The sequence below is a fragment of the Lolium perenne genome, chromosome 6 (genome assembly GCF_019359855.2).
Source record: "Lolium perenne isolate Kyuss_39 chromosome 6, Kyuss_2.0, whole genome shotgun sequence".
Lineage (NCBI taxonomy): Eukaryota > Viridiplantae > Streptophyta > Magnoliopsida > Poales > Poaceae > Lolium > Lolium perenne.
This window is the reverse complement of record NC_067249.2, coordinates 173310550-173454728: the sequence shown is the minus strand read 5'-3', so window position 1 is coordinate 173454728 and position 144179 is coordinate 173310550. Positions and strand designations below refer to the sequence as shown.

Genomic DNA, 144179 nt, shown 5'->3' with positions numbered 1-144179 from the left:
CATTGCATTGTACCTTGTCTTGATCGTGCTATTCCTTTCTGGTGTTTGGTTCTTCACGATAGGGGCCGAACGGCAGCCTGAGATGAACGCCCCCGAAGAGCAGCACCAGAACAACGAGGGACAAGGCAAGCCCTAACCTGGTTCATATATGGTTTCGAAATGCTTTTACTTCTGGTTCTTACATATTGCATCCACTTCAAATATGTTTTATCGGCAGTTGTAGATATCCTATGTGTGCATATTCCATCCTTGTAGCCCAGAGTTCCTGATCCACCGCTCCCAGCAAAACTAGGTCTGAGCTTGTTCGCATCGCTAGAGCCGTATATGTGTTATGCTTAGCCATGCTTAGTGATACGTCTCCGACGTATCGATAATTTCTTATGTTCCATGCCACATTATTGATGATATCTACATGTTTTATGCATACTTTATGTCATATTTATGCATTTTCTGGCACTAACCTATTAACGAGATGCCGAAGAGCCGATTCTTGTCGTTTTCTGCTGTTTTTGGTTTCAGAAATCCTAGTAAGGAAATATTCTCGGAATTGGACGAAATCAACGCCCAGGGGCCTATTTTCACACGAAGCTTCCAGAAGTCCGAGGGAGAGACGAAGTGGGGCCACGAGGTGGCCAGACACCAGGGCGGCGCGGCCCAAGCCCTGGCCGCGCCGGCCTGTTGTGTGGGGCCACCGTGCGGCCCCTTGACCTGCCCTTCCGCCTACATATAGTCTTCGTCGTGAAACCCCCAGTACCGAGAGCCACGATACGGAAAACCTTCCAGAGACGCCGCCGCCGCCAATCCCATCTCAGGGGATTCAGGAGATCACCTCCGGCACCCTGCCGGAGAGGGGAATCATCTCCCGGAGGACTCTTCACCGCCATGGTCGCCTCCGGAGTGATGAGTGAGTAGTTCACCCCTGGACTATGGGTCCATAGCAGTAGCTAGATGGTCGTCTTCTCCTAATTGTGCTTCATTGTCGGGTCTTGTGAGCTGCCTAACATGATCAAGATCATCTATCTGTAATGCTATATGTTGTGTTTGTTGGGATCCGATGGATAGAGAATACTATGTTATGTTGATTATCAATTTATATCTATGTGTTGTTTATGATCTTGCATGCCCTCCGTTATTAGTAGAGGCTCTGGCCAAGTTTTTGCTAGTAACTCCAAGAGGGAGTATTTATGCTCGATAGTGGGTTCATGCCTCCATTAAATCTGGGACAGTGAAAGAAAGTTCTAAGGTTGTGGATGTGCTGTTGCCACTAGGTATAAAACATTGATGCTATGTCCGAGGATGTAGTTATTGATTACATTACGCACCATACTTAATGCAATTGTCTGTTGTTTGCAACTTAATACTGGAAGGGGTTCGGATGATAACCTGAAGGTAGACTTTTTAGGCATAGATGCATGCTGGATAGCGGTCTATGTATTTTGTCGTAATGCCCAATTAAATCTCACTATACTCATCATATCATGTATGTGCATAGTCATGCCCTCTTTATTTGTCAATTGCCCAACTGTAATTTGTTCACCCAACATGCTATTTATCTTATGGGAGAGACACCACTAGTGAACTGTGGACCCCGGTCCATTCTTTTAATCGAATACAATCTACTGCAATACTTGTTCTACTGTTTTCTGCAAACAATCATCATCCACACTATACATCTAATCCTTTGTTACAGCAAGCCGGTGAGATTGACAAACTCACTCTTACGTTGGGGCAAAGTACTTTGGTTGTGTTATGCAGGTTCCACGTTGGCGCCGGAATCCCTGGTGTTGCGCCGCACTACATCCTGCCGCCATCAACCTTCGACGTGCTTCTTGAGTCCTACTGGTTCGATAAACCTTGGTTTCTTACTGAGGGAAAACTTACTGCTGTACGCTTCACACCTTCCTCTTGGGGTTCCGAACGGACGCGTGTTGAACGAAAAAGACATACGTCAACCACGCGCAGCAAGCAGATATTCTGGCGCCGTCGCCGGGGAGATCAAGACACGCTGCAAGGGGAGTCTCCACAATCCAATCTCTTTACTTTGTTTTTGTCTTGCTTTATTTTATTTACTTTCTTGTTTGCTGCATTATATCAAAATAAAAAAATAATTAGTTGCTAGCTTTACTTTATTTACTATTTTGCACTCTATATCAAAAACACACAAAAAATTAGTTACTTGCATTTGCTTTACTTATTTCAACATGTTTCCTTTTAATTTTACTGTAAAAGATATACCTGTGGGACAAGGGTCTATAATTGGAAGAGATAATATAGAAGAATTTTTCACCCACGTTAGTATGCATGAAGATCTTAAAAATATACCCCTTGCAAAAGCTGTCCCTACGTATGAAGATGCCTCTGTTTGTTTGGTACGCATGATGGAAGTTAGATTTATTAGTCTCAACCCCATGATACAACACATGTTTCTTACACTTTCTGATATGGAGAGGGGAGAGAAGAGAGATTTTGTTCTAAAAGTCTTAGTGCGAGAATTTGCGGATATAGCTAAAGAAGCTAGAAAAGTTTTTAGTAAGCATGAGAGGCTTGGTATGATCACCGATTTTAAAAGAACACTTGAAAATATGGATATGGATAGAATTAAGTACACTAATAATGTTAATGATGGTGGGGAGATTAAAGCACCAATACCATGTAAGCTCCTAGCGATGCATGAAGCTCTAGATGATAATTATGCTTGGCTTGTTCCTGAAAATTTGTTTGATGAGAGTAGCAAGCCCAAGACTAATGAAAAGGGAGCCGCTGAAACCTATGTATCCAAAATACTATGCATGGTTGAGAAAACTCCAAACCCCGCTGTCAATACTTCGTCTCTTGATAACACTTGATACACACTTTCTGCGCCTAGCTGAAAGGCGTTAAAGAAAAGCGCTTATGGGAGACAACCCATGTTTTTACTACAGTACTTTTATTTTATATTTGAGTCTTGGAAGTTGTTACTACTGTAGCAACCTCTCCTTATCTTAGTTTTGTGCATTGTTGTGCCAAGTAAAGTCGTTGATAGTAAGGTTCATACTAGATTTGGATTACTGCGCAGAAACAGATTTCTTTGCTGTCATGAATCTGGGCCTAATTCTCTGTAGGTAACTCAGAAAATTATGCCAATTTACGTGAGTGATCCTCAGATATCTACGCAACTTTCATTCAATTTGAGCATTTTCATTTGAGCAAGTCTGTTGCCTCAATAAAATTCGTCTTTACGAACTGTTATGTTTTGATAGATTCTGCCTTTTATTTCGCATTGCCTGTTTTGATATGCTTGATGGATTTTTCGATTCCATTAACTTTCAGTAGCTTTGTGCAATGTCCAGAAGTGTTAAGAATGATTATGTCACCTCTGAACATGTAAATTTTGATTGTGCACTAACCCTCTAATGAGTTGTTTTGAGTTTGGTGTGGAGAAAGTTTTCAAGGATCAAGAGAGGAGGATGATACAATATGATCAAGGAGAGTGAAAGCTCTAAGCTTGGGGATGCCCCGGTAGTTCACCCCTGCATATTTCAAGAAGACTCAAGCGTCTAAGCTTGGGGATGCCCAAGGCATCCCCTTCTTCATCGACAACATTATCAGGTTCCTCTAGTGAAACTATATTTTTATTCCATCACATATTATGCACTTTGCTTGGAGCGTCGGTTTGTTTTTGTTTTTGTTTTGTTTGAATAAAATGGATCCTAGCATTCTTTTTATGGGAGAGAGACACGCTCCGCTGTTGCATATGGACAAATATGTCCTTAGGCTTTACTCATAGTATTCATGGCGAAGGTTGAATCTTCTTCGTTAATTTGTTATATGGTTGGAATCGGGAAATTCTACATGTGGTAATTCTAAAATGTCTTGGATAATTTGATACTTGGCAATTGTTGTGCTCATGTTTAAGCTCTTGCATCATATGCTTTGCACCTATTAATGAAGAAATACATAGAGCTTGCTAAAATTTGGTTTGCATAATTGGTCTCTCTAAAGTCTAGATAATTTCTAGTATTGGGGTTGAACAACAAGGAAGACGGTGTAGAGTCTTATAATGTTTACAATATGTCTTTTATGTGAGTTTTGCTGCACCGGTTCATCCTTGTGTTTGTTTCAAATAACCTTGCTAGCCTAAACCTTTTATCGAGAGGGAATACTTCTCATGCATCCAAAATCCTTGAGCCAACCACTATGCCATTTGTGTCCACCATACCTACAAACTACATGGTATTTCTCCGTCATTCCAAAGTAAATTGCTTGAGTGCTACCTTTAAAATTTCCATCCTTTATCTTTGCAATATATAGCTCATGGGACAAATAGCCTAAAAACTATTGTGGTATTGAATATGTACTTATGCACTTTATCTCTTATTAAGTTGCTTGTTGTGCGATAACCATGTTCCTGGGGACGCCATCAACTACTCTTTGTTGAATATCATGTGAGTTGCTATGCATGCCCGTCTTGTCTGAAGTAAGGGAGATTTACCACTCATTTAATGGTTAGAGCATGCATAATGTTAGAGAAGAACATTGGGCCGCTAACTAAAGCCATGAATCATGGTGGAAGTTTCAGTTTTGGACAAATATCCTCAATCTCATATGAGAACATTAATTGTTGCTAAATGCTTATGCATTAAAGAGGAGTCCATTATCTGTTGTCTATGTTGTCCCGGTATGGATGTCTAAGTTGAGAATAATCAAAAGCGAGAAATCCAATGCGAGCTTTCTCCTTAGACCTTTGTACAGGCGGCATGAGGCTTGCAACTTGTAAGATATAATTTACATAATACATATGCTTTATTACTACCGTTGACAAAATTGTTTCTTGTTTTCAAAACCAAAGCTCTAGCACAAATATAGCAATCAATGCTTCCCTTTGCGAAGGGCCCTTCTTTTACCTTTTATGTTGAGTCAGTTCACCTATTTCTCTCCATCTCAAGAAGCAAACACTTGTGTGAACTGTGCATTGATTCCTACATACTTGCATATTGCACTTGTTATATTACTTTGCATTGACAATATCCATGAGATATACATGTTATAAGTTGAAAGCAACCGCTGAAACTTCATCTTCCTTTGTGTTGCTTCAATACCTCTACTTTGATTTATTGCTTTATGAGTTAACTCTTATGCAAGACTTATTGATGCTTGTCTTGAAAGTACTATTCATGAAAAGTCTTTGCTTTATGATTCATTTGTTTACTCATGTCATTCACCATTGTTTTGATCGCTGCATTCATTACATATGCTTACAATAGTATGATCAAGGTTATGATGGCATGTCACTCCAGAAATTATCTTTGTTATCGTTTACCTGCTCGGGACGAGCAGAAACTAAGCTTGGGGATGCTGATACGTCTCCGACGTATCGATAATTTCTTATGTTCCATGTCACATTATTGATGATATCTACATGTTTTATGCATACTTTATGTCATATTTATGCATTTTCCGGCACTAACCTATTAACGAGATGCCGAAGAGCCGATTCTTTGTTTTCTGCTGTTTTTGGTTTAAGAAATCCTAGTAAGGAAATATTCTCGGAATTGGACGAAATCAACGCCCAGGGGCCTATTTTCACACGAAGCTTCCAGAAGTCCGAGGGAGAGACAAAGTGGGGCCACGAGGTGGCCAGACACCAGGGCGGCGCGGCCCAAGCCCTGGCCGCGCCGGCCTGTTGTGTGGGGCCCCCGTGCGGCCCCCTGACCTGCCCTTCCGCCTACATATAGTCTTCGTCGCGAAACCCCCAGTACCGAGAGCCACGATACGGAAAACCTTCCAGAGACGCTGCCGCCGCCAATCCCATCTCGGGGGATTCAGGAGATCGCCTCCGGCACCCTGCCGGAGAGGGGAATCATCTCCCGGAGGACTCTTCACCGCCATGGTCGCCTCCGGTGTGATGAGTGAGTAGTTCACCCCTGGACTATGGGTCCATAGCAGTAGCTAGATGGTCGTCTTCTCCTAATTGTGCTTCATTGTTGGGTCTTGTGAGCTGCCTAACATGATCAAGATCATCTATCTGTAATGCTATATGTTGTGTTTGTTGGGATCCGATGGATAGAGAATACTATGTTATGTTGATTATCAATTTATATCTATGTGTTGTTTATGATCTTGCATGCTCTCCGTTATTAGTAGAGGCTCTGGCCAAGTTTTTGCTAGTAACTCCAAGAGGGAGTATTTATGCTCAATAGTGGGTTCATGCCTCCATTAAATCTGGGACAGTGACAGAAAGTTCTAAGGTTGTGGATGTGTTGTTGCCACTAGGGATAAAATATTGATGCTATGTCCGAGGATGTAGTTATTGATTACATTACGCACCATACTTAATGCAATGGTCTGTTGTTTGCAACTTAATACTGGAAGGGGTTCGGATGATAACCTGAAGGTGGACTTTTTAGGCATAGATGCATGCTGGATAGCGGTCTATGTACTTTGTCGTAATGCCCAATTAAATCTCACTATACTCATCATATCATGTATGTGCATGGTCATGCCCTCTTTATTTGTCAATTGCCCAACTGTAATTTGTTCACCCAACATGCTATTTATCTTATGGGAGAGACACCACTAGTGAACTGTGGACCCCGGTCCATTCTTTTAATCGAATACAATCTACTGCAATACTTGTTCTACTGTTTTCTGCAAACAATCATCATCCACACTATACATCTAATCCTTTGTTACAGCAAGCCGGTGAGATTGACAACCTCACTGTTACGTTGGGGCAAAGTACTTTGGTTGTGTTGTGCAGGTTCCACGTTGGCGCCGGAATCCCTGGTGTTGCGCCCCACTTTCCGCCGCCATCAACCTTCGACGTGCTTCTTGACTCCTACTGGTTCGATAAACCTTGGTTTCTTACTGAGGGAAAACTTACTGCTGTACGCTTCACACCTTCCTCTTGGGGTTCCCAACGGACGCGTGTTGAACGGAAAAGACATATGTCAACCACGCGCAGCACTTAGCTATTGAAGTCTGATCCATACGGTTGATGAATCAGAGCTACGAATGAACCTAGTTTGATAGGATGACGTGGTAAGATTAGTGATGATGTTAATAAACATGCTAAAGGCTTGGATGGGCCGCCACATCGGGATGTGGTGTTTTGACTCGTTCTCGCCGATACTAGGTGTTGGAGATATGCCCAAGAGGCAATAATAAATGGTTATTATATATCTTTGTGTTTATGATAATGTTTATATACCATGCTATAATTGTATTAACCGAAACATTGATACATGTGTGATATGTAAACAACAAAGAGTCCCTAGTATGCCTCTTAACTAGCTTGTTGATTAATGGATGATTAGTTTCATAATCATGAACATTGGATGTTATTAATAACAAGGTTATATCATTGTATGAATGATGTAATGGACACACCCAATTAAGCGTAGCATAAAGATCACGTCATTAAGTTATTTGTTATAAGCTTTCGATACATAGTTACCTAGTCCTTATGACCATGAGATCATATAAATCACTTATACCGGAAAGGTACTTTGATTACATCAAATGCCACTGCGTAAATGGGTGGTTATAAAGGTGGGATTAAGTATCCGGAAAGTATGAGTTGAGGCATATGGATCAACAGTGGGATTTGTCCATCCCGATGACGGATAGATATACTCTGGGCCCTCTCGGTGGAATGTCGTCTAATGTCTTGCAAGCATATGAATAAGTTCATAAGAGACCACATACCACGGTACGAGTAAAGAGTACTTGTCAGGAGACGAGGTTGAACAAGGTATAGAGTGATACCGATGATCAAACCTCGGACAAGTAAAATATCGCGTGACAAAGGGAATTGGTATCGTATGTGAATGGTTCATTCGATCACTAAAGTCATCGTTGAATATGTGGGAGCCATTATGGATCTCCAGATCCCGCTATTGGTTATTGGTTGGAGAGAGTACTCAACCATGTCCACATAGTTCGCGAACCGTAGGGTGACACACTTAAGGTTTGATGTTGAAATGGTAGAACTTGAATATGTAATGGAGTTCGAAGTTTTGTTCGAAGTCCCGGATGGGATCCCGAACATCACGAGGAGTTCCGGAATGGTCCGGAGAATAAGATTCATATATAGGAAGTCATATTCCAAGTTTGGAAATGATCCGGTGCATTTATGGCAGGTTCTAGAAGGTTCTAGAAAAGTCCGGAAGAATGGCACTATGGAAGGTGGAGTCCCGGAGGAACTCCACTAGCATGGCCGGCCAGCCCTAAGGGGAAGGAATCCCAGGTGGATTCCACCCATGGTGGCCGGCCACCCCACCTAAGGAAAAGGTGGGAGTCCCACCTTGGGTAGGACTCCCCCCTTGAGTAGGTTTCCCACCTTTGGGGAGTTTTGGTGTTGGGGTCTTATTCGAAGACTTGGACTACAACTCTTGGGGCTTCCACCTATATAATGAGGGGCATAGGGGAGGGGACCGGACACCACAAGCCCATAGCTTGGCTGCACCCATAGGTGGCCGGCCACCCCCTCTCCCAAACCCTATCCGCCCCCTCTCTCCTCCTCTTCTCCCGCACGCTTAGCGAAGCTCCGCCGGAGATCTCCACCGCCACCGCCACCACGCCGTCGTGCTGCCGGATTCAAGGAGGAGCTACTACTTCCGCTGCCCGCTGGAACGGGGAGAAGGACGTCGTCTTCATCAACACCGAACGTGTGACCGAGTACGGAGGTGCTGCCCGATTGTGGCACCATGATCAAGATCTTCTACGCGCTTTTGCAAGCGGCAAGTGATCGTCTACCGCAGCAATAAGAGCCTACTCTTATAGGCTTTGGAAATCTTCAAGGGTTAGTCTTGATCATCCCCTCGTTGCTCCCGTCTTCTAGATTGCATCTTGGCTTGGATTGCGTTCTCGCGGTAGGAAATTTTTTGTTTTCTATGCAACGAATCCCTACAGTGGTATCAGAGCCGTGTCTACGCATAGATGGTTGCACGAGTAGAACACAATGGTTTTGTGGGCGTTGATGCTCTTGTTGTCTTTAGTTTGAGTACTTTGCATCTTTGTGGCATAGTGGGATGAAGCGGCTCGGGCTAACTTTACATGACCGCGTTCATGAGACTTGCTCCTCGTTCGACATGCAACTTGTATTGCATAAGAGGCTTTGCGGGTGTCTGTCTCTCCTACTATAGTGAAGATTCAATTTAATCTTCTATTGACAACATTAGTATCACCGTTGTGGTTCATGTTCGTAGGTAGATTAGATCTTACTCGAAAACCCTAAACCACGTAAAATATGCAAACCAAATTAGAGACGTCTAACTTGTTTTTGCAGGGTTTTGTGATGTGATATGGCCATAATGTGATAATGAATATGTATGAGATGATCATTATTGTATTGTGGCAACCGACAGGAGCCTTATGGTTGTCTTTAAATTTCATGTTGAGTAGTATTTCAAAGTAGTTGTAATAGTTGCTACATGAGGTGAACAACCATGAAGACGGCGCCATGGACCTTGACGCTACGCCGACGATGATGGAGATCATGCCCGTTGATGATGGAGATATGTCCGTGCTTTGGAGATGAAGATCGAAGGCACAAAGACTAAAGGGCCATATCATATCACATATGAATTGCATGTGATGTTAATCCTTTATGCATCTTATTTTGCTTAGAACGCGACGGTAGCATTATAAGATGATCCCTCACATTAATATCAAGATAATAAAGTGTTCTCCCCTCGTATGCACCGTTGCATTGTTTGACGTTTTGAAGCATCTCGTGATGATCGGGTGTGATAAACTCAACATACAATGGGTGTAAGGCATGTTGCACACGCGGAATAATTGGGTTTGCTTGACGAGCCTAGCATGTACAGACATGGCCTCGGGACAACGGAAACCGAAAGGTTGAACACGAGTCATATGGATGATATGATCAACATGTTGATGTTCACCATTGAAGCTACATCATCTCACGTGATGATCGGTTTTGGTGTAGTGGATTTGGATCGTGTACCACTTAACAACTATGAGGGATGTTGTATTAAGTGGGAGTTCATTAGTAATTAGATTAAAACATGAACTAATTATCATAAACATAGTCTGAGTAGTATTTTGAAATAATTTTGTAGTATTGGCATCCGTTTTCTACTATACGCTAGTCTTGTTATTGAGATAGAAATACTGCTAAAATCTGACAAAGAAACTTTACGGATTGGTACCGTATTGTTAAAGAATCAAGAATTGATTAAGTCCTATTGCAAACTTTTAGTAGACCTCACATTGTTGATTCGAAGAGCTAAGGTTTCAATTAGTACCTAAAGTTATCTTGTCTCCGTCAAACTTGAAGTTCAAATTTGTTTGAAAAGTAAGGAGCTGAAAATTTAGTTTTCAGAGATAATCAAGGTATGAGATATATGTGATATCTAAGACCTTATTGCAAGATGATAGAATATATTTTGGTGAGACTACATAAACTCATAAGTTTTATGGGAATGTATGAAGGTTGAAGACGCTAGGCGTCACAATCCTCCAACTATTGGGGCACTAACGATATTCACATATCCATGAAGTGATTGTCCTTAGTATGTACCGTTGCTATGACTCGTCGTTTTGAAGCATCACGTGATGATCGGGTGTTATAGATTCTATGTGTACATACAACGGGTGCAAGCTAGATTTGCACATACGAATACTGAGGATAAACTTTACGAGCCTAGCATGTACAGACATGGTCTCGAAAATTCGTTATGATATGATGGATAAAATTATGAGTGAAATTGTTCATCATATTAAAAGGTTACTAATAGAGAAATCTGGAACACTTGTCATATGATGATCAACTTCAAAGTAAGAACCTCAAGGTTATTGGTATTTGACCAACAAACCTAGAAGTTATTGATGTTGAAGTGTTTTTCTGAATAATGAGGAAAGCTAAAAGAGAAACTGCAAAAGATATTTTGGCAGAAAAAAAAGAAAAGACTAGAAAGTCTAGCTCAGGTGTATATAAATGATATACATGTTATGGTTGTATTCCTAGTTAGGTCACACTATGAAATTCTTGGGTATTAGTACTATATTGGTTGGTATGAAGTGTCATACAAAACAACACAATACAAGAATACAATGGCCTAAGTGACTGACAAGGAATATGATAGGAATACACGTCTAGAACAAAATAAAGTGTTATTATGTTCGTCGTTGGCATTCTATCTAGCCCTTAGAATTTATAATAAAGAACTTAATAATTGTTATTTTGCTCTGGTCAAATGAAAACAATGAGTTGTTCAAATTATGACATTACTCCATGTACGATGGATAAGTTATTATAAATCTTAATGGTGAAACACACATACATAACACTGACACTAAAATGCCATAAGGCAAATGATTTGAATTCCACGTATTTGTGGAACCGCCATTTAGGTCATGTTAGAAAGGAACGCATGAAGGAACTCCATGCAAATGGATTTTGGAGTCATTTGATTTTTGAATCATTTGGCGCTTGCAAATCTTTTCTAAAGAGAATGATTAAAATACCGTTCATAGGCCAAGAGTTGAACGGGCAACTAACTTAGTGAAAAATACATGATGATGTATGTGGTTCACTGGGCATAGTTGTGTGCGGGAGATTCTTCTACTTCATGAAAACTTTCAACAATGAATTGAGTATATATATGTGGATATATTCAATAAGGAAGAAGTTTGAAACATTTGAATGGATTCAAATAAATTTCAGCATGAAGTGGAAATCATCGTAATAGAAAAGTCAAATATCTATGATTGGATCATGGTGAAAATATTTTAATTACGAGTTTTAGCGAACATCTAAGAGAGTCATGAAATTGTTCTACAACTCACATTTCTTGGAGCATCATAATGATGATATAGTATCCGAGAGATGTATCCAAGCCTTGTTGGATTAATGATGAGATAAAATATTATGACGCCATTATATTTTTGTGGATTATGCTTTAGTGACTACCGCTTTTACACTGAATAGAGCATCATCATGATCCGTAGAAATGACACCATACGAGTTATGGCATGGGTATAAACCCTAATAGTCCTTTCTTTAAATTTTGGTCTAAAAGTTAACAACCAAAATCGGATGAATGTCTTTGTTGGTTATGCCAAAGAATTGATTGGGAATTCTTTCCACTATGAAGTAAACGACAAAAGTGTTTGTTAATGTTACTTGCTTATTTCCAAGAAATTGTTTTCTAGCGAAGTATTTGAGTGGGAGGACAATAGAACTTGATAAGGTTTATGAACCTGAGCATAATGATCAGAGTAGCGCAGCATCGGAAATTGGTTCCGGAAGCGACCATGACGAACATGGCTCCCATGACTACAAAGTGTTTTAGTCATGGAGATCGAAGTACATATTGAACCTTGTAGGTATGGTTTACTTTGTGATAAAATAAATGATTTGTGGACAAAGGATTGATTTTAAACAATGATAAACCAACTACAAACAAAGAAGTTATGATGGGCCCTGACTCCATTAAAATGGCTATACGCCATGAAATCCAAGATAGATGAATACTTTTTGAAAGTAAGTGGATCTATAAAATTGATGGACTTGGATGAAATATCCTTGAAGAAGCTAGATTTGTCGAAAAATTGTTTACGACAAAGTTCAAAGAGTTGACTACGATAAGATTAGATCTTCCGTAACAATGCTTAAAGTCTATGTGGATTATTCTAGTAATCACTACATATTTCTTTTATGAGATATGCTAGTAGGATGGCAAAACACATTACTTATCAGACGTGTGTATTAAAGGTGTATACAAGATACAACCAATTGTTTTGCTAGTCCGTAGAATACTAAATAGGTATACAAACTTCAATTGGATGAAGTGAGTATCACGGAGTTGGAATCTTCACCAGATGAAATAGTCAAAGAGTTTTTGATTTCATTAGAAACGATGAAGAGGCTTGCATTTGCAAGAAATTAAGTGGAAGCGCTGAGACATATTTATAATACTTTATGTAGATGACATATAGCTGGTTATAAATGATGTAATTATATACTTGATTAAAAAGGTTTCATTGAGAAATTAACTTCAATGAAAGGATATGGACTGAAACAAATTTAGTGTCAAGATCTATGAAGATAGATTGAAACACATAATAAGTTTAAGTCAAAGTACATAGAATGGATATTGAAGTAGTTCAATATAGAAATATTAAGAAAATGTTCTTGTCATGTGAAGGTTTAACAAGACTTGAGTGTATCTGACACTCGATGAGTAAAAACACATAAGTGATTTTAGATCATGAATAATATGTACATAATCAGATATCTTGTGCTCTAAAAGGTTAGGAGCATATACCAGAATGATTCATGTGATGATCATTGAAAAACAGTAAGAATATTCTTGAGTACTTAAGAAGAACCAAGAATATATATATATAGTTTTTGTATGAAGAAATGACAAACAAATCGCTGTAAAGTGTTGCACTGATATTTGTTTTGTCACATATGAAAATAAAATTTCAATTTCAAATTAGACTAAGTGTTGTTTTAAAAGGTAGCACAATGAGCTAGAAGTTGTCTATGCTAGATTTAGAAGAGTTCTAAATATTGTGACGGATTCTACAAAAGAAGGCAGAGTATGTCATTGTTTTGACAATGACAAAGGATGTTAAGTCAAGAGGTTCTTTTAGAACTTGGTGTAGTTCCGACAGAGTCAGAACTTTGAAGCTATATTGTGTGTGACAATATTAGTGACATATTTCAGACCGCGGAATTAGGGTTCCACCAGAAGACCAAACATATTTAATGCCGACTCATTTGGAAATGAGTGATTGATGGCGTGTAACTCACACGTTCGTTGGGAACCCCAAGAGGAAGGTATGATGCGCACAGCAGCAAGTTTTCCCTCAGAAAGAAACCAAGGTTTATCGAACCAGGAGGAGCCAAGAAGCACGTTGAAGGTTGATGGCGGCGGGATGTAGTGCGGCGCAACACCAGGGATTCCGGCGCCAACGTGGAACCTGCACAACACAACCAAAGTACTTTGCCCCAACGAAACAGTGAGGTTGTCAATCTCACCGGCTTGCTGTAACAAAGGATTAACCGTATTGTGTGGAAGATGATTGTTTGCAGAAAACAGTAGAACAAGTATTGCAAAGAGATTGTATTTCAAGAAAGAGAATTGGACCGGGGTCCACAGTTCACTAGAGGTGTCTCTCCCATAAGACAAACAGCATGTTGGGTGAACAAATTACAGTTGGGCAATTGACAAATAAAGAGAGCATGACAATGCACATACATATCATGATGAGTATAGTGAGATTTAATTGGGCATTACGACAAAGTACATAGACCGCCATCCAACTGCATCTATGCCTAAAAAGTCCACCTTCAGGTTATCATCCGAACCCCCTCCAGTATTAAGTTGCAAAGCAACAGACAATTGCATTAAGTATGGTGCGTAATGTAATCAACAACTACATCCTTAGACATAGCATCAATGTTTTATCCCTAGTGGCAACAGCACAACACAACCTTAGAACTTTCTGTCCCTGTCCCAGGTGTCAATGCAGGCATGAACCCACTATCGAGCATAAGTACTCCCTCTTGGAGTTACAAGCATCTACTTGGCCAGAGCATCTACTAGTAACGGAAAGCATGCAAGATCATAAACAACACGTAGATATAACTTTGATAATCAACATAACAAGTATTCTCTATTCATCGGATCCCAACAAACGCAACATATAGAATTACAGATAGATGATCTTGATCATGTTAGGCAGCTCACAAGATCCGACAATGATAGCACAATGGGGAGAAGACAACCATCTAGCTACTGCTATGGACCCATAGTCCAGGGGTAGACTACTCACACATCACACCGGAGGCGACCATGGCGGCGTAGAGTCCTCCGGGAGATGATTCCCCTCTCCGGCAGGGTGCCGGAGGCGATCTCCTGGATCCCCCGAGATGGGATCGGCGTTGGCGGCGTCTCTGGAAGGTTTTCCGTATCGTGGTTCTCGGTACTGGGGGTTTCGTCACGGAGGCTTTAAGTAGGCGGAAGGGCAAGTCAAGAGGCGGCACAGGGGCCCCACACCACAGGCCGGCGTGGCCAAGGGGGGTGCCGCGCCGCCCTAGGGTTTGGGCACCCTGTGGCCCCACTTCGTTTCGTCTTCGGACTTCTGGAAGCTTCGTGGAAAAATAGGCCCCTGGGCTTTGATTTCGTCCAATTCCGAGAATATTTCCTTACTAGGATTTCTGAAACCAAAAACAGCAGAAACAAAGACAGCGACACTTCGGCATCTTGTTAATAGGTTAGTTCCAGAAAATGCACGAATATGACATAAAGTGTGCATAAAACATGTAGATAACATCAATAATGTGGCATGGAACATAAGAAATTATCGATACGTCGGAGACGTATCAGCATCCCCAAGCTTAGTTCTGCTCGTCCCGAGCATGTAAAACGATAACACAGATAATTTCTGGAGTGACATGCCATCATAATCTTGATCATACTATTTGTAAAGCATATGTAGTGAATGCAGCGATCAAAACAATGTATATGACATGAGTAAACAAGTGAATCATAAAGCAAAGACTTTTCATGAATAGCACTTCAAGACAAGCATCAATTAAGTCTTGCATAAGAGTTAACTCATAAAGCAATAATTCATAGTAAAAGCATTGAAGCAACACAAAAGAAGATTAAGTTTCAGCGGTTGCTTTCAACTTGTAACATGTATATCTCATGGATATTGTCAACATAGAGTAATATAATAAGTGCAATAAGCAAGTATGTAGGAATCAATGCACAGTTCACACAAGTGTTTGCTTCTTGAGGTGGAGAGAAATAGGTGAACTGACTCAACATTGAAAGTAAAAGAATGGTCCTCCATAGAGGAAAAGCATCGATTGCTATATTTGTGCTAGAGCTTTGATTTTGAAAACATGAAACAATTTTGTCAACGTTAGTAATAAAGCATATGTATCATGTAAATTATATCTTACAAGTTGCAAGCCTCATGCATAGTGTACTAATAGTGCCCGCACCTTGTCCTAATTAGCTTGGACTACCTGGATTATCACCGCAATACATATGCTTTAACCAAGTTTCACAAAGGGGTACCTCTATGCCGCTTTGTACAAAGGTCTAAGGAGAAAGCTCGCATTTGGATTTCTCGCTTTTGATTATTCTCAACTTAGACATCCATACCGGGACAACATAGACAACAGATAATGGACTCCTCTTTTAATGCTTTAAGCATTCAACAACAATTAATTCTTTTCTCATTAGAGATTTGAGGATATTTGTCCAAAACTGAAACTTCCACCATGGATCATGGCTTTAGTTAGCGTCCCAATGTTCTTCTCTAACAATATGCATGCTCAAACCATTCAACTCAGTGTAGATCGCCCTTACTTCAGACAAGACGAACATGCATAGCAACTCACATGAAATTCAACAATGAAAAGTTGATGGCGTCCCCAGTAAACATGGTTATCGCACAACAAGCAACTTAATAAGAGATAAAGTGCATAATTACATATTCAATACCACAATAGTTTTTAAGCTATTTGTCCCATGAGCTATATATTGCAAAGGTGAATGATGGAATTTTAAAGGTAGCACTCAAGCAATTTACTTTGGAATGGCGGAAAATACCATGTAGTAGGTAGGTATGGTGGACACAAATGGCATAGTGGTTGGCTCAAGTATTTTGGATGCATGAGAAGTATTCCCTCTCGATACAAGGTTTAGACTAGCAAGGCTTATTTGAAACAAACACAAGGATGAACCGGTGCAGCAAAACTCACATAAAAGACATATTGAAAACATTATAAGACTCTACACCGTCTTCCTTGTTGTTCAAACTCAATACTAGAAATTATCTAGACCTTAGAGAAACCAAATATGCAAACCAAATTTTAGCATGCTCTATGTATTTCTTCATTAATGGGTGCAAAGCATATGATGCAAGAGCTTAAACATGAGCACAACAATTGCCAAGTATCACATTACCCAAGACATTAATAGCAATTACTACATGTATCATTTTCCAATTCCAACCATATAACAATTTAACGAAGGAGAAACTTCGCCATGAATACTATGAGTAGAAACCAAGGACATACTTGTCCATATGCTACAGCGGAGCGTGTCTCTCTCCCATAAAGTGAATGCTAGGATCCATTTTATTCAAACAAAACAAAAAACAAAAACAAACCGACGCTCCAAGAAAAAGCACATAAGATGTGATGGAATAAAAATATAGTTTCAGGGGAGGAACCTGATAATGTTGTCGATGAAGAAGGGGATGCCTTGGGCATCCCCAAGCTTAGACGCTTGAGTCTTCTTAATATATGCAGGGGTGAACCACCGGGGCATCCCCAAGCTTAGAGCTTTCACTCTCCTTGATCATGTTGCATCATACTCCTCTCTTGATCCTTGAAAACTTCCTCCACACCAAACTCGAAACAACTCATTAGAGGGTTAGTGCACAATATAAATTAACATATTCAGAGGTGACACAATCATTCTTAACACTTCTGGACATTGCATAATGCTACTGGACATTAGTGGATCAAAGAAATTCATCCAACATAGCAAAAGAGGCAATGCGAAATAAAAGGCAGAATCTGTCAAAACAGAACAGTTCGTATTGATGAATTTTAAAATGGCACCAGACTTGCTCAAATGAAAATGCTCAAATTGAATGAAAGTTGTGTACATATCGGAGGATCATGCACGTAAATTGGCTTAATTTTCTGAGCTACCTACAGGGAGGTGGACCCAGATTCGTGACAGCAAAGAAATCTGGAACTGTGCAGTAATCCAAATCTAGTACTTACTTTTCTATCAACGGCTTAACTTGGCACAACAAAACACAAAACTAAGATAAGGAGAGGTTGCTACAGTAGTAAACAACTTCCAAGACACAAAATAAAAACAAAGTACTGTAGGTAAAAACATGGGTTGTCTCCCATAAGCGCTTTTCTTTAACGCCTTTCAGCTAGGCGCAGAAAGTGTGTATCAAGTATTATCAAAGGGTGGTGCATTCTCAGCAGGGTGCGGAGTTTTCTCAACTAGGCATAGTATATTGGATACATAAGTTTTAGCATCTCCCTTTTCATTAGTCTTAGGCGTGCTACTCTCATCAAACAAATTTTCAGGAACAAGCCAAGCATAGTTATTTTCTAGTGCATCATTCATAGCTAAGAGTTTACATGGTATTGGTGCTTTGATCTCCTCACCGTCATCAATATTATTAGTGTATCTTATTCTATCCATGTCCATTTTTTCAAGGAGACTAATAAAATTAGTATGAGAACCAAGCATGTTAAATTTAGCAAAGACCTTTCTAGCTTCTCTTGCTAGACCACCAAATTCTCTAAGAAGGGTTTCTAAAACAAAATCTTTCTTAACCCCTTCTTCCATATCACCCAGTGTGAGAAACATGTGTTGGATTATAGGATTAAGATTAACAAATTTAGTCTCCAACAGGCGAACTAAATGCGCAGCAGCAATTTCATAAGTAGGTGCAAGGTCTACCAAGTGTCTATCTTCAAAATTTTCAATAGTACTAACATGATTGAAAAATTCTTCTATATTATTTCTCCCAACTATAGACCCACGTCCTACCGGTATGTCTTTCGTGGTAAAATTAAAAGGAAACATGATGAAATAAGTAAAGTAAATGCAAGTAACTAATTTTTTTGTGTTTTTGATATAGCAAACAAGATAGCAAGTAAAGTAAAACTAGCAACTAATTTTTTTGTATTTTGATTTAGTGCAGCAAACAAAGTAGTAAATAAAACTAAGCAAGACAAAAACAAAGTAAAGAGATTGAGAAGTGGAGACTCCCCTTGCAGCGTGTCTTGATCTCCCCGGCAACGGCGCCAGAAAAAGAGCTTGATGGCGTGTAACTCACACGTTCGTTGGGAACCCCAAGAGGAAGGTATGATGCGCACAGCAGCAAGTTTTCCCTCAGAAAGAAACCAAGGTTTATCGAACCAGGAGGAGCCAAGAAGCACGTTGAAGGTTGATGGCGGCGGGATGTAGTGCGGCGCAACACCAGGGATTCCGGCGCCAACGTGGAACCTGCACAACACAACCAAAGTACTTTGCCCCAACGAAACAGTGAGGTTGTCAATCTCACCGGCTTGCTGTAACAAAGGATTAACCGTATTGTGTGGAAGATGATTGTTTGCAGAAAACAGTAGAACAAGTATTGCAGTAGATTGTATTTCAGTAAAGAGAATTGGACCGGGGTCCACAGTTCACTAGAGGTGTCTCTCCCATAAGACAAACAGCATGTTGGGTGAACAAATTACAGTTGGGCAATTGACAAATAAAGAGAGCATGACAATGCACATACATATCATGATGAGTATAGTGAGATTTAATTGGGCATTACGACAAAGTACATAGACCGCCATCCAACTGCATCTATGCCTAAAAAGTCCACCTTCAGGTTATCATCCGAACCCCCTCCAGTATTAAGTTGCAAAGCAACAGACAATTGCATTAAGTATGGTGTGTAATGTAATCAACAACTACATCCTTAGACATAGCATCAATGTTTTATCCCTAGTGGCAACAGCACAACACAACCTTAGAACTTTCATCACTTGTCCTGTGTCAATGCAGGCATGAACCCACTATCGAGCATAAGTACTCCCTCTTGGAGTTACAAGCATCTACTTGGCCAGAGCATCTACTAGTAACGGAAAGCATGCAAGATCATAAACAACACGTAGATATAACTTTGATAATCAACATAACAAGTATTCTCTATTCATCGGATCCCAACAAACGCAACATATAGAATTACAGATAGATGATCTTGATCATGTTAGGCAGCTCACAAGATCCGACAATGATAGCACAATGGGGAGAAGACAACCATCTAGCTACTGCTATGGACCCATAGTCCAGGGGTAGACTACTCACACATCACACCGGAGGCGACCATGGCGGCGTAGAGTCCTCCGGGAGATGATTCCCCTCTCCGGCAGGGTGCCGGAGGCGATCTCCTGGATCCCCCGAGATGGGATCAGCGTTGGCGGCGTCTCTGGAAGGTTTTCCGTATCGTGGTTCTCGGTACTGGGGGTTTCGTCACGGAGGCTTTAAGTAGGCGGAAGGGCAAGTCAAGAGGCGGCACAGGGGCCCCACACCACAGGCCGGCGCGGCTAAGGGGGGGCCGCGCCGCCCTAGGGTTTGGGCACCCTGTGGCCCCACTTCGTTTCGTCTTCGGACTTCTGGAAGCTTCGTGGAAAAATAGGCCCCTGGGCTTTGATTTCGTCCAATTCCGAGAATATTTCCTTACTAGGATTTCTGAAATCAAAAACAGCAGAAAACAGCAACTGGCACTTCGGCATCTTGTTAATAGGTTAGTTCCAGAAAATGCACGAATATGACATAAAGTGTGCATAAAACATGTAGATAACATCAATAATGTGGCATGGAACATAAGAAATTATCGATACGTCGGAGACGTATCAGTGATGCGTTGAGACGCAAATGAATTACAAAATACATACGGTTCTGAGCATGTCAGATCCGTTGACTAAAACCTCTCCCGTGAGCAAAACATGATAAAGCACCATAAGGCCAAGGTGTTATATCTTTACAAATGTAAACTAGATTATTGACTCTAGTGCAAGTGGGAGACTGTTGGAGATATGCCCAAGAGGCAATAATAAATGGTTATTATATATCTTTGTGTTTATGATAATGTTTATATACCATGCTATAATTGTATTAACCGAAACATTGATACATGTGTGATATGTAAACAACAAAGAGTCCCTAGTATGCCTCTTAACTAGCTTGTTGATTAATGGATGATTAGTTTCATAATCATGAACACTGGATGTTATTAATAACAAGGTTATATCATTGTATGAATGATGTAATGGACACACCCAATTAAGCGTAGCATAAAGATCACGTCATTAAGTTATTTGCTATAAGCTTTCGATACATAGTTACCTAGTCCTTATGACCATGAGATCATATAAATCACTTATACCGGAAAGGTACTTTGATTACATCAAACGCCACTACGTAAATGGGTGGTTATAAGGTGGGATTAAGTATCCGGAAAGTATGAGTTGAGGCATATGGATCAACAGTGGGATTTGTCCATCCCGATGACGGATAGATATACTCTGGGCCCTCTCGGTGGAATGTCGTCTAATGTCTTGCAAGCATATGAATAAGTTCATAAGAGACCACATACCACGGTAAGAGTAAAGAGTACTTGTCAGGAGACGAGGTTGAACAAGGTATAGAGTGATACCGATGATCAAACCTCGGACAAGTAAAATATCGCGTGACAAAGGGAATTGGTATCGTATGTGAATGGTTCATTCGATCACTAAAGTCATCGTTAAATATGTGGGAGCCATTATGGATCTCCAGATCCCGCTATTGGTTATTGGTTGGAGAGAGTACTCAACCATGTCCACATAGTTCGCGAACCGTAGGGTGACACACTTAAGGTTTGATGTTGAAATGGTAGAACTTGAATATGGAATGGAGTTCGAAGTTTTGTTCGAAGTCCCGGATGGGATCCCGGACATCACGAGGAGTTCCGAAATGGTCCGGAGAATAAGATTCATATATAGGAAGTCATATTCCAAGTTTGGAAATGATCCGGTGCATTTATGGCAGGTTCTAGAAGGTTCTAGAAAAGTCCGGAAGAATGGCACTATGGAAGGTGGAGTCCCGGAGGAACTCCACTAGCATGGCCGGCCAGCCCTAAGGGGAAGGAATCCCAGGTGGATTCCACCCATGGTGGCCGGCCACCCCACCTAAGGAAAAGGTGGGAGTCCCACCTTGGGTAGGACTCCCCCCTTGAGTAGGTTTCCCACCTTTGGGAAGTTTTGGTGTTGGGGTCTTATTCGAAGACTTGGACTACCACTCTTGGGGCTTCCACCTATATAATGAGGGGCATAGGGGAGGGGGCCGGCCACCACAAGCCCATAGCTTGGCCGCACCCATAGGTGGCCGGCCACCCCCTCTCCCAAACCCTAGCCGCCCCCTCTCTCCTCCTCTTCTCCCGCACGCTTAGCGAAGCTCCGCCGGAGATCTCCACCGCCACCGCCACCACGCCGTCGTGCTGCCGGATTCAAGGAGGAGCTACTACTTCCGCTGCCCGCTGGAACGGGGAGAAGGACGTCGTCTTCATCAACACCGAACGTGTGACCGAGTACGGAGGTGCTGCCCGATTGTGGCACCATGATCAAGATCTTCTACGCGCTTTTGCAAGCGGCAAGTGATCGTCTACCGCAGCAATAAGAGCCTACTCTTATAGGCTTTGGAAATCTTCAAGGGTTAGTCTTGATCATCCCCTCGTTGCTCCCGTCTTCTAGATTGCATCTTGGCTTGGATTGCGTTCTCGCAGTAGGAATTTTTTTGTTTTCTATGCAACGAATCCCTACACTAGGACCTGAGTTCTCGCCTTCGGAACCAAGACTGAGCGTACAACCACACGGGGCCCATGGGATCCCCTTGGCCCGAACTTACCTAGATTACCCATGAGTCAATTAGTTTGCGAGTTCCATTTGCCATACGCATGGGGAAAAGGTAGAAAAGGTTTTCAAAGTGCATCATACAGGGCGTGGCCGGGGTGAAGGATGCTGAAGGCATTGAACTGGATCCCCTGCGCACAATGACCGGGACCGCCTCGGAGAATGGCTACCTACGATGACGGAGCTCCCCAGTTAGTTTGACTCATGGAATAGGCGAAGTAAGGGAAAGGTTTTGGTCGACCATCCTCTGCCGGCACGCCAAGGAAGCGTGTACATGACGGCGCTAAGAGTCGGTCGGCGCGTGTGGGTAAAGTTGTACACCCCTGCAGGGTAAATCTGTTCAAAAAGCCGTGTCCACGGTTACGGACGACTTGGTGATGGATTCTGTGATCATAGACAACTTGAACCTAATCGTAAAACTTGATATCTATGTGTGATTAAGGATCCCTTCTCAGGGTGTCGAGGGGGTGATCCTAGGTGACAGGTTCAGGTGATGATGAAGATTCGGTGGATTCAACATGATGATCTTAGAGCTAGAGTTGATATCGCTCTCTTACCCCTTTTGAAAATGGTATGAATAGACGAGCTTCTGCTCCCTCCTATTTACAAAGAAAAACTGGCTTTCCGCAAAATAAGCTCCACATAAAGCCTCGCATACCGCTTTGCTAAAAGGTTGTACTAAGTCTTGCTGAGTCCCTGTACTCAGCCTTGCATGCTTTGTTTCAAACAAAGTTCTTCCAACTGATGGTGGCTCCTACCTTGACGTCGACGAGTAGTTCGGAGTTCCTCAGGCGGCAGCCTGAGACTTATGGGCTGGGACGTCGCCTTATGTTATGGCCTCTTAGGCCCTTTGCAGTCTTGTTATCTAGATAACATAATTTGCTTTCCGTTGCTTGTTGAATTGTGGTCAGTGACCTCTGCGTGTAATAAATTTGGATCTTAACTGTGCTAAGAGTTGTAATATATTTGCTTTTAGTCGTAGAGTCACTGTTGTGTTACTGATTCTCACCCTGTAGGCCCTAGAGATCTAGGTTAGGCTTATGCCAGATGTGATATCTGGGTTTGTCTAGCCCTGACCTCCGGCGAGCGACGGGACAAACGACGGCCAAGCTCTAGGGTTGCAAAGGGAAGGGGTAGGACACGACATGATGAGGTGTCTCTGTGGCAGGCGGATCCGGGATCGTACAGAAACACGTTGCCATGAACATCGAGATCATTCTGAGTCAGACCTCCAGACTAGGATTTTACCCTAATTCTAACCGGCCGGACAAAAACAAATACTTCTGGTATGTTTACATCGGGTCGCTGGATATGAGCTCAGTAAGAACCACTCCAACTCCTGGTTTTAAAATTAATTTTCATAAGAGTGAAATCTTTTGTTTTGGTAATGCAAAAGAAATGGAACATCAATATAAATAATTTTTTGGATGCGAATCTGGATCTCCACTTGTTATGTATCTTGGAATACCTATTCATCATAGGAAACTGCACAACTCTGAATGGAATCCTGTAGAGAGTCGCTTTGGTGCTAAGCTAGGATGTTGGCATAGCAAGTTACTCTTTTATTTTGATCAGTTAGTGTTAATCAATTCAGTGTTGACAAGTTTACCAATGTATATGATTTCGTTTCTTGAAATTCCAGTTGGCGTGAGAAAACGTTTGGATTTCTTTCGATCAAGTTTCTTCTGGCAAACGGATGATACTAAGAAAAAGTATATATTAACAAAATGGAATATGGTTTGTAGACCAAAGGACCAAGGGGGCTTAGGAATCGAGGTGTTAGAAGTGAAAAATAAATTTTTGCTTAGTAAATGGTTGTTTAAAATTCTCACTGAGGAGGGAATGTGGCAACAATTGTTGCATAATGAATATTTGAAGAATCAAACACTTTCTCAAGTGGAAATTAAGCCTACTGATTCTCCCTTTTGGAAGGGCCTCATGCATGTTAAAGATGTTTTTTTTCGTAGGCTTTTTAAAAAAAATTGGGGACGGATCTTCGGTTCATTTTTGGGAGGATATTTGGCTAGGTGACACTTCCTTAGCATAACAATACCCATCCTTATATAATATAGTGTGGCCGAAAAATGTTTTGGTAGCCAATGTGTTGGCACAAACTCCGTTAAATATTAGTTTTAGAAGGACCTTTAATGAGTATAAATGGAATCAATGGATTCATTTATGCTAACGGCTAATGACGGTGCACTCAAGTTTGTTTGAAAACTTACTGACTCGGGAATTTTCACGGTTAAATCTATGTATCTTGACTTAATGAATGGTCATACTAGGTTTTTACGTAAATACTTATGAAAGTTGAAAATTCCTCTCAAAATTTAAATTTTCATGTGGTTCCTTAATAACAAAGTGATGCTCACCAAAGATAATTTAGCCAAACCTAATTGGAATGGCTGTCAAAAGTGTTGTTTTGTGACTCTTTAGAAACTGTACAACAGTTACTTATTTCATGTCCTTTTGCTAAATCGTTTGGCGTATGAATTATTTAACCTATAATATACCCCCGCCTGCTAATATTACTAATATGTTTGGTAACCGGTTTAACGGGGTAGAAAAGAATGATAAAGCTAGGATACATATTGGTATATCAGCTTTATGTTGGTCCATGTGGACAAGTAGAAATGATTGTATTTCTAACAAACAAAAGGGTACTAATTTCTTGCAGGTTATCCGACGAGCTGTACATTGGATACAACAATGGACGTACCTTCTCCCGGTGGATCAGCGGGAGCTTATGATTATTGGATGCAACCGTCTGCTAACGATTACACATGACTTCTTCTTTCAGGCTACTGAGTGGTGTTATATTAGTAGATCGCAAAATGGATAGTTATATGTTGCTTTTCATCTCTAGATGGTTGATACATATCTCAACCTTATCTGATCTATGATTATAAACTCTTGAATTTTTAACACGCTGAAATAAATGAAAAAGTTTATGTGCATCAACTGATGCAGAGGACGGGTATCTCCCATTTCGACAAAAAACTCCATGACCAGATCGCGAAGCCAGCTAGCTAGGGTGCAGGACACAGGTGTCCTCGATATCGATAGTCGACATCATGGCAGCAAAGCTAAGTATCTCTAGCATATTGTCTGTTCGAACGGAAACTTCGCAGCTTGGTCGTCGCGCGAGCTGGTTCTACCGTTATTAGTTGACAATCCCTGGTCGAACGAGCATCAGGTGCGCTCTGACAAATCGAGTCAACTATAGCTAAACAAACGATCTTGGAGCAGCTGGAGCAGCTGCCACTGACCTAATAGCCAACCACTTCAACCTATAGATAATCCCCATTGGCCGTCCATTGGAGCGATACGCGGCATCAGCAAGAAGAAACGATCTCCTCTCACGTCTTAAAAATGGGTTCAGTTGGGTGGCTGTGCAATGGTGGCGCGACAACACTTAGTTTGTCTGCGGCCGATTCCTCGGAGCCGTACGTACGTTCACCGTACCAGCCGACGAAACCCAAACCCAAAAGAAGGTGATAGCTTAGCTTAGCTTAGCTGCAGATCGTGCCTTCATGGTGGAGAACGACGTGTATAAACAGGAGGATTTACTTGCTTTGTCTTAGATAAAGAACCACAAGAGCCCCAAAAAGTCAAGAACTGATCCCAAATTGATAAAAAGAAGTGTGCTCGGGAGAAGACAACCGGCAAATGGCTCGCGTCATGGCGAAGCTAGCTCGATTGTGGCAATCCTAGTCATCACTTGGGCCCGATGATAGAAAGGTTTAGTTTATGTTAAGGGAAGCTGTGATCCATCCACCATGAATTTACAAGCTGTGCATTAGTATGTCATTCCGATGGTGCTGTGGCTTAACCAAGTTGGATTAAAACTGACGATCGCAATGCGTGCAGGCGTAAGGATCCATTGTCAGTTTTTGATTACTCCAAAGGAGTAAGTGGGTTAGTACGTATACTGCTTCATAAAATTGTTTGTGGCCCTCGGAACCTCGAAAGGACCCGGTACGATCAAACTATCAAAGTACTTTCATCATCCTACACTTGTGAATGAAAATTTCTACTCCTATATAATATCCATCCTCAAGGACGGAGCCAGGATTTAGGTATAGAGGGGGTGGCACAATAATGGTGCCAAAAAAAATCGCCTCCAAAAACTATCTTAGAATTTTATATCCATATATGGCTTTTAATTTTTTCGAAAATAATTTCAAGGGTGTATAGCATAGCTACCTGTGGTGAACAAATTCATATAAGCACCATGTTCGGATATATGGCATGAAATTATTTGCCACAAAATATTTTCTGTGAAAAGTTTAAGATATACTAATGCATCAATCATTGCTGACTAATATAGTGGTTGTTAAATCATCATTGTTGGGCCAGCAGTCATATTGGGAGCTACGAATGCGTGCACATACAAAATCAAATGGGATTAATTGATTACTACTATTGCTTAAGGCTGGTCATAGTGGTAAGTATCATGTAGTAGTATCATGCATATGATATTTGTGTATGATATTATCTCTATAGTGCGTAGTATCATAGCTATGATATATTTATTGTTTTTTAAAATCTCAATAAAAAATTATGTACAAGATTTGTTTGGCATTAAATTTTCTCGTGATATGCGCTATGATACAGTATTCACCTATGTTATTCTAATCTCCTTTCTCCTCCTCAATTAGCTGCCACATTATTATTTTTGTGGGACCAATTTGTATGATACTAGCTATGATACTAGCACTATGGCTAGCCTAAGGAGTAATGATCAATGCTGCCGGAGTGCATACCTAGAAAGAATGGAATCCAGGTCATGCTCATTCCTTCCAACCATCGATTCCTAGTCACCGACGATTGACGAAGCCATCGGAGATCCGAGCATTTGGCAATTCTTACTACGCACCTGCACATGCCCTATATTGGTGAAGTCGGGCGACAAAAATGGATCGACACTTCGATTGGAATTGAGAAGGGTAATCGGTGACTCGGTATAGCGCTGCACTGGAGATGTCGGCGAGCGGTGGAACTGCACAGCGAGCGGCAGCAGTGGCAAGCGCTCTACGGCCCTAAGCAGCGAGACGAGAAGACAGAGACGGCTGGCAAGCACGCATCTCGATCCATTGATCGTGGGAAGAAGGCATTCACTTTTTTTTACAGAAGGGAAGAAGGCATTCCCGATCAGGAGTCAGGACCATCCACAATGGCCTAAACTCATGTGCATGGGCTGCTTGGTGTTTGGGCTTCTGGCATCCGTGTGCGATAGACTATCTAATCAATAATGGGCTAATCAAGCAATTACTACCGGCCATTAGCACATTTATATACTTAGTTTATGAAAAAAGTCTATTTTTCGTTCTTCAACTTTTACACAAATTTACTTTTGATTCCAAATGTTTCATTTGGTCTAAAAGAGATCCTAAACTTTACCAACTTGTTCAAATGTCTGGTTCTGCCGATATTTTTTTTAAAAAATACGAAACATAACCAACCAGTATGAAAACCATGGTGAACATACCCAACCTTTCGCCAAAATAAATTGTACCGAGCCTGTTTCAGCCAAAATAAATCCCCAATCTTCTGGCTTGAGTAGGTCGCCACAATTTATCTATCTACTTGACATCAGCATTCGTCGCTCGTCTGACATCCCAATTATCCACTGCGATGTTCACCACTAGATCAAGCTAGATGTAACGAAATGCACAACAATCTTTCAACTACCTTTGTGGTTGAAAATGGAGATGATGTTCGCCTGTCGGTCTGCAATTGTGATGAACAAAGCAGTTCAACCTCTCACTCCCTTTCTGCCCTCACATGCGCCCAGTGGGCGCGTCCGGCCGGGCGATATGCAGAGGATAATGATGACCCTACTAGGGCTGCTGCTGCCCTTTACGTGAGAATCGCTGAGCGGCAGAAAGACGAGGCTGCATGGCAGGTTAGTTACCATCCTCTTTTTCTTGCTCACGCGTGAGTGGGATTCAAGGTTCTTGTCTAGGACTAGTCTTGTTCTGGTCTGATTTTTGTTCTTTCTTCAACCTTGGTTTTCATCTACGAAAGAAAATCAGAAGAACAAGACATGTGAACGGGATGGCAAAGTTTAGGGTCTAGTTTGTACCAAATAAAACATTTAGGACGAAAACCAACACAACATACTTATTGAAAAGGGTTAATTAGATATATGCTACTCCAATTCATGTCTATTTGAAAAATGCCACTCCAATTCTTCTATACGTTAAAAAATGTCGCTCTAGTGATTTGGTCTCGTTTTTGGTAGAAAAACGGGCACTGTATTTTCTCCCAGACGAAACTACCCCTAGGCCCACATCCTTATCCCATCTACATCCAAGCCCATCGCCGCTTGTCTTTCCCCTGTTTGTCGCCATAGGTCTGAGCTTTGACAACCTTCCTTCCCGCAGCAGTTCAGCAAAAAAAAAATGACAACAAAGGAGTGAATGTACTGTTGAATTATATACCAAGTAAATTCAAGCTTATTAGTACTATATTTACAAACTGAATTAAGTGAGAGAATTTGGCATGACCTTGGTGCAAATACAACTAATTTGCAGCAGATTACAAGTGACAATATTCTGCATAATAGTAGATGAAACAAAATGGTCTTTCTTGGTTCGTAAAGTTGGATTGGGTACAACATCACTAGTAGACGGTGTAAGAACCTGCTTCTCGTTCTTCCCTACAGGTTTTTTTCAAGCACCATGAGTTTGCTTGTTGTTTCCCTTTTCTTCAGCTGACTTCTTGACCGACATCTTCTTGTTAACCAGCATCTTCTTCTTCTTGGTCGGTGCCTTCTTCTTCACCGGCGTCTTCTTCTTCGCTGGCATCTTCTGTCTGCAAATATTTTTAGAGCATGTGTGAGAACTAAGAACATTGTGTTCATATAAAAGAATGAACATTAGTATGATACCTTTTATAACTTGCTATAGGTTCATCATCTTCTATATTTATCTCCTCGGCTGCATTAGCATCTCAAATGTGAAAAGGTTTAGAAACATTAACCCAGTAGACATAAACAAAGTTAGGCAAGTAGAATTGTACCTTTTAGTTGGAGTGTGCTCTTGTGCTGCTTCAGCAGTAGCTTCAACAGAAGCTTCATGTGTGTGCTCCTCTATTGGTGTTTCAACAATAATTTCCGGAAGAAATTTGCAAGTTTTCTGAAAGTGGTCCTTACGACCACATTTATTTGCATTTCACCACTTGCCTGCCTGGGTCTTCAAGGAAAGCTCTAATTCTTTGAACCCTAGGTCTCCCTGCTGGTCTTTTCTCTTGTATAGGTGGGTTAACTGGGAAGTCAAGATCGACTAGCTCCCATTGTGTCTTATCAGCCCCAGCATAAGCAGCCCTAAACTTGCCACACTATAATAATCATCAATAAATCTCTCGATCCTGGCGCCCCTCATTGAACAAATGAACCTTAATGCATGGATTAAAAGGATTTTCAGGCTGTTGTGTTTGGTTAGTTGTAGGCTGGTGTGCAGGCTGAGTTGTCGTATCTGGAATGCTTTTAGTGCCAATAACCACTCGGTCACCACCAGACACAACACTAATAGGAACAAACTCTACACGATTTTCAGCACAATTGGATGCAATAGATCCAGTTACATCAATCAATATCATAGTAAGTGGCACATTCAGCTCAGCTGCATACATCTCAAACATCAAAGAGGGCTACTGGTCATATAATAGTTGGACTTCTTGGCCCAAGACTTTTTCATAATACACCAATTGATTGTTGCCAATGTTTAATTATATAGCTGATGTGTTAGAGCACCAATGCTAAACTTATCTATGTCTACCGGTCCATACCATATTCATTCCCATCACATAGCTCTTCCTACCATCAACACTTGTGCAGAAAAATGCCCCCACAACAAATTTTAAATCAAAAGAATTGCTCCCAGTCCCACCGCACCTACCATAATCCAATGGGTACTCAAATCAATTAGAGAAGAACTAAGAACTAAACACACAGTCCATGAGTAGATACAACTTGAGCAAGATCTGCGAACTCTTACTTCGATTGCGGTGGCGAGGATGACATTGTTGTTCTATGAAGCGGCTCAGGCCTTGGGGATGCGTTGCTCAAGACTCCTTCAAATCCATTATCGTCGCCACCATGGAGCAGGCACTGAGATGGAGGGGCAGAGGTGTGCTATGTGGGGGATGGGGAGAGGAGGGGCGGCGGCTGTGGCATGTGCGTCGTTGGCGCATGAGAGTTGTGAGGCGCGCCGCACCCGAGGAGAGGGTGATGTAGCGGTGGCGCCCTGCCTAGGGTTCCCGTGGAGCAAAAGAGAGGAACGGGAGTGAGAGTGCAGATGATGAGCTCGACTGCTGTGTTGGTTTAGTCACGTGTAGGACCAGGGGCAAATTTGTCCAATCGAAAATATAGTACACAATTTCTGACAAAAAACGAGGCCAAATCACTAGAGTGACATTTTTCAACAAACAGAAGGATTGGAGTGACATATTTCGAAGTTTGAGAATTAGAGTGGCAGTTTTCGAATAGCCATGAATGTGGCATATATCTAATAAACCTTATTGAAAATAGAGGGTCAAAGGCCACTCTTGAAAATGGAAAATTTTAATAGTAGTCAATTTTCTTCATCGAATTAATCTCTAAATAGAAGTTATCTATGATGCATCTAAAAATTTATTGATGTAGCCACCCTGGAAGTATACCATTCTAGAGCTGTGAATGAACATGCAGCGTAGAAATTCAGCCAAAAAAGTCAATTATTTCTAAATCCGACCAACTATATAGAAAACAATTCAACGACTACTATAGTGAATATATGAAAATATTTCTTTTTATTATGTTGTCATTGTAAATCTATTGGTATTCATCTAACATTGTACATATTTGTATTTTGTTGTCATCCAAATTTATATAAACGCTAACTTATAATGAGCAAAGCGAGACCCATCTATGAAGGTTTATACTTATATTCTCTTTAAGCCACTATTAAAAATTATATTTTCATATATACAAGGCCACTAACACTGATTGAAAAAAAAAATAGAATTCTACCATGTAAGATTGCTTATACCAACTAACTAGACCATAAATTGCGCGCATTGCCGCGCCCGTCCTTCTCTGAGGGATGAGTGATAGAAATGGTAGGAAAATTTGGACAGTAGACACATTTTATAAAAATCTGAATAACTGGAATTAGCATGCCTTAATACATGTGATGTCACAAAGGAAAAAATTTAGAACGGTCTATCCTTTAAAAGTCTAGCATCTTGTACTCTTCCACACAATTCAACTCTAGGAAAACAGTGTAGAATGCCAAAGGCCAGCATAAATATACCACTAACAACGATGTTCACAAGAAATTCAACTCTTGCATCAAGTTAAGAGTTTCCTCAAGTTTGTACAGACTAAATTACTAAATTATATATTCTAAAGCCAACTGAGATCATATTATAAAACCAGCCGATCTAGTAGTACACTGGCTTGCTGAAGCATGTGATCATCTGTATCTAAGGAGGGCATTATATCCTCAATTTCTAGAGAAGGCATCAACTAACTGGCAAAGAACATGTGTATCCTCTAGAGTCTCGACTTAACCCATGTTCCCGTGTAGTTATCATGCAACAATTAGTCTGGATCATATAAGTAAGTTCTATACTGTAAGCAAGGTGAAAAAAAAGGTTACTGTGAAGATGTGGATGACATTGGCATAATTGCAGATGAGAGGAACAATGTGGAAAGTAGTAAAGGCTGCTCATAGTGGGGAGTAACTTAGACTAGTAACATATGTCATGTTACTAGTCTAGGTTACTACATTCATAGTGGGTAGTAACTTATATGTGGTGTCATGCAATGTGTCATTTATTATGTTGTAGACTCATTTTGCCTTGGGGTGTGTGATGTTATGGTAACATAGCTAGTTACCACCTCACTCTCTTTCTTCATTTATTCGCATGCCATGTCACCAAAATGTCTTGAGATGTGTGATGTTACTACCTATGTTACTCCCACTATGAGCAGTCTAATACTATAGCAGGAGAATAATTACCAGTTCATCAGATTTAAATGAATACTGGAAGCGTTGATGTGCACGGTGCACTAATAAAACCTAATTTAGTAGCTAAAACTACTGATGTCTAGAGCTGAGCACAAACCATCTCTGTTTACCAACCTGTTCAGAGTTTACCTTGTAGAAGGTAGGCTCAGTTGTGCAAGTTGAACTCCACGGTAGTTGAACACAAGTTACTTCGTTACAAGAAAGTCCTCCTATATCTTCTCCAAAGTTATTCTATGTCGAGTAAAACGTGAGAAATTTAAAAATTACTATATTATACACAAGATATATTTGAGCACGGTAGGTTGAGCATTTTAGAGATATTGTATAAGACACATGATATATTTTGCAAGACGGTAAATGGCAGTAAAAAAGACATATAAGATCAGACACTCATAACAGAAGAAACGCAAGTTACTGCAATTGTTTCAAGAAAAATACAAGTCACTGCAATTGTTTCAAAAAGAAAACACAAGCCATTGCAATTGAAAAATTAGGGGGCATTGTTTTTTTATTCATAACAATTATTTCAATACACTCAAGAAAAAGTTGATAAGAGAATGATTACGTCTGCTGGCAACTGCAGATACCAATCAAGCACGTACATACAGTTCGTGTTAACATTTCCCATGTTCACGATTCACGATTGCACACAACAATTGGTTGGGAAGCTGAAGCGTGAAGGTGAATTGTTTACAATAATAAGAATGCTTCACATAATTCGATGAGGTCAGTTTGTTTAGTCCTCGTGTCACGGAACGAAATATGAGAAGTTGGTACCACATACTCATGAACGAAATATGAGAAGTTGGTACCACATACTCATGAACATAATTCAATGGAGTACAAACGACACAGAAAGAAAAAACGTATAACCATTATTAGAAAAGTAAGAAAACAGAGCAAACAGACCACTCCATCTTCCTCATGAAGGTGTGTGCTAGCTGTAACTGCGGGTGGCTAGGAACTGATGCCGTCCTATTTTTCCTCACCTCTGGTACGAAGCGGTTAATTAAGGCGCAAACCATCTCCTCTTCGTCCTTGAATCCTGGCTACCCAGACGAACAACGAAAGATGAGCCCGAGAGAGTCGAGTAGTCTAGCCCAGCGATAGCCCCCGCCTCCTCCTTTACACCAGCGAGCCGCCACCGCGTCCTCTTGCACTGGTGAGACACAACCACCATCTCCTCATCAGCATCCTATGCGGCGTCGAGCCGCTAATGCCTCCGCCTCATCGCCCACCGTCGCCACCGCTCAACCGGCCATCATCACCGTCTCGCCGCCGCCGTAATCTCTGGGATAATCACCAAAGAAACAAAAGGATTAGCACCAATGGTCTGAGGTAGGGTGGGGAAAAAAATCAAAAATGCTGCAAGGCATCAAGCATGGCTTATGGAAGAGGAAGAGGAGATGGGCGGGCAGAAATAATCCTCTACAACCGAAACGGCAGGGAACATAAAGGACAGTGGACGCTCACCTTCTAGGCCATTAATCACACGAAGAAATGGCGGCACCATCATGGCCTTCGGCTGCGCCGGCATGGTCAATGAACAGCGGGGAGAGAAACGGAATATGGAGAGGGGCTGCCTTTTCTTTTTTCCTTTTGAGGGGCTGCCTATGGATATGGTGTCCATATCGAACGGAGGCCCGGTTAATAAATGGGCTATAAAAAAATCCGACGCTGCGTTAGGAGCATCTCGGCCCGAAGCACCAGAAAGCTTCTAATCCCAAGAGTAGCTGCCCATCAACGTTTGGCGGGCCGTGACCGTGCAGGTGACGGGAGAAAAATTTCTGAGGGCGTGCCGTCGGATGGCCGATGCATCACGAGCGTTAAACGTGTAGATCGGACGGCTGACGACACAAAATCACTGTGGTGGCTCCTAGCTAGTTACGTTATACTGATACTTAGTGATGGCTAGTGGACGCGTACACGATGAGTAGTTGCTTACACCCATGTAGTAGTTTTTGGAGGTACACCCTCATCGTGTTGTTTTATATTTTGAACTCTACCATGTAAGGGCATCTCCAATTGCGCGACCGTTTGCGTCCGCGCGGACCGGAAATGCACCTGGGGCGACGCATCATGTCCGAGACGTCCGCAGTGACGTAAACGCAGCGCAAATATGCGGCATGTTTGCCTCTCCGCGGTCGCGCCGAGCGTCCGCTCGCTTCCCGACGGGCCCGCCTGGCAGTGACCCTGGCTCGATCGGCGCGAATTAAAGCACAGCAACTGCTGGGGAGGTCAACCGCCGGAGTGGCAACCGCGCCGATCAACCCGCTAACTGCCGGATTGGAGCGCCGAACCGCCGCGGAAGAGCAACCACATGTCTCTTTGTTATACGCGCCGCCATTAATCCCCGCTGAATATAACCCATGCGCCTGTTATAATTCACGTCCAACCGGCTGTCATTCTTCTTCTTCTTCTCCAACACCGGCTAGCCACCATGAGCAACTTGTCGTTGCAGTCGAACACGGACAACGAGTGCAAGCCGCCGGGATGGCGGCATTGGAGGGATAGGGATGCGACGCCCAGCGACCCTAGCTCCCCGCCGAGGGAGTTCGAGGAGGAGGGAGGCGCCGTTGGCATCGACGGCCAGGAGGAGGAGGACTCCGATGCCAAGTGGGCACGGCTGGAGGCGCTGGAGGCGGCGAACAACGCGGCGGCGGCAAGGAAGGAGGGCGCAGGCGGAGCATCATCGTCCGTTCGCCGACGACGACGACGAAGACCCCACTGACCAGTCGTTCGACTGGAACTCAAGCTCGACGGACACGTCGTCCGACAGTTCCTCTTTGGAGGAGAAGGTGACAAGCAGGAGGCGCGTCCGTGAGGACGACGATGCGGGGCCTTCTAACAAGAAGGTCAAGAATTAGTTAATAATTTGTTTGTTTTCAAATTTGTTCTCTAGTTCGTATGTTAAATATGTTTGAACTTGTTCGATTCGAGAATTAGTTTATAATCAGTACAACGCATTTGAATTTGCTTTTTCAAATATTCGTTACAACCAATGTAGAAATTGGAGAGTTCTTCAAAAAAGGAAAAGAAGAATCATGAAAACAAAACTGTGGGTGTCCAAAATGCGTCGGACCGCTGGGTACCCCCGATGCAAACGGACAATTTGCGCCTCGCGGTCATTTCGCGTCCGCCAGACGACGCAAACGGACGCTCGCGGATAATTTAGGCGTCCAAAATGCATCACCCCGTTGGAGATGCCGTAAGATTGCTCATCGTTGTAAGATCTTTAAGACAAATGAAGACTTGACAAGCAACTCCATACCACTAAACATCCTTAAATTTCACGAGGCATGCAATGAAGGCACAGGCTTTTTCTGAACCTGCCCGATCGACCGTCGACGTCTACCGAGGTGGCGAGCGTGCGAATGTAGGGGTGGAATCGAGCCGAGCTGAGCCGGCTCGAGGCTCGGCTCGTGAAGGCTCAAGGAAAATCGAGCCGAGCCAGGTGATACGTCTCCAACATACCTATAATTTCTGATGTTCCATGCTTGTTTTATGACAATACTTACATGTTTTGCTTGTACTTTATAATGTTTTTATGCATTTTCCGGAACTAACCTATTAACAAGATGCCACAGTGCCAGTTCCTGTTTTCTGCTGTTTTTGGTTCCAGAAAGGTTGTTCGGGCAATATTCTCGGAATTAGACGAAATCAACGCCAAAGATCTTATTTTTTCCGGGAGGCTCCAGAACACCGAAGGGGAGTCGGAGGAGAGCCAGGGGGCCACCACACATGTGGGCCGCGCGGGCCACACCCTGGCCGCGCCGGCCTGGTGTGGGGCCACCCTGTCGCCCCTCCTGCGCCGCCTCTTCGCCTATTTAAGCCCTTTCGACCTAAAAACGCAGTACCTTTTGACGAAACTCCAGAAAGACTCCAGGAGCGCTGCCACCACGCGAAACTCCAATTCGGGGGACAGAAGTCTCTGTTCCGGCACCCTGCCGGGACGGGGAAGTGCCCCCGGAAGCCATCTCCATCGACGCCATCGCCTCCATCATGCTCCGTGAGTAGTTCCCCCATGGACTACGGGTTCTAGCTGTAGCTAGTTGGTATCATCTCTCCCATGTACTTCAGTACAATGATCTCATGAGCTGCCTTACATGATTGAGATTCATCTGATGTAATTGGTGTTGTGTTTGTCAGGATCCGATGGATTGTTACGTTATGATTGTCTATCTACAAAGTTTATGAAGTTATTGTTGCTGCAATCTTGTTGTGTTTAATGCTTGTCACTAGCGCCCGAGTGGCATGATCTTAGATTTAAGCTCTATACTTATTGCTTAGATTGTATCTACAAGTTGTATGCACATGTCTATGTCCGGAACCAAAGGCCCCAAAGTGACAGAAATTGGGACAACTGGAGGGAAAGGCTTAGATATGAGGATCACATGTTTTCACGGAGTGTTAATGCTTTGCTCCGGTGCTCTATTAAAAGGAGTGCCTTAATTTCCAGTAGATTCCCTAGAGGCCCGACTACCACCGGCTGGTAGGACAAAAGATGTTGTGCAAGTTTCTCATTGCGAGCACGTACGACTATTATTGGAAAACATGCCTACATGATTAATGATCTTGATGTTCTGTCTTAATGCTATTTCAATCCTATCAATTGCACGACTGTAATTTGTTCACCCAACACTTGTTATTGGAGAGTTGCCACTAGTGTAGATAGCTGGGAACCCCGGTCCATCTTTCATCATCATATACTCGTTCTACATGTCATTGGAAGTAGTATCAACTATTTTCTGGTGCCATTGCTCTCATATTACTATTACTACGTGTTCTTTGTTACTACTGCTCTCATATCACTGCTACTTTCACATCACCCCTGTTGCTAGTGCTTTTCCAGGTGCAGCTGAATTGACAACTCAGTTGTTAAGGCTTATAAGTATTCTTTACCTCCCCTTGTGTCGAATCAATAAATTTGGGTTTTACTTCCCTCGAAGACTGTCGCGATCCCCTATACTTGTGGGTTATCAAGACTGTTTTCTGGCGCCGTTGCCGGGGAGGCATAGCTCTACTCATAAGTTCACCTGGGGAGTACACTCTACCTCTCTCTCTGTTTTATTTTATTTTGTTTTGCTTAGTTTACTTTTGTCTAGTATATTTGTGCTTAGTTTATTTCTGTCTAGTATTATTTTGCTTAGTTTACTTTCGCCTAGTTTGTTTTTATTTCGTTTTATTTTCCTCATATACCCAAAAATCCATAAAAATTTGAAAAACCTAAAAATTAAAAAACTGCTATTATGGGAGAACCCATAACCTACTTGGAGCTTATAGAATATTATAATAATTATAGAGAATCAAGAGCGGGAAAAGTGATGAGTGCTGTGGTAGAAAAATTGAATACAATTGCTAAAATCTTGCTTAAACGCCATGATATAAACTGTTGCTCTCAACAGAACACTAAACATCTTAAATTTCAATGTGGCTTTAGTGAGGAATTTTCAATTAAGAACTATAATCGGAATAGCTATATTCATTTTGGGTTTGAAGAGGTAGAACAATTTATCATATTTATGGGAGCCTCTGAGATAGAATCCTTCATGGTTAAAAATTATGAAACTTGTGTTGTTTGTAAGGACCTTAAAGATTATGTCTCTTCTATCCTTAATTTTTGCAATGAAAGTTACACTGATAATTATTATATCATTGATTATAAAGAGAGACTCATTAATGCACAAGAATGCACTCACAATTTGCAGGGATGATACGTCTCCGACGTATCGATAATTTCTTATGTTCCATGCCACATTATTGATGATATCTACATGTTTTATGCACACTTTATGTCATATTCGTGCATTTTCTGGAACTAACCTATTAACAAGATGCCGAAGAGCCAGTTGTTGTTTTCTGCTGTTTTTGGTTTCAGAAATCCTAGTAACGAAATATTCTCGGAATTGGACGAAATCAACGCCCAGGGTCCTATTTTGCCACGAAGCTTCCGGAAGACCGAAGAGGAGTTGAAGTGGGGCCACGAGGCGCCGCCACCATAGGGCGGCCCAGGCCCTGGCCGCGCCGACCTATGGCGTGGGGCCCTCGTGTGGCCCCCCGCGTTGCCCTTCCGCCTACTTAAAGCCTCCGTCGCGAAACCCCCAGTACCGAGAGCCACGATACGAAAAACCTTCCAGAGACGCCGCCGCCGCCAATCCCATCTCGGGGGATTCTGGAGATCTCCTCCAGCACCCTGCCGGAGAGGGGATTCATCTCCCGGAGGACTCTTCACCGCCATGGTCGCCTCCGGAGTGATGAGTGAGTAGTTCACCCCTGGACTATGGGTCCATAGCAGTAGCTAGATGGTTGTCTTCTCCTCATTGTGCTTCATTGTTGGATCTTGTGAGCTGCCTAACATGATCAAGATCATCTATCTGTAATGCTATATGTTGTGTTTGTCGGGATCCGATGGATAGAGAATACCATGTTATGTTAATTATCAAGTTATTACCTATGTGTTGTTTATGATCTTGCATGCTCTCCGTTATTAGTAGAGGCTCTGGCCAAGTTGATGCTAGTAACTCCAAGAGGGAGTATTTATGCTCGATAGTGGGTTCATGTCTCCGTGAACTGGGGAGTGATGAAACCCCTAAGGTTATGGATGTGCTGTTGCCACTAGGGATAAAACATTGATGCTATGTCCGAGGATGTAGTTATTGATTACATTACGCGCAATACTTAATGCAATTGTCTGTTGTTTTGCAACTTAATACTGGAGGGGGTTCGGATGATAACCTGAAGGTGGACTTTTTAGGCATAGATGCAGTTGGATGGTGGTCTATGTACTTTGTCGAATGCCCAATTAAATCTCACTATACTTATCATGACATGTATGTGCATTGTTATGCTCTCTCTATTTGTCAATTGCCCGACTGTAATTTGTTCACCCAACATGCTTTTATCTTATGGGAGAGACACCTCTAGTGAACTGTGGACCCCGGTCCATTCTTTTATACTGAAATACAAATCTGCTGCAATACTTGTTCTTTACTGTTTTCTTGCAAACAATCATCTTCCACACAATACGGTTAATCCTTTGTTACAGCAAGCCGGTGAGATTGACAACCTCACTGTTTCGTTGGGGCAAAGTACTTTGGTTGTGTTGTGCAGGTTCCATGTTGGCGCCGGAATCTCTGGTGTTGCGCCGCACTACATCCCGCCGCCATCAACCTTCAACGTGCTTCTTGACTCCTACTGGTTCGATTAAACCTTGGTTTCTTACTGAGGGAAACTTGCCGCTGTGCGCATCACACCTTCCTCTTGGGGTTCCCAACGGACGTGTCAATTACACGCATCAAGCAAATTTCTGGCGCCGTTGCCGGGGAGATCAAGACACGCTGCAAGGGGAGTCCCCACTTCCCAATCTCTTTACTTTGTTTTTGTCTTGCTTTATTTCATTTACTACTTTGTTTGCTGCATTATATCAAAACACAAAAAAATTAGTTGCTAGCTTTACTTTATTTACTATTTTGTTTGCTATATCAAAAACACAAAAAATTAGTTTACTTGCATTTATTTTATCTAGTTTGTTTTATTTACTACTGCTAAAATGGCCACCCCTAAAAATACTAAGTTGTGTGACTTCACTAGCACAAATAATAATGATTTCTTATGCACACCTATTGCTCCACCTGCTACTACAGCAGAATTCTTTGACATTAAACCTGCTTTACTGAATCTTGTTATGCGAGAGCAATTTTCTGGTGTTAGTTCTGATGATGCTGCTGCCCATCTTAATAATTTTGTTGAATTGTGTGAAATGCAAAAGTATAAAGATGTAGATGGTGACATCATTAAATTAAAATTGTTTCCTTTCTCATTAAAAGGAAAAGCTAAAGATTGGTTGCTATCTCTGCCTAAGAATAGTATTGATTCCTGGACTAAATGCAAGGATGCTTTTATTGGTAGATATTATCCCCCTGCTAAAATTATATCTTTGAGGAGTAGCATAATGAATTTTAAACAATTAGATAATGAACATGTTGCTCAAGCTTGGGAAAGAATGAAATCTTTGGTTAAAAATTGCCCAACCCATGGACTGACTACTTGGATGATCATCCAAACCTTCTATGCAGGACTAAATTTTTCTTCGCGGAATTTATTGGATTCAGCTGCTGGAGGTACCTTTATGTCCATCACTCTTGGTGAAGCAACAAAGCTCCTTGATAATATGATGGTTAATTACTCTGAATGGCACACGGAAAGAGCTCCACAAGGTAAGAAGGTAAATTATGTTGAAGAATCCTCTTCCTTGAATGATAAGATTGATGCTATTATGTCTATGCTTGTGAATGATAGGACTAATGTTGATCCTAATAATGTTCCGTTAGCTTCATTGGTTGCCCAAGAAGAACATGTTGATTTAAACTTCATTAAAAATAATAATTTCAACAACAATGCTTATCGGAACAATTCTAGTAATAACTATAGGCCATATCCTTATAATAATGGTAACGGTTATGCTAATTCTTATGGGAATTCTTACAATAATAATAGGAACACACCCCCTGGTCTTGAAGCTATGCTTAAAGAATTTATTAGTACACAAACTGCCTTTAACAAATCTGTTGAGGAAAAGCTCAATAAAATTGATATTCTTGCTTCTAAGGTTGATAGTCTTGCTTCTGATGTTGATCTTTTGAAATCGAAAGTTATGCCTAATAGGGATATTGAAAATAAAATTGTTACTACAGCAAATGCCATCCAAGTTAGAATTAATGAGAATATAAGATTAATGGCTGAACTGCGTGCTAGGTGGGATAGAGAAGAAAATGAAAAACTAGCTAAAGAGAAAAATGTAGCTAAAGTTTGGACTATTACCACCACTAGCAATGCTAATGATTCACATGTTGCTGCACCTCCTACTATTAGTGGTAAAATAATTGGTGTTGGCAATGTTTCTACTCCTAGTGCAAAGCGCGCAAAATTACCTGAAACTGCTAAAACTGCTGAAATTGCTTGTGATAAAACTGCTGAAATTTTTTCCAACCTTGGGGATGATAATCCCATTGCTTTAGATTGTAATGATTTAGATTTTGATGATTGCCATATCTCTGAAGTTATAAAGTTCTTACAAAAACTTGCTAAAAGTCCTAATGCTAGCGCTGTAAATTTAGCTTTCACAAAACATATTACAAATGCTCTCATAAAAGCTAGAAAAGAGAAACTAAAACTTGAAACTTCTATTCCTAGAAAGCTAGAGGATGGTTGGGAGCCCATCATTAAAATGAGGGTCAAAGATTTTGATTGTAATGCTTTATGTGATCTTGGTGCAAGTATTTCTGTTATGCCTAAAAAAGTCTATGATATGCTTGACTTGCCACCATTGAAAAATTGTTATTTGGACGTTAATCTCGCTGATAATGCTAAAAAGAAACCTTTGGGGAGAATTTATAATGTTCATATTATGGTTAACAATAACCTTGTCCCCGTTGATTTTGTTGTCTTGGATATTGAATGCAATGCATCTTGCCCCATTATATTGGGAAGACCTTTTCTTCGAACCGTTGGTGCTACTATTGATATGAAGGAAGGTAATATTAAATATCAATTTCCTCTCAAGAAAGGTATGGAACACTTCCCTAGAAAGAGAATGAAGTTACCTTATGACTCAATTATTAGAAAAAATTATGATGTTGATGCTTCATCTCTTGATGTTACTTGATATACACTTTCTGCGCCTAGCTGAAAGGCGTTAAAGAAAAGCGCTTATGGGAGACAACCCATGTTTTTACTACAGTATTTTTGTTTTGAATTTGAGTCTTGGAAGTTGTTTACTACTGTAGCAACCTCTCCTTATCTTAGTTTTGAGTTTTGTTGTGCCAAGTAAAGTCTTTGATAGTAAAGTGAATACTAGATTTGGATTACTGCGCAGAAACAGATTTCTTTGCTGTCACGAATATGGGTCTAATTCTCTGTAGGTAACTCAGAAAATTAAGCCAATTTACGTGAGTGATCCTCAGATATGTACGCAACTTTCGTTCAATTTGGGCATTTTCATTTGAGCAAGTCTGGTGCCCTAATAAAATCCATCTTTACGGACTGTTCTGTTTTGACAGATTCTGCCTTTTATTTCGCATTGCCTCTTTTGCTATGTTGGATGAATTTATTTGATCCATTAATGTCCAGTAGCTTTATGCAATGTCCAGAAGTGTTAAGAATGATTGTGTCACCTCTGAACATGTTAATTTTTATTGTGCACTAACCCTCTAATGAGTTGTTTCGAGTTTGGTGTGGAGGAAGTTTTCAAGGATCAAGAGAGGAGTATGATGCAATATGATCAAGGAGAGTGAAAGCTCTAAGCTTGGGGATGCCCCGGTGGTTCACCCCTGCATATTCTAAGAAGACTCAAGCGTCTAAACTTGGGGATGCCCAAGGCATCCCCTTCTTCATCGACAACATTATCAGGTTCCTCCCCTGAAACTATATTTTTATTCCGTCACATCTTATGCACTTTGCTTGGAGCGTCGGTTTGTTTTGTTTTTGTTTTGTTTGAATAAAATGGATCCTAGCATTCACTTTGTGGATAGAGACACGCTCCGCTGTAGCATATGGACAAGTATGTCCTTAGGCTCTACTCATAGTATTCATGGCGAAGTTTCTTCTTCGTTAAATTGTTATATGGTTGGAATTGGAAAATGCTACATGTAGTAATTCTAAAATGTCTTGGATAATTTGATACTTGGCAATTGTTGTGCTCATGTTTAAGCTCTTGCATCATATACTTTGCACCCATTAATGAAGAAACACTTAGAGCTTGCTAATTTGGTTTGCATATTTGGTTTCTCTAGAGTCTATATAATTTCTAGTATTGAGTTTTGAACAACAAGGAAGACGGTGTAGAGTCTTATAATGTTTTCAATATGTCTTTTATGTGAGTTTTGCTGCACCGTTCATCCTTGTGTTTGTTTCAAATAACCTTGCTAGCCTAAACCTTGTATCGAGAGGGAATACTTCTCATGCATCCAAAATCCTTGAGCCAACCACTATGCCATTTGTGTCCACCATACCTACCTACTACATGGTATTTCTCCGCCATTCCAAAGTAAATTGCTTGAGTGCTACCTTTAAAATTCCATCATTCACCTTTGCAATATATAGCTCATGGGACAAATAGCTTAAAAACTATTGTGGTATTGAATATGTACTTATGCACTTTATCTCTTATTAAGTTGCTTGTTGTGCGATAACCATGTTTCTGGGGACGCCATCAACTATTCTTTGTTGAATATCATGTGAGTTGCTATGCATGTCCGTCTTGTCTGAAGTAAGAGAGATCTACCACCTTAATGGTTGGAGCATACATATTGTTAGAGAAGAACATTGGGCCGCTAACTAAAGCCATGAATCATGGTGGAAGTTTCAGTTTTGGACATATATCCTCAATCTCATATGAGAATAATAATTGTTGCCACATGCTTATGCATTAATGTCCTCATTAGTGGAATCCTCATTAGTGGAATCCTCTTTAATAATATCACTAGAGTAGCACATAGATTAATAGCGATACAAAGCTCATGATCACATAAAGATCACATGGGAGAGAGAGATGAACCACATAGCTACCGGTAGAGCCCTCAGCCTCGGGGGAGAACTACTCCCTCCTCATCATAGGAGACAGCAGCGGCGATGAAGATGGCGGTGGAGTCGATGGAGATGGCTTCCGGGGGCAATTCCCCATCCCGACGGCGTGCCGGAATAGAGACTTCTGTCCCCCGAATTGGAGTTTCGCGATGGCGGCGGCGCTGGAACTTTTCTCGTATCGTGGCTTATTGTCTAGGGTTTTTCGCGACCGGGCTTTTAAGTAGGCGGAGAGGCAGACTCGGAGGCGGTCTGGGGGACCCACACGCCAGGGCGGCGCGGCCAGGGGGGCACCTGCGCCAGCCTATGGTGTGGGGCCACCTTGGCTCCCCTCTGGTCCCTCTTCGGTGCTCTGGAAGCTTCCGGGAAATATAAGATGCTGGGCGTTGATTTCGTCCGATTCCGAGAATATTTCCTTTGTAGGATTTCTGAAACCAAAAATAGCAGAAAACAGGAACTGACACTTCGGCATCTTGTTAATAGGTTAGTTCCGGAAAACGCATAATAATGACATAAAATGTGAGCAAAACATGTAGGTATTGTCATAAAACAAGCATAGAACATCAGAAATTATAGATACGTTTGCGACATATCAAGGCGCAAATGACTGCTTAAATGAAGCTAAACATTTAGACTTGGTCATAGTTCTAGGTGTATGGTAAAATAAACAAAGATGTCGTCTGAAATTCCAATCTTAGGTCACTGAGCCAACCCAACATTTTCATACTAGATTCGCCGCCGCCTCCTCATCATTCTAAGAAGACACTTCCAATTCTAACCTATAAGGGGTGCTAGCCTACCCGGCTGTTGAGGCCATCCTCACGGGGCGCTCAATCTGGACCATCCAATTCAGTCCGAACAGTGAAATTTACCTCCCACTTTTCACCACAGCCGTCGGATACTGTGATTTCTTTTTTCACCTGTCGCTTGTTTGGATGCGTGACTAACGACTGGCCCAAGCGTGTGCGGGTCAGGAGAACAAAGCCAGCGGTGGGTGCTTGTCTGCGTAGCCCTTCCTTTTCCTGTGTGCGTGGGCGCAGAAGGTGAAACCCTAGATCGGTAAAATCAGTCCCCGCCTCCAATCGACCACATCCACTCCTCCCCCAATCCCCGTCTCCTCTCCTCCGGCCCCAATCAGCCGCCTCTCTCATTTTCTCTCCCTCCGGCACCCTCCTCCAGCTATCCAAATTGGAGTAACTGTGACACGTGCATGGGAGGAGGAGGCGCTACAGGCTGGTGCAGGAGGTGGCGGCCGTGGGGTGGGGTGGGGTGGGGGGGCTGTAGCCGCTGTTGGTGGACGATGGTGGCCTCAACTGAAGAAGTTGTGTGCCCTCTTCACTCCCCCACCGGCCCTCACCCCTCTCGTCTTCTTCCCGACTAAAATGGTGCCAGAAGGTCAGTACTTCAGTTACCCTTGAACCCAATCTTGACCCCCTTCTCCATGGCAGATTTACCTCACCCTTGGCCTTTTTAGTCGGTCATGTGCTTGCACGTGTGTATTATTTGCTAGATCTGAAGTATTATCCACCAAATCATCTGGTATAATTTGTGTTTTTTTGGGGGGGTCTGATAGTTTATTGTTGCAGCTCGTCGCCTCTGCCTTTTCTTTCTCCCTCCGGCTGTGGCACCATTCGTCTCTCAGAGAAATGCAGGAGAACATGTTGGACCAAGGAGGAGGGGTGGCCCCGGTGTGGGAGTTTGTGATGCATCCAGTGTAGCATGGTGGCTCTGGCTGAGGTGATTTTTTCATTTTTTATCTTGCCTTTCACTTCGTTTTCTTTCAGTTTAAATATATCCAATAATCATTTTCTTCTCCACGCAGGAATGACTGTCTTTCCTTGTAGAAATAGGAAGGCAACAATGAGGAAATTAGCCAATGAACTGGTTGATAAATGGGTATTTCCGTGTTCTTTATAGAAGGCAATTCTTAAGCTTGCTGATGCGCACATTGATATTTTGTATGGGAGATATGGTGAGTGCGAAGTAATGTGCAGTGATTTCCCGAGGTCGTGTGTGCTTGTTTTGTTCTGATGCCCCTGAAATGATGTAACTGTGCAGGTTTCCGATGGCGTTGTCCAAGAACAAGCAGCTCGAAAAGGTAACTAAGACAAAACAAACTCTCATCTTAGTGCAGTATCGTGTTTTGGTTTTCTGGTTGACCCATCGATAAGGTTGTAGAGGGGTGTTCATGAACATAAGCTTCCTGATGCGCACATTGATGAATATACTTGACTGATTGGTGGAGGTTGATTTTCTGGTTAATTTGGTGCATGGGTTATCTAATATTGAAATATCTATGTAGGGACATTTGCTAAATGTAGACATATTTATTTAGAGATATTTTCTGAATGTATTATTTGCTCCTGATTCATGTTTATATTTTCCCCCATTATCGTACTTTCATGTTTTGACAGTGGCTGGTAGGCTTTGGTGATCTTTTGTTCGGTGTACTTTGTTCTTGTGTCTTGGTTTTAGTCATTGAAGCTTGCTTTCAGTCTCGAAGCTTGATTTACATTGATAGGCTTCATCTGATATCTTGACAGGTTTACTTTGTTTTGATGTAGGGAGGATTTTGTTACCCTAATGCAGATGATCCCTGGCTTCTGAAACTTTATTATACGAACCGTGTTGGAGCTGCAGAGACATGAGGTACCAAATAAATATGAAAGCACTACATAAAGGATCAAGATAGTTATGACCCAGCTTTTTGTTTTCTTCTTAGGATTTCTCTAGGAAAATTGTTCATGTTTAATCTGATCAGCTCTTTGAAGAATTGTTCCTGTTTACTTGATAACATTATTTGATAATGTTGCTAAGCTCCTCTTTGCACTCAATGCAGATATAAAAGGTCATGCAGTGCACCTTTGTTAATAGATATGATTTTGTAGAATTCATTAACATGCCTTTTAGTTTCACTGACAAATGATCATCCATCTTGTCACCTATAAATGTGAGTGCTAATTTCTAAAGCTCATTCTTATTATAGTCTGATATGAGAGTGGAATTAGTGGATAATGTTTCTAAGGTCTTGTTCGTACTCAATGCAGATATAAAAGGGTCCTATAGTGCACCTCGGTTAATATGTATGATTTTCGTAGAATTTGTTAATATGCTTTCTAATATATAGTTGAAGCATACTAAGAAATAGATTTCATAGATGATGCCAACCTGACATATCATTATACAGTAGGAAGTAAGATATTTACTTTTCCGTGGATTCCTTTCCTCTCCTTTTATATTCAAATATGTGTTATCAATGCCTAGAAGGAAGTAAGATGCTTGTTAATATTCACTTGTGTGGCATCAATTTGCTCAGAATGCTGCCGTTGCATTGCTATCATCCAAGAATCGCATGTCATAACTTTTTACTAGAACTAGAATGTGTTTTGTCATGAGCCGTTTTATTCTTTCAGTGGTAGACTCGGCTTGTTTTAGCCACTTTTAATTGATTCTAATTACGCTTGCCATTTTTGTGTGTACCAGCTGCCTCTTGGAGCCGCATACAGTCTATTCGGGTGTGTACTTACCTGCAGTATGTATGGCAGTTGGAGCAGCTTGCCAATTAGTACCATGAAAGGTAATATACCTCTCCACCTCTATGTATCATGGATATCATTGTTGGGTGAGAAATGCTAGAGCTTACCACCGTTCTGTTGTGCTAGAGCTTAGCACCGTTCTGTTGTGCTAGATGTTTGGTGTTTCTCTTTAATAAGAAACTATTTCTCAGGAAGCGGAATGCAACTATGTTGCACCCCTCTTCCAGTTGGCAGGCATTCACGGTAAATCATGAGTGTACGCCCTTTTTGTGTATTTTAATTTATCCTGCATTTGGTTCAGTTGCTACATCCAGTAATGGACTGCAATTTAACCTGAGAGTTACACCGTCCTTGCTTAAAAATCATTACAGGCGACACTCATTTTTTTTCATTTGTCTTTCCATTCTCCTTAAGAAGCTCTTTTAGTTTGTATGCCCGGTAGGCCTTAAAGATGATGTGATAATCTATTCCCGCGTAAATTATGGGGTTACTTGTTTCTTGATATCAGCTATGACTTGCATGAGCGAGAATACACTATTTTTACGTATTTTGATTTGTTGAGATTTTCAAGTCACCTTTATATTTCTGTAGTAATCTGATAATGTCTTAGGCTTCAGTTTGCACTTATTTTACAAAATTTTATTTGTTATACATGTTATCTTTATACATGAAAGATTGATTCTCCTTAAAAAATCTTATACTACCTCCGTTCCAAAAAAAGCTTCTCCCCTTTTCCCCAAAATGGATGTATCTATAACTAAAAGGTGTCTATGTACATCCGTATTTGGACAAAGTTGAGAAGCTTTTTTTAGGACGGAGGTAGTACATGATTTGAAGCTTTCAAAAACCTACTAAATTCTTGGACAACTAAACAAACATCAGCTCATTCAAACTTATGGTTACAGTATTGTCTTGCTTTTGCCTCGCGCCGGGGCGCACCGGGTCATCTATTAATCCTTGCCAAGCTCATTGTTGAGATATGTGCAGGTTCAAATTCTGAAAAGGGTTCAAGAGATTCATATTGATATGTCCCTCTCCACTTACTCCATTGCAAGAGCCATTATTGGGGACCAAGGCCGTTGGCCTCTCTCTCGCAAGGCAGGACCATGTCAATCGGTAGTGCTAATGGCTGGAGGAAGTAGTATTCTGGCTGGTGACTTATTGTCTTAATTTCATTGTTCAGTTGGTATTGTCTTCAGCCTTGAGAATCGTTGTGGGGGTTCTGATCTAAGTTGTGAAAGTTCGGTGGCTCACACATTTTTTTCTTTTTAGAGACAATGTGGACCTACTTAGTTGCCAACTCACTACTGAAACTGTTCTTGCATTGTATCTGAACGTAAACTTTGAGTGACCTTTTTGTGTGCAAACTTAACACACATAAATTTGCTCATTGTTTCGCGATGTATGTCACGGTGATCCTTGCATCTACTTTGCGGTGAAATCATGTTTATTAAATATTAGGGAATTATTTTTACTAGGGATAAAATTTAGTTGAGTAAAAGAGGAATAAAGAATGCAGTTTTCTGTTTGCTTTTCCCTTGAGAGGATGGACGATGGGGAAGAAACAAGCTAAATTGCGAATCAAGGAAGAGTGCAGATATACTGAAACACCAAGGCCTACTGGTTGATCTGCACTCTTCCTTGATTCGCAATTTAGCTTGTTTTAGTTGTTTTCTCTTTCTGTTTGGATGTGTGGATATCGAGTGTTTAGAGAACCGGCCCAATGCCTTGTGATTTACTTGTCGGCGTATTCTGCAGCTTCCTCAGCCAGCCTCGGGCACAACACTATCACCACACATTTAGGTCTTGTTTGGATATTGAGTTTCTAGGGATCTGGGTTTTTGTAAACAAACTTTCTGGTGTGGCAGCCTAAATCTTGCTTGGATCGGTTGAGGAATTTATGTATTTATGGTTATTGCTTATTTTGCTATAGATTTATTTATGTTATTGGCCTTTTCTAAGAGTAGATTGGTTAATGAACTGGCTTATTTATAGTGCTTAGCTTCAGTCTAACAAATAATACGAGCAACTATGCCTTTAATATACGTTTTCTTAACTGCTATTGATTATAAGAATGTTTCCTCATTGCTGTAGATTATTGTTTTGCTACATACTTATTGTTCTGTTTCCGCTGAAGCAAGACCTTTTGCTTGCTATTTTACAGAGGTAGACGATCAGATGGAACATGTACTGAATTTGAGCCCACGAAGGTATTTTTGCTATAATTTATTCTGGTGAGATCATGCGTCCATATTTCAATGGCTTCAGTTTTCGAAATTTAAGCCGACTGTCGAGAATATATGCACAAAGAACAGTCCATGAACATTCCCCTGACCCTCTATTCTTTCAGTTCATCTCTAGCGTCACGCCTACTGTCAATTCAGATTAAAGCATGGTACAGAAGTGCATAGTTCTAAAGAATGGGTAATGCAGTTACATCTACTTTTAGGCATTTTTTAATCGTATATGGTTGTTATGGTCCAAAGTTCTTCCCGTTGCTGGCTCTTCATAGTTCTGAATCAATCTTTATTTAATGTTTCCTTGGCATGCACACAGTCTCTGTAATTTTGTCTCCCCATAATGGATCCATTTTTGTTGTCAACTTACGAGTGGCATGTGCTTGTTTAATTAAAACTGATTCTCTGGTTCTTTTTACTCAGCTTGAAACAAATTTATATTTAGTTATGAACTACACAATGTAAATTTCTGTACAGGCTCAATGATTTGAACTACACAGTGTTAGCATATAGCTTGCTTATTTTGATGAATATTTACATAACCTGACTCAAAGTAAGTTTTCTTTTATATCTTAGTTGAATTCAGTATGTATGGTACCATCGATATCTTTTCTCACCGACTTGACGGGTTATTTATGATGATAAGCTGTCTTATACGATTCAAATTTACTGTTTTGCTATAAAATATATGTGCTGACATTTTTTCTTTTACTTGGCTGCTTTGCAGATGTTGAGCTCAGATTTTAATGTTTGGGTTTCGGTGGCAGGAGATTCTTGCACTGTCGGTGACAACAGCTGGCATTTGGTGATTAGTATTTTTTTTGCCTTTTATATTAATGTACTTGTAATTTATCTTCCGTAAATATTTATGATTCATGCTTGAGGGATGCACAAGTATATGAGCTATCAATCATGAAATGGGAACTAATTGTACTGTATAACAAACTTTTTCAGTACGGGTATTTGTTACACTATTGATTTGGATTTAAACAATGATGTTTTAGTGTAGTTATGGCGATCCGTGATCGCTATAGTTTTTAATTGCTATTCAATAGAAAATGTGACCTGATGCTTAATATTGCAGTGACTACGAGCAACAACTTGAGTAAGAGTGCCTGCTATGGCTGGTCCAGGATAGCCCCAAAAGAGCAGATCCATATGGCATGCACAAAAGTTATTGCCAAGTGACTGCTTGAGATCTTTTTTTTTTTGTAAGGAGCTTTAACCTTCTAGGTAGCTCGTTAGACTACTGTTTGCAATTGCCCAATAGTTTTGTACAGTGCTGTTGTCTAATCAATACCAAGCGCTACAAATTACATGACATTTTAATAGACTTCTGTCCCTCCTATGATATATTTATACTGCATCTATGATTGGTCGGGTTATTCCCTTCATGAAAATAAAATTCTCCTATTTGTGAATCCAACATCAACTGACGTGCACGAATGTATATGTTCGGTCTGACAATCTGCTATTGTGAGTGATAAATTTAAGTTCATGCTTAGACATTGCATTTGTACCGTCGAAACTCTAAGAACGTGTGTGATTCTGACACCGGCAAGGCAGAAACATGCCCTAAAACAAGATAAAAATTTTGGCTTAAATTCTGACGCTGCCACTTGCGCATTCAGTCAATGAAAACACATATAGCATCATACATGACTAACATAGCAATATGAATATATATAAAACCAACCAGCAAGCAAACAATAAACTCCCATATATTTCTTGAATAGATACCAATAATAGCAAGATGAAACATATGGCTTAAGATTTTTAAATAGAAGGCACCCAAGGCTTTAAAATAATAAAGTCCCATATATTTCTTGAATAGATACCAATAATAGCTTACAAATAAATGAAATTACAAGTAAACAACAGATAAAAGAGAAGATCCATATAGAAAGAGAAGAAAAGCCTGATAACAACGAAGCCCTCTTCCGCGATCATTAGACTAGAGTCGGGGAAGACAACTCAAGAGAGAGCGGGCAGGAGTTAATTGACTTGGATTACTGGAGCCGGGGAAGGCAACTCAAGAGAGAGCGGTAGGAGTTAATTGACTTGGATTGCACCCGGGAACCGAGCAGTGCAAGTCTGCAACCTCATCATGACTATCACTAAAGAAGACAACATGTCTCTTATGGCACAAGACATGTCTCAATTTCAGGATGCATGTGTGAGAGATCCTCTACTCTCCTAAGATATTGAGGTCTGGTACTTGCGCCATCTAATCAGTAATCACATAAAATATTATTTCCAAACAAAATGAAATGTATTGTTCACATAGATTCACATGTAAAGCCATCAACCTTACAATCTACATGTTAGTACTTCACAACTCCTTTTGGTAAACTGATCATGCATACAACTGATGAAATTCGCCGCATTTTAGTTCTATGTTATGTGTTGTATTACTATTTTCCTACTACCCTTGGTAAACCTGATTTGACTGTTCTATTGTGTATCTTTGGCACCCTTTCGACTCCCTTTTGTATAAGATTATTTCTATAAGAAACTGCATTACTAGTTTGCTTTATTTAATTGCTCTATAGATTATGTTTCTACTTATAGTTATGTTTTCTGGCTTTTGCTTCCAAAGGTTGCGCCTGGGCGCAACCGGTCATCTAGTACGTTAAAAGAGAAAAGAAGAACTTCCCACCAGTAAGGCACATTCAATATTTCCCTTTTTAGAAGAATTTTTTTTGCATTTGGATTATTATCACATATAGAAATACCCTATCCTATCCATTTTGAAATCTTGGTTCAACTCCTTCAATACCGTATTCAAGATGTTCTATCTTTGCATTTATTGTGATTCTTTCTCAATAATTTTTCAAATTGGAATAATTTTATTACTTCAATGAAATCTATTTTTCTTTTTAAAAAAATGAAAGACTATTTCAATTCCTATATAACTGTTATGTATCAAAATATGAAATTTTCTAGTTGTTTCTTCGTAAACAATCTTCTTGCTTACCATTAGTATCTTCTGCAACTTTTTTGGAACGAATCCACTTTTCTAGGAAGATGGAACATTTTTGGATAATGCACCCTGGTTTTTTCTAGTAAAACCATATGGTTTTTTTTATGGATCCTCTTATGCATTATGTTCGATATCAAGGAAAGGCCATTTTTGCATCAAAAGGTACTATTTTTTTTAACAAAAAATGGAAATGATATCTCATCAATTTGTGCCATTTTTTTTTGACTCAACCCCGGCTCCCTCCGACAGGTTCAGGATGGGGTTTTCTCAGGAATCAGGATGTACCACTGCCGCGTCAACGTCTCGGGAATCAGGAATTCAGGATGCTCGGTACGGTTTCCAGGAACATTGCAATCCTGCAGCTTCAGGGCCAAGCGCAATCCAATGTTCTTCCTACCAACGTACTAAACATTCACATCAACAGTTCATACGAACTAATGTTCAGTATCATCGTCTATACACATTTACTACTACAACGTTTCATTACAGATTGTTCTCCCCCTCAGCACAAAACTGGCGTGGCACGTGACTTTTCAGGTCCAAAATGGGGAGTGGAAACTCCAGCAATGTGTTATTGATCTTGCTCCTCAACGTGTACATCTGTTTCATCGTATATCTCTTCCTGCACAGCACAAAATTGGAGAACAGTCAATATAATATTGGAAAAAAAATCTATAGATATGCTTGATTCAGGGAGAACAAACAGCTAGCCGCTTAAAAGCTTTATCTAAGGCCACAATGATCGACAAGGCTGAATAATTACTGATCACTCAAGCTCAGCCCACCTTACGTCATGCACAAGGAAAACTACCATTACGAGTTTACTATATGAAACGTTTTTTTTGGAATACTTATTGATTTGAATGTCACTTATAATGTACATATCCAAGCACATGCTCACAAATGCAATGCATTAGTACGTTTTGAGAAGATAAAAATCTGAACTCTTTGCAACCACTAACCTGTAGCAGTTCTTCAATGACATCCTCCATTGTTATGATACCCACAGCTTCTTCATATTCGCTGAGCGTGGGCAATGGCTCCTCGTGTACTTGAAGAACATCTGATTGATCCTTGGACCATTTGCCCCTCCTGCTTCCTGTATTAGAGTTCAGGGTGTTGGGGTAACTCTTCCATCTCCTCAGAGGAGTAAGGTTTTTCACAGACTTTTCACCAGGTTTATCATCGATGGCAATGGCAACCTCTGTTTCCAGCACCAAAACAAAGTAAAACTGTGAGAAACTGAGTTAAACTAAATAGCAGATTATACATGTGACACATAAAAATGAAGGAGTGCGGCAAACTGCGGAGGCTCTCACCAAGAGTTTCACCACCATTGTTGAGCTGTTTAGCTGGGTAGTCTGGAATGTTTTGCCTGATGACAACTGCCATGTGGCTGTGGCCCTTCTGGAACTCATTTAGGATGTCATAGAGGGGCAAGTCTTCTGAAACGCTGACATTTAAGAAGGTAGGGGTGTGTAAGCTGAGCATACAAATACTCGGTACACAACTTCTGAATTTCGAACGAACAAAATTCCATGTCATTGTGTTCGTGTATTCCACTTCATGCATTTAATCTAGAATTCTCCTCATAATTTTCACCACATTTTAGAGATAAGAAATGCATGTAAGGTGACAAGGATGAAACAAAACTAGTCTGCAATTCTAGTATAGACCATCTCTGTTAATCTCCAATCCAGTTTAAAGTCTTGTTTAAGGCAGGGAGAAAGTAAGTATAATTGGGCATATATATATAAACCAAGTATAACAGAAAATTGTATTTTGAATTATACAGATCATCCAATGACAGCCCTTTGTGTGTTTCAATTACAGACCGGTTATTGACAGCTACTAAAAGTAGCACAGAATAGGGGAAATTGTACAGTATTTAACAACATAGATTACTAGAATGTTGAGCAAAGGCAATAACTTATACTCCCTCAGTTCACTAATATAAGATGTTTTAGCTTTCTGTAGATTCGTCTATTTTGGTATATATCTACTCTACTTTTAGGGTGGAGATTCACTCATTATGGTGTGTATCTAGTCCACTTTGAAATGTCTAAAACGTCTTATATTTGTAAACAGAGGGAGTAGGTTTATACCATACCGAGGAATTTTGCGGATAGTTACACTCTTTATGGGTATTTCATCATCAGGGTTTATCGATAATAAATTCTTCACCTGAAAATATGCAGCAAATGGTATATGAGTACACTACAATTGCACATATATTTTGTCAAAACATATGGAAGATTATCAGTTATACATTTGATACCAAAGAAACTAGAATATACCGCCAAAAATTATTCATCAGATAGACAAAATAACTACAACAAAACTATCACTTCTTGTAAAGGGTGAAAACAAGTATCAGGCGCTACAAAATTACATGTCCTTACCCTATACAAACAAAAAGTTGAACTACTGCGTAAGACTAATAAAGCGATGCAATATTGCTACATGATAACAGGGACAACATGCAAATTTTAGTGGCATCTTCACAAATTATGCTCATCTGAGCACATAAATACACAGACACCCCATTTTGCAAACAATATGCTACCATAATTCAAATACAAGTTAGTACATTACTACAAAAGAAACCATTCTACTCTGACTCTGCACTCAGTCGTACAAATATTAAATCAAACTACTCTTTGTCAACCTTCATGCACTAGTCAATGCAACCAAAAGTCCGAACTGATGGAAAGAGCTAGTGCAATCCACCTATACACTTCACAACACTATTGACAAAGGGCCCCAGAGTCCACCAAACACCATTTTTCTGCCTTTTATCTACAGAATCGCTCGTGGATTTCACTTGGGCAAAAACTACCTGGTCAATTTTCTGAATCTTACAATGCTGAAAAAATCACTCTAGCAGCAAGGCAACAGGGCAGAAACTCATGTCCAAATTAAAAACCCATGACAGACACAGAAATGTGTATCATAGTTTTCAAAAGCAGAAGATAGCCTTACCAATATCAATCCAATAATGTTTGTCTCCCTTTCATAATAAACTGGCACCCTGCTATGACCCTTCTCAATGACCTCTTGCATTAGTTTCCTGTGCAGAAGAGAACACAAATGATTGGACTATGTGCAACAGGACATAAATGCATCTAAAAATGGTTTAAAAAACACACCTAACTGTAGCAAATATTTAATGGAATTCTTGTTCAGACTACACAAATCCAATACCTGTCGAGCTTCCCATTTATATCAATCACAAATGTTTCACAAAGCGGCGTCATAGCATCTTTAGCTTTCTTTTCACTGAGTTCAAGAGCTCCAGCTATTATAGTAGTTTCATCATGGGTTAACTCTCCACCTTTACCAGCCTGTTAAATAACAAGTCGGATGGCTAAAAACCAGGAATGTAGGCAAAAGAGGATAAAGGAGCATGCTTGGTAAATTTTAAAAAATATTGATAACGGTTATTAGGAACTCCGCCTATGTCTCTCTAGGCATAGCAGAGCCCAAGCCTGGGTAAAGGACGAGGGTTGTGATAGGCTTGGCAAGCCAATGTAAAAACTAGCCATTCCTATGGATATGAAACCCATTAGAAACTCATTGGGGCATAATTTATTTTCCACTACTTTCTGCTTGACTTCATTTTTCACTATTTTCTGCTTTACTTGCATTTTCCACTAGTTTCAGTTTGGGTTTCATATCTAGCCTACACCAACTTGCCTGGGACAGAAGGATCAACACAAGCATACTTCCCAGCAGAAAATCAAAGTGATTATATCTAATCATATGTATCAGTAATCCATGTTCACACTATGAATCGCCAGTTGATCTTCCTTGTAAGCAGCAGCAGTTTCCTAGGTTGCTTGGTGATCAGACTGTCGGTAATCAAGTTCAATTTACCAGTTCTGGCAACAAATCCCAGAGATTCGCAAAAAAAAGCAACAAATCCCAGACCAACCCAGCAAATAAAACCCTAGTTTACTGGTGGATTTTACTATTTTTTCATATTCCCTTCTACATAATTCAGCGTTTCTTTTGGATCGACCAGTGGATTTCATTTCACCACGATTTGAGTTGGCACAATCTCAATCACAGATTTTATATTTTTTCTTTGATTTTAGTACCAAAATTCTTATAAACTAGACACAAGCACATGATATATCATCTAAGCTAGTATCTTGGACACACATAACACAGCCTCTGAAATCAATCCATATCACTATATCATTATCATATATATAGCTATTTGTCTACTTTGAATCTGAGCCTCTCTATATCCTACCGCAGATCAGACTGCATATAAATAATATCTTCAGATTTCATACGTCACACTTGCATATTATCTGCTTCATGCGAAAAATTATCGGCAGAGTATATCATTGTGTCGTGAAAATGCTTTCAGTGTCCAAGGGATGCAGATTTAATTTAAGATGATGCACAAACTTCTCCTGTGAAGCGTCCTAAATTGCATTTCCCGGTAAAAATTACACAATACATGTGACCCACATATCATGTTAGGGTGCAGAAGCACAAAAAAGTAGGTACACGAATAGATAATTACAAGTGTGTGCGGTCGAGAGTTACAGGGTATTTCAGTTTACAAGATTAGATGATCAGTTCTATTTATCTCATTAATAAATACATACGGGTGTGTAAGACCCACATAGACATAGTTACACAGTATTTCAGTTTACAAGATTAGATACCTCATTTCCATGCAGTGTCACAAGTGTTTTTAGCTCAGCTCTACGGAAAAGGGCTGCTTTACCATGACCAAGCATATAGTCCAGCAGCTGGAACAGAAAGGGGAAAAAAAAAGTAAATTCATGGTAACTTGTTCTGTAATGATAACGGCACTAGGTTTAGTAGTATCAATACCTTGGCTATCGGAAATGCAACAGGAAAGCAGATCCAAACAAGCACTCGGACAAATGGAGCAACTGAGGCGCCAATCGCCAGCCCATAGCGTGAGCAGATGGATTGTGGTAAGATCTGTTTATATCAAACTATTAGCACATGATACCCAGTAGCTGAGTCTCACAAGTGAAATCTTTATGACTCACCTCACCAAACAGCAGAATCAATGTCACAGAGATCAAAATCGCACCCCAAGCAGTCACCAAGCCATCAAGAAATATTGGCAATGCCTAATAAGAATGTAGAAGTATGTTATCAGCTACTTAATTTTAGGGGATGGGGGTTCAAACATAGCTTGAATGGTAACAATACCTCCATGGCTATAGCATTGCAGATCAGAAGTGTACATAACAGCAGGTGCTGGTTTTTTACCACAGGCAATATCTTAGCTGCAAAAGTACTATTATTACTGCTAACCTAGAAATAATTCATATTTGCATTTATAAATACTGTCCAAAGAAAAAAAGAGAAGTGGACGTCTTTTGCATTTCAATCAACTAAACAGAGCCTACTCCCTCCATTCCAACATATAAGACCCATAAGTCAAAGTTAGTTTAATAAGGTTTACGGAAAAATAGCAACATCTACAATACCGAACCAACATCAACAGATCCATCATAAAATATGTTTCCATAGTGTATATCTTTAATATTGTGGGTGCTGTATTTTTTTTGTAGAAACATGGTCAACTTTAACATAGGACAAGGTATAGGATATATTTTGGAACAGAGGGGGTAGAATTCGTCATTCTCCAATTATATCAGGGTTCAGTAATCGCCCAGCATTAAAAAAAATATAGGAAGACCAGAGTATTTTTCTAACTTGTACAAACAGCCAACTATCTCATGATTTCCGCCCTCTACTGTGTCAGTGCCATGACCATTCACTTTCCGAAAGAAGGAAGTCAATGCAGCATGCACTTGAACAGGACGAAAACAAACTTCCGAGGTGATCAAGCCCAATAACCCACAGAGCAAATGTACAAGATTGACAATGCCTATCTGTGAATATCACGAATTTATCGAACACAACAAAAAAAAGAGGACATTTACAAATAATGACCGATCCATACAAATAATAACATGAAATTATTCACCAATTCTTTGTTACAACATGCTTCCAACATTCGTCAATCGATTCCTTGGTGGAACCAATGCCTACAAGATGTTCGACAAAATGACAAGCTGTTGGTAACAGAGCAACAGAATCCGACCAACCACATATCTAAATCAACACCGACAACGGGCAATAGGCCAGTGAGGTGCTCCTAAGGTGGCATCTTACTGAGGCAAGCTGGGGTGGAGCCGCGGAGCAGAGTATGTTTTATTTGAACAAGTTTAACAGATCGATCCGTGTTTTGAGCTTTGTAATTTAGCGCACCATTTTGAGCTAACTAATACCCTGAGTTTTTTTTAACAAACAACCCCATAGTTATATGAAGTCGGAGTATTTTTCTTTTGTGGTAAAAAAAAATACCAGACCACTATTTCTATCTAGTACTAAGATCCACAATCTCACATAATTTTTGCCTTCTATGCCACACCTGTCACTTTCCAAAGGAAGAAGCCAAGTGCAGCATGTCACTAACTCGTTGTATAGTCAAACTTTCACGGTGATCAAGCCCAATTAACCCACTAGGCAAAGATACAGTATAACGTTGGCAAGACCTCCTGACGAATAGCATGAATTTAGCTAAGAGAACAAAAAAAAGAACACTTGTGCAAGTTCCGATCCATCCACAACAAAAATAATTCCCTAGTTCTGAAAACGAACTCTGGATAAAATGAAACGATTTGCCAATTATTCACAACAAAACGTTTCCAACGTTCATCATTCTATTCCTCAGTGGAACCAACGCCTACAAGCTGTTGGACGAAATGGCAAGCTGCCGGTAACAAGAGCAGCAAAATCCGACCACCCAACCATCTCAATCAACACCGACCACCGGGAAACAACGGAAAATCACAGCATTTTTCCTAACTTGCACTAACAAGTAAGAGCATCTCCAGGAGCTCATCCAAATTTGGTCCTCTATATCTCCATATAGATGATCATCCATAAAGATTCCTTTTTAGATGTCCCCAGTTTTCCAGCAGATCATCTATAACCAGGACATCTATATTCTCTCTCCTATATTTTAATACTATCCTATAACTACTATTTAACAGATTTTTTCCAACGGCTCTATTTTTTGAACAGATATTTTTTGAACCGTTAGATTCCCAACGGCTATATTTTCAACGGCTATATTCCCAACAGCTATATTTTCGTATCTATATATACCACCATCTCCCACCTCTCACTACATTCCTGGTTGTAGCTTCTTTGCTCTCTATCCACTCTCTCACGATACAATGAGCACCTCTTGGGATATGATGATGAATTCATCGTCGTCTTCATCAGGCGACGATGAACTTATTATGGCAGCAATCGCCGAGGAGGAAGAGCAGGGAAATGCCCGACGCCGTGGCGGTTCCAAGATTGGACGTCAGATAATTGATAGAGGAAGAGATGCCGGATTTGTTCTTCTCTGGGATGATTACTTCAAAACAAATCCTCGCTACCCCGAGCACTTATTTCGGCGAAGGTTTGTCATTAGAACACTACTCTGTGTTTGTATATTTTCAGTACCGTGTCTCATTTACCTTTTTTATGCACAGGTTTAGGATGTCCCGTGATTTATTTAACCGCATAGTTAATGGTATACTTGAGCATGACTATGAGGGTTATTTTACGCAAACAAGAAATTCTGCTGGAGCTCTAGGGTTGCATCCTCTGCAAAAGATGACCGCGGCAATGCGAATGTTATCTTATGGAATAGCTGCTGATTTAGCGGATGAGTACATCCGCTCAGCAGAATCCACAAATTTAGAGTCTTGCAAGAAATTTGTGATCAAAGTTTGCGAAGTATTTGGGGATAAGTACCTAAGATCTCCAAACGCACAAGATACTGCAAGATTGCTTGCAATAGGGGAGGAAAGAGGATTCCCTGGTATGTTAGGGAGTATAGATTGCATGCATTGGGCTTGGAAAAATTGCCCAAAGAAATGGCATGGCATGTTTAAAGGCCATGTCAAAGAGCCCACAATGATTTTGGAAGCAGTTGCTTCACAAGATCTTTGGATTTGGCATTCTTTCTTTGGTTTACCAGGGTCTAACAATGATCTGAATGTTCTTCAACGTTCTCCCGTGTTTGCAAAGCTAGCGGGAGGCGAAGCTCCAGAAGTGAATTATAATATCAATGGTCATGAGTACACAATGGGGTATTACCTTGCAGATGGCATATATCCACAGTGGGCAACATTTGTGAAAACCATACCAGCTCCAGACACCCAAAAGAAGAAGAAATTTGCCCAAATGCAAGAGGCGGCTAGAAAAGATGTGGAACGAGCCTTTGGAGTTCTGCAAGCTCGTTTTGCCATTGTTCGAGGACCTGCTAAAGGTTGGAAGCGTAAAGAAATTGGTGATGTCATGACAGCTTGTGTCATAATGCACAATATGATAGTTGAAGAGGAGCGAGACAATGGTCGTCAAAGCTACACTTATGATGGAATGGGAGAAAGGGTCACAGTATCTCGTACTTATGCAGAAGAGCTGAGTGATTTTCTTCACATGCATCACCGGATTAAAAATAAAGCTGATCATTCTCAGCTTCAACGTGATCTAGTTGAGAACATTTGGCAAAAGTTTGGAAACCAGTGATGTAATACATTTATTTTCATCTAGTTTTACCTTTCATGCAACGAGTGATGTAATCCATTTATTTTCATCTAGTTTTACCTTTCATGCAACGAGTGATGTAATCCATTTATTTTCATCTAGTTTTACCTTTCATGCAACAAGTGATGTAATGCAATGTTATCAATAAAACATTTCCTTTGTTCATTCATCAAGCAGCTAACAAACAACATAGTGCATACATCAAGCAGCTAACAAATCACATAGTTCATACATGAAGCAGCTAACAAATCACATAGTTCATACATCAAGCAGCTAACAAATCACATTCCTTGGCGGCGAGCAATGATCTCTTTCTGCTTCCCTTCGTAGAATTGCTTTTGTAAAATATTCATACCACTAGTGTCCACCAGCATAACCCTCTCGTCAATTTCAAATTGCCTAAGTTCAACATCTATCTTTTTCAATGCAACCTTCTCCTTTTGCAATTCAATTACTTGTGCATAGCGAGCAGATTTGGAAGCCTCTTTCATCTCATCCTTCTCTTGCTTTTGTGCCCACACAGATTGTAATGATAACTTGCAAGAACTACCATCGGACATGGGATTTTTACCTTTGCGAGCTTCTTTCTCGTGCTTGGTACCGGAAGGTGCCTCCTCTCGTTCAAGCATTTTGGAAGACACACTTAAGTCATCATCAATAATAGCAGCAGCAGAGACACCTGGACTTGCATCAGACTTCTTCTTTTGTTTTTTTTGAGAAACTTCAAGTTCTCTTAACTCCCACTTTGGATACTTCACAAACTCTAAATAACAGTGCATGAATGTAAAAGGCTTTTTATTTGGATCATTTTGAATAAACATAAGGTGTGCCTCCTCTTTCTGCAGCAAGAAGAAATGTGTAGTTAAAACATGTAGCAAAACACATATAGAATATTACACAGGAATGGGAAGATAGTTAACAAATGTTCCAAAGCATACCTTCTCGTCTAAAGTTCTTCCGCTTTGGTTTCTATTTAAAACCTGCTGAAGGCATCCACAGAACTTGCTCGTAGCGGATGAAATAGTGGTGTAGCGACCATTGACCGATGCAACATTACGAACCTGCCATGCTGGATTCTTGTGTTGGTTGTAGTACTCCGTAATCCTAGCCCAATAAGAATCGGAATGTTGATCGGCTCCGACTACCCCATCCAAACTTGTGTTTGCCCATGATTCTATCAACACCTTGTCCTCAAGACTTGACCAATTTTTCCCCTTCGGGACACCCTTCCTACTCGGTTTGGGTTTACCAGATGCAACAATATTTTCAATTGGCGTTGTCACTTGTTCTCCAATTGGGCTAAAATTCTGTGTGTCACCCCAATTCATGTCACCGGAACCAGTATTCAACAGGTCCAAAAAAGATCCAGAAGAAGGTGCCGGTGAGCTGTTCATCTCTGAAGTGTCCATCTACAATAAAAATCACAATTTAGTGTCTACACAAAATCAATTCACAGCAGAAATGTATTTATAGCAAAGCAGTACAAAAAATTTCATGCGATGCAGTACCAAGGCAGTAGCAAAGCAAGAAAAATCAATTCACAGTCTAGGCGCAGCCAGCAGAAAATCCATGGGCCTGGGCGATGCCAGCAGAAAATCCATTGGGGTCGTGCGTTGCTTCTGTTAATTAGGCCACAGAACACCACCCTGCCGCCACCAAGCCTCCCTCCAGCGACTGGCCTGGCTTCGCCCGTCCATGGCGCCGGCTCCCATGCCCCGTCGCCCCATCTCGCATGCCCTGCCCCGCCCCTACATCCAGCGCCGCCGCCCCCGATGCTCCATCTCGCCTGTGCCGCCCCCGTCGCCCCATCTCGCCTGCGCCGCCCCGGCCCCTACATCCAGCGCCGCCGCCCCCCGTCGCCCCATCTCGCCTGCGCCGCCCCTGCCCCTACATCCAGCGCCGCCGCCGTCCCCATCTCGCCTGCGCCGCCCCGGCCCGGGCCCTGCTTCCAGCGCCGCCGCCGACCCCATCCTACCTACCGCGCGGATGCAAAAATAAAAAAGGTCCAGCGCGTACCTTCAGCGAGTCGCGGACAGCGCCGGCGTCGTCCTCCTCGTCGCTGCAGGTTCCGATTCGCGCGGGAGCTGGGCCGAATAGCGCGGGAGACGAGCGGAATCGCGCGGGCGAAGGAGCGATGATCCCGGCTTGGTCACCCAGAAGTGGAGGACGCATCCGAGAGATGGATGGTCATGTATCGACCCATGTCCATATGGATGTGCTGCTGGAGACGTTTTTTGGGGGTCTGTCCTCTATATTTGCTATACATGTCCATATAGATGAGCTCCTGGAGATGCTCTAACAACCGCAACCTCAACATGATTTCCTCTTCCGCTGTGCCAGTTTTACTACGGCCTTTCACTTTCTGAAGGAACAAGCCAAGCGCGCGGCAGGACAGGAGTGAAGTGCAAGCATGTCACCATCCCGTTGAACAGTCAGAGCGTCAAACTCTGAATCTCTGATGAAGCCCAATTAAACCACTACTAGGCAAAGACACAAGACTGGCACCCCGCCGCCGGCATCCCGCCGCCGGCCGCCGCCTCGGAGCCTCCCTCTCTCACTCACTCACTCTCTCTCGCTCGCTCCCCTCGCCGCCTCCTGGAAATTATTCCTCTACTGTTGTTATTTTTCTCTCTTCCCGATGGAGGGCGTTCCGTTATTTAGAAGAAGACGGCTAGCTTGGGCGGCGTTGGGCGCGTGAAGAAGACGAGTGAGGCGTCGCGACGGGTGTCTGGGCTGGGGACGTGTTACGGTTATGACTTGCGGGCCCGGAGATGGCCCAGGTTTCCAGTTCAGGTGGACCCGGCTCGCAGGGACTGTTTACTTTGGCCGCCGAAATTGCTGGAAGGAAGGAAGCACCTGCCTGGACTAGTTTACGGGCTGTCGGCGGGGGTGACGGTGCTTCCTTCCGTGCGGCGGGTCCATGCACCGTCCCAAGTCCCATCCATGATCTCAGATAAATTAAAAACAAAATGGCTAAAAGTATTTTTTTTGCAAAACACGATATAATATAGACGCTCATAAATTTGTATGTACACTCATTCTTATGAATTAAGCACATTCGGCCTACACCTATGAATGCCTGTCTTCATGGACTACGTGTAAGAACGAGTATTGAGATTAACAAAGTTACACGAATGTCTCGCTATTCGATGAAAAACAATTCATCTCACTAAAAGAATATTCCATATTTTTTACAAGACCCAAAATATTTAAGCTATGATATGATACCTTATGAGCTAAGGGAGCTAGCTACTGCCCTCCTAATCATCTAAACCACACATTAGAGTATGGTTGGTAGGCGGCATGATGCTTAGTTAACTGCTACCTGCTTTCTTGTTGTCAAACTGAAGACCACCGAAAGCGAAGCGAAGTCGTTGGAAGTCCCGAGAATGAGGAGAGTATCGGCCTGTAGAAGAAAGAACGTGTGACGTGCGACACCTGTGACAAACGTTTAGCAAGACGAAGGCATGAAGCTATACATGACCTACTAGGCTACTACTCTACTCGTACTAAAATATTGGCAATAGCACCTTGCGGTTCAATACAGAAATCCTCCTGCGGCCTATGGACACCAGCTCCACGCGTTTGCTGCACGCTGCTGCATGCCTGCCGCGTGGGCACGACTAGACGATAGTACTACATGGCAGCGGCGCACGTCGTCTGCCATAGTGAGCTTTGCGGCTGCGAGTGGATGCTGCGTGCGGGCCACCTGGGGGCATAGTTTATAAAACCGAACCGGTGATCGAACCGGCGAGGTCATCGGTTTAGGTTTTACCGGTTGGATCGCTGGTTCGAACCGGTTTGTTGCTGGTTTATAAAAGCTATACTAGTGAAGGAATTTTAATAATCTGATAGAAAAATGAGCATATTTAATTCACTCGTGCATGGAAATATCACAACGAGCACGTGGAATAGTTGGTCGGTCCAGTTTGGCAGGCTTTTCACGACTAGGGAGGTCGCATGCTCGATTCCTAGGTACGCAAAATTTATTTTTCTCCCTTCAATTGCATGTCCGGTCCAGTGCGCTTAACAAGCCGGTGGAGGGTCTGGTTTTGGTTTTTCCGGTCCAACCGGTGAACCGGTCCGGCTTTTTAAACTATGCCTGGGGGCTGGTGTCCTGGTGTCCAGCACCAGATGCCACACTGCCACAGGCACAAGAGTAGGTGCACCGGCCATAGGAGGTGTCCCGTTTGAAACGGGAAGAAAATCAACCGATGATATAGCTATGATACTTTTAGTTAAGAATAATATGCATAAAGTGTAGATGAGGATTCCGTGCACTTGGTCATCAATGGTCTTGGTATCATGGCTATCCGTTTATCCATCGTGATCTGTGTCACAATTGGTTATATGTGAATACGAAGTGTTGCAAAAAGGAAGAATAACGGGGCAGACGTATGTCCTAACAAAGGCTCTTTGGTCCAACCGGTGAACCGGTCCGGTTTTTTAAACTATGCATGGGGGCTGGTGTCCTGGTGTCCAGCACCAGATGCCACACAGCCACAGGCACAAGAGTAGGTGCACCGGCCATAGGAGGCGTCCCGTTTGAAACGGGAAGAAAATCAACCGATGATATAGCTATGATACTTTTAGTAAAGAATAATATGCATAAAGTGTAGATGAGGATTCCGTGCACTTGGTCATCAATGGTCTTGGTATCATCGCTATCCGTTTATCCATCGTGATCTGTGTCACAATTGGTTATATGTGAATACGAAGTGTTGCAAAAAGGAAGAATAACGGGGCACACGTATGTCCTAACAGTGCTATTGGTCCAACCGGTGAATCGGTCCGGTTTTTTAAACTATGCCTGGGGGCTGGTGTCCTGGTGTCCAGCACCAGATGCCACACAGCCACAGGCACAAGAGTAGGTGCACCGGCCATAGGAGGTGTCCCGTTTGAAACGGGAAGAAAATCAACCGATGATATAGCTATGATACTTTTAGTTAAGAATAATATGCATAAAGTGTAGATGAGGATTCCGTGCACTTGGTCATCAATGGTCTTGGTATCATGGCTATCCGTTTATCCATCGTGATCTGTGTCACAATTGGTTATATGTGAATACGAAGTGTTGCAAAAAGGAAGAATAACGGGGCAGACGTATGTCCTAACAGTGCTACTGGTCCAACCGGTGAACCGGTCCGGTTTTTTAAACTATGCATGGGGGCTGGTGTCCTGGTGTCCAGCACCAGATGCCACACAGCCACAGGCACAAGAGTAGGTGCACCGGCCATAGGAGGCGTCCCGTTTGAAACGGGAAGAAAATCAACCAATGATATAGCTATGATACTTTTAGTAAAGAATAATATGCATAAAGTGTAGATGAGGATTCCGTGCACTTGGTCATCAATGGTCTTGGTATCATGGCTATCCGTTTATCCATCGTGATCTGTGTCACAATTGGTTATATGTGAATACGAGTGTTGCAAAAAGGAAGAATAACGGGGCAGACGTATGTCCTAACAGTGCTACTGGTCGAACCTATGAACCGGTCCGGTTTTTTAAACTATGCCTCGGGGCTGGTGTCCTGGTGTCCAGCACCAGATGCCACACAGCCACAGGCACAAGAGTAGGTGCACCGGCCAAAGGAGGCGTCCCGTTTGAAACGGGAAGAAAATCAACCGATGATATAGCTATGATACTTTTAGTAAAGAATAATATGCATAAAGTGTAGATGAGGATTCCGTGCACTTGGTCATCAATGGTCTTGGTATCATGGCTATCCGTTTATCCATCGTGATCTGTGTCACAATTGGTTATATGTGAATACGAAGTGTTGCAAAAAGGAAGAATAACGGGGCAGACGTATGTCCTAATAGTGCTACTGGTGCAACCGGTGAACCTGTCCGGTTTTTTAAACTATGCCTGGGGGCTGGTGTCCTGGTGTCCAGCACCAGATGCCACACAGCCACAGGCACAAGAGTAGGTGCACCGGCCATAGGAGGCGTCCCGTTTGAAACGGGAAGAAAATCAACCGATGATATAGCTATGATACTTTTAGTAAAGAATAATATGCATAAAGTGTAGATGAGGATTCCGTGCACTTGGTCATCAATGGTCTTGGTATCATGGCTATCCGTTTATCCATCGTGATCTGTGTCACAATTGGTTATATGTGAATACGAAGTGTTGCAAAAAGGAAGAATAACGGGGCAGACGTATGTCCTAACAGTGCTACTGGTCCAACCGGTGAACCGGTTCGGTTTTTTAAACTATGCCTGGGGGCTGGTGTCCTGGTGTCCAGCACCAGATGCCACACAGCCACAGGCACAAGAGTAGGTGCACCGGCCATAGGAGGTGTCCCGTTTGAAACGGGAAGAAAATCAACCGATGATATAGCTATGATACTTTTAGTTAAGAATAATATGCATAAAGTGTAGATGAGGATTCCGTGCACTTGGTCATCAATGGTCTTGGTATCATGGCTATCCGTTTATCCATCGTGATCTGTGTCACAATTGGTTATATGTGAATACGAAGTGTTGCAAAAAGGAAGAATAACGGGGCAGACGTATGTCCTAACAGTGCTACTGGTCCAACCGGTGAACCGGTCCGGTTTTTTAAACTATGCATGGGGGCTGGTGTCCTGGTGTCCAGCACCAGATGCCACACAGCCACAGGCACAAGAGTAGGTGCACCGGCCATAGGAGGCGTCCCGTTTGAAACGGGAAGAAAATCAACCGATGATATAGCTATGATACTTTTAGTAAAGAATAATATGCATAAAGTGTAGATGAGGATTCCGTGCACTTGGTCATCAATGGTCTTGGTATCATGGCTATCCGTTTATCCATCGTGATCTGTGTCACAATTGGTTATATGTGAATACGAGTGTTGCAAAAAGGAAGAATAACGGGGCAGACGTATGTCCTAACAGTGCTACTGGTCGAACCGGTGAACCGGTCCGGTTTTTTAAACTATGCCTCGGGGCTGGTGTCCTGGTGTCCAGCACCAGATGCCACATGCACAAGAGTAGGTGCACCGGACGTAGGAGGTGTCCCGTTTGAAACGGGAAGAAAATCAACCGATGATATTGTCGTGGTGGGAGCACGGCAGATGCCATGGGATGGCTTAAGTTGGGGCCGTAGGACGCTGGTGGTGACCGGGGAGGGATCTTGCTAGAGCAAGTGAGGGAGAACAAGTAGATCGACACCAGCGGGTACCCAGGTTCGGGGCTCTCTTAGCGAGATAACACCCCTACTCCTGCCTCTTTCTCTCTATAGACTGGTCACAGAGAGATACAAATTGCTCCTCCAGCTATGTTCATGGGGGATGAAGGTGATGTCTGGAGGTGGAAGATGAATATGGAGGCGCTAGGGTAGGAAAGAGTCGATCCCTCATGCAGGAGGACTAGCTCCTCCTTATATACTGGAGGAGCTAGGTTACAGAGGGGAAAAATCCCATGCTTGGAGAAGACGACTATGCCCTTGACCTAAACTTTGTCGTATCCACAGTTGTTCCTCTCTCGTCATCCCGTACGGCTTACTCCCGAAGGAGGGAACAGGCGCACATGCGGGCCTCCTTTTGACCGTGGAGAGCAGAACTTGTCGGTCTTCTCGTTGACCAGCATCTTCTCCTCCTCGATGTTGCTTCCGTCTCCATGTCGGTTAACACTTCTGAACTGGTCCAAGTCGGCCATATCTCTAATCAACCCGGCCAAGTCGGTTAGGTGCTGATCGACTCCTAACCGGCTTCCATGTCGGACCAGGTTGATTCTTCCCCTTTCTGCCTCCGTCCACCCGGCATGGGACTAACTTCTCCGTAGCCGGTTGTAGCCGGCTTGCGGGACCTTGATTATACCTTGTTCATGTCGGCGTAAACCAATCCGCAATCTTGGTGCTCCATGCTGGTTAACTCCAAGCCGTAGCCGTCATCTAGAAGCCGGGTTCATCACAAAGTCCTCCATACCTACCATGACCCTCCCGGGGGTCAACCCCCCCGACAGTAGTCCCCGAAGCTGTTGGGGTCCAGAGGTCGTGATCTCAGGGCCTCAGCAGGTTCAGAAATTAACCTGACCTGCCAATATCTCAACCCGGCTGAATTCAGTTTCCCTTATCCTTTCTCGCCTGAGGCAGCCGGCTTGAGCTCACGTCCTTGTGCTTCCGTCGGCATGACTGATTCTTACGCATAGATTTTTGTTAGCCGGGTTGGATTTGCACCCTTGTTTTCTGTGCCGACATGGGTAGCTTGTTGCGCACAATTAGCCGTTGAAGAAGGCTGTCATGTCCGACACGCGTCGGCTTCTGAGTGCTTTTTTCAGAGGAACGTGGACAGATGTCACTACAGCAACTGGGTGTCTCTTCAGCTCTGCAGAGCGATTTGACGCGCACGCGGTTCGCACGGCAGTAGAGGTAAACGGTCGGCCGTTACCATCCACTTGCCCACGATCGCTAGTTACTGCGGATCGTGGGTGAGTGTGTCGGCCGTTGGTATCTCTGTAGCCCCGTGTGGCTCCAACCACCGCACGCCACGTCTTCGCCCCCTCGAATCCGGCCACACCGGATCCCGGCGGTTCGCGCATCGTCTCTCTTTAAATAGCGAGATAGAGGTTTGCTCCCCTTTTCTCGCCTTCGTCTTCCTCCTCGCACCAACCGCAACCAGAGAGCCTCGCTCCTCCTTTGGATCCTCACGATTCCTCGTCTACGCCGCCCAGTTTGAGCCTCGTCATCGCCGCTCCCAGTGCTCACGCAAGCCGCTTTCTTCGAGCACTTGGAGCGCACCGCCGCCGGACGCGCTCATCCGTGCTACGCACCATTCAACGCGCCGCCACATTTCATCGCCGCCGCCACCCTGGAACGGTCAGTTCCCCTGTCTTCTCCGGCTCCAGCGTCGTCCTCTAGTTCTAGTTCCTCTTCCCTTTCCATTCCGCCCATGGCATCTTCCGGCGAACCATCTGGCGGTCCTTCCTCTGCTACGATTAGTACACGGGAAGCTTCAATCGCTGCCGCCGCCGCCATGGAAGAGGACGCCGCGGAGAGGGCGTGCTGGGACGGGTCCAATGTGACCGAGGACGAGATCCGGTGGTTGCGCCAGAGCCACCGGATTCCAGACGGAGTGGAGTGTCGGCTTCCGTCCGGTGAAATCCAACCCGACGTGCATCCCGGCGAGCACGTCGTCTTCATGGCACACTTCCAACGCGGATTCGGGCTCCCCCTGTCCGACTTCGCTATGGAAGTCTTCCAAAAGTTTGTCCTCCTCCCCCATTATCTGTCGGCTAATGCCTTCATCCATTTGTCCACCTTGGTGGCCATGTCGGAGGCTTACCTTGGAGTTTGGCCGTCTATCGGCATCTTCTCCAAATATTTCTCTTTCCCGCGTCAGTCTCTTCCGGATCCGGAACTTCCCAAAGGGGAAGTGAAGGCCATGACGCAGTGCGGCGCAGCCACTATCAAGGCCCGCCCGAGTAGTGGCTTCCCACGGGCGATTCCGCTAGAGTCATGCAAGGGGTGGAACCGCACGTTCTTCTACGTGAAGAACAATGACCCCGCGGTGGACCTCATCCGACTTCTCATCCCGTATCGGGCGGGTCCGCCATCCGACATGGTGGCTTGGGGTTACCACCCCAGGAACTCACTCCCGGAAGTGAACGTTGTTCACGCCCGGATTACGGAGCTCACGAAGATGGGCTTGACGTCGGACGACCTCCTCCGCACCTTCATCAAGAGGAGGGTCCTCCCGCTTCAGAAGAGGTGTCACAAGATATGTCATATGAACGGCCGCTTGGATCCAACCCGGATCTCTACGGTCAAGCTGACAAAGAAGGCAGTGCGTCGCCGAGTTTGCTTAATTGTGAAGACGTCGATGTCGGAGGACTGGACTTGGGGGATGAAACCCGCCAAGCGAAGCAAGACCTGCAAGCCGGTGAGTTTCCGACATCGATTACACCCAAGTTCTAACTTTTATTTTCCGACTTCCAATTTGAACTGTCGGTTTCCTCTTTCATGCCTGAACAGTGTGTTCCTCGGCAGGCTTATGAGGATGGTGGAGTGCCAACTACTTGGACTCTCAATCAGGCGGTGGAGGACGAGACCGAGTTGGACTTGGAGAAGTTCAGCGTGAACCGCGACGCTAGGGGCAACACGGCATCAGCGTCCGGTAAGCCTCTCTTCATGATCTCTCTCGAGGGTTGGCCGGAAACCGTCGATGCTGAGAATCCTTTGATTCCTAAGTTTGTCTTGCCTCGGTCTTACTCCTACTGGCCTGGGACGGAACCAGTCGCTGCTGAGGAGATCATCGAGGATGTCGTGCCTCTGAAGTCGGGCCGGGTAAAGAGGTCCTCAGCGCACGTGATGAAAACAACGGGCCCCGGTCGCCGCACTCGCGCAAAGCCTACTGTCTCCGGGTTAGTTTCACTTTACTTATTTATCACTTCCACTTGATTGTCTGCACCTGCTTGATGTCGGGCTCACTGTTATACTTCATCTTGCACAAGGACCCGATGGACCCTCCTCCTGGGTCATCTTCGATGCGCAACTCGCCGCTGCCGACTAAGAGGCCTTCCGGGCGAACCTCTCGCCCGGCTTCTCCAATCCGGGAGTCCCGGCCGGCATCCCCGGTTGCTACCTCCTGGCTTACTTTGCCCGCGCCTGCCAAGTCGTCGGAGCGGCATCAGCCTGACTCCTCCAGTCAGCCATCCGGCGGCGTGGTCCCGTCATCGGGTGCGAACCCAGTCCCCGACATCGAGGTTGGCGTTACAAATGAGGGGAGCGTGGCCCCTGAACAGGAAGTTAACCACACCCAAGGGGACCCCAGCGCCGGCAACATTGGCGCTGGAGAGAAGAAGGAGAAGAAGAGTCCCACGAACTCGGGGCTCGAGGATACCGGTACTTCGCCCACGCGGGCGAAGGTCACTTCGGTAAAAAGAACTTTGGCGCCCTTCGCCACCCAGAAAACGACTCCGCCGGCTTCTTCGCGGAGCACCAAGGCTAGCGGCTCAAAGAGGATAAGGCCATCCTCTTCGGCGCCGGACACTTCCGCTAAGCGTCGCCAGCTGCTCCAGAGTGAGCTCCCGGAACGCTATCAGGCTACAGCTTCCCGACAGGTGAGCCTTCATGTGCCGGCCGCCGCTCAGAAAGTCGAAGCCGGCGGCGCCACGCGAGCTGGCCAAATCACCGCCCGAACTCGGAGCGGCGGCAGCATGGGCTCCCTGGTAGAGCCATGGGTAAACCGGTGGAATGCCGCCGACATGGAGGAGGTCAGCTCTGAGCGCCAGGCGCAACCCGGCGGCAGCCAGACCCTCGGCAGGTGACTGCTTGCCGCCCGCGAGCAACTCCGTGCGGCGGATAAAATGCTTGGTGATTATCGTCGCCAACTGGAGGTAATCCGGCTTCCGCTCTATCTCTGTTTCTTTGTTTACTAAGGACTTGGAAATATCTCTTCCCCCAGTCCCCGAGTTTCGGGTTGGATGATGTATCATGTAGGCTGAAACTCTAACCAAGTCCTTGGTTGCAGGCTTGTGCCAACATCCGCGGTGCTTTATACCAGGAGCTATTGTGGGAGCATCGCGATGTTTGCGACGCTCACGCCCGCGCTCAAGTTGATCTGCACAAGCTCGAAGGTATTGCAACCCAGCATCTGCCTTTGTCATGCTGAAGCAATACTTCCCATTCCACTTAAGTGATATTGTTGCTGTCTCTTGCAGAAGCTAATTTGCAGAACCCTCCAGTCGATGAAATCCTGGGCCGGGTTGAGGCTCTCACTGCTGAGAAGGAGAAGATCTTGAGCTAGCACAAGGACTGGACCTCCCCCGCCGACTTGGATCGGATTCTTGCCGATCGAGATCGCATCAATGCTGGCAAACTCACCAAGGCGAAGGAGGAGGTGGAGCCTCTCAAGCAAGAGCTGGCCAAGGCCAAGAACGATCATGCAGCCGAGTTGATCTCCATCAACACGGCTCATCACAAGGCTCTCGACGAGCAGAAGGAGCTCACCTCTAAAGCTGTAAGAGAGGTGTCAATTGCGCAGAAGCAAATCGATGAGTATGCCGGCCAAGAGAAGGTCTGGCTCGCCGTGTTGGAGAAGACGTAGATTGCGCTGAATGGTACGTGCTCAATTTTTCGACATGATCTTTCCGAGTTCACTTTCTTGTTATGTCTAAGCCTTTGCTTGTGCCTTCTCCAGCTAGCTTCCCGGAGTCGGAGAGAATCGCCAGAAAAGCTGCTGAGGCCCGCTGGACGAAGAGGGCGGAGAGCGCGCCGATGCCAACCGAGTGGAGCGTCCAGGACCATGCTCTTGCCATCCAGGCCCGGGTTGAGCCTCTCAAGGTCATCGGAGTTGATGTTTTTGAGGCGGCCCACGAAATGGTGAAGGCTCTGTGGCCAGAGGACAAGCTGCCTCTTGCGCCTGCAGAGCTTGCTAAACGCTTGGCGGCGGGTCCTGAGCGCCTGAATGATTAGCGCATGTCGGCCGGTCGTGTCGGCGTGGATGAAGCTCTCAGTTATGTGCTTTCCTGGTATGAATCCATCCCGTTGGACCGGCTGAAACACGCCCGGTGCAACGGAAAATACGAGAAGGACCCAGAGCTAAAACGCCAACGCCAGGAGCTGGCCTGCTACTACATCGACTATGCTGATGTCGATGTTTTTCGCGAAGACATCAGGCCTCCCCCAGCTGAAGAATCCGGCGCTGAAGTTGACGGCGAAGAAGGCGAGGCCAGCGAAGAAGGTGAAGACTCCGAGGTGACCAAATCCGAAACTGCTTCATAGGCTTGTGTTATATTGGTTCTGTAAGATTCTGTAAGCAAACTCGTTAAATCCCCGGGATGCCGGGTAGCAAATGTAATGGTGGATCCATGAAAACTTATTAGCTAAGCTAAAACTTAGGGACGCGAGGCTTATGTCGGAAGATATCAAGACGAATCCCGGGGTTCACTTTTCGCACGTTAGCCTTCTTATCTTTGCTCCTGCCCACTCTCTGGGTGTTTGTGGCCTTTGAGTCACAAGACTTTGAATTCTGCGTGTGCGAGGATGAACTCGTAGGAATAGCTGTCGACGTCGTCCGACATAACATGCAAGTATAGAAATAACGACATCCATGTCGGCTTAGGCGGGTCTCTTTCCTTTAACGTTTTCCCTGTCGAATCTGCTTCTGGCTTGTGCTCTTGCTAGTCGGAAAGCCGTTCTGAGCGGACAGTGACTGTGCTAAGAGTGAGCCTTTGGCAAACACGACAGTCATTCGTTATGTGGAAAGTCACAATTAAGCCGGCATGGAGAACACTAGAAAAATAGCATGCACAGAGCGTATGTCAGAATTTCTCGTGCACATTTCCTTAGTCGTTTTTTGGGTGTTTTCAATTCTAGCTTGTGCTCTCACCGGTCAGAAAGCCGTGTTGCGTGGATAGTAACCAGATTGAGAGTTAGCTTAGTGATGAAACACTTAGTGGTCCGACATCGAGAAAGGTGAAACGAGCATATGCCGGCATGAAAATTACAAGGTAGAGGCATGAAAAGGAACTGCGTAAACGTCACGGTGAAAGCATTTCATTCATAGCAGACGTCGCAACCGACATCAGAAAACTTAGAGATACATACTCCCCCTTCTAGGTGTAAAATGGGCGCAACAAAGCAATGTTCCAAGGCCTCCTGGTTTCTTCATCTGTCTTGCATTTCTTGCCTTCCACCGGTTCCTGCGCATCAATAAGATAATATGCGTTGTTTGCCAGGGCTTTGCTGACTATGAAGGGTCCCTCCCATGGGGGTGATAACTTGTGCATGCCGTCGGTTTTTTGCACAAGCCGGAGTACAAGATCTCCTTCTTGGAATGCTCGCGGTCGTACATTGCGGCTGTGATACCGGCGTAAGTTTTGCTGATAGATAGCTGACCGGGATGCAGCCAGTAGCCTAGCCTCCTCGAGCATATCGACATCATCCTCTCTTGCTTCCTTCACTTCTTACTCAGTGAAAAGGCTAGATCTTGGGGAGTCGTGCATCAAGTCGGACGGTAGCATAGCCTCAGCTCCGTATACCATGAAAAATGGAGTGTACATGGTTGGTCTGTTGGGAGTGGTCCTAAGACCCCATATGATGGCTGGGAGTTCATCTAGCCAGCAACCCGGCGTCTGCTGTAATGGAGTTATCAGCCTGGGCCTCATGCCGGCTAGAATGAGGGCATTGGCCCTTTCAACTTGGCCATTGGCCTCTGGGTGTGCCACTGAAACGATATCCAGCTGTATGCTTTTCTCCCGGCAGAATCGAGGGAAGGCACCTTCGGCGAAATTAGAACCATTATCAGTGATGATGTTATGTGGATATCCATACCGGAGGACAATGTCCTTCATGAACTTGACAACAGTGTGGCCGTCACATTTCTTGATCGGCTTCACCTCCACCCACTTGGTGAATTTGTCAATCATGACCAGGAGGTGCGTCATGTTTCCTCTCCCGGGTCGGAATGGGCCAACCATGTCCAGGCACCAAGTCGCAAATGGCCATGTTATTGGTATTGTCTTGAGGGCTGATGCTGGCATGTGAGTTTGTTTGCTGAATCTCTGACATCCCTCACAAACCCGGACGATATCCTCAGCATCTTGCAACGCTGTTGGCCAATAGAACCCGTGCCGGAATGCCTTAGCAACTAGGGCGCGAGAGGAGACATGATGTCCACACTCTCCTTGGTGTATCTCTGTGAGGATTTCTCTGCCTTCTGCTGCCTCAACACAGCATTGGAACACACCGGTTACACTTCTCTTGTACATCTCTTGATTGATGATGGTATAAGACTTGGAACGGTTCTGCACTCGCCTTGCTAGGATGATATCCTCTGGGAGGTTTCCATTGAGTATGTATTCCATAATTTCTTGACCCCAAGCCGGCACAGGGTGTCGTAAGGTGAGTGGTTGGTCTGCGTCCATCGGGTCATCTTGCATCTCAGCTGCTGCGTCCGACATTGGCTCGTCATGGATTGGTGCTGAATCTTGAGCTGGCTCTGGCTGCCTCGCTCGCATGCTTCTTGTAGCCACTGGCATGCACTGCGCAGTCCTCGGGTTCGGACGAGCAGTCCCCGGGTTCAGACGAGCAGTCCTCGGGTTTGGGGAGATGCTATCAACCCAATCCGAGATAGCTTGCAACATTTCAGCGGAGACTCCGTGTGCCGGGTTCCCTGTATCTGATGGTGTGCTGAAGATGGACATGGACTGCGCAGTCCCCGAGTTCGGACGAGCAGTCCCCGGGTTCGACTTGTCGGACGTGCCTTGGCTAGTGTCCATCTCCATCGGAGCTTCTCCCGGGCCAGAGTCATCCATCATGGTGATGGACGTTGAATTCGGATCCGGCTTGATAGAGGGCTTCCAGAGGTATTCCAATGCGATGTCGGGCGGGACGGCTTCTCGAGATGAACCAAGTTTAGAGAGCATGTCCGCCGCCCCATTGCCTGCTCTTGGAATGTGCTTGAACTCGCATCCCTCAAAAAGACTGTTGACTTGCTGTACATGGAACCGGTATAAAGCCATGTTCGGATCCAAGACGTCCCATGTGCCAGAGCACTGTTGGACCACCAGATCGGAATCACCGAAACATTCAATCTGGCGGATGCCGACATCTTTTGCCACCTTGAGCCCATGGACAAGTGCTTCATACTCAGCAACATTATTTGATGCTTTGAAATGGATCTGCAGCACGTACTTCAGCTGGTCCTTCTTTGGCGAAGTGAGCACTATGCCGGCTCCAAGGCCCTGCTTTGTCTTGGATCCATCGAAGTGCATCACCCAATAATCCAGATCCGGCATGGGCGGCTCATATTCAATTTCGGCCCAATCGACGAAGAAGTCGGCTAATGCTTGCGACTTGATGGCATCTCTACGCTCGTAGCTTGGGGTGTATGGAGCCAACTCAATAGCCCATTTGGCAATCCGGCCACTGGCGTCCTTGTTGCCTATGATCTCCGATATCGGGGCCTTGCACACAACCCTCATTTCATGCTCCTGGAAGTAATGCTTCAACTTCTTGGCCGCCATGTAGACGCCATAAACCATCTTTTGGTAATTTGGGTAGTTTTGTTTGGAATTAGAGAGCACCTCACTGAGGTAATAAACTGGCCGTTGAATTTTTTCGCCGTTTTCCTCTCGTTCCACGACAATTACCACGCTAACAACCCGGTTTGTTGCTGCGATGTAGAGGAGCATTAGTTCTCTACTTAGTGGTGAAGCTAATATGGGGGTTGTAGACAGCATCTTCTTGAGCTCATGAAATGCGGCGTCCGCTTCTTTAGTCCAGACAAAGTTGTCTGACTTGCGCATCAACTGATATAGCGGCAGCGCTTTCTCGCCAAGCCGACTCACGAATCGACTTAGGGATGCTAGGCAACCCGTGAATTTCTGGACATCTCTCAAGCATGTCGGCAGAGTCATTCTTTCTATAGCGCTGATTTTTATCGGGTTCACCTCAATGCCCCGGCTTGAGACGAGAAAGCCTAGCAACTTTCCGCCTTGCACACCGAAAGTGCATTTGGTTGGGTTCAATTTCATGCGATACCGTCTTAGGTTATCAAATGTTTGTTTCAAATCAGCAATCAGAGTGTGACTCTGTTTGGTTTTGATGATGACATCGTCGACATACACTTGTACGTTGACCCCGATTTGGTCGTGCAAGCATTTCTGCATGCATCTTTGGTAAGTTGCGCCTACGTTTTTCAATCCAAACGGCATAGTGACATAGCAATAAGCCCCGTACGGGGTGATAAATGATGTCTTTATTTGATCATCACGGTTCAGAGGGATCTGGTGAAAACCAGAGTAACAATCAAGAAAAGACAACAGCTCACAGCCGGCAGTGGCATCGATCACTTGATCAATGCGAGGTAGTGGGAACAGATCTTTGGGGCATTCCTTATTCAGGTTGGTGTAGTCGATACACATGCGCCAGATCTTCTCGATGTTGAGATTCTCTTCTTTCTTCTTTTCCACCAGAACCGGGTTGGCCAACCAATCTGGATGTAAGACTTCCATGATGAAGCCGGCTGCTATGAGCCTTACGATTTCTTCCCAGATGGTCTTTCTCTTCTCATCAGAAAAGCGTCTCAGAGCTTGTTTTACCGGCTTAGCGCCTTTCCAGACATGGAGTGAGTGCTCAACCAGTTCCCTCGGAACACCAGGCAGGTCTTTATTGGACCAAGCAAAGATGCTCCGATTCTCACGGAAGAACTGGATGAGCTCGCTTTCCTATTTGTCGCTCAAGCCGGCACCGATACGAACGGTGCGCTCAGGGAAGTCGGGGTCGGTCGGCACATCCTTGGTGCCACTCACCGGCTTGAAAGTTGCTCCGGCATTGGGGTTTGTCATTGCGGGCAAGCCAAGTTGGCCTTGCTACGCCAGAACCCGAACCTCTTCGATCCTCTTCTTCTCTTCGGCAATCACCATGGATTCTGCCAATATTGAGCTAGCTGACGCGCATTCCATGGAACGCTTGTAGTTTCCCGAGATGGTGATTACCCCATTTGGCCCTGGCATCTTCAGCTTGAGGTAGCTGATGTGAGCAGTGGCTATGAACTTATGCAGTGCCGGCCTGCCGAGTAGCAGGTGGTAGGGACTCTGGAAGTCGACCACTTCAAACAGGATGTTTTCAACCCGACAGTTCTCCTTGGTGCCAAAGATGACATCAATCCGGATTTGGCCCATGGGTGCGCAAGACATCCTAGGCACTATGCCGTGGAAAGTTCTCCGGGATGGCTTCAGCATTCCTTCAGTGATGCCTAACTTCTGCATCGTATCCCGATACATGATGTTTATGCTACTGCCGTCATCAATCAGAGTTCAAGAGAACTTGATATTTTTGACAGGGCCAACCAGTGATGGGTCCAGCACCAAGGCATAAGTCTCCGGCTTCGGCATGATCTTTGGATGATCTGCTTGGCTCCATGTGATTTCCTGCTCAGACCAGTCCATGAAGCTTGGGACTGTCGGCATGGTGGTGTTAACTTCCATCTCACGCCACCTCTGACTTAGCTTATCTGTGGGCTCGGTGATGAAAACCACGCAGACCTCATCGTGCTCCTGGTACACATGCAGGCTTCTGTAATCATGCTGCACCTGGTTAACTCCAGCATTCCGTGGTTGTGGTCGTGCTGGCTGCTGCGGCCCGTGGTTTACTCTAGCCTGCTGAGGTATGGCTTGAGCATTAGCTCCAGTGAGCGGGTTGTGCGTCTGCGGCCTTGGCGCCATTCCTTCTCCTCTTGCAACTCGGCCCATCCAACTGCACTGCCTGGATGTGTGATTTGCCGGGGGCTGCGCAGCTGCTGTATGAAAACTGCAAGGCTGATCCAACATGGACTCAAAAGTCCAGCCGGAATCGTTGCGCTTGCTTTTCTTCGGGCTCCATTTCTTCTTGCCGGCTTGCTTGTTCCACGGCTCCTTTGGGCCGTTGAACTTTGGGCGCTCTTGAAACTTCGGCGCGGGCGGCTCCTCTTGATCCTCTACCGCTGCTACTTGATAGGAATTGTAGCGGTAGTCCTCCTTTCTTTTCTGCCCTAAGTCTCTTGGGTCTTGCTGCCGCAATGAACCTCCCCCTGGGCTGAAGTTAGGATCGGCGAGTGCCGGCTGCATTGGGTCCCCCAACGCTAGCTATCTGCTATCCGGATTGTTTCAGCTAAGGTACCCAGCCTCTTTCTCTGTAGCCTTTGCCAAAGCATTGAACCATGCCGGCAACTGTCCAAAAACCAGCCAATGGCCAGGTTCTCATCGATTCCTTCGCAAGTGTTGCGAAGTGTGCACCATCTTGTTAGAAACTCTCGGTCAGTTTTGTTCTCTCTTTGCCTGCACGCCTGCAACTGCTGCGGCCGGTTTGGGCGCTTGTAAGTGCTAGTGAAGTTGCTATTGAAAGCTTCTTCTAACTCGATCCAGCAGCTGATGCTGCGAGCCGGCAAATTGTTTAGCCAGATACGTGCAGTGCCCTCAAGCACTTGCGGCACATACCTGAGGCTTGGTGGTGCCATCATACGTCCTCATGGTGCGAGGGAGGTGGAAGTTGTTGCATGGTGGCGGCTCGTTTAAGATTCTGGATGTGAAGCATGCCGGCCCAGGCGGGCCTTGCTCTTCTAATTCCTCAAATAACATAAGCCGGTCCAGCTTGTGGCGAGCATCACCAGCTGACAGGCTACGGCCTCCAAGCCGGTCCGCTACGGTGTCTCGGTCTCTGGGCAGGTAGGTGCTTTCCCCTCGCCTGCCGACATGACTGTCGTATTCACTGCTGTCCCCATGCCGGCGGATTGCACGGTGGTTGCGACCCGGTCGAGGTGGGCATCCCGCGGTGCGACCTGCGCGCTTGACCCCTCTGGCATCATACTGCCTTCTGGCCTGCTGCCCAGCATAGACGGGATCATACACCGTCATTTGCTTCTTCTCTCTGGAGTTCACACTTCCATCAGGTCGGGTGTTTGCACGCGCTCTACCTGCATGCCGGTTTGGGGAGGATGCTTCCCGGTTCGATCGGGTCTGCCCAACATCACCGCTCGAGTAGATGATTCCCGAGGGAGCCTTGGGGTTGGCCTTCTTCATCTCGGCATTCAGCTTGCCTGCTGTGGCCAACAGCGCTTGAAGTCGGGCTTGCTGCTGAACCAGGGTTTCACCGGACAACCCGCTCAACTCGGCAGCCACCTGCTCTGCTACCTTGATGCATTTAGCCGGGGTGTTGTAAACCGGCTTTGGGATGGAAATGAAGCTGCTGGGGGCACTAGATTCAGCTACTCCATCCAACTCCTTAGCTAGGTTTTTCCCTATAAGGTGCTGCCTATCTGCCTGAGTTGGACGAGATCGGACTACAGAGGTAAATCCGTTGGCCGTGTTATACTCACGCATGTCGCGGTCCAACTCTTGGCGCAGCTTCGCCATCTGCTCAGCTTCATAGAGGATTTGCTGCCGCTTCTCATCCAGCGCCCTCTGGACTTCAGCCAGGTCGACGCCCTCAGCGAGCTCGACCGGCTTCTCCAACTCTGCGATTGTGTCGCGCAGCACGGTTGGGATGGGCGAGGGAGTCTGGCCAGCTGGATCCCGGTTCTCCGGCTTCTCGTAAGCCGGCTTGCTCCTGCGAGAGGCTTTCTCGGCCAAGTCGGTCGTGAGCTTCTCTCCGCCGGCTTGAGCAGCGGTGGTGACCATGATCTCGCAGCTCGCGGACGAAGCTGGAATCCGGCCACATGCTGCCAAGATGGCTGGGGGGTCTTCCGCCTCTTGCACGTGGAGGGGGAACTTGCAAGCCGGCTGGCGGGACTTGACGGTGCCGACGAAGATCTCGTGCGTGCCGAAGTGCAGCACACAACCATGGAAGGGGAAAGACTGGTTGCTGATGCTGGAGGCGTTGTCGGCGATGAAGCGCAGCGCTCCAAAGCGCTGCACCAAGCCGGAGACGACGCGCTCGCTGCCAGGGAGAAGCTTCACGCCCATCCGGATCTTGACTCCAGCCAGCGCCGCTGCCAGCCCCACGGTGCGCGCCAACTGTCGTGGTGGGAGCACGACAGATGCCATGGGATGGCTTCGGTTGGGGCCGTAGGACGCTGGTGGTGACCGGGGCTCTCTTAGCGAGATAACACCCATACTCCTGCTTCTTTCTCTCTATAAACTAGTCACAGAGAGATACAAATTGCTCCTCCAGCTGTGTCCATGGGGGATGAAGGTGATGTCTAGAGGTGGAAGATGAAGATGGAGGCGCTAGGGTAGGAAAGAGTCGATCCCTCACGCAGGAGGACTAGGTCCTCCTTATATACTGGAGGAGCTAGGTTACTGAGGGGAAAAACCACATGCTTGGAGAAGACGACTATGCCCTTGACCTAAACTTTGTCGTATCCACAGTTGTTCCTCTCTCGTCATCCCGTACGGCTTACTCCCGAAGGAGGGAACGCGCGCACATGCAGGCCTCCTTTTGACCGTGGAGAGTAGAACTTGTCGGTCTTCTCGTTGACCAGCATCTTCTCCTCCTCGATGTTGCTTCCGTCTCCATGTCGGTTAACACTTCCGAACTGGTCCAAGTCGGCCATATCTCTAATCAACCCGGCCAAGTCGGTTAGGTGCTGATCGACTCCTAACCGGCTTCCATGTCGGACCAGGTTGATTCTTCCCCTTCGTTCCTCCGTCAACCCGGCATGGGACTAACTTCTACGTAGCCGGTTGTAGCCGGCTTGCGGGACCTTGATTATACCTTGTTCATGTCGGCGTAAACCAATCCGCCATCTTGGTGCTCCATGCCGGTTAACTCCAAGCTGGAGCCGTCATCTAGAAGCCGGGTTCGTCACAAAGTCCTCCATGCCTACCATGACCCTCCCGGGGGTCAGCCCCCCGACAGATATAGCTAGGATACTTTTAGTAAAGAATAATATGCATAAAGTGTAGATGAGGATTCCGTGCACTTGGTCATCATTGGTCTTGGTATCATGGCTATCCATTTATCCATCGTGATCTGTGTCACAATTGGTTATATGTGAATACGAGTGTTGCAAAAAGGAAGAATAACGGGGCAGACATATGTCCTAACAGTGCTACTGGTCCAACCGGTGAACCGGTCCGGTTTTTTAAACTATGCCTGGGGGCCGGTGTCCTGGTGCCCATCACCAGATGCCACACAGCCACATGCACAAGAGTAGGTGCACCGGCCATAGGAGGCGTCCCGTTTGAAACGGGGAGAAAAACAACCGATGATATAGCTAGGATACTTTTAGTAAAGAATAATATGCATAAATTGTAGATGAGGATTCCGTGCACCTGGTCATCAATGGTCTTGGTATCATGGCTATCCGTTTATCCATCGTGATCTGTGTCACAATTGGTTATATGTGAATACGAGTGTTGCAAAAAGGAAGAATAACGGGGCAGACGTATGTCCTAACAGTGCTACTGGTCCTTGTACACAGGAGTAAAATGATTTTAAATGGGCTGGTGTGCCAGACATAATTAATGACCGGCCCCATCTTTTCTACTACTATCATTGTGCCACTGTTGAACACTCATAGCTAACGCAATGGAGTACTCATAGCCTGGTAGTGACAAGGTATCGACTTATCAATGCCTACGTATTGTAGACTTAGGGTTTCGTGGAATAGAGGGCAAGTAGAACTCGAAGGTTTCAGGCGAACAAAGACGAAAATAAAGGTGGCTAGGGTTTAACAATGATTCAATTTCTCGCCAGGGCCTCGACCTGCCCTTATAAAGGAGGCTAGGTCGAGTCCTGGTCGGTTTACAATTGCATAGAGTCGGTTCCTTTTACAGGCCGAAGTAATTACATATTCCTCGGATGGATCACTCTTTCCTTATTCGGGGCCCATAAAGCCCATCTAAACATATACAGGTATACTAATACACGATAGCCCATTAGGCATACCCATGTCAGTAGCCCCCGAGATTTTACTCTACTCGCAGAGTCGAGTATAATCTCAAATCCTTCGACTTCATCTTTGATTCTTTGACTGCATCGATATTTCTTCGACTGCATCAATATTTCTTTGGCTGCATATACTTTACAAATCATATATATCATATATTTTATATTTTTCAAGGATTATTGGTAAACGACACTGATGCTTCCGACGGATCGGGAATCAGTTAATTGCTCCTGGGCAAATCATCGGTACCTACTTCAAACTTGAGTCCCTGAACTCAAATTCGGGATACTGACATAATTCAAGCTGAGCCGCTTTAGGACTTATCGAGCATTGAAATCCAGTAAATGTATTCACATTCTTCTAGGATATTTCACCCGAAATAAAGTTTATTTACCTAACGCGTCCGCTAGGATTTTTCTTCACATCATGGATGCGGAAAACAATGGCAGAGCGTATTCTGGTACGATTACCATGCCTCAGGACGGATCCTAAGGTCTTACCTTTATGATTCTTTGTGAAACATAGCATCCCTAGTTTTATCGCGGCGGACGCGCTTAGGGCCTTTGTTCGACTGATGGAATAACCCATTTCATCGACTTAATATTTTTATCTGGGGCACTCCCGATGGTAGTGAGATGATGACGACATCACCTATACAATGAGAATTTACTTTATCTTTTATCTTCATCGGGCACGCGACCAACACTCCCGATGGTAGTAGCCCCTGAGGCTATGGCTGAGCACTTGTTCCCAGTCATAGACTCGAAGAATTTCCATCATACTATCTTTTTGTATGTCAAACTATATTTTTCATCGGGTGAAAACTGCATCTCTTCATCTTTACGATGACACCGAGAATTATGAAGAACACTTCGTTGAAAAATTTGCACTTTTCCACGTGTACAACTGTCCTATGGGCCTATTTTGTTATCCACTGTCAACACGTGGCTTCTTGGTCCCACCACGCCGCTGAAACAGCGCGATAGTGGAGGATCTGGCGCTTTAGTTGAGGGTGTGGCTTGTGATTTTTCTGAAATGCCCCCACACGTGTACGGCTGACATTACTCCTTAAATTTTCGACAGTTCGTCATCGTCTTCCTCGCGTTACTTATACTGTGCGCCCTAGCAATTGCCTCCTTCCACCGCCATTTGCAATCCAGCTTCTTTGTGCGCACATCCTCTGCTTTGGAGCTGATTCCAAATCCCTCTCCATGGCTCGCTCCAAGAAAACCACACGCCACGGCGCATCCGCTTTTGCTGCTCCCTCCTCCTGCGCTGCGCACTCATCCTCTGAAGAACAGTCACATGGAGGCCTGGAGGAAGTTTTCTGGGGGCGCTCCAAGTTCAATGCCGCGGATCATCGCAAGATCAAGAGGCAAGGTTTGCTTCTGGACAAAAAAGCTTTCATCTTTCCTTCTGATGAGGTCGTTCCCATGCAAAAGGATGGGTGGAGGGTCGTTTTCTCCGCTTATCTTCAGCGCGGGCTCGCCTTCCCCGTGCATGACTTTTTGCGCGGTTTGCTGTTTTACTACGGCATTCAGTTGCATCATCTCACCCCCAACTCCCTTCTTCATATTTCAATTTTCATTACTCTCTGCGAATCTTTCCTCGGCATCCATCCCCACTCCGGGCTCTGGAAGTGCTATTATCAACTCTGCCGTTCCACCACTCGCGACGCCAACGCTGACGTTGGCTCGGTGTTTCTTAGATTGAGGAACGGCACCAACTACTTTACCCTGAAACTCGCGGACTCTGTCCAAGGGTGGAAGAATAAGTGGCTGTATGTCGTGGAGAAAAAGAGCAAGAACCAGAAGAACTTGCTTCCTCCCTTCAAGGCCGGAGCCAGTGTGCCCAAGAGAAGATCTTGGGATGAAGAAAACACCAAAGATGAAGAAGCTGAGATCAAGTACTTCGTCGATAAAATTCAATAGCTTCAGACAAAGCAAGGTCGGGAATTATCGGGCGTTCAACTGACAACGCACTTTCTGCGGATCCGCATCGCTCCCCTTCAAGCTCGCGCTGGAGGAATGTGGACGTATGCTAGAAACAATGATAGTGACCGCATTGGTCCGGATCTTGTTGGCGATGAATTCGACGCACCGGTGCGTTGCTTGACCAAGCTGACGAAGAAAAATCCAGTACCCGAGAAGTGCTTGATCACTCCATACGGCAATGGCTGTGCCTTATCAGCAGTAAGTCTTTGACTAACCTTCCTTTATCTTGATTTATGTATCCTTGTTTTGATACTAATAAAAACTTTCTCTGGTCGCTCTTTTGCAGAGGCATGTTACTTTGATGGAATATCCTCCCCTGCCCGAAGGGGAAGAGGTATCCGAAATGGAGCTTGTTGATGAAGAAGAGCCCGCGGATTCCAAGGCCCCGACCAAGGAAAATGAAGCGGCCAAAGATCCCGCAGAGTCTGAAGATGCTGCTGATGCTTCCTCCGAGGAGAAAGGTACCGCGAATAGAGACGAAATATCTCCCCTGCTGTCAGCTCCCCTGAGAACCGTAAGCTCATAAGGGCGGACGATGAAGAAGACTCTTCCACCTCTCACCATGTCGAAAGGTCCCCAGAGGCCGCACCTTTCGATATGCTCAATGTAGCTATGGGCGTTGACTCGTAAGTGACCTTGCCTGAAACTATGTTTATCTTTGTGCAAATCGCTTGTTGACAACAGCTATTTTTATTTTTGTATAGCGAGGACGAATCCGCGGCTGATGTGCAAAATGTCACAAGTGCCGAAAGAAGTCCCCCGAAGTCTCCTCCCCTGCTCGAAGAAAAGGCTGACTGCGAAAAGTAGGATGATGCCCCGAAGATTTTGGTTGCGCCCAGTCCTATTGTGCCCAAGAAAGCTCGACATCAGACCAGCCAAGCTGGTAAGGGCTTGATTATGTCCGAGAAATCCTCTGCTCCTCCGTTGGATGATGTAAGTATTTTCTTCGGCCTGAACTATTTTTCTTTGCTTGCTGCGCTGTACTAACTTTTAAGCTAAACAGATGCTGGTGATGGAATACATGGGCCTAGCGTCGCAGGCTGTTACCTTCCGCGAGGAAGCCAAACTTCTCGAGCGTAAGTTCCTCACACATGCTTCTTGAATTTGACCTATCTTTTTGGAACACATGCTTAATCTATCTCCTCCTTTCTTATCCCAGGCTCTCTCCAAACTGCTCAAGAGCGAATATCAACGTTAGAGCAAAAGTTGACCGAAGCTACCAATGCCCGCGAAATTGCAGAAGCCAAGGCTCAAGGGTATGCTGATCTCCAAGCTCGCGTACAAAAGGCTGCCGAAGAAAAATGCGCTAAGATGGAAAAAACTTCGGCTGACAGAGAAATCCTCGAGCATGATGCTTCCTCTCGCATTAAGAAGCTTTCGAGGGATTTGCACGGTAAGTGCCACTTGTCAAAATTTTATCGTTTAGTGTCCTCTCTCATTCTGTTGTTCCTACTTCCTTCCTCGCTTTATGTCTAGGTCAAAACCTTGGCACCGGATACAGTGAACTGCAGGAGCGCGATGACGATTCTCTCCCAGATTCGTTGTCCGTTCTTGAAGTTCATGTGTCATTTGCTGTCAAGGCGCTCGCCTGTGCCCGCAAAGTCTTCCGGCGCTTGCACACAGTTATTTTCCCGGACCCCCAGAAGAAGGCGCCCGAAGCTCTTGAAAGCTTCGGATTAACATTCCTTGACGCTGAAGATCCCATCCTCGGATTCCGCCGCTCGACGACCAAGGCTGGGGTTGAAGTTACGATCGCTCTTGTGGGGCATAGCCGCCAAGAAATTGACTGGGTGAAGGTTGCCAACGCCGAAGGTCTGAATGTAGACAAATATCGGGCACTCCTCAAGGGCGCGAAGAAATTCTCGCGAGGAATATTGCAAATCATAAATCCTTCGGCGACGTCGACAAGTAGTGCGGCCGCAAAAAGTGCAACTCCAACCGCCAGCGCCCGCACTGAGGTGTAGTGGCCACTCCTTTTATTAGCAAGCATTGTAAAATTTTAGGCTTCGTTATGGATTCTGTAGATGTACCCCTTTTGTCCATGTAATATAAATTATCCTTTGCTGCACGAAGAATTCTTATCACTTGTTCTTCTGTCTGTTTCTTGTTTTTGCTTCAGCCTTACGTCGATGAATTTCATCCTTCGACCACTCCCTCTGACGCTGATTGTGGTATGACTAAGTCGCAAAATAATCTCGAGGGCTCTACCTCGAAAATTTCTTCGAATTTCGAAGCACACGATCCTGAAGTAGAAAATCTTTGACGCCAACTGCAGGCTCTGAAAAAACAGTCGATTGTCGCTCTAGAACAAGCGAAACGAGCCACCACTTGCGCTGACGCGGCAGAGACTCAAGCGCAAAGGTCTGCTTCTTTGGAAGCCGCTGCTACCCTTCGTGCCTCGCAAGCGGAAACACGCAAGGCTTACATTATTGAACTTCTAACCGCCGCCTGCCAAGATCTTGCCGGTATATTTCGACTCTTTCCTTTTATCGTACTGTAGTAAATATATGTGCCTCTTTCTGTGGCCTCTGTGCGCTGCTTAGCTTCTGGAATGTTCTTTCCTGTAGGTGCTAACACAAATGTGCAAGCCGAAGAAGATCGGGTAAATGCTAGAGTTAATGTCTTGATGCAGCTTGCCCTTCAAGAAAATATTGAATTTTGGTCCAATGAGCAGCGGTGCCGCGCCATAGTTTTATTTCAGGATCGAGCCACTCAGGGTCGTGAACAAACATATTTCAGTCGTGGTGCCTTGGCAATGGTGTATAATGCCATGTTCCCGCGAAATCCTCAGCCAGACACGATGGAAAAGTTGATGAAGCTCTTCTGCAGTCCCGCAAATATTCATGATTTTGTGAAGGCGCAGATGGTTGCAGGCACCAAGTTTGCTCTTGTCTGGGTCAGAATCCACTACCCGAAGATTGACTTAGACCAGGTAGCCGAAGGTTCCATGCTGACACATCGCAAGAATCGCTTGAATATTGATAAACATAACGAAGCTGTGACTGCTCCTGCGCTGAAGATGATCGACAGATTACTGGAAGCTGACCAGGATTTCTTTGTAAATTACCGATATGATGCCTCTACTAGAGAGATGAGATCTATTCAGAAGACCATAGATAGATATTTTTGAACTTCTATTTCCCATAGCCATGTATGACATGTATATTTATGTTTGTAAAGAGATAGGCGCCAGATTCTCTCTAAGGAGAAGGCGCGTTAAATATTGTGATCGAGCGTCATTATACCAAGTACGTGACCTCTGTATGTTTGCTATGTTTTGACCTTGGGCTATCATATCAGCCGTTTTGTATCAATTATTTTCGATGCTTTATTTGTCCGATGGCTAGGGATTATGGCCGTTATTGCTAGTAACCTGTGAGGTATACTTTAAAAGGATTGTGAAGCTATGTTCTTCGCGAGGAGCCCCCGAGCGCTTATTTTCTGCGGGGAAGCCCCCGAGCCTATTTTTTCCGCGGGGAAGCCCCCGAGCCTATATTTTTCGCGGGGAAGCCCCCGGGCCTATATTTTTCGCGGGGAAGCCCCTGAGCATGTATTTTTCGTGAGGAAGCCCCCGGGCCTATATTTTTCGCGGGGAAGATATATATTTCCGGTCATACCATTTATATTATAATCATGGTAAAAACCTTTCGAACAAGCCCGCCTCATTAAAACCCTTCCGGTCCCACTCGGTACCCCGAAAGGGAAAGAGTGCGTCGTGAAAACTTGTCTGGTTCTTCAGTACAATGAGGGTTACATGATTTTCTTCGCGGATGCCTCTCTCTTTACGCGTAGAACCGTCGTAGCTGAGCGACGTTCCACGGGTTCCCTTCTACTTGTCCTGTTTTCTTGTCCTTCAGGCGATATGCTCCTCCTGGTATGACTTCTGTGACGATGTAGGGCCCGAGCCATGGTGACTCGAGTTTTTCATGGCCATCTTGCTTGAGTCGAAGGACTATCCTACCTCGAAAGATCAAGGGCGGAGCCTTCTACTATGATAATTCTTGAGGTTTTGCTGGTACTGAGTTACCCGAGAGAGGACTTCATCTCTTGCTTCATCTAATGCGTCGACGTCATCTTCTAGTGCTCTTTGTGAGGCTTGTTCCTCATAGGCCTCGATGCGCGGAGAATCATGTAATGTCTCGACAGGTAGTACTGCTTTTGCACTATGGACGAGGAAAAAGGGAGTTTCCTTTGTTGCTGTATTTGGCATTGTCCGCAAGCTCCACAACACCGATGGTAGCTCGTCGACCCAAGCGTTCCTAGCTCTTTCCAGAGGTGCCAGTAACCTTTTCTTGATGCCGTTGTAGATTAGCCCGTTTGCTTTCTCGACTTGCCCATTTGTTTGCGGGTGTGCCACCGAAGCAAATTTGAGTTTAATGCCCAAGCCTTCGCAATATTCCTTGAATTCTCTTGAGGTCAAGTTTGTCCCATTGTCTGTGACTATGCTGTGAGGTACTCCGAAGCGAAACACGATGGACTTGATAAAGTTCACCGCGGACGATGAATCAGCTGAGGTCACTGGGCAAGCTTTGACCCACTTGGTGAATTTATCGACCGCCACTAGAAGGTAAACATGACCTCCAGGCCAAGATTTGTGTAGCTTTCCCACCATATCGAGGCCCCATTGAGCGAAGGGCCAGGACAATGGTATTGGAGTTAACTCCGCTGCTGGTGAATGTGGCTTTACTGCAAATCTCTGACACGCTTCACATATCTCTACCAGGTTTTTGGCATCTTCGACTGCCGACAACCAGTAAAACCCTGCCCGAAAAGCTTTGGCTGCAATGGCTCTGCTGCTGGCATGATGCCCGCAAATTCCCTCATGGATATCTTTCAGTATTACTTGGCCTTCCTCGGGGGTGATGCATCGTTGTAAAATCCCTGATATGCTTCTTTTGTATAATTCTCCTTTTATGACGACAAAGGATTTAGAGCGCCTTATAACTCACCGTGCTTCAACTGGATCTTCCGGGATTTCTTTGTTTATCATATATGATAAATATGGCTGCATCCATGGAGTTTGTATCATCATTACCTATTCGACGTTTTCGCTCTCTGTTTCGTCGTCTGACTCATCATTTTCTTTAGCCTCATGGTCAGATTTGGCTTTCTTTGACTTGGCTTTTTTGCTGCTCGACGCTTTCCTTGTATTGATCGACCGCTCGACGATTTCCTCCCAGAAAACGCCTACTGGTACTGGTAAACATTGGGACCCGATGTTTGCCAAAACATCGGCGTCGTCGTTGCTCTGTCTGCTAATATGGTTAACTTCACAACCATCAAATGTTCCTTCGAGGTCGTTGTACGCCTGTCGATAGGCTATCATGTTATCATTGACAGCGTCGCATAAGTTCATCACTTGTTATGCCACCAACTGTGAGTCGCCAAATATCCTTACTCGAGTAGCTCCACAAGCTTTCGCCATCCTCATCCCGTGTAATAAGCCTTCATATTCTGCGTCGTTGTTTGAAGCGCACGGGAAACTGATTCGAAGAACATACTTCATCTTGTCCCCTTGCGGAGATGTAAGTATCATGCCTGCTCCTGCTCCTTCAGTTCTCTTTGACCCGTCGAAGTATACCTGCCATGTACTCGATAAATCTGGAGGTCCCGTGCACTGAATGTCCGTCCATTCTGCGATGAAGTCAGGCAATATCTGTGATTTTATCGCCTTTATTTTTTCATATGTGATGTCCCGCGGAGAGAGCTCAATGCCCCACAGAGAAACACGCCCCATAGCTTCGGGATTATTCAGTATATTTGATAGAGGAGCCTCATTGACCACTACTATCGGGTGCGCCGAAAAGTAATGTCGCAGCTTCCTTGCGGTTGTGAAGACACCGTATGCTAGCTTTTGATAATGCGGGTATCGTTGTCTTGAAGGAGACAACACTTCGCTGATGAAATATACTGGCCGCTGTACGCCGTGAGTTTTTCCTTCTTCGTTTCTTTCGACCACCAGTACTGAGCTGACAACCTGAGGTGTTGCGGCTAAGTATAGCAGCAGAGGCTCTTTCTCCCTTGGTGCCACTAATATAGGTGGCGTTGATATTACTTTTCTTTAGATGCTCAAAAGCTCGATCCGCTTCGTCGCTTGATACGTCGCAAACGTATCTATAATTTCTTATGTTCCATGCTACTTTTATGATGATACTCACATGTTTTATACACATTTTATGTCATTTTTATGCATTTTCTGGAACTAACCTATTGACAAGATGCCGAAGGGCCAGTTGCTGTTTTCTGCTGTTTTTGGTTTCAGAAATCCACCAAAAGAAATATTCTCGGAATTGGACAAATTTAATACCCAGGGTCTTATTTTTCCGCGGAGCTTCCAGAAGGCCGAAGTCGAGACGGAGACGGGCCACGAGGGGGCCACCCCATAGGCCGGCGCATCCAGCCTGGGGCCCGCGCCGCCCTATGGTGTGGGCGCCCCGCGTCGCCTCCTGCCCTACCCCTCTGCCTACATAAAGCCTCCGTCGCGAAACTTCCAGTACCGAGAGCCACGATACGTAAAAACATCCAGAGATGCCGCCGCCGCCAATCCCATCTCGGGGGATTCAGGAGATCGCCTCCGGCACCCTGCCGGAGAGGGGATTCATCTCCCGGAGGGCTCTTCATCGCCATGATCGCCTTCGGATTGATGTGTGAGTAGTCCACCCCTGGACTATGGGTCCATAGCAGTAGCTAGATGGTTGTCTTCTCCTCATGTGCTATCATTGTTAGATCTTGTGAGCTGCCTAACATGATCAAGATCGTTTATCTGTAATGCTACATGTTGCGTTTGTTGGGATCCGTTGAATATATGAATACTATGTTATGTTGATTATCAATCTATATGTGTTATTTATGATCTTGCATGCTCTCCGTTACTAGTAGAGGCTCTGGCCAAGTTGATACTTGTAACTCCAAGAGGGAGTATTTATGCTCGATAGTGGGTTCATGCCTCCATTAAATCTGGGACAGTGACAGAAGGTTCTAGGGTTGTGGATGTGCTGTTGCTACTAGGAATAAAACATTAATGCTTTGTCTAAGGATATTTGTGTTGATTACATTAGGCACCATACTTAATGCAATTGTCTGTTGTTTGCAACTTAATACTGGAAGGGGTGCGGATGCTAACCGGAAGGTGGACTTTTTAGGCATAGATGCATGCTGGATAGCGGTCTATGTACTTTGTCGTAATGCCCAATTAAATCTCACACTACTCATCATGATATGTATGTGCATTGTTATGCCCTCTATATTTGTCAATTGCCCAACTGTAATTTATTCACCCAACATGCTATTTCTTATTGGAGAGACACCACTAGTGAACTGTGGACCCCGGTCCATTCTTTTACATCTGAATACAATCTACTGCAAACATTGTTCTTTACTGTTCTCTGCAAACAAACATCATTTTCCGCACCATACGTTTAATCCTTTGTTACAGCAAGCCAGTGAGATTGACAACCTCACTATTAAGTTGGGGCAAAGTATTTGGATTGTGTTGTGCAGGTTCCACGTTGGCACCGGAATCTCTAGTGTTGCGCCGCACTACACTCCGTCACCAACGACCTTCACGTGCTTCTTGACTCCTACTGGTTCGATAACCTTGGTTTCTTACTGAGGGAAAAGCTTGCTGCTGTACGCATCACACCTTCCTCTTGGGGTTTCCCAACACTGCACCGTTCATCTTCGCCATCGTAGCACCGTGTGCAGCATCAAGACTCTTTTCTGGCGCCGTTGCCGGGGAGATCAAGACACGCTGCAAGGGGAGTCTCCCACTTCCAATCTCTTTACTTTGTTTTTGTCTTGCTTTACTTTATTTTATTAACCGCTTTGTTTGCTTTCTTATATCTAAACACAAAAAAATTAGTTGCTAGCTTTACTTTATTTTACTGTCTTGTTTGCGTTCTCTATATTAAAAATACAAAAAAATTAGCTACTTGCATTTACTTTATCTAGTTTGCTTTATTTGCTATTGTTAAAATGGGTACTTCTGAAAATACTAAGTTGTGTGACTTCACTAGCACAAATAATAATGATTTCTTATGCACACCTATTGCTCCACCTGCTACTGCCGCAGAATTTTTTGAGATTAAACCTGCTTTACTAAATCTTGTTATGAGAGAGCAATTTTCTGGTGTTAGTTCTGATGATGCTGCTGCCCATCTTAATAATTTTGTTGAACTTTGTGAAATGCAAAAGTATAAGGATGTAGATGGTGATATTATAAAATTAAAATTGTTTCCTTTCTCCTTAAGAGGAAGAGCTAAAGAATGGTTGCTATCTTTGCCTAAGAATAGTATTGATTCATGGACTAAATGTAAGGATGCTTTTATTGGTAGATATTATCCTCCTGCTAAATTTATATCTTTGAGAAGTAGCATAATGAACTTTAAGCAATTGGATAATGAGCATGTTGCTCAAGCATGGGAAAGAATGAAATCTATGGTTAAAAATTGCCCTACCCATGGACTGACTACTTGGATGATCATCCAAACCTTTTATGCAGGATTGAATTTTTCTTCGCGGGACCTATTGGATTCAGCTGCTGGAGGTACTTTTATGTCCATCACTCTAGGCGCTGCAACAAAGCTTCTTGATAATATGATGACTAATTATTCTGAATGGCACACGGAAAGAGCTCCACAAGGTAAGAAGGTAAATTCTGTCGAGGAAACCTCCTCTTTGAGTGATAAGATTGATGCTATTATGTCTATGCTTGTGAATGGTAGATCTAATATTGATCTTGATAATGTTCCGTTAGCTTCATTGGTTGCTCAAGAAGAGCATGTTGATGTGAACTTCATTAAAAATAATAATTTCAACAACAATGCCTACCGGAATAATTCTAGTAACAACTATAGGCCATATCCTTCTAATAATGGTAATGGTTATGGTAATTCTTATGGTAATTCTTACAACAATAATAGGAGTGTACCCTCTGGTCTTGAAGCCATGCTTAAAGAATTTATTAATACACAAACTGCTTTTAACAAATCTGTTGAAGAAAAGTTTGGTAAAATTGATATTCTTGCTTCTAAGGTCGATAGTCTTGCTGCTGATGTTGATCTTTTGAAATTAAAAGTTATGCCTACTGAAACTAAAGATATTAAATCATTTGCTACAGCAAACACCATCCAAGTTCGCATTAATGAAAATATTAGATTAATGGCTGAATTGCGTGCTAGGTGGGAAAAAGAAGAAAATGCTAAAGAGAATAATGTAGCTAAAGTTTGGACTATTACCACCACTAGTAATGATAATGCTTCACATGTTGCTACACCTCCTACTATCAATGGTAAAATAATTGGTGTTGGCAATATTTCTACTCCTAATGCAAAGCGTGCAAAACCGCTTGAAACTGCTGAAACTGTTTGTGATAAAACTGCTGAATTTTTTCAGAATATTGGGGACAATGATCCCATTGCTTTAGATCATAATGGTTTAGATTTTGATGATTGTCACATCTCTGAAGTTATAAAGTTCTTACAAAAACTTGCTAAAAGTCCTAATGCTAGTGCTATAAATTTGGCATTTACAAAACATATTACAAATGCTCTCATTAAAGCTAGAGAAGATAAATTAAAACTTGAAACTTCTATTCCTAGGAAGTTAGAAGATGGTTGGGAGCCCATCATTAAGATGAAGGTCGATGATTTTGATTGTAATGCTTTATGTGATCTTGGTGCAAGTATTTCTGTTATGCCTAAGAAAATCTATGATATGCTTGATTTGCCTCCATTGAAAAATTGTTATTTAGATGTTAATCTTGTTGATAATTCCATAAAGAAACCTTTGGGGAGGATTGATAATGTTCGCATTACTATTAATAATAATCTTGTCCCCGTTGATTTTGTTGTCTTGGATATTGAATACAATGCGTCTTGCCCCATTATTTTGGGAAGACCTTTTCTTCGAACTGTTGGTGCTATTATTGATATGAAGGAAGGTAATATTAAATATCAGTTTCCTCTCAAGAAAGGTATGGAACATTTCCCTAGAAAAAGAATGAAGTTACCTTTTGATTCCATTATTAGAACAAATTATGATGTTGATGCTTCATCTCTTGATAATACTTGATTCACACTTTCTGCGCCTAGCTGAAAGGCGTTAAAGAAAAGCGCTTATGGGAGACAACCCATTATTTTACTTCTGCACTTTTGTTTTATATTTGAGTTTTGAAAGTTGTTACTACTGTAGCAACCTCTCCTTATCTTTATTTTATTGCATTGTTGTGCCAAGTAAAGTCTTTGATAGCAAAGGTAATACTAGATGTGGATTACTGCGCAGAAACAGAATTCTTAACTGTCACGAAATTGAGCTGCCCTGCCTGTAGGTAACTCATAAAAATCTGCCAATTTACGAGCGTAATCCTCAGATATGTATGAAACTTTCATTAAATTTGAGCATTTTCATCTGAGCAAGTTTAGTGCCTCGAAAAAATTCATCTTTACGGACTGTTCTGTTTTGACAGATTCTGCCTTTTTATTTCGCATTGCTTATTTTGCTATGTTTGATGGATTTCTTTGTTCCATTAACTTTCAGTAGCTTTGTGCAATGTCCAGAAGTGTTAAGAATGATTATGGCACCTCTGAATATGTGAATTTTTGATTATGCACTAACCCTCTAATGAGTTTGTTTTGAGTTTGGTGTGGAGGAAGTTTTCAAGGATCAAGAGAGGAGGATGATACAATATGATCAAGGAGAGTGTAAACTCTAAGCTTGGGGATGCCCCCGTGGTTCATCCCCGCATATTTCAAGAAGACTCAAGCATCTAAGCTTGGGGATGCCCAAGGCATCCCCTTCTTCATCGACAACTTATCAGGTCACCTCTAGTGAGACTATATTTTTATTCCGTCACATCTTATGCGCTTTACTTGGAGCGTCTTTATGTTTTTATTTTTGTTTTGTTTGAATAAAATCGGATCCTAGCATTCATAATGTGGGAGAGAGACACGCTCCGCTGTTGCATATGAACACATGTGTTCTTAGCTTTATTATTAATGTTCATGGCGAAGGTTGAAATTGCTTCGTTAATTGTTATATGGTTGGAAACAGCAAATGCTACATGTGGTAAATGGTATAATGTTTTGAATAATTTAATTCTTGGCAATTGTTGTGCTCAAATAGATCATGTTTAAGCTCTTGCATCATGTGCTTTGCACTTATTAGTGAAGAAATATTGTAGAGCTTGTTGACATTTGGTTTGCATGATTGGTCTCTCTAAAATCTAGATATTTTCTAGTGAGGGTTTGAACAACAAGGAAGACAGTGTAGAGTCTTATAATGCTTGCAATATGTTCTTATGTAAGTTTTGCTGTACCGGTTCATACTTGTGTTTTCTTCAAACAACCTTGCTAGCCTAAGCCTTGTATCGAGAGGAAATGCTTCTCATGCATCCAAAATCCTTGAGCCAAAAACTATGCCATTTGTGTCCACCATACCTACCTACTACATGGTATTTTTCTGCCATTCCAAAGTAAATTGCTTGAAGTGCTACCTTTAAAAATTCTATTCTTTGTCTTTGCAATATATAGCTCATGGAAAAAATAGTGTAAAAACTATTGTGGTATTGAATATGCACCTTGTGTATCTTATTTCTTAAAAGTTGCCTGCTGTGCTATAACCATTGAACTACTGGGGAAAGCCATCAACCTGCCACATCTTGGTTGAATATCGTGTGGGTTGCCATGCATGTTCGTCTTGTTCTGAAGTAAATGAGATTTTTCATGATCACATGGTTTGAGTATGCATATTGTTAGAGAAGAACTTTGGGCCGCCAACCGAAGCCATGTATCATGGTGGAAGTTTCAGCATGGGCAACTAATCCTCAAAATCTCTTATGAGAACTTGTTAATTGCTTTAAGCATTAAATCCGAGGAGCCCGCTTGTCTGTTTTATATGTTGTTCCGGTATGGATGGTCAAAAGTTGAGACTTTCGATGGCGAAAAATCCTAAAGAAGTGTCTCCTTGATCATTTGTACAGTCGACATAGAGGTACCCCTTTGTGACACTTGGTTGAAACATATGTTATGCAATGATAATCCGTGGAAAATCCGAGCTCGTTAAGGCAAGTTGCGGGCACTATTGGTATACAATGCATGAGGCTTGCAACTTTTTAGTCATTTTATGCACAACCCATATGACGTATCATTACCGTTGACAAAATTGTTTCTATATTTTCAAAACAAAAGCTCTAGCACAAATATAGCAATCCATGCTTCCCTCTGCGAAGGGTCATTCCTTTACTTTTCTGTTGAGTCAGTTCACCTATTTCTCTCTATCTCCGAAGCAAACACTTGTGTCAGCCATGTGCATTGATTCCTACATACTTGCTTATTCGCATTCATCATATTACTTTGTATTGACAATTATCCATGAGATAAACATGTTGAAGTTGAAAGCAATTGCTGAAACTTATATCTTCCTTTGTGTTGCTTCAATACTTTTACTAAGAATCTATTGCTTTATGAGTTAACTCTTATGCAAGTCTTATTGATGCTTGTCTTGAAAGTACTATTCATGAAAAGTCTTTGCTATATGATTAAGTTGTTTATTCATTAGCTTTGCCATCATCTCGAATCACCTCATTCACTACATATGCTTACAATAGTATGATCAAGATTATGTTAGCATGTCACTTCAGAAATTATCTTTGTTATCGTTTACCTACTCGAGGGCGAGTAGGAACTAAGCTTGGGGATGCTGATACGTCGCAAACGTATCTATAATTTCTTATGTTCCATGCTACTTTTATGATGATACTCACATGTTTTATACACATTTTATGTCATTTTTATGCATTTTCTGGAACTAACCTATTGACAAGATGCCGAAGGGTCAGTTGTTGTTTTCTGCTGTTTTTGGTTTCAGAAATCCACCAAAAGAAATATTCTCGGAATTGGACAAATTTAATACCCAGGGTCTTATTTTTCCGCTGAGCTTCCAGAAGGCCGAAGTCGAGACGGAAACGGGCCACGAGGGGGCCACCCCATAGGCCGGCGCATCCAGCCTGGGGCCCACGCCGCCCTATGGTGTGGGCGCCCCGCGTCGCCTCCTGCCTACCCCTCTGCCTACATAAAGCCTCCGTCGCGAAACTTCCAGTACCGAGAGCCACGATACGTAAAAACATCCAGAGACGCCGCCGCCGCCAATCCCATCTCGGGGGATTCAGGAGATCGCCTCCGGCACCCTGCCGGAGAGGGGATTCATCTCCCGGAGGGCTCTTCATCGCCATGATCACCTCCGGATCGATGTGTGAGTAGTCCACCCCTGGACTATGGGTCCATAGCAGTAGCTAGATGGTTGTCTTCTCCTCATGTGCTATCATTGTTAGATCTTGTGAGCTGCCTAACATGATCAAGATCGTTTATCTGTAATGCTACATGTTGCGTTTGTTGGGATCCGATGAATATATGAATACTATGTTATGTTGATTATCAATCTATATGTGTTATTTATGATCTTGCATGCTCTCCGTTACTAGTAGAGGCTCTGGCCAAGTTGATACTTGTAACTCCAAGAGGGAGTATTTATGCTCGATAGTGGGTTCATGTCTCCATTAAATCTGGGACAGTGACAGAAGGTTCTAAGGTTGTGGATGTGCTGTTGCTACTAGGGATAAAACATCAATGCTTTGTCTAAGGATATTTGTGTTGATTACATTACGGACCATACTTAATGCAATTGTCTGTTGTTTGCAACTTAATACTGGAAGGGGTGCAGATGCTAACCGGAAGGTGGACTTTTTAGGCATAGATGCATGCTGGATAGCGGACTATGTACTTTGTCGTAATGCCCAATTAAATCTCACACTACTCATCGTGATATGTATGTGCATTGTTATGCCCTCTATATTTGTCAATTGCCCAACTGTAATTTGTTCACCCAACATGCTATTTCTTATTGGAGAGACACCACTAGTGAACTGTGGACCCCGGTCCATTCTTTTACATCTGAATACAATCTACTGCAAACATTGTTCTTTACTGTTCTCTGCAAACAAACATCATTTTCTGCACCATACGTTTAATCCTTTGTTACAGCAAGCCGGTGAGATTGACAACCTCACTGTTAAGTTGGGGCAAAGTATTTGGATTGTGTTGTGCAGGTTCCACGTTGGCGCTGAAATCCCTGGTGTTGCGCCGCACTACACTCCGTCACCAACGACCTTCACGTGCTTCTTGACTCCTACTGGTTCGATAACCTTGGTTTCTTACTCAGGGAAAAGCTTGCTGCTGTACGCATCACACCTTCCTCTTGGGGTTTCCCAACACTGCACCGTTCATCTTCGCCATCGTAGCACCGTGTGCAGCATCATCGCTCCACTCGAATTTATCTGATTTTTCATTAGGGTGTAGAAGGGTAACGCATTTTCTCCGAGCCTTGCCTGTTAACTGCTGAACTTCGAGCAACTTTATTGGCTTTTTCATTGTCACTATGGCTTGTATTTTTTCGGGATTGGCTTCAATCCCCCTTTCTGATACTAGCTAGCCAAGGAGCTGCCCCGCTGGGACTCCAAAGGAACATTTCGTCGGGTTCAGCTTGATCTGATATTTGTCGAGGCTATCGAATACTTCGCGGAGGTCTTCGATCAATGTTTCCCCTCTCTTTGTGGTAATTACGACATCATCGATGTACACTTGTACGTTTTTCCTTATTTGGTTTGCCAGGCACTTTTGCATCATGCGCTGGTAAGTGGCTCCCGCGTTCTTTAGCCCGAAGGGCATGGTCTGATAACAGAAGACACCATTTGGAGTTGTGAAAGATGTTTTTTCTTCGTCTTCGACTCTCAGACGTATCTGATTATATCCAGAATATACGTCCAAGAAGGAAAGACGCTCGCACCCCGCTGTCGAGTCGATAATCTGATCGATCCGCGGTAGAGGAAATTGATCCTTCGGACAATGTTTATTGAGGCACGTGAAATCCACACACATGCGTAAGATGTCAGTGTTTTTCTTTGGTACTAGGACCGGATTTGCGACCCAGTTGCTTGTTTAATTTCCTTGATGAACCCAGCATCTTCGAGATGATGGATTTCTGAAAGTATCGCTTTTCTATTAGGCTCCGAAAAACACCGCAGTGGCGGCTTAACTGGCCTTGCTTTAGGATCCACATGTAAGGCGTGCTCGGCAAGTTCCCTTGGGACGCCTGGCATGTCAGCTGTACACCAGGCGAAGATTCCCTAGCGCTCACGGAAGTACTCGACGAGCGCGCTTTCCTATGCGACATCCAAGTTGGATGCCACGAAGGTGGATTTTTTCGAATCTGTAGGGTGGATCTGAACTTCCTTTGCATTCTTGGAGGTGTCGAAAGTTTGCTGATTTTGCGAGCTTCGGCCCACATCTGGAAGAACGTCGTGGTTTGTTGTAAGCTTTGCTGCGTCGTATTCTGCTTGCATGCCGAAGCTTTCTGAAATCCTGTTGAAGTCTCTGTCGCACATATCGGACCAGACGAAGCTTCCTTTCACTGTTATTGGTCCCCTTGGTCCTGGTATCCTTAGCAGCAGGTACGTATAATGTGGGACTGCCATGAACCTGGCGTAAGCTGGGCGCCCGAAGATTGCGTGATATTGCGAGGGCCAATCCATTACTTCGAACTCTATTTTTTCCTTCCTGAAATTATCTGGAGTTCTGAACTGCATGTCCAAAGATATTCTGCCCAGAGGAAAGTTAGGCTTTTCTGGTGTGACGCCGTGAAATCTCGTATCTGATGGCCGAAGATTTGCCAATGATATGTTCATCTTTCTAAGTGTGTTAGCATATATCAGATTTAAGCTGCTTCCTCCGTCAATGAAAACGCGCGAGACGTCAAAACCAGCGATCACTGCTGGAAGCACCATGGCCGCGTGTCCTGGCCGCGGAACTTGCGGAGGGTGATCTGACTGATCAAACCCGATTGGTTGATCTGACCAGTTAAGATACTCCTTTGTGGGGGGTGGTGTTTGAGTTGCTATGTTAACCTGTCGCGTGATCAGCTTTTGCGCACGATTTGATGGTCGAGCTTTTTGGATCATTATTATCGATCCCTTGGGTTCGATGTAGCCGTTGTTTTTATCATTTGCTGCCTCTAGCTGGAGTTTTTGCGCAGGTCCTGCTATCGCCGGTGCTGGAGGTAATGGGACATGTACCTCGCTCTTGACTTGCCTTGTATATCCTCTATTTACTGCTTCGGATTGAGACGCGTTTGCCGCTCTCTGGAGATTGATGAACGTACGACAGTCTTTCCTCAGGTGATTTGACTGTCTTTTTCCTTGCGGGTCTATGAAGAAATGCATCTGGCATGGACCGTTGAGCGTATCCTCTGGCGAGAAGTATTCTCGCGGAGGTCTTGGTCGATATTCTGTTCTGTTTGAGTTTTGGTGTCGCGCTTTTCCCCCTTGTATTCGCTATTTTTGTGATAATCATCTCTTTGTTCACTGTTACCGTGAAATCTAGCTGAAACTTGTCTTGATCCTTCGTACTCGCGGTATCTCCTTCGCTGCTGATTGTTATTGTACCGCGGAGGCTCCTCCTCCGGTGATCGGTTGCGTTTTGTGCTTACCGCATCTTCTCCATTGGCCCACCTATTGGCTGTGTCCATGAGTGTTCCTATGTTTTTTGGGGCGATGCGCCCAATTTCTTGGACTAAATCCTATCGACGTAGACCATTGACGAAGGCATCTATTGCTCTCTCATCGGATACATCTTCTGCGGAATTTTTCATGATGCTCCACCGCTGTATATAGGCGCGCATTGATTCGACACTCTTCTGTGTTATTGCTCGTAATTCCTCGATTGAAGCTGTCTTTTTGCATGTTGATTTAAAGTTTTGTACAAAAATTTCTTTGAATGCGTCCCATGAATCTATCGACTCCATGGGTAATTTACGCAACCAAGATCTTGCTGCTCCGCTTAGCTGCAATTGTATGCTTTGCATTGTAGTACACTATGAGCCTCCTTTGATTTTCACCGTCTCGAGGTAATCTGTTAACCACTCATCAGGATCCTGTAGACCGTCGAATTTTTTGAATTTATCGGGTAACTGGAAATCTCTCGGGACAGGCGTTTTCCTGATTCTTCAGGTGAAGCAGTGAACTCCGCACATATCGTCCTCGCTGAATTCTCGCATGTCGCGTTCCTCGCGGGCCCTGTCGACCCTTTGCTGCGCCGTTGGCTCCCTTGGAGAAGATGCAGGTGCATGGTTTGACTGATGTCTTGGAGATCTAGAGCGGCGTGCCGCTGTTTCTGCTCCATGCCTTGGGCTATTCTGCTGCCTTGGGGTTTCTGCAGATCTTGGAGTTGACCCTTTATCTGCTACCACTGCTCCCATCATGCCCATGCCTGCCATGGCTGTTTGGAAAGCTGAATATCGGGGATCGTCCTCCGTTGGTTTTGTTGCCATCATATAGGTGTGTGCTGCTATGTAAGCTGCCTCTGGAGTTTTAGGTACTAGTCTTCCCCTTGTGTCCATCGTCATGAAGGACATGTCGAGGTCTCTGATGACGCGATCATTTGCTGGTATATTGGGCATCCTTGGTCGAGATTTATGACCCCGTGGTTGTCCGTTATTGTGCGAAGTGCCTGACATGGCGCTGAGCCCTGCTCGCCGTTTGCTTGAATTGTCGGCCGCTACCTTTCTTTTGTCTAGCTCTTCTTTCTGCTTCTGCATCTCTCGTGCTGCACGAGCGAGCCTATATTGGTACGCCGTTAATTCTTCGGCTGTTGATTGTGCGTTCAGTGGCAACTCTCCAGTTAAAGCTTGATTTGCCCTGGCCCATGCTGCTGGAGAGAGGGTTGATCTTACACGCGGCGGATTTGTTTCGTACTTGGGGCCCATACCCCTATTGAGGTTTGTGAGGTCGACAATAGGGTTGCCGTTTTCTTCGAAGAGCTCAGAGGCTTCAGACGCTGTCGTCTCGTTGTTTTGGATCACCAAGATCTGATGGCTCACGAGGGTAGGATCGTTAGTAGTAATTGAATTTAAGAGGTGTTGGGTATGTGTACCAGAATCCGCGCCATCGTCCATCTCTTGGCCATTCTCGTGTGGAGGTTCCTCTTCTATCTCAGGAGTTGCGAGCCACGCACTGTTTCTCGGGATGCACTCGAGGAAATTATTGAGCACCCCCTTGCTGGATCTAACCTTGACTTGATGAACACGTTTTGCTTTCTCGTGCTCTCCTTGCTCGGTTTGAGGTAGATTGGATCTACCCGAAGATTTTTTGATCAGAGCGCCGAAGCTGGGCGTCGAGATCTCTTCCTCGCTTGATTCACCGCACGATGCCAAAGATCCTGAGTTGCTTGGCGAAGCTGGTACGGCGCCCGAAAAAATCGGGATCGAAAAGCGGTAGGAGCCTTCTTTATCGATAACGAATCGATAACTTCCGAAAGTTACATCCATCTTCTCGCCGAGATCGGCGTACTGCAGACGCTGAGCAGGATGGTGAGGTAAAAAAAAATTGTGCACAGATTGGTTTGAGTTACCTCCTTCCATCGAGTTGCTTGAAGATGATTCTGCTGAAGATGCCATCGAGTCATATTCTTGACAGCCTCTAACCCCACAGACGGCGCCAATTGACAAGGTATCGACTTGTCAATGCCTACGTATTGTAGACTTAGGGTTTTGTGGAATAGAGGGCAAGTAGAACTCGAAGGTTTCAGGCGAACAAAGGCGCTAGGTTTAACGAAATTAAAGGTGGCTAGGGTTTAACAATGATTCGATTTCTCGCCAGGCCTCGACCTACCCTTATAAAGGAGGCTAGGTTGAGTCCTGGTTGGTTTACAATTCCATAGAGTCGGTTCCTTTTGCAGGCCGAAGTAATTACATATTCCTCGGATGGATCACTGTTTCCTTATTCGGGGCCCATAAAGCCCATCTAAACATATACATGTATACTAATACACGATAGCCCATTAGGCATACCCATGTCAGGTAGTGAGCTCGCAGTCGCAGGTGAAGGTCTATGAAATTATTTTGGCAGTAGCTTTGTCGTGTGCGCGCTCACAGTAAATAGCTCATCTTAATGTGAAATTCGGGATTAGCTCCACAAAAAATAACATCGTGCTTAGAAATATTTAGAAAGTGTTTAATATGCATTCCAAAGCTTTGAATAAAAGTTCACTTGCTCAACAAATGTTTATGGGGTTAATTTTTTTATGAGGGGTTGAAAAATATGTTTAGACTGGTTTTGTACAAAATAATCATGGGTATACAAAGTATGTTTATGTATTAAAGAAAAAATCACGGGGTTAAAAAATGTTAACAAGTTTCAAAAAAAAGTTCACTGGTTTCAAAATTATCTTCGTGGTGGTTCGTAAGAATGTACATATGTTATATATGTTAATGTATTATAAAATGCTCACGGGTTCAGAAAAAGGTTCAGTGGGTTCAAACATATGTACATGGTTGCTAAAGAAAATGTTCATCGGTTAAAAAAAAGGGTATGTTCTGTATTAACAAACAGCTACGTTGATATATTAAAAAGGAAACAATTAGGTATTAAAAAATCATCATGAGGTTAAAAAATGTTAAAGGGCTGAACAGATGTTCATAGTATTCAAAAATTTGTTCACAGTTCTTCGATAAAATATTCATGGGTTTACAAAAGTATGGTCATGTTCTTTTTTAACTTTGATTTAAAAACATGTTCATATTTTAGAAAACAATTTAAACCAAAAACGAGCATGGATTTTGTGCACACACGTACGGGTGTGTGTGTATTATCGTCACCGTTCATTTTGCTTTGAGATTCGAGAAAAAGGCGGATAGCTCTATCTCTCTCCTCTTTTTTTCCCAATCCACAAAAAAATGAACGGCGAGGATAACTCACACACCCGTACGTGCGTGTATAAAGGTGATGGGGTTCGTTGCACAGAAAACAAAAAATTTCCTACGATTTGCAACACACCAAGATCGAATCTAGGAGATAACTCGTAACGGTTTTGCGAGCACTCACCCTCGAAGACCGGTAGCAGGAAAACGTTCCCGCAAACAAACGTGGATGATGTAGAGTGTACTCGCCCGACCTCAAGGTCGCGAAGAACTTGGCGCCACAAACGCGCAGCGCCCCGTACTCGGTCACACGTACGGTACGGCGATGAGCTCCACCCCCTTTCTCCAGTTGGCATCGGAAGTAGTGGATCCTCGGGAACCTCTAGCAGCACTACGACATAGTGGTGATGGTGGAGGAGAAAATTGGGCAGGGCTTCGCCTAAGCACCGTGTCCGTGAGGTGGAGAAGCAAGGGGTGAAAGATGCCAACCAAAGGGCATGTGTGTGAGCAAACTTGAGAGGGTGTGAAAGCACCACTATACATAGGAGGAGGGGAGGCAGACAGCCCCAAGGGGAGCACTCCCCAAGAGGTGCCTCCACCTCTCCCCTCATCATGTGAGTGGAGCTTCCACTCACCTCCACTCAAACCTCAAAATTCTCCACTCAAAAACCAAGAGTTTCCCATTAAAACAATTTTAATACACTTGGTTTAATGTCACTCAAATTAATGAACACTTCATTCAATGAGTACTTCATTTAATGAACACATTAACAATTTACTCCATTGCACTATTTCGATACACCAAAACTATTCCAGCATTTTATCGAGACAGTTCCCGTGCAGTCCAGATTTTCTCCTACGTTTCGTATCCACTCAATTGCGTCGACGAATCCTTAAGTGTGTCTCCCTATGGTTCGTGAATAAATGGACATGACCGAGACATTTCTGTGATCAATAATCAACAGTGGGATCTGGAGATCCGTGATGATTCCCACTTACTCAACGATGACTTAGTGATCGTGTGAACCGATACTCAGTAACTATTTCCTTTTGTCTCGCGATATTTTACTTGTCCGAGATTCGATCATTTGGTATCACCATACCTTAGTTCAATCTCGTTCCCGACAAGTACTCTTTTACTCGTTCCATGACATAACATTCTCGTGAACCATTCACGTGCTTGCAAGCTATGTTAATTTGATATCACCGAGAGGGCCCAGAGTATATCTCTCCATCATCAGGATGGACAAATCCCACTCTTGATCCACGAGCCTCAACTGACACTTTCCATGTACCTGATGACACCTTTATAATCACCCTATTACGGTGTGACGTTTGATGGAATCAAAGTACCCTTCCGGTGCCAGCGATTGACGTGATCTCATAGTCTAAGGAACAAAGCTACTTCGCATGAAAAGATACAACAACAAAAAAGATGATATGGTCGCATTGCTATATCTATTGTGGGTGAATGTTCATCACATCATTCTCCAATGATATGACCTTGTTATAAACAACATCCAATGTTAATGATCAGGAAACCTTGATCATTCGTTAATCAACAAGCTAGTATAATGAGAGGCATTACTAGGAACCTTTTTATTGTATATTAAACACACATGTATTAATGTTTCCGTTTAACACAATTATAGCATGAGAAATAAAAATTTATCATAAATATGGAATAAGATAATAACCACTTTATTATTGCCTCTCGGGCATATCCCCTTCAGTCTCCCACTTGCACTAGAGTCAATAATTGTAACATCCTAAAATTTATCAATGAATAAAAGATTCCTAGGCCAATCTCAAAATTTTGGAACCACATTTGTTGCATTAATAAAAATCATGTTCCTTAGTGCATATTAATTTTAAATGCTTGAATGATGTTTGGAATGCTTATTTTAAATGTTGTCTCTAAGTATAACAACAAAACCCTAATTGCTAGATTCACTAAAATGCAAAGTAAAAATAAAAGAAAATAAAAATAGACACATGCATGGGACAAATCCCATTTATCGAAATATTATTTTAAATACAATATTTTATTATGTTTGCAATGTTGCAAACATAGGTAACATCAAATAAATACTCACTGAATCAAATCCAAGCAAAAAGGAAAATAAGAAAAATTAAAATCAACATGCATGTGATACTGGTCACCTTGGCACTTTTTTATAACATTGCCACTTTGACCCCTATTTGCCAACAAATACTAAACCACACTTTGTGAAACTTTTGCCCAGATCACTAGTACTAATCTCACTAAATAAAATGGTGCAACCCAAGCTTGCAGAAGCCTAGCACATTGCTTAGAATAAGAGTGCCAAGATGGAACCCTAAAACAGAAACCGGATTCAAACTATACCACATTTTCAATAGTGTGAAACCAAACTCCCCCATTTTGCAAACCAGTGGCATACACAGATGCTAGGAAGTGTAGGCATTACACAAAACCATTTGCTCACATTTTACTCAAACCAAATCTCTTTTGGCCATTTTATCAAACACCTGGTGGGCAGAATCTAGTTTGATTTCAAAACTATTTACAAACAGTGATCTACTCTACATGTGTTCCCTCATTTGCAAACCACAGTTCCCTAACACTATACCCTAACGAATTGCCCCTTATCCATCGACCCTTGAGCACTGGACAGGGCCAGGCCAAGCCATGCCGTGGCATTGCTCACCTCCCTCTCTCTTCTCTAGCCTCCATGCTCCATAGCCACGCCCAACCATGTCTAGGGCATCCTCCTAGCATCACTGGTCACCGCCATGCAAACCCTAGCAGCAGAGGAGCACTGCACACTCCGCATCGCCCGCGTCCATGTCGCTGCCTGGCACCCCTGGAGCGCCCGCGAGGGACAGGCCCTGGCAGAAGATCGCGATCCGCCCGAACGTTCTAGAAGACGCCCGAACCCCTCTCTTCTCCCTGCATGCTCAGCACACCGCCAGGAACCTCCTGGACATGCTCACTCCCTCGACAGCGACCCGCAGCCGCCGGCACCGTCATCGACGCCCACAGCGTCCCGTGGAACGCGCGAGCTGCCCCTGGACACACCCAACCAATTCCACTATTCCGTGATCACCAACACGCGTGCTCACCGCCGGTTAGGGTTAGAGCTCGTCGCGCCTTGTTCATCGATGGAGATGAACCAGAGTCGTTAGATGCATTTTAATCCTACGGCTTAGCTCAGCGTACCGCTTCGGGTTAGTTAGGAGTCATTGACAGTAGCGCCCCACCCGTCAGTTTGACTGGGATGGAAGTCGACCGTAACTGGGCCGGCCCATCTGCTATTTCCTGTGTAGCCCGTAACTTCAAATAAAATCCTTTTCCATTTATTCATATCTGTAAACAAACCAAAGTTCAAAAATGAATTGTAAAATATCTATAGATCCAAAATTAATGAAATAAATATATTTGGAAAGCTCGAGGAATGTTCTATCTAGATAAAATAGTTTCAACATTTTTCTACCTACAGAACCAGTGCAATAAAAATGACAAAACAGTATCTTTGCCACATTCAAACATTTTTAGCAAATAAATTATAAATCCTTTTAAATTCTTTTCACCTCTCAAAATTTACATTTAGCATGTACTATTTGAATCTAAAATAAAATAGAATTTTACTTGCAGTAATTATCCATGGAATCAAAATAATGACTATGTAACCTTTTCTATTCATATTAATCTATGCCAAAATATTGTTTAAACTTTATGAGATGAAGTATCTCATTTAAATAATTTTCCCAAATGAATAAATATGAGGTGATGACATTACTCAACCTGATCCCATATTTATTAAATTGAGGATATTAAATCTTAGTTAATTTCAATGAGTGGAAATTACTTTTCAAATAGAAATAAACTAAACCCTAGATTTATTTTGGGTGATGATTGTGATGATGTAAGATAATCTTGAGTGATAAATAGAATACTAAAGCATTGTTTGGTGATTGGGTATCCCGCATGTATTTATTTTATATGCTAGTACCGAGGATTGTGAAGACGAGGCAGAAGTCTACGAGGAGGAAGAGAACTTCGACCACGTTGCTGACCAAGGCAAGCTATACTAGTGCAAGCTACTATATGCATGCTATTGAGATGCATTGCAAGAATATTTGCAAATTAATTTATGCGCCCTACTTATCCCAGCTTTACTTTTTGCAAGTTTTTACTTTTATTTATTCAAAGTTATTTTTATAATTGACCTTTGTCTAAATTTAGATTTCTACAAGAGTATCAAATTTGCCCTAGATGTCTACAAAGTAGTTAGCACCCCCGCACTAGTAGATATTAATGATGACTAGAGGCTAGTGCTAAATAAATCAAATTTGATCACTCTAGATGGGAACATTTGAATCAAACCTTAGAATGATGAGTCATTCTATTGAAAGTTTTGAAGGTGAATATGACCTGACTTGACAAAGCGAATTTTTGGTAAAACTGATGATTGGGTTCGGATGCGATACCATTCCAGCTTTAGAGTACCCCCACAATACCTGAATCTGGGATAGGGCTTAACTGGAAATTTATGTACTTTAGTATTGGTTCCCTCACGCATGACAAAGAGGTGAAGCTGAGGCTACCTCCATGATAAGTGAATGACCTACCCCGAGCACCTATGCAGTTCCCAGGATGACGAATGGTCATGGCTGGGAGGCCAAACTCATAGGGGAGGTGCCGATACTAGGGTATGTAATGGAAAGGTTATGACTGATGATCCGCATACTGAGTATGTTTTATCAGGACAAATCCTGACGGATGTAATCAAAGGTTGTGGCACAAGAGTACAACCTCTGTAGAGTGTAAAACTATTCGAATAGCCGCATCCGCGGTAATGGACGGTTGTAAAGGCCATACTGTTCCGTTGTCCGACTTTTCTCAAGTGACATGTGACTTGACAAATGATTTTGAATTGAACTACCCTACCTGTGGGAATGATACTGATGTTCCCACTTGAGTTATTTATTTTTCTTTACTAAGGATTACTGAAATAAAATTGGCTTTATGCAAATAAACCTAGAGCTTAGATTTTTCTTTAGCATAGCTAAGTACTTATATTAGTATTAGTTTGTGAGTACTTTATAAAGTACTCATGGCTTTGTCCCTGGCTATTCAAATGGCCAGACTATGAAGGGGATTACCAGGAGGATGGATCCCAGGACATCTACGATAACTAGGACCATCTTCGAACGTCAAGCCATTGCCTGTGGAGCATATGGACCCTACCTTTTATTTTCCGCTAAAATAAATTTGTGGTTGATCATGTGAATCAACATATGTAATGAGACTGGATCATGTGATTCCTTTACTTTGTAAGACATGTACTGTGATACCAAGCTATTATGTCTCACAAAAATGATCTTTCTGGGATTGTGATGTATGGCATAATAGGCATCTAGATTTAAAAATCCGGGTGTTGACAACTTGGTATCAGAGCCAGGTTTGACCTTAGGAGACCCTAGTTAGAATGGATGTTTGAAAAACTGAGTTTCAAAATAAATGAAGTAATACTTTCTAAAAACTTATTCTTCCACTTATCCTTGACATCTTTTCAAAAAGATAAAAAAAAATGTGGTTTACTTTTCTATATATACTTCAATATGGTACACTTTATCACTTCACTAGCTAACTAGTATATTTTCACTTTTAGATGGAGTCACTCAACTATATGATGGAGCCAATCAACCACACCAAGTGGTACCAGCTAGGAAAGGGAGGAAGTATGATCTTCGAGAGGGACCTACATGCCTTGTCAGACATTCTGGGGATCCCACACCCCGAGTTCTTCGGAGGACCCGTCAATGACCAGCCTGGAGGCCAACTCCAGTGGGTCATCATGGCAGATATGAGGGGAAGCATGGAGCCGCCTCTGTCCGAGAGGATTCAGTTCACCTTGAGGGACAACACTTGGGAAGATGGACTTGCCAGAGCAATGCAGGAAGCACTGGCTCGCCTATGTGGGCAGCATGTGGCCAGGATTGAAAGAACCCGCTTCGAGCACATGGCAAGGCATGATATGACTGGAGCACCAATGGACTTAGCCCCACACCCTGAGTTGAAGTACCATGTGGAACACTTGGACTTCATGCTCCAAGATACTTGCAAGGAGCTAGACCACTCCCGTATCCATGCCAATGATACCTACCTCATCAGGGCCCAGCAGAGGGACACTATCAAGATCCTCGCCAAGGAACGCAAGACGCTTCGTCACCAGAACGCCAAGAAGGACTCTGTTATTGCTCGTCTCCGCCAGAGGATTTCTTCACTGGAGGGGACCATCAAGGATCAGGAGACTCAGCTGATGAACCTTGAGGAAGATGGGTTAGACATCCAGGGAGATGCTAACAGCTATCTGAGTGATGATGGTGACTTTGAGGAGGATGAGTACACCGACCAGGAGGACTATGAGTTCCTGGAGGAGGACTTCATTCCAGTGCCAACCATTGATGAGCCCGTGGTCCCGGATCTGCAGTTCCTCCACTAGAGCACTTGCGTAGCTGCTAGTTTATATCACCCACATGTATCGTAGATCAGAAAATGGTTCTTAAAACCATTTGTTTTGTTGTTGTAATGAACTGTGGCTCTTAAAGCCTTTTGATGTGTTAGCTTGTAACCTGTGTTTGGTGATGAAGGAAAATGTTGTGTGAATTCAGTTTGTCAAATTTCAAGTTTCAAAGAATGTTTCAAAATTGACCAAACAAACCATAGATATTTCCCTCTTATCTTATAATCTATCTTATTATTCAGATGGCGCCTCCAACCCGCAACAACAACAATCGGGATCCAATGCTGCAAATCCTGCAAATCTTAGTGGCGAATCAAGAAGTTAACCGAACTGAGCACCAAGCCAACCTTGCCACCCTCCAATAGATAGCTCAGATGGCCCAAAACAACCAGGGCAATGGACATCATGAGCACCCTGGGTCAAAGCTGAAGAACTTTCAGAATACGAACCCCCCAATGTTCAGCAAGACCGAAGAGCCCCTAGACGCAGATGACTGGCTTCAATCCATGGAGAACAACCTAGAGGTGGCTGGAGTAGAAGCAGCGGAGAAGGTATTGTTTGCCACCCACTATTTGTCTGGACCTGCCAGAGCATGGTGGAACAGTGCCCGTGCAATGAATGGTGGGCAGATGATGACCTGGGAAGAGTTCAAGATTAAGTTCAGCCGGTACCATGTGCCACCGGGCTTGATCAAGAAGATGAGGGATGAGTTTAGAGAACTCAAGCAAGGAAGGATGATGGTAGTTGAGTACCGTGACAGATTTCTCACTCTGTCCAGGTATGCCCCAGATGAGACTGACACCAATGAAAAGAAGAAAGAAAGGTTTCTGAATGGAATGCATGATGAGACGCAGACTGTACTGGTCAACATTCCCGTTTGTTGACTTGGAAGCTTTAGTGGATTCAGCCATTCAGATGGAAGGCAAGCTCAACCAGGCAAACGAGAACCGCAAGCGCAGAATGCTGCACCAGGGTAGACCCAACAATGTGAACAAGTATCGCCCCAGCTCAAGTGGAGGATTTTCTCCAAGACCTAACAAACCCACTGTACCCCGGTCACGTCCTAATTTTCCTAACAGGAGTGGAGGACACGCCAGGCCCGGATGCCACAACCACAACAGCCACAGCAACACTTTCAACCGTGCCCCAACCAAGTTTCCCAGCAACAACAACAGCAACCCCGCCCCAAGGACCGGGAGCAATGCGCACCCATTTCCCCCAGAGACAAGTCAAATGTCACCTGCTTTGAATGTGGAGTCACGGGACACTACTCCAATGAGTGCCCCAAGAAGCTAGCCAAGACCGCAACCAACACAGCTGCACCAGCCCAGCAGCAGCACCGTGTCTCAACAGGAAGGAAGTTTGCGCCAGGCAACCCAAACAACCGTAGCGGCCGTCTCTTTCATATGAGTGCCGAAGAAGCCCAGGAAGCGTCAGACGTCGTGCTGGGTATGTTTTCTGTTAACTCAGTACTTGCAAGAGTGTTGTTTGATTCAGGAGCATCACGCTCATTTGTTACGAAAGAATTTGCATGCATTAGTAAGATTCACCCAATCAATTTGAAGCATGTTATGATAGTTCAAATACCTGGTTCAACCACCAAAGCTAAAAAAAATTGCAAGGCTGTGCCTATCAGAATGCATGGAGTAGATTTTTATGCCAATTTAATAGTACTGGGAACCAAAGGTTTGGAGGTAGTACTAGGTATGGATTGGATGTCAAAACACCAAGAATTGATTGATTGTGCCAAGAAGGCCATCACCATGACCAGTAGCACTGGAGTGTTAGTAGAACACGTGTCTGAAAGGCTAGCCCAACAATTCGCCTGCAACAAAAGCCTAGCCAAGCCCACCATAGACCAAGTCCGGATAGTCTGTAAATACCCCGATGTATTTCCAGATGAGCTACCCGGTATGCTCCCAGATCGGGATATCGAGTTTATCATTGAACTAATCCCGGGGACAGGACCTATAGCCCAGGGACCCTACAACATGAGCCCTGCAGAGTTAGTCGAGTTGAAGAAGCAACTGGATGAGATGTTGAGGAAAGAATTGATTAGACCAAGTGCCTCACCGTGGAGATCACCTGTTTTGTTCGTGGATAAGAAGGATGGTACCATTCGTTTGTGTACGGATTACCGTAAACTCAACGATGTTACTATCAAGAACAAATACCCTCTGCCCAAGATCGAAGACCTGTTTGACCAGCTGACCGGTGCCAGAGTATTCTCTAAGATTGATCTTAGGACTGGTTATCACCAACTGAAGATCCGTGCCACGCATATCCCCAAGACTACTTTCACCACCAGATATGGATTGTATGAGTACAATGTTATGTCTTTTGGATTGACCAATGCCCCGGCTTATTTCATGAACCTCATGAATAAGATCTTTATGAACTTTTTGGACAAGTTCGTAGTTGTCTTCATTGACGACATTCTGATCTATTCTAAATCAGAAGAAGAGCATGAGCAACACTTGGAAATTATTCTGGGAACCCTCAGGGAACATCAGTGTATGCCAGGTTTAGCAAGTGTGACTTTTGGTTGAAGGAAGTAGGATTCCTGGGACATATCTTATCCGTGGGAGGAGTTTCTGTTGACCCCGAGAAGATCAAGACCATGAAAGAATGGAGAGCCCCAACCACTTAGACAGAAATCCGAGCATTTCTTGGATTAGCGGGATATTATCGCAAGTTTGTTGAAGGATTTTCAAGCATTGCAAGACCCATGACGCAACTTCTAAAGAAGGACAAGAAGTTTGAATGGACTGACAAAAGTGAAGAGAGTTTTCAGAAGCTTAAGCAGAGACTAATCTCAGCCCCAATCTTAATCATGCCTGACATCACCAAGCCTTTTGATGTCTATTGTGATGCATCCAAGATTGGTCTCGGATGTGTGTTGATGCAACAAGGCAAAGTGATATCATATCTCTCAAGACAATTGAAGCAACATGAGCAAAATTATCCCACCCATGACCTGGAGTTAGCAGCCGTAGTTTTAGCCCTCAAGACATGGCGTCATTACCTCATGGGAAATCGCTGTGAGATTTATTCGGATCACAAGAGCCTAAAATATATTTTTACTCAAAAGGAGTTGAATATGAGGCAAATGAGATGGCTAGAGTGGATCAAGGATTATGATCTTGACATTCATTACCAGCCCGGCAAAGCCAATGTGGTAGCAGATGCTTTGAGTAGACAGTCGTGTAGATTGAACACTATGATTGCAGAAGAGCAACCAACATTGCATCGGGAATTCGATAGATCTAGATTAGAGCTGGTTAGCGAAGGATTCTTAGCCAGCATTGAGCTAGAGCCTACTATGGTTAGTTAGATCAAGGAAGCCCAAAAAGGAAATGAAAGTATTGAAGGAATCAAGCGTCAGATAGCTGCAGGGAAGGCACAAGGATTCACTGAAGATGAAGAAGGAGTTCTCTGGTACAACAGATGTCTCTGTGTGCCAGCAGATTCAGAGTTGAAGCAAGTCATTTTGAAGGAGGCCCATGACACTCTTTATTCCATTCACCATGGTGGAACAAAGATGTACCAAGATTTGAAGGAGCAATTTTGGTGGCACAAGATGAAGAGAGAAATTGGAAGTTATATCGCCAAGTGTGATATTTGTCAAAGAGTTAAGGCAGAACATCAGCGACCCACTGGATTGTTGCAACCATTACAGATTCCGGAATGGAAATGAGATTCTGTAGGAATGGATTTCATAACTGGACTACCCAATTCTAGTAGAGGAAATGATTCTATTTGGGTAGTAATTGATAGACTGTCCAAAGTAGCCCACTTCATACCTGTCAAAACCACTTATCAAGGCCCCAAGCTAGCGGAGTTGTACATCTCAAGAATAGTGAGTCTGCATGGAACCCCCAAGTCAATTGTGTCAGATAGAGGTTCCCAATTTACCTCTCGATTCTGGCAAAAGGTGCAAGAAGGATTAGGAACCCGACTGAATTTCAGTACAGCTTATCACCCGCAGACAGATGGACAGACAAAAAGAGTCAACCAAATCCTAGAAGACATGCTGAGAGCCTGTGTGTTAGAATATGGATCTAAATGGGAGGATTGTATGCCTTTCGCCGAATTCTCGTACAACAACAGTTACCAAGCCAGTCTTCAGATGGCCCCCTTTGAAGTACTTTATGGAAGGAAGTGTCGTACCCCCTTGAATTGGTCAGAAGTAGGGGATAGTCAGATCTTTGGACCTGACATTCTCAAAGAAGCCGAAGAGAAGGTTCACAAGATCAGAGAGCATCTCAAGACTGCCCAATCTAGACAGAAGAGTTATGCCAACAAGAGACGCAGAGAATTGACTTTCCAAATCGAAAACTTTGTGTATCTCAAGGTTTCACCTCTCAAAGGAATGTAGAGATTCCAGCTGAAAGGAAAACTTGCCCCTAGATATGTTGGACCCTTTCGAGTGTTAAGTCGCCGCGGAGAAGTATCCTATCAACTGGAGCTTCCTGAAGAGATGGCAGCCGTGCATAATGTGTTTCACATCTCACCGCTGAGGAAATGTTTGGAAGTTCCTCAGAAGACGGAAGTTTTCAAGAATATTGATTACAAGTCTGTGGATATCAACAATGACCTGAACTATCGGGAAGTGCCCATCCATATCCTAGAGGAAGCTTTCAGGACCACCCGGGCCCGGAGTATCAAGTTTCTGAAAATACAGTGGAGCAACCATACAGAAGAAGAAGCCACCTGGGAGAGAGAAGACTACATTAGGACCGAGTATCCAGATCTCTTTAGTACCTAGTTTTTCTTTCAATCTCGGGACGAGATTTTTTCTAAGGAGGGAATGTTTGTAACATCCTAAAATTTATCAATGAGTAAAAAGATTCCTAGGCCAATCTCAAAATTTTGGAACCACATTTGTTGCATTAATAAAATTCATGTTCCTTAGTGCATATTAATTTTAAATGCTTGAATGATGTTTGGAATGCTTATTTTAAATGTTGTCACTAAGTATAAAAACAAAAACCTAATTGCTAGATTCACTAAAATGCAAAGTAAAAAATAAAAGAAAATAAAAATAGACACATGCATGGGACAAATCCCATTTATCCAAATATTATTTTAAATACAATATTTTATTATGTTTGCAATATAGGTAACATCAAATAAATACTCACTGAATCAAATCCAAGCAAAAAGGAAAATAAGAAAAATTAAAATCAACATGCATGTGATAATGGTCACCTTGGCACTTTTGTATAACATTGCCACTTTGACCCCTACTTGCCAACAAATACTAAACCACACTTTGTGAAACTTTTGCCCAGATCACTAGTACTAATCTCACTAAATAAAATGGTGCAACACAAGCTTGCAGAAGCCTAGCACATTGCTTAGAATGAGAGTGCCAAGATGGAAACCTAAAACAGAAACCAGATTTAAACTATACCACATTTTCAAAAGTGTGAAACCAAACTCCCCCATTTTGCAAACCAGTGGCATACTCAGATGCTAGGAAGTGTAGGCATCACACAAAACCATTTGCTCACATTTTACTCAAACCAAATCTCTTTCGGCCATTTTATCAAACACCTGGTGGACAGAATCTAGTTTGATTTCAAAACTATTTACAAACAGTGATCTACTCTACATGTGTTCCCTCATTTGCAACCCACAGTTCCCTAACACTATACCCTAATGAATTGCCCCCTATCCATCGACCCTTGAGCACTGGACAGGGCCAGGCCAAGCCATGCCGTGGCATTGCTCACCTCCCTCTCTCTTCTCTAGCCTCCATGCTCCATAGCCACGCCCAACCATGTCTAGGGCATCCTCCTAGCATCACTGGTCACCGCCATGCAAACCCTAGCAGGAGAGGAGCACTGCACACTCCGCATCGCCCGCGTCCATGTCGCTGCCTGGCACCCCTGGAGCGCCCGTGAGGGACAGGCCCTGGCAGAAGATCACGATCCGCCCGAACGTTCTAGAAGACGCCCAGATCCCTCTCTTCTTCCTGCATGCTCAGCACACCGCCAGGAACCTCCTGGACATGCTCGCTCCCTCGATAGCGACCTGCAGCCGTCGGCGCCGTCATCGACGCCCACAGCATCCTGCGGAACGCGCGAGCTGCCCCCGGACACACCCGACCAATTCCACTGTTTCGCGATCACCAGCACGTCAGCCGTGACACGCAGCATCGCTCTACCCCCTCCGCCAAGCCGCTATCTCACTGCCGCCATGATCCCGACGATGCCCGTGCCCTGGCTTACGCCCTGCACGACGAGCCTATAAAAGGAGCCCCTCTGAGAGCCTTCAAACCACACCATCGTCTTCAGCTCATCCCACTGGTACTTCTCGAGCTGCGCCCCGTCCCAATTGGCCACCGGAGCTAGCCAATTTCCTCGCTGGAGTTCAGGTGACCCCCTAGCAACCCCCGCTCGCCGCCGGTTAGGGTTAGAGCTCGTCGCGCCCTGTTCATCGATGGAGATGAACCAGAGCCGTTAGATGCATTTTAATCCTACGGCTTAGCTCAACGTACCGCTTCGGGTTAGTTAGGAGTCACTGACAGTAGCGCCCCACCCGTCAGTTTGACTGGGATGGAGGTGGACCATAACTGGGCTGGCCCATCTGCTATTTCCTGTGTAGCCCGTAACTTCAAATAAAATCCTTTTCCATTTATTCATATATAAGCAAACCTAAGTTCAAAAATGAACTGTAAAATATCTACAGATCCAAAATTAATGAAATAAATATATTTGGAAAGCTGGAGGAATGTTCTATCTAAATAAAATAGTTTCAACATTTTTCTGACTACAGAACCAGTGCACTAAAAATGAAAAAACAGTAGCTTTGCCACATTCAAACATTTTTTACAAATAAATTATAAATCCTTTTAAATTGTTTTCACCTCTCAAAATTTACATTTAACATGTACTATTTGAATGTAAAATAAAATAGAATTTTACTTGCAGTAATTATCCATGGAATTAAAATAATGACTATGTAACCTTTTCTAGTCATATTAAACTATGCCAAAATATTGTTTAAACTTTATGAGATGAAATATCTCATTTAAATCATTTTCCAAAATGAATAAATATGAGGTGATGACATTTGTGAGGTCACATTGCCCCTATGTGTGGTTTTGGTAATTAATGACAACCCCTATGGACTAATGTTTACATTGTGTTTCTATAAGGAATATTCCATAGGTACTACTGTCGTCCATTTGTTGGATTCAAGTATGGATGCCATGAAGATCAAATATATACATGGGTATTTGACATCAAGATCTTGTGTGCTTGTCATATAGAGAAGGATTTAAGATATGGCTCTAAGTCGGTGTCATGATAGTCTCATGAGTTGAGCTATGGGTGACTAAGATTTAGAGCATGCAACTAAATAAGGAATCGACTATATACCTCAAGATATTGTGATTATTCATGTGAAGATACAAGGTTGTGTTGGGCAAGTTCAAGATGAGCATTGCGAGAGGATCACATGCTTCAAGCTTGTCCCCCGTTAGTATTAACGGTTAGGTGAAGATGAGCTCAATGAGGCGATCCCATAGTGGTGTATGGGGGAGCAAATTACATGTCTTCACGGAACACAAATGATCAAGTCTTGCACCCCGGCTTGATGGAGTTTGTGGCGGAGTCATCAAGATCAAGCGGGATGCGCAAGGCAAAGGTATGGCCTTGCTAGGGTTTCCTTTTACCGGTCTCAAGGTGGTTGTTGGGAGAACGGATTATAGGATAGATAGCCGCACTATTAAGAGGGGCTCTCGGTTCGGTAACTTGATCACATCGTAATAGGGAGCTCAACCCTTTGCATATTTGCATGCCCCTATTTATCTCTTGGTGTTTCTCCGGTTGAGGTTCTTGTGCTTATTGCTAGTTTCACAACAAGCCCAAGTTCATCGAAAACGGAATTCGTATGCATATTCTATTGCGTTTTCGAGGTTGGGCAATTTTACCGGTTATCCATAATGCAAGGTTCTACCTTCTATATTTATGGTAAAATTCCCACCTAAGTATTTCTTGTGTTTTCCATTTCCATAATATAGGATTTGTTTTTATCTTCGTGACAAAATTTGTTTCATGATTTTTGGAGTTCGGGAAGTATTTTTATTTAATTTAAATGGCATTACAAAAGGGGAGAAATGATAAAAGAAAAAATAAAGAAGAAAAGGAAAAAGGAGGGGGCAGCCGGCCGGCCGGCCCATGCGCCGGACCGGCCCGGTCTATGCCTGGTGGCCCGCCGGGCCAAACCGGACTGCAGCAGTAGTATTCCGGCGGGGAGTCCGGTTCCCCCCCGGTGGGCCGGCCCACCCGGCGCAGTGGCCGGCCTGCCGGGCCACGTGACCACAGCACAGGCTACTGCCTCCATCCTGGCGACTGGGCCGCCGACTCGCACAGGCCGCTAGCCCTATACGCCTCCTCTTGGGCCACCGTGGTCAACGCCTGGGCCGCCACCGCTCGACCGCCTGGGCCGCCACCGTGCTTCTCCCTTGCACTCCCTGCTGACCGGCTGCCTCGCTGGGCCGTCCGGCTTGCCGGGCTGTGTGCCGGCCGGCACATGGTCCGATGGGCCGGTTCTTCCGCCGGCTGGAAATTTCCTGAACAGTTTTTTCCTGCGCGATTTTTGCAGTTTGACCCCCCCAACGGTTATATTCGTGTAGGGGGCATAAAAGGGAGTTTTGGGCTGATTCTTTTTGCATCCTTCAAGCTTTTCTCTCCTCTATCCTTCCCCACTCCATTGTCCACCATTTCTCTTGATTCCCCCCATGGTTCTTGCTCATTCTTGAGGGATTTGAGAGAGGAGATCTAGATCCACATTTCTATCCAATCAATCTCTCCTCTAAGTGAGGGGATATCTTGGGATCTAGATCTTGGAGTCATTTGTTGACTTTCCCCTTGTTCATCCTCTCCAAATCTCATCCTAGCATTAGTTGCTTTGGTGGGATTTGAGAGTGAGGGATTTGAACACCGGGTGTGTTCTTGCTTTGCATACTTGCATAAGTGTTGAGCTCCTCACCACGATTTGTTCGTGTGAGGGACCGTGAGCTTGTTACTCTTGGAGGGTTACCTCCTTGTTGGCTTGATGGCTTCCCGGTGACCTCTTCGTGGAAGATTGTGAAGAGGCCAGGGTTTCTCCTTCGTGGAGCTTGTGAAGTGGTCTTGGAGCTTGCCATCTCCGGAGTGGAGGAAAAGCTAACCGTAAGGAAAGAGTCATTATCCTTCATGGGTGTGACTAGGAGAATAAGGTGAGCCTTCGTGGTGCTTGGGAAATCCTTCGTGGGATCCCACACCTCTCCAACGTGACGTACCTTCTTGCAAAGGAAGGGAACACGGGAATACATCGTCGTCTCCGCGTGCCTCGGTTATTTCTATACCCGAGCTTACTTTCCTTGTGATAGCCATCATGCTTGAAGTACTAGATATGTATATTGCTATCACTAGTTGTTCATATTCATATTGTGCCTATCTTGCTTAACTCTAGTTGTCATTGTTGCACTTAGTTGAGCCTAGCATATTTAGGGTTTGTGCTTGTTTAAATAAACGTTAGTTTAATTCCGCATTCATACAAGCCAAATCCGTAAGAGATTTTAAACGCCTATTCACCCCCTCTAGGCGACATCTTGTCCTTTCAATTGGTATCAGAGCAAGGTCTCTCCTTGTTTTAGGCTTCACCGCCTTGAGAGTAAAGATGTCGATTAGTAATATAGTTCACAATGGCAAAATTATATTTGATGGCACAAATTATCTTTTATGGAGAAATTGCTTACTTTGCAATCTTAGGACTTTGTGTCCATATATAGAGCAATTTCTAGATGTAGGTTTTTCTCCTCTGATGGACCCTCAAAATCTATCTATTGAGGATGAGAAAAATCTACATCTCGAAGCTCAAGTATCTAATGTGCTCATATTTTCCTTGAGATTAGATTTCTACTTATACTTGGTGAAAATTGAGCAAAAGTCATCTCATGAGATGTGGACCAAGCTTAGAGAAATATTTGGTGGTTCCACTCCAAATATGGACGGTGGCGTCTCCGAGGAGCTCTCTTCTCCTTCACATCATGAAGAGCTCCAAGTTGCTTCCACCTCCGGTCGTGATGAGTATTCATCTCCCTCCACTTCACCAAAGTGTTGCAAGACACAAGGTAATGATATGGTGAGTGGTGAGAAATATTGCAATGTTGATAATGTGCTTAATATAGATGATTCTTCACCTTTATCCCATTGCAATGTTTTCTCTTTGGACTTAAACACATCTAGCAATAAAAATGATTTACATGCTTGTGTTGATAGTCCTCGCATATCATGTATAAATTCCACATATAAATCCTATGATGATATGTTTGCTATGTCTTCTTGCCATGAACAAAATTCTTCTATTTCCTCTAGTTTGTTATCTAACAATGTAGAGGGAACTGAAGAATCTATGAGGCATGAGACACTCATGAATGAAGATTCAAGAATCCCTTCATCCTCATTCTCTGGTATGCACATGTGCCTTATGGCAAAGGGACCAATGGTAACTCCTATCTTAAATCCCAACATATCTTCTAATGATGAGAATGATGATGATGATAATGAAAATGATGATGACGAATGGGATTCCTTATTAAAAGAAATGGGACTCATATATGCTTCTCTTAAGGGTAATGATGATGCTCGTGCTATTCTTGAACATTCTATGGAAACCATTCATAAATATAAGGAAACCATAGAAGAATTAGAGACTCATGTTGAAAATAGGATAATAAGAGTAAATCTCCTCAAGCAAGAGCTAAAAGATGAGAAGCATGCTAATTTTGTTCTCACTCAAAAGATTGAGTTCTATGAGCTTGAAAAAGAAAAATCTATTAATGATGCTTATGCTACTAACTCCATTTCTTGTGAAGCATCTATCTTAAAGAAGAATGATGAGCTAAGTGTTCAACTTGAGTTGCCAACTAGCAATTATAGGAAATTGGAAGAAAGTCATGAAAAGCTCACGGGCTCCTATGATGATCTTCTAATCTCCTATGATGGGCTAAAGTTGGCTCATGAGGCAAGTATCACTAATGTTATATCTTGTGAGCCTCATTTGGACATTAGCACTATTTCTACTAAAAATGCTATATTGCCATGTGCTAGTCCTAGTAGTCCATCTAGTCATATTAATGACAAACCTTATGTTGGATTACCTTCTTTGCCTTGGTGCTCTATCAATAAAGCTTCTACTTCCTCTAGTTCTTGTATTATGTCTACTAACCTTGAAGAGGAATTCGAAGAGCTCAAGGCCCAAGTCACTTCTTTGAAGAAAGACTTGGAAAAGAGTCATGAAGGGAAATCCACACTTGACCACATTTTGAGTGTGCAAAAATCCCCCAATGACAAAAGAGGACTTGGATTCATCTCCGATAACAAGAACAAGTCCAAGAGCAACAAGAAGAATGGCCAAGGCAAAATCAAGGATCCGGCCAAGATTATTTGCTTCAAGTGCAAAAATGAAGGGCATCATGTGAGGACATGTCCATTGAAGAAGAAGCACTTAAGCAAGAAGCAACAAGGGAAGCGGCCTCAAGATAAATGCCAACTACAAGCTCAACTCCAAGTTGAAGATAGGCCACTTCCCAAGAAGAATCAAATCAATGTTCCCCAAGTGAAGAATTCAATAAAGAAGAAAAAGGGGAACACTTGCTACCTATGTCGTGAGAAGGGGCATCTTGCTTCTTCATGCTTAAAGGGTAGCTTATCTAACCCAATAATTATTCATGATGATTATTCTCTTAGGAAAGATAAACATGGCAATATGGTTGCCCAATTCATTGGAACTCAATGTGGTGCCAAGAAAAGGACCATTTGGGTTGCCAAGCCTATTGTGACTAACCTCCTTGGACCCAACTTAGTTGGGGACCAACAAGTTCAAACTTGATCAATAGGTGTATTTGGAGGACATTGGAGACTTGGCTACTTCATGAAGAATTAAGGGATCTTCATATAATATATTATATTAAAGCCAAGTCATATGAATTATCATCTCTATATCTTATTTCCAATGTGCCTCTTTGCGGTAACATGTATTTCAACTCTATATCTAATTGTGTGTTACTTGCCCCTTTTGCATTTTTGGTTTTGTACCAAATATGTGTTTTGTATATGTTGTGCCTTACTTACTTATCTTGTGTATTCAAGTATGTTTGTTTGACACATCATGTATTTGTGTGATATTGTTTTGAGCCTTATGCAACTTTGTAATATCTTGATTGGCTCTCTTTGAGTGATTAATGGATCATCCCATTTTGGGGGAGTGATATGCCTCGGCATCTCCCTTTCCTTTAAAATGTGTATACATGAGTACCACCACTTAGTATTGATATTGCAAGATTATCTAGTCACTATATGGTGTGTCTTACTCGTGAGAAATTCAAATTCTTAATGTCCATTAATCATCTCTTGTTGAAATTTAATTGCCTCTTGTTAAAAACGAATGAGTATCACATTATGGGGGGAGTAATATGCTTTTTTGTATATTACAATCCTAGACAATGTGAAAATATGAGGTTATGTCACTTAGAGTTGATACTCTTAATTATCTTGTTCCTAGGTGGCATGGTTGCTCAAACAAGCTCCTCTATTACTAAAAAGATTTATTACTCATCTTTTGTGATCTTTGTTTGAGTAGGAAATTCTTGGAGCGGTCTTCCTCAAATACATATCTCCATATATTATTTGGAATACCGCTTTGCTTCATGTTATTCAATTATTGCCGTGCGTAGTTGTGTGACTAGTTGAAGCTCTCAAGAATCTCCTTTTGTGCATAGTCCTTAAAACTAAAAATTTATCCTATGCCTTTATTATGAAGTTCATCATTTCTATACTTTGCAATATACCACCGGAAATTAATTCCAATATGCTCATTGTCATTGACAATTGATAACCTTGTATGTGGTGGTATGTATGGATCATCTTCATCTTGGATTTTCTTCTATTACCTTATTTTATTTTCGAAGAAATCCTTGTGACTCCCATTGTCTTCCTTGTCTATTTGAAAATGTTTTTAGTTCTAATCAACCATACATTGATGGAAGACAAACCTTTTCATTTTGGTACGTTGGGCCATTGTGAAATGTGTGGAGAGTTTGGTTTATTTGTTGGGACCTTGCTCTTTTGGGAGTGTTTTTTCTTATTCCTTCTTTCGTACTTTATTTGCTTGAATGAGATAAATCTTTGAGCATGTATAACTCTATTTCATCCTTTATGCTCAATAACCTTTTCTTAGTTCATAGGTTGAACTTTGTTGAAAAAATCCTATGTTGGCTTTATTCTTGAATATACTTTGGACATCAAATGAGTTTTGTCAAACATGTTATTTATTCATGAATCTATTTGTGTTTTGTCCAAAGTATGTCTTCTTTGGATCATGGAAGTCTTGCGCATGTATGCTTGCTAAAATATTACTTTATATCTGATACGTCTCAAACGTATCTATAATTTCTTATGTTCCATGCTACTTTTATGATGATACTCACATGTTTTATACACATTTTATGTCATTATTATGCATTTTCTGGCACTAACCTATTAACGAGATGCCGAAGAGCCAGTTGCTATTTTCTGCTGTTTTTGGTTTCAGAAAACCTACAAAGGAAATATTCTCGGAATCGAACGAAATCAACGCCCAGGGGCTTATTTTTCCACGGAGCTTCCAGAAGACCGAGGAGGATACGAAGTGGGGCCACGAGGTGGCGGCACACTAGGCCGGCGCGGCCAAGGAGGGGCCCGCACCGCCCTAGTGTGTGGGCCCCTCGCGCCGCCTCCAACCCTACCCTTCCGCCTACTTAAATCCTCCGTCGCGAAAACCCCAGTACCGAGAGCCACGATACGTAAAAACTTCCAGAGACGCCGCCGCCGCCAATCCCATCTCGGGGGATTCAGGAGATCTCCTCCGGCACCCTGCCGGAGAGGGGATTCATCTCCCGGAGGGCTCTTCATCGCCATGATCACCTCCGGATCGATGTGTGAGTAGTTCACCCCTGGACTATGGGTCCATAGCAGTAGCTAGATGGTTGTATTCTCCTCATGTGCTATCATTGTCAGATCTTGTGAGCTGCCTATCATGATCAAGATCGTCTATATGTAATACTACATGTTGCGTTTGTTGGGATCCGATGAATATGGAATACTATGTTATGTTGATTATCAATCTATATGTGTTGTTTATGATCTTGCATGCTCTCTGTTACTAGTAGAGGCTCTGGCCAAGTTGATACTTGTAACTCCAAGAGGGAGTATTTATGCTCGATAGTGGGTTCATGCCTCCATTAAATCTGGGACAATGACAGAAAGTTCTAAGGTTGTGGATGTGCTGTTGCCACTAGGGATAAAACATCAATGCTTTGTCTAAGGATATTTGTGTTGATTACATTACGCACCATACTTAATGCAATTGTCTGTTGTTTGCAACTTAATACCGGAAGGGGTGCGGATGCTAACTTGAAGGTGGACTTTTTAGGCATAGATGCATGCTGGATAGCGGTCTATGTACTTTGTCGTAATGCCCGATTGAATTTCACACTACTCATCATAATATGTATGTGCATTGTTATGCCCTCTTTATTTGTCAATTGCCCAACTGTAATTTGTTCACCCAACATGCTAATTCTTATTGGAGAGACACCACTAGTGAACTGTGGACCCCGGTCCATTCTTTTACATCTGAATACAATCTACTGCAAACATTGTTCTTTACTGTTCTTTGCAAACAAACATCATTTTCCACACCATACGTTTAATCCTTTGTTATAGCAAGCCGGTGAGATTGACAACCTCACTGTTAAGTTGGGGCAAAGTATTTGGATTGTGTTGTGCAGGTTCCACGTTGGCGCCGGAATCCCTGGTGTTGCGCCGCACTACACTCCGTGACCAACAACCTTCACGTGCTCCTTGACTCCTACTGGTTCGATAAACCTTGGTTTCTTTCTGAGGGAAAACTTGCCGCTGTGTGCATCACACCTTCCTCTTGGGGTTCCCAACGGGTGTGTGCTTTACGCGCCATCAAGCATTTTTTCTGGCGCCGTTGCCGGGGAGATCAAGACACGCTGCAAGGGGAGTCTCCCACTTCCAATCTCTTTACTTTGTTTTTGTCTTGCTTTACTTTATTTTATTTACTGCTTGGTTCGCATATTATATCAAAATCAAAAAAAATTAGTGTAGCTTTTATTGTGTTGCTTGCATTATATATCAAAAACAAAAAAAAAATAGTATAGTATTTATTTTTGTTGCTTTCATATTTTATTTCTTGTCTCATTTGCATTTTATAGATTTTATTTTTGTTACTTGCTTTATCATGCCTACTATCAATGGTGAATTTCTTTGAAACTAGATCTTATGGGCAATATGGGTTCACGGAAGAACAACAAAAATATTATGAGGAACACCGCTTGTCACAAAAATGGGAACACTTATGGGAACAAATTGATAGATTGAATATCATTGCTAGAAACTTGTGCTCAACTTATAATGTTACATATTGCTTTGATAAAACTTGTTGCTTTAGGAGGCACAAACACCTCCCTTTTCAATGTTAGTATAATGATAATGTTACCATATCTTCTTATGTCAGGGGCAATTATGAGCTCTATGATGTGGAACAAATTGAAGAATTTATTGCTTGGAAGGGTGCATTCGAAATTGCCTCTTTGCTTGAGAGTATTGATGAAGCACATTATAAATGCGAGGTTTATGCTATACTTAAATATTGCTTTGATAATTATAAGGATTATAATTGCTATATAAATGAACACCTTGATAGATTCTCTCCCCCAAAGGAGGATGAGTCCCATATTGATGAATGTGATGACCCCATTGATTCCTTAGAAATACCCCTTTTTGATGAAATTGCTGCTTGTGATAATTGTGCCCATGATACTCTTATGAATGAAACTTGCAAGAATGATTTTGCTACTCAAAATGGGATTGCTTTGATGTGTCCCATACCTATTGAGAACAACAATGATAGCTATTTTGTTGAATTTGCTCCCACTACTATTAATAAGAATGCCTATGTTTATGTGGAGAGTAATAATTATTTTATGCATATGGCTCATGATGAGAATGTTACATGTGATAGTTATATTGTTGAGTTTATTCATGATGCTACTGAAAATTAATATGAGAGAGGAAAATATGGTTGTAGGAATTTTCATGTTACTAAAACACCTCTCTATATGCTTAAAATTTTAAAGTTACTCTTGTTTTATCTTCCCATGCTTGTCACTTTGTTCTTTGTGAATTTATTTGTGTACAAGATTCCTATGCATAGGAAGTGGGTTAGACTTAAATGTGTTTCATATTTGCTTATTGATGCTCTCTTTCACTTCAATTCATATTTCTTATGAGAGCATCATCAAATTACTGAGCCCATCTTAATGGCTATAAAGAAAAGCGCTTATGGGAGACAACCCATTATTTTACTTCTGCACTTTTGTTTTATAGTTGAGTCTTGGAAGTTGTTACTACTGTAGCAACCTCTCCTTACCTTTATTTTATCGCATTGTTGTGCCAAGTAAAGTCTTTGATAGTAAAGATGATACTAGATTTGGATTACTGCGCAGAAACAGAATTCTTACTGTCACGAAATTGAGCTGCCCCGCCTGTATGTAGCTTATAAAAATCTGCCAATTTACGAGCGTAATCCTCAGATATGTATGCAACTTTCATTCAATTTGAGCATTTTCATCTGAGCAAGTTTAGTGCCCCGAAAAAATTCATCTTTACGGACTGTTCTGTTTTGACATATTCTGCCTTTTTATTTCGCATTGCTTGTTTTGCTATGTTTGATGGATTTCTTTGTTCCATTAACTTTCAGTAGCTTTGTGCAATGTCCAGAAGTGTTAAGAATGATTATGCCACCTCTGAATATGTGAATTTTTGATTATGCACTAACCCTCTAATGAGTTTGTTTTGAGTTTGGTGTGGAGGAAGTTTTCAAGGATCAAGAGAGGAGGATGATACAATATGATCAAGGAGAGTGTAAACTCTAAGCTTGGGGATGCCCCCGTGGTTCATCCCCACATATTTCAAGAAGACTCAAGCATCTAAGCTTGGGGATGCCCAAGGCATCCCCTTCTTCATCGACAACTTATCAGGTCACCTCTAGTGAAACTATATTTTTATTCCGTCACATCTTATGTGCTTTACTTGGAGCGTCTTTATGTTTTTATTTTCGTTTTGTTTGAATAAAATCGGATCCTAGCATTCATTATGTGGGAGAGAGACACGCTCCGCTGTTGCTTATGAACACATGTGTTCTTAGCTTTATTCTTAACGTTCATGGCGAAGGTTGAAACTGCTTCATTCATTGTTATATGGTTGGAAACAGAAAATGCTACATGTGGTAATTGGTATAATGTCTTGAATAATTTGATACTTGGCAATTGTTGTGCTCAAATAGATCATGTTTAAGCTCTTGCATCATGTACTTTGCACCTATTAATGAAGAAATACCGTAGAGCTTGTTGACATTTGGTTTGCATGATTGGTCTCTAGAGTCTAGATATTTTCTGATGAGGGTTTGAACAACAAGGAAGACAGTGTAGAGTCTTATAATGCTTGCAATATGTTCTTATGTAAGTTTTGCTGTACCGGTTCATACTTATGTTTGCTTCAAACAACCTTGCTAGCCTAAGCCTTGTATTGAGAGGAAATACTTCTCGTGCATCCAAAATCCTTGAGCCAAAAACTATGCCATTTGTGTCCACCATACCTACCTACTACATGGTATTTTTCTGCCATTCCAAAGTAAATTGCTTGAGTGCTACCTTTAAAATTCCATTCTTTGTCTTTGCAATATATAGCTCATGGAAAAATAGCTTAAAAACTATTGTGGTATTGAATATGCTCTTGTGTATCTTATTTCTTAAAAGTTGCCTGCTGTGCGATAACCATTGAACTACTGGGGAACGCCATTAACCTGCCACATCTTGGTTGAATATCATGTGGGTTGCCATGCATGTTCGTCTTGTTCTGAAGTAAAGGAGATTTTTCATGATCAAATGGTTTGAGTATGCATATTGTTAGAGAAGAACTTTGGGCCGCCAACCTAAGCCATGTATCATGGTGGAAGTTTCAGCATGGGCAAACTAATCCTCAAAATCTCTTATGAGAAAATAATAATTGCTAAAAGCATTAAATCAGAGGAGCCCATTTGTCTGTTTTCTGTGTTGTTCCGGTATGGATGGTCAAGTTGAGATTTTTCGATGGCGAGAGATCCTAAAGAACTGTCTCCTTGATCATTTGTACAGTCGACATAGAGGTACCCCTTTGTGACACTTGGTTGAAACATATGTTATGCAATGATAATACATGAAAATCCGAGCTCGTTAAGGCAAGGTGCGGGCACTATTGGTATACAATGCATGAGGCTTTCAACTTATAAGTCATTTTATGCATAACACATATGATTTATCATTACCGTTGACAAAATTGTTTCTATGTTTTCAAAACAAAAGCTCTAGCACAAATATAGCAATCCATGCTTCCCTCTGCGAAGGGCCATTCTTTTACTTTTATGTTGAGTCAGTTACCTACTTCTTTCTATCTTAGAAGCAAACACTTGTGTCAACTGTGTGCATTGATTCCTACATACTTGCTTATTTGCATTCATCATATTACTTTGTGCTGACAATTATCCATGAGATAAACATGTTGAAGTTGAAAGCAACTGCTGAAACTTATATCTTCCTTTGTGTTGCTTCAAAACTTTTTACTAAGAATCTATTGCTTTATGAGTTAACTTCTATGCAAGTCTTATTGATGCTTGTCTTGAAAGTACTATTCATGAAAAGTCTTTGCTATATGATTCAGTTGTTTATTCATTGCTTCGCATCACTTCATTCATTACATATGCTTTACAATAGTATTGATCAAGGTTATGATAGCATGTCACTTCAGAAATTATCTTTGTTATCGTTTACCTACTCGAGGGCGAGTAGGAACTAAGCTTGGGGATGCTTGATACGTCTCAAACGTATCTATAATTTCTTATGTTCCATGCTACTTTTATGATGATACTCACATGTTTTATACACATTTTATGTCATTATTATGCATTTTCCGGCACTAATCTATTAACGAGATGCCGAAGAGCCAGTTGCTGTTTTCTGCTGTTTTTGGTTTTAGAAAACCTACAAAGGAAATATTCTCGGAATCGGACGAAATCAACGCCCAGTGGCTTATTTTTCCACGGAGCTTCCAGAAGACCGAGAAGGATACGAAGTGGGGCCACGAGGTGGCGGCACACTAGGCCGGCGCGGCCAAGGAGGGGCCCGCGCCGCCCTAGTGTGTGGGCCCCTCGCGCCGCCTCCAACCCTACCCTTCCGCCTACTCAAAGCCTCCATCGCGAAAACCCCAGTACCGAGAGCCACGATACGTAAAAACTTCCAGAGACGCCGCCGCCGCCAATCCCATCTCGGGGGATTCAGGAGATCTCCTCCGGCACCCTGCCGAAGAGGGGATTCATCTCCCGGAGGGCTCTTCATCGCCATGATCGCCTCCGGATCGATGTGTGAGTAGTTCACCCCTGGACTATGGGTCCATAGCAGTAGCTAGATGGTTGTCTTCTCCTCATGTGCTATCATTGTTAGATCTTGTGAGCTGCCTATCATGATCAAGATCGTCTATATGTAATACTACATGTTGCGTTTGTTGGGATCCGATGAATATGGAATACTATGTTATGTTGATTATCAATCTATCTATATGTGTTGTTTATGATCTTGCATGCTGTCCGTTACTAGTAGAGGCTCTGGCCAAGTTGATACTTGTAACTCCAAGAGGGAGTATTTATGCTCGATAGTGGGTTCATGCCTCCATTAAATGCAGGACGATGTGTGAGAAAGTTCTAAGGTTGTGGATGTGCTGTTGCCGCTAGGGATAAAACATCAATGCTTTGTCTAAGGATATTTGTGTTGATTACACTACGCACCATACTTAATGCAATTGTCTGTTGTTTGCAACTTAATACCGGAAGGGGTGTGGATGCTAACCTGAAGGTGGACTTTTTAGGCATAGATGCATGCTGGATAGCGGTCTATGTACTTTGTCGTAATGCCCGATTGAATTTCACACTACTCATCATAATATGTATGTGCATTGTTATGCCCTCTTTATTTGTCAATTGCCCAACTGTAATTTTTTCACCCAACATGCTAATTCTTATTGGAGAGACACCACTAGTGAACTGTGGACCCCGGTCCATTCTTTTACATCTAAATACAATCTACTGCAAACATTGTTCTTTACTGTTCTTCACAAACAAACATCATTTTCCACACCATACGTTTAATCCTTTGTTACAGCACGCCGGTGAGATTGACAACCTCACTGTTAAGTTGGGGCAAAGTATTTGGATTGTGTTGTGCAGGTTCCATGTTGGCGCCGGAATCCCTGGTGTTGCGCCGCACTACACTCCGTGACCAACAACCTTCACGTGCTCCTTGACTCCTACTGGTTCGATAAACCTTGGTTTCTTTCTGAGGGAAAACTTGCCACTGTGCGCATCACACCTTCCTCTTGGGGTTCCCAACGGGCGTGTGCTTTACGCGCCATCAATATCATACTATGCTTTGCTTGATCCAATATATAGGGTATACTCCATTAAATCCTAAATGGCTAAGATGTGCATGAAATTCCAATTTCACCTATAAATATGCACATATTTTTATGGAGTGTGTCCTATGTATTGTGGTTTGTCTAACCACTTTGGTCCCAATTAGTTTGGGGACCAAGATGTACTTGAGTATTACTTCTAGGTATATTTGAGATGCAATGGAGGCTTGTCTCATCTATAAGGAAGGTGTTGTCACCATATGAGAATTGGAGCCAAGCTAGGATTATTGACGAACTCTTATCTACTAAATCCGGCCATTGTCATCTCGGTAACAAGTATCTTATTCATGCATTCTCATATTTCATCCAACCTCTTGTAGGTTGCATCATGGCATGAAAATTCTTTATTTTGAAAATATTATGGATCTTGCAAAACCCTTTTAAAATAAGAACTTTGTATTGCATATTTGAGTAATTTGAGAAGACGCATACAATGGGGAATATATATAAATCATATCTATGATTCATCTATCCCAAATATGCCATTTAGCAAATTATTGCATATCAATTCCTCAAAGAGCTCTTATGTGCAATATTGATGAAATTGCAAAATGAATTTCCTTTTATGATACTTCTTGCTTTTCTCAATATATCCCAACTAGCTCTACTCCCCTTATTGTTAGTTGTGATGTTTTGAGATTTTATTGGTTGAAGCTCTCTCATATACCATAAGTGAAAATTGGAACCATAGGCTATATATGCTTTTAAGCAAACATTCTTTTGGTATATGTTATGACTTCATCTTGGATATCATGTCTTATTTACTTTTATTTGTCTCTTATGTGTGCATTTTCTTTATGGACCATCTTGTCCACTTTAGAAATTTATATACACAAGGGCGCAAATATATCATCTTGATATCCTCTTTCTTTGCCATCCCTCCTTATATTATCACAATCTAAGCGTGTTGGTAAAGAAGATTTATGAGTGCTAGGTTTAATTTTGTCTCATCTTCATGCACTCATATCTCATAATTGTTGGACTCAAGATTTTCTTGATAAGCATTATCATTATCTTGTCGGTGCTCTATGTGATATAGCGTGAGTGAGGATTCCATGTTTATGCATATTGTATTCAAATACAACTATTCTAATATTATGCATGAACCTTGGGGAGCTTCCTTATTTCTTTTAGATCATTATATCTCTCTTATCTTGATATCTTCGTTTGTCCAATTGGATCTTGATTGCTTGCTTTATTAGTTAAAGCTTAACTATATTATTCTTATGCAATCTTTGATCCTCAATATAGCTTGAATTCCTTCATGTATTCATCATTGAATATGCGCATTTGATTCCACTCAAATTATGAGAAATGCACATCTTTGGAAGGAACTCACTCTATATTGGCCATCTAAGTTTTTCACCCATTTTGGCAATCGTTGCCAATGGGGGAGAAGTTTAGAGGGTTTAAGGGAAATGGTTTTATACTTAAGTTTGGTTTGTGCTTAAGTGTTTTGCCTATCATGCATCCCATATTTATATGTCTTGCATGGTTGTATATATATAGTGGAAACTATCCCAAAGGTTAATCTTGACAATGTATGCAATGAATTAATGTTCATCACACGTGCACACATTGTGGGGGAGTTTTCACTATATATGATGGTTCTACTCTTATTCTTGCATTTGTTGTAGTTGTGTGAGTAGAACCGGTTTTGATATGAAATAGTGGCTTTGTGTCACTTGACCATATCAAATACAACCTCTTGTATTCAACTTATTCTCGGATAAGTTGCATACTTGCTTTTAATATTCATTATATAAACCCTCTTATTGTTGTTGTCATCAATTACCAAAATGGGGGAGATTGTGAGGTCACATTGCCCCTATGTGTGGTTTTGGTAATTAATGACAACCCCTATGGACTAATGTTTACACTGTGTTTCTATAAGGAATATTCCATAGGTACTACTTGTCGTCCATTTGTTGGATTCAAGTATGGATGCCATGAAGATCAAATATATACATGGGTATTTGACATCAAGATCTTGTGTGCTTGTCATATAGAGAAGGATTCAAGATATGGCTCTAAGTCGGTGTCATGATAGTCTCATGAGTTGAGCTATGGGTGACTAAGATTTAGAGCATGCAACTAAATAAGGAATCCACTATATACCTCAAGATATTGTGATTGTTCATGTGAAGATACAAGGTTGTGTTGGGCAAGTTCAAGATGAGCATCGCGAGAGGATCACATGCTTGAAGCTTGTCCCCCGTTAGTATTAACGGTTAGGTGAAGATGAGCTCAATGAGGCGATCCCATAGTGGTGTATGGGGGAGCAAATTACATGCCTTCACAGAACACAAATGATCAAGTCATGCACCCCGGCTTGATGGAGTTTGTGGCGGAGTCATCAAGATCAAGCGGGATGCGCAAGGCAAAGGTATGGCCTTGCTAGGGTTTCCTTTTACCAGTCTCAAGGTGGTTGTTGGGAGACCGGATTATAGGATAGATAGCCGCACTATTAAGAGGGGCTCTCGGTTCGGTAACTTGATCACATCGTAATAGGGAGCTCAACCCTTTGCATATTTGCATGCCCCTATTTATCTCTTGGTGTTTCTCCGGTTGAGGTTCTTGTGCTTATTGCTAGTTTCACAACAAGCCCAAGTTCATCGAAAACGGAATTCGTATGCATATTCTATTGCGTTTTCGAGGTTGGGCAATTTTACCGGTTATCCATAATGCAAGGTTCTACCTTCTATATTTATGGTAAAATTCCCACCTAAGTATTTCTCGTGTTTTCCATTTCCATAATATAGGATTTGTTTTTATCTTCGTGACAAAATTTGTTTCATGATTTTTGGAGTTCGGGAAGTATTTTGATTAATTTAAATGGCATTACAAAAGGGGAGAAATGATAAAAGAAAAAATAAAGAAGAAAAAGGAAAAAGGAGGGGGCAGCCGGCCGGCTGGCCCATGCGCCGGACCGGCCCGGTCTATGCCTGGTGGCCCGCCGGGCCAAATCGGACTGCAGCAGCAGTATTCCGGCGGGGAGTCCGGTTCCCCCCCCCCGGTGGGCCGGCCCACCCGGTGCAGTGGCCGGCCTGCCGGGCCACGTGACCACAGCACAGGCTACTGCCTCCATCCTGGCGACTGGGCCGCCGGCTCGCACGGGCCGCTAGCCCTGTGCGCCTCCTCTTGGGCCACTGCGGTCAACGCCTGGGCCGCCACCGCTCGATCGCCTGGGCCGCCACCGCTCGACCGGCTGGGCCACCACCGTGCTTCTCCCTTGCGCTCCCTGCTGACCGGCTGCCTCGCTGGGGCGTCCGGCTTGCCGGGCTGTGCGCCGGCCGGGCCGGCGCATGGTCTGGTGGGCCGGTTCTTCCGCCGGCTGGAAATTTCCTGAACAGTTTTTTCCTGCGCGATTTTTGCAGTTTGACCCCCAACGGTTATATTCGTGTAGGGGGCATAAAAGGGAGTTTTGGGCTGATTCTTTTTGCATCCTTCAAGCTTTTCTCTCCTCTATCCTTCCCCACTCCATTGTCCACCATTTCTCTTGATTCCTCCCATGGTTCTTGCTCATTCTTGAGGGATTTGAGAGAGGGGATCTAGATCCACATTTCTATCCAATCAATCTCTCCTCTAAGTGAGGGGATCTCTTGGGATCTAGATCTTGGAGTCATTTTTTGACTTCCCCTTGTTCATCCTCTCCAAATCTCATCCTAGCATTAGTTGCTTTGGTGGGATTTGAGAGTGAGGGATTTGAACACCGGGTGTGTTCTTGCTTTGCATACTTGCATAAGTGTTGAGCTCCTCGCCACGATTTGTTCGTGTGAGGGACCGTGAGCTTGTTACTCTTGGAGGGTGACCTCCTAGTTGGCTTGGTGGCTTCCCGGTGACCTCTTCGTGGAAGATTGTGAAGAGGCCTGGGTTTCTCCTTCGTGGAGCTTGTGAAGTGGTCTTGGAGCTTGCCATCTCCGGAGTGGAGGAAAAGCTAACCGTAAGGAAAGAGTCATTATCCTTCATGGGTGTGACTAGGAGAATAAGGTGAGCCTTAGTGGCGCTTGGGAAATCCTTCGTGGGATCCCACACCTCTCCAACGTGACGTACCTTCTTGCAAAGGAAGGGAACACGGGAATACATCGTCGTTTCCGCGTGCCTCGGTTATTTCTATACCCGAGCTTACTTTCCTTGTGATAGCCATCGTGCTTGAAGTACTAGATATATATATTGCTATCACTAGTTGTTCATATTCATATTGTGCCTATCTTGCTTAACTCTAGTTGTCATTGTTGCACTTAGTTGAGCCTAGCATATTTAGGCTTTGTGCTTATTTAAATAAACGTTAGTTTAATTCCGCATTCATACAAGCCAAATCCGTAAGAGTTTTTAAACGCCTATTCACCCCCCCTCTAGGCAACATCTCATCCTTTCAACATTAGTAAAAAGGATCGTATGTGCACCTAGAGGGGGTGAATAGGTGCTAACCAAATTTTAGTTCTTTTTCGAGTTAATCTTGACACAAAGTAAATTCTCTAGATATGCTACTTGGGTGAATTTACTAGAGATGTCAACTAGCAACTAAGCATGGCATGGATACATGATACACAAGTAAAGGAAAGAACAGGGAAGAGGTAACCAATCGGAGAGCACGCGGAGACGAAGGTTTGATTCCCGTAGTTCCCTCCCTTTGCAAAGAGGTACGTCTACGTTGGAGAGGTGTGGTTGTTCACACAAGAACAACCAACGCCACAAAGGCTCACCTTCTTCTCCGGTGACCCTAGCCACAAAGGCCTAGGTCACTTCTTCCACTAAGAGACGACCTTGAGGCGGTCGAAGAAGCCTTTACACAAAGCTTGGGGCCGAGCTCCACAACCTAATTGGAGGCTCCCAAGAATCCACAAAGCCACAAAGAGTTAGTTACAAAAATGGTGAATGAATCCACCTAGGGTTTGCACAAAGAAATCCTAGGCTAAGGGGCCCTCAAGAAATAGAGGGGGAAATGAAGTTCCGGCTCGGTGAAGATGTAGATCGGTGACCCCTCCTTTGATTCACAAAAGATCAAGAACTTTGGGTGGGTGAGGGAGGAGATCTGAAGTTTTTAGATCTTGGAAATGGAGCTTCTTTTAAAGTCAAACGAGCAACCTTCCATTGGGGAAGAAGGGGGTATTTATAGCCCCCAAAAATGTGACCGTTTTCTGCTGTCAATGCGCACCTAACTTTCAGCCCGGACCTTCCGGCTGTGCCCGGACGAGTCCGGGGCCCCGGACCTCCTTTGGTTGGCCCGGACCAGTCCGGGGCACAGGCTGGCCAGCTTTGCCTCGAAGCCTCTGGCATCTGTAAGGCCCGGACTTTTGCCCGGAGTCACCCCGGACCAGTCCGGGGGCCTAGACCTCCTTTGGTTCGCCCGGACCAGTCCGGGGCATGGGCTGGCCTGGCTTCCAGTCGAAGCTCGGGTCTCTGTAAGCCCCAGACTTTTGCCCAGACTCAGCCCGGACCAGTCCGGGCAGCCCGGACAGGCCGGCTGCGCTCGGACGAGTCCGGCCTGCGCTGTTTTTGCTCATTTCCTTTGCTTCTTCTTTTGCTTTCTTTTGTATTCTTTCGACCTACATTGTTAGGAACATTGCAACAGAAATATGGGGCACTCCTTGACGTGTATTACCATGACATATAATGTATCTCACACATTTCGTATACATGCTTGTATAATGTATAATCACATGTTAGTTAATTAAACATGGTTTGCTTCCATCGTGTTGTTATCAAACACTAAAACACATTAGGAGATCAAAATGTTCTTTCAATCTCCCCCTTTTTGGTGTTTGATGACAACACACGGATTTGCAATGTTTTCATTTAGTGGATGTATACGATGTGATCTACTAGTTTACAAAATATAGACGGGCTCCCCCTAGATGTGAGCACACTATAAGTGGTTTGCATTTTGGTTGCAAAAGTGCTTACACTAGGATCAACACTCCCCCTATAATTTATAACCTAACACCTAGTGCACAAAGATGATAATATTAAGAGTTGCACAAAGGTGAATATAGTGATAAGCATATACGATAGTTATGAATAATAATCATTTGCCCATATGTACAATATGTACATCATAGTTCCACATATATAGTGCATTGTTGGGGTGGAGCATAGATTGTCTTACCCATATCTTACCATGATCTTGAATAGATGAATGCCCGGTTGAAATATGTGTCAATTCCTCAACAACAATTGATAATCCACATAACAACCATGAATGTCTCGGGAATAATAATAATAGCCATGAATGATCCGAGAATAATAATAATAGTCTTACACGCATAATCAACATGGTTCGAAATGACAGTCTCCACGATACAATGACAAGCAAATAGTAATATGGTTCAACAAGCCAACTTAATAAACAAGCAAATGGAACTTGGAAAGCAACTGGAAGAAGCAAATGATGATGATGCAATGCAAATCCTAGACCTCTCCCCTTTTGGCATCAAGGCACCAAAAAGAGGGAGAAACCGATACAATGCGCGGTGAGGATCACTGGAAATCACGTTCACCCAAGCTCTGGCTTCCTTCCTCCTCATCTCTTCGGGTTGGCGGCGAGAGGTGGTGGCATCATCTTGAAAGTCTTCATATCTCCCTTTCCACTCATAGGAGGCGGTGAGATGATCCTCCGAACCACTTGCACATTCCACACCAAGCTTCCTCATGATCTTCTTGTTCTGGCTCCGGATGAGCTTGTTGTCACGGTGGAGAGCATAGTTTTGGGCCTTGATATCCACACCTTGACAAAAGAGCTTCTTGATCTTTGACTTCCAAGACTCCTTGTATGGCGTGCGTGTGTTGAGCTCACGCTCCTCAAGATCTGGAGCCTCTTCCACTACCCTTCGCTTGGAGCGAGTACCATGTGCGTCTTCGGTGTTGGGGAGAGACATATGGAGCATGGTGTGGGGCTTGAGCTCATAGTATGTTGCTTCGTTCCCAATAGCATCTTCAAACAAGAGTTAGAGATATGGGCCATAGATGGCACATTTCTTCTCACACACCACCAACCTCATCTCATTGTAGAGATTGTCCATAATGTCAAACTTTTTTGGGTGGCATGCATAGTAGAGAGTGTTGATGAGCCAATTCCTCACTTTTCCCTTGTCCCCTTGCTTGACCGCCAAGACATTGCGGAAGATTTTGTGGAGGGTGTGATACTTGTCATTCATGCCAACAATGTTGGGAGCAATGTGCTCCGAGCCAGGTGGATAGCAGACATGGAGGTAGGGGTCAGCTGTGTGTGGGTTGTGCGGCGCATGAATCCTCCTGTAACCCGCGGTGTTCGCAGGCACCACCTCATAACCCAAAGAGCTCTAAACTGAGCCAGTGTCGTGGTCCTTGGCTGATTGCCACACATGAAGGTCATGGACCTTGCTTCATCTGGGTGGAAGTAGACAGTGGAATAGAACTGCTGCACCAGGTCTTCACTGTAGTCATTTTGGAGGGTCATGAGTTTGATGAGGTCATGTTGCTCACACACGGGTATCACTTCCGGGTAGTGCCGGCGCAGGAACTCCATATCAAAGTATTGCCGAGGCACCATTGGATTCTGAAAGTAGCCATAGATGTTATGAGCAATGTTTGAATGCATCTTGCAGTAGTAGCGGTCATCTGAGCTTGTGGGGTCAAACGCATATGGGTTGAACCCCATTCGATCTTGGACAAACTGCTTGCTCTTGATTGTTCTCCAATTGGCATGCACAGGCTCTAGTGGGTTATTCCTCACTCTGCGACCCGAGCCACCGCCTCTTGCGGAAGGGGGACCGGCCCTTGGGCCTGAAGCATCCGCGTTGCTCTTGCCTCTCACAGACACTCTTGCGCGTCCTTGGGATGAGGCAACCCTCTTGCCCTTTTGTGCTTGAAGAGCATCCTCATGCGTCAATGGTGGGATTTGGTTGGAGGAGAAGGTAGATCGGGGCTAGGGCTTGTAGATCCGGGGGTGGGAGAGGTTTTGGTTGGAGGGTAATGGGCTTGTGTGGAGGGGAGGGAGCTTGGGGAGGCTCTAATGGTGGTTTGGGTCAAGGAAAAGTGAGGATAGGGTTGGGGAAGAACCCGAACCGTGCAGTTTAGAAGGTCAAATCCCGACTGCCCCGGACTGTTCGGGCGTAGCCAGACGAGTCCGGGCACCCCGGACCTTGGGCCGGACGAGTTCAGGCGGGCGGCTGGGTCTGGCTGGGGGCTATACTGTAAGCCCCAGACTAACTCCCGGACCTGCCCCGGACGAGTCCAGGCGGCCGTACCAGTCCGGGCTGAAAGAAAAACGCCCTCTAAAAATTTCAAATTTTCCCATTTGATCATATTTTTAGATATGAATTTCAAGGCTATGTGCTAAATAGATGAAATGCATTATAGAGAGAATGCATAGACACATTGAGCAAACATATTAGCATGAGAATTCGTCACACATCCAATGGGAAACCCAAACACCTCAAATAGCAAATTGGATGTGATATGGAATGTGAACACCAAAAATGCATGATATGGAATGACAAGTAGAATCATGTATGCAATGAATGTATAATCTTCTCAAAGATAAGGGTGGTGGCCTAGGCCACCATGTATGAGGGTGTTGGTTGGATGCCGCGAAGATGTATCTAGGTATCCAAACCAACTTCTCATCATTGAAGCTCATATATCATTCAAATGATATTTTTGAGATCATGATATCTCACTTTCGGCATTATAGGGGAAGGGAGAGCCCAATAGTTAGGACAACACTCCCCCTATTTCCATGCCCACATCTACACACAAAATAGAGCCTTAACCTAGGGTGTGTTTGCAAGATGGTCAAGCCATACTCCTTGAATCGATGATATTTAGCTCGTTCCTCAAATAGCAAAATCTTGCTTCATCAAGAGGCTTCGTGAATATGTCGGCTAATTGATCTTTGGTTGGAACAAAATGTAGAGCAATATCACCTCGGGCTACATGATCCCTAATGAAGTGATTCCGGATCTCAATATGCTTGGTTCTTGAATGTTGCACCGGATTATAGGAAATCTTGATAGAACTTTCATTGTCACACAAAAGAGGCACCCTATCACTTATGATATCATATTCCTTTAGGGTTTGTCTCATCCATAACAATTGAGTGCATCCACTTGCGGCGGCAACATACTTGGCTTCGGCGGTGGAGAGAGATATACAATTTTGCTTCTTAGAAGACCAACACACCAAGGACCTACCAAGAAATTGGCAAGCCCCGGAGGTTGACTTCCTATCATCCTTGTTACCGGCCCAATCCGCATCCGTATAACCAAAAAGGGAGAAATCCTAGCCCTTTGGATACCAAAGACCATATCTTGGGGAACCAACTAAATACCAAAAGATTCTTTTGATAGCCATCGTGTGGCTTCTTTAGGAGCCGCTTGATACCTTGCACACACACCCACGGCCAACACTATATCCGGTCTAGATGCACAAAGGTAAAGTAAGTATCCAATCATAGAGCTATATACCTTTTGATCCACATCTTTACCATTGGGATCCGCATCAAGATGGCATTTGGTGTCCATTGGAGTGGGAGCCGCGTTGAGGTCCTTCATCTTGAACCTCTTGAGCATGTCTTGGAGATATTTTCCTTGGTTGATGAAGGTTCCTTCTCTCAATTGCTTGATCTCAAATCCAAGAAAGAACTTCATCTCTCCCATCATAGACATCTCAAACCTATCGGTCATAAGCTTTGAAAATTCATCGTTAAAAGCTTTGTTAGTAGAGCCAAAGATAATATCATGAACATATAGTTGGCATACGAAAAGCTCCCCTTTGACCCTCTTAGTAAAAAGAGTGGGATCGATTAGCCCGACATCAAACCCACGGTCTAGCAACAATTCTCTAAGGTGCTCGTACCAAGCACGAGGTGCTTGTTTGAGACCGTAGAGGGCCTTGTCGAGTTTATAGACATGGTTAGGGAAGTCGGGATCCTCGAACCCCGGGGGTTGCTTTACATATACCAACTCATTTAATGGTCCATTAAAAATGCACTTTTAACATCCATTTGTTGTAACTTGAAATTATGATGAGTGGCATAAGCAAGGAGGATACGGATGGACTCAAGGCGAGCCACGGGAGCATATGTTTCGTCAAATTCAATTCCTTCCACTTGAGAGAAACCTTGAGCCACTAGTCTTGCCTTGTTCCTCACAACAATTCCATGCTCATCTTGCTTATTCTTGAATATCCACTTAGTGCCTATAACATTGCGGCTCTCCTTTGGTCTCTCTACTAGCTTCCATACTTTATTGCGCTTGAAGTTGTTCAATTCTTCTTGCATGGCTTCAAGACATTCTGAATCTTAAATTGCTTCATAAACCTTCTTAGTTTCGACCATTGAGATATATGCATGATGTGCACTAAAGTTAGCCAATTGCCTTCTTGTGGTCCTTTTTCCCTGCAAATCACCAAGTACAAATTCATGTGTGTGACCACGGGCTTCATTGACTTGTTCTCTAAACCTTCGAAGATGGGCTTCAACCTCTTCCTTGGAGGGGGTTGCTTGATCATCTTGACCATTTGAGTCCCCGTCTTGACTATCAACTTGAGCTTGCTCAACATCTTGAGTTTGCTCTTCATCATTAGCTTGACTTTGGTCATCATTAGTTTATTCTTCATGTCTTGAATGATCTTGAACTTGATCTTGCTCATGAGGAGGAGGGTCCATAACTTGTTCTGCGGTTGGTGCATTTGTTGCTCCTTCACTTGGGGCTTGAAGAATGTGTGAAGACGAGGGCTCCACTTGAGTAGAGCATAGTCCTTCTCGATCGGCCACAAGGTGTCCCTCAGTGAGGTGGAGAAGCTCCACACCCACTCTTCATATGGCTTCCTGAGGAATTTCATCATCTGCACAAACATCAACTTGCCCCGCTTGGGAGCCGTCATTCTCATCGAATATCACACTACAAGATTCAACAACGAGACCGAAGGTCTTGTCATAGACTCTATAAGTGTGAGATTCTACACCGTAACCAACAAAAATACCCTCTAATGCTTTAGATTCAAATTTATACAAATGCACTCCCTTTTTCTTATAGAAACACTTACAACCAAAAACCTTGAAGTAGCCAATGTTTGGTTTCTTGTTGTTGACAATCTCATAGGGAGTCTTGTTCAAGCCTTTGCGGAGGTAGAGGCGATTAGAATAGTGACATGCGGTGGCTATGGCTTTGGCCCAAAAGTTGTATGGAGATTTAAACTCCGCCAACATGGACCTAGCCATATCAATAAGAGTCCGGTTCTTCCTCTCGGCTACACCATTTTGTTGGGGGGTGTATGCAGCGGAATATTGATGTCTTATCCCCTCATCACTTAGCCAATCATTGAGAGTTTAATTCTTGAACTCGGAACCGTTGTCACTTCTAATGGCCAATATAGGAACATTGTGTTGACGTTGCATCTCGGTGGCAAAGTCGATGAAGGTTTGTTGAGTCTCACTCTTCAACTTGAGGAAGAAAACCCAACAATATATTGAATAGTCATCAACAATCACCAAGCAATGTTTCTTCGCACCCATACTTGCATGAGAGGTAGGACCAAAGAGATCCACATGGAGGAGCTCCAAGATCCTACTTGAAGAGATTATGGTCTTGCTTCGGT

The 144179-nt window shown here is 43.4% G+C and overlaps 6 protein-coding genes and 2 long non-coding RNA genes across 19 annotated transcripts; 3 read left to right on the top strand and 5 right to left on the bottom strand.

The window, feature by feature from the left end:
• Nucleotides 1-33343: 33343 nt before the first annotated feature.
• Nucleotides 33344-34091, bottom strand: LOC127309455 (uncharacterized). Its single transcript, XR_007857158.1, has 2 exons — nucleotides 33955-34091; nucleotides 33344-33771 (listed from the first exon to the last, which is right to left on the bottom strand). It is a non-coding gene; the product is annotated as an uncharacterized lncRNA (long non-coding RNA).
• An 11030-nt stretch (nucleotides 34092-45121) lies between these two features.
• On the top strand, nucleotides 45122-51266 carry LOC127306918 (uncharacterized). Of its 12 annotated transcripts, XR_007854967.2 has the most exons (11): nucleotides 45127-45456; nucleotides 45648-45798; nucleotides 45884-46033; nucleotides 46120-46159; nucleotides 46626-46710; nucleotides 47545-47638; nucleotides 47789-47840; nucleotides 48585-48750; nucleotides 49762-49831; nucleotides 49948-50021; nucleotides 50562-51266. It is a non-coding gene; the product is annotated as an uncharacterized lncRNA (long non-coding RNA). The 12 variants fall into 12 exon arrangements; XR_007854963.2 differs by having other exon boundaries at nucleotides 45123-45456; nucleotides 47789-48750; XR_007854959.2 differs by having other exon boundaries at nucleotides 45123-45456; nucleotides 47545-48750; nucleotides 50562-50639; nucleotides 50919-51266.
• Nucleotides 51267-53068: 1802 nt separating this feature from the next.
• LOC127309456 (DUF21 domain-containing protein At2g14520-like) lies at nucleotides 53069-58231 on the bottom strand. Its single transcript, XM_071822347.1, has 12 exons — nucleotides 58223-58231; nucleotides 58023-58127; nucleotides 57857-57940; nucleotides 57672-57785; nucleotides 57500-57586; nucleotides 56022-56161; nucleotides 55800-55887; nucleotides 54928-55001; nucleotides 54137-54270; nucleotides 53780-54021; nucleotides 53416-53439; nucleotides 53069-53221 (listed from the first exon to the last, which is right to left on the bottom strand). The coding sequence occupies exons 1-12, from the start codon at nucleotides 58229-58231 to the stop codon at nucleotides 53069-53071; spliced, it is 1254 nt and encodes a 417-aa protein (XP_071678448.1).
• A 1718-nt stretch (nucleotides 58232-59949) lies between these two features.
• Nucleotides 59950-61463, top strand: LOC127309457 (protein ALP1-like). Its single transcript, XM_071821586.1, has 2 exons — nucleotides 59950-60297; nucleotides 60371-61463. Exons 1-2 carry the CDS (start codon nucleotides 60065-60067, stop codon nucleotides 61410-61412), a joined length of 1275 nt encoding a protein of 424 aa, XP_071677687.1. The 5' UTR covers nucleotides 59950-60064; the 3' UTR covers nucleotides 61413-61463.
• Nucleotides 61464-61698: 235 nt separating this feature from the next.
• Nucleotides 61699-63400, bottom strand: LOC127309458 (uncharacterized). The gene is made up of 4 exons (XM_071822346.1): nucleotides 63217-63400; nucleotides 62764-62839; nucleotides 62369-62534; nucleotides 61699-62269 (listed from the first exon to the last, which is right to left on the bottom strand). Exons 1-4 carry the CDS (start codon nucleotides 63398-63400, stop codon nucleotides 61712-61714), a joined length of 984 nt encoding a protein of 327 aa, XP_071678447.1. The 3' UTR covers nucleotides 61699-61711.
• Nucleotides 63401-75321: 11921 nt separating this feature from the next.
• On the bottom strand, nucleotides 75322-78705 carry LOC127310230 (uncharacterized). Its single transcript, XM_051340917.1, has 3 exons — nucleotides 78615-78705; nucleotides 75937-78524; nucleotides 75322-75762 (listed from the first exon to the last, which is right to left on the bottom strand). The coding sequence occupies exons 1-3, from the start codon at nucleotides 78703-78705 to the stop codon at nucleotides 75322-75324; spliced, it is 3120 nt and encodes a 1039-aa protein (XP_051196877.1).
• A 6165-nt stretch (nucleotides 78706-84870) lies between these two features.
• LOC127310231 (uncharacterized) lies at nucleotides 84871-87782 on the top strand. Its single transcript, XM_051340918.2, has 6 exons — nucleotides 84871-85918; nucleotides 86007-86346; nucleotides 86425-86653; nucleotides 86724-86796; nucleotides 86880-87113; nucleotides 87197-87782. Exons 3-6 carry the CDS (start codon nucleotides 86618-86620, stop codon nucleotides 87682-87684), a joined length of 831 nt encoding a protein of 276 aa, XP_051196878.2. The 5' UTR covers nucleotides 84871-85918; nucleotides 86007-86346; nucleotides 86425-86617; the 3' UTR covers nucleotides 87685-87782.
• Nucleotides 87783-100934: 13152 nt separating this feature from the next.
• On the bottom strand, nucleotides 100935-101555 carry LOC127310232 (uncharacterized). Its single transcript, XM_051340919.1, has one exon. It carries the CDS (start codon nucleotides 101553-101555, stop codon nucleotides 100935-100937), a length of 621 nt encoding a protein of 206 aa, XP_051196879.1.
• Nucleotides 101556-144179: the final 42624 nt, after the last annotated feature.

Excerpts from the sequence above, each read along its gene's own strand:
- LOC127309458 (XM_071822346.1), bottom strand. The coding sequence starts at position 63,400 with ATGGGGTCGGCGGCGGCGCTGGAAGCAGGGCCCGGGCCGGGGCGGCGC. Across the intron at positions 62,840-63,216 it reads GGGCGACGGGGGCGGCACAG|ATGGACACTTCAGAGATGAA; the intron begins GCGAGATGGAGC and ends TTTTTATTGTAG. Across the intron at positions 62,535-62,763 it reads CCTGTTGAATACTGGTTCCG|GATTACGGAGTACTACAACC; the intron begins GTGACATGAATT and ends TTATTGGGCTAG.
- LOC127309457 (XM_071821586.1), top strand. The coding sequence starts at position 60,065 with ATGAGCACCTCTTGGGATATGATGATGAATTCATCGTCGTCTTCATCA. Across the intron at positions 60,298-60,370 it reads GAGCACTTATTTCGGCGAAG|GTTTAGGATGTCCCGTGATT; the intron begins GTTTGTCATTAG and ends TTTTATGCACAG.
- LOC127309456 (XM_071822347.1), bottom strand. Across the intron at positions 57,786-57,856 it reads TGATTCTGCTGTTTGGTGAG|ATCTTACCACAATCCATCTG; the intron begins GTGAGTCATAAA and ends TGATATAAACAG. Across the intron at positions 54,271-54,927 it reads ACTATCCGCAAAATTCCTCG|CGTTTCAGAAGACTTGCCCC; the intron begins GTATGGTATAAA and ends CTTAAATGTCAG.
- LOC127310232 (XM_051340919.1), bottom strand. The coding sequence starts at position 101,555 with ATGGTGCTTCCAGCAGTGATCGCTGGTTTTGACGTCTCGCGCGTTTTC.
- LOC127310231 (XM_051340918.2), top strand. The coding sequence starts at position 86,618 with ATGTCCGAGAAATCCTCTGCTCCTCCGTTGGATGAT. Across the intron at positions 86,654-86,723 it reads CTGCTCCTCCGTTGGATGAT|ATGCTGGTGATGGAATACAT; the intron begins GTAAGTATTTTC and ends TAAGCTAAACAG. Across the intron at positions 86,797-86,879 it reads GGAAGCCAAACTTCTCGAGC|GCTCTCTCCAAACTGCTCAA; the intron begins GTAAGTTCCTCA and ends TTCTTATCCCAG.
- LOC127310230 (XM_051340917.1), bottom strand. The coding sequence starts at position 78,705 with ATGACAAACCCCAATGCCGGAGCAACTTTCAAGCCGGTGAGTGGCACC. Across the intron at positions 78,525-78,614 it reads CTTCCCTGAGCGCACCGTTC|ACCTGCCTGGTGTTCCGAGG; the intron begins GTATCGGTGCCG and ends GGTCCAATAAAG. Across the intron at positions 75,763-75,936 it reads ATGCTGAGGATATCGTCCGG|TGGGTGGAGGTGAAGCCGAT; the intron begins GTTTGTGAGGGA and ends AAATTCACCAAG.